Below are 144,179 nucleotides of genomic sequence, written 5' to 3'. Positions count from 1 at the left end.
GGATGGGAGGCGGGGTTTTAGGGGCAAGCACCTTGTTTCCTCAAAATTCCTCCAGGTTGCCATGGCCAGGACATCCCTGTCACAGAGGAAACAGAGGCCCTGGTGAAATGGTTAAGCAAACATATAGTTATTGTTGAGCTTTGGGGAAGGATATTAGATTACATACCATGAAAGCAAAACTTGTCTGTCTTCGGCCTTCAAGAACCTTTTGACTCTCTATTTTCCTGTAGTGCAGGGTTTAGTTTTGATTACAAAGCACCAAAACGTTCCGTTTATTTATCCAAGCATTATTCTAATATCAACTCAGCAGACCTACTTATGCCATCAATTACTCAAGCAGCTTCAACGGGAGTTTTGCGGCTACAGCGGAGAATGCGGGTTTATTTTTCATCCCTTAAAAAACAAAAACAGAAAAACAGGCAAGTAGAGTTTTTTACATTTGGAGTTGGGGGCTATTTAAATGCAGATGATTAATAGATGAAATCATGTCATGTGTTAGGAAAATCAGCAACAGGTGAATAAAGACGGGTGGTTGTGAAGAACTGAAGGAAACAGAAGGGAAAGGATGTGACAAACATTAAGTGAAATATTCTAGGCAGATCTGGCTCTATCATTAGACAGAGTGAAGCAGCTGATTCGAGGCATCATGAACAGTCAAATGGGTGGCTTTTTAATTTATTACTGTTGGGTTTTGTGAGGCCCCATATGGTGGTGGGACACCGAGGAGAGGTCAGAGGGAGAAGGGTGGGAGAAGGGGCTGGATGCTGAAGGGGCAACAGGCTTTTGTGAGCAAGGTGAGCTGGTGACAGGGAGCCATTCAGACTCAGAGGCTGAGGCAGAGGAGGGGGCAGAGGCTGCAGAAGGACCCCGGGAACCTGCCTCTCCTTCTGCGACAATCTCCCTTTCCCCTTGTCTCCAAGGACACAAAGGGTCCATAGAGCAGAACAGAGATTACAGGTGCCCAGGTGAAGTTTGAGGCTGCTTGCAAAACATCTGGCAGAGGAGGAGCCTTAAAAGGGGTGGAAGGTGGAGACCGTCAATCCTGGCAACTGTTCTTCCAGGGCAAGTCCTGCCAGGAGGGTTGCGGAGTTGTACGCTGACCATCTCTGCTTCTTGTGTGCTGACCAACATCTGAACTAACACCATTGCTCCATCCTGCTCTCCAGGATTTCAGACTAGGGACTCTCCCAACCCTATTTGGAGGAACTTGGGATCTTCTACATACAAAGCAGGTGCTCTACCACTGAACAAGAGCCCTGGGGAAGAAGTTACTTCTTTTTGTCTGTCCTGAAATCTCCCACTATGCAGCTAGGCTTCATGGATCAATCAAGATAAGGCAGCTTCACATCAATTCATCAGTGTATTGAAACCCACATGTCAAGGTCCATCCTTTGTTGTCACCAATAGTGTCTGCTCAAAAACCCTCCTGTGGTGAGCTGTTGCCCTCAAACTGCAGAAACAGCTGTGTGTCATAAAGCAATTACATTGCTTAGGTTGTAACCCAACACTTTGCACTTGACATTTAGTAGGGGAAAATACTGTTTATACATTTGTGATTCAGAAATACGATCGGCATTGCATTTGTGCAATCGGCGAAGCAATAAAATTATTATTCCAACATGACATCTTGACTTGCTTCCTTTACTTACGGGCTATTTATTCAAAGAAATTATTGTTATTATTATATTTGATATCATAATGTTTTACTTAATGCACTAGCAAATGAAAATGTCTCTCTTCCAGAACAGCCCCTTAGACCTCCAGACACTCAGAGTTCAAACAGCTGGTAAGTGAAAGTAAACAAACACAGTTAAACTTTCGCACACTAAAATTTCTGAAGGGTACAGGAGTTTAAAACCAGCATTTAGAGACATACTTCATATTATGAAGAAAGACAGCAATTTTATGGATACTTCTGGGGGCAGGAGAAAATCCAAATCTAAGATTTTAGATTCAGTGGATGTATAGTCTACATATTTCCTCTTAAAAGTTCTTCAAATACCCAGCCCATCTTCAGTTAAACCAGGGCCTCATTGGAAAAATATGTGTTTGGAAACTAATACATTAAATCGTTAATTCCTATGCTCAGTTTCCAGGGTGCAATAAAATACAAAAATCCACAGATTTTATCAGAAACCCATACTCTGCACTTGACCAAAACAAGTCTTATGTTTGCTATAAATTTGTGCTGAATTTTTGTTTTGCTCAATCGTACTTTTGTTGTTTTTTTTAAATAATTTTTATTAACAGGCCAATCACATCACATTATTCAAATCACACTGGTTCCGAATTATACAGCCAAATTTTAAATTTTTGAGGGTACCCATGTATCAAGCTCCGCACGAGTCCAAAATTCCGGATAAGTCCAGACATCACTCATTTTACTGCATTAATTAATCAGTTCTATCCAGTTCAATCCGGATAGTCCTTTATTACTTTCTTTCTCATCTTGTTGTAGTCATATATTCCTTTCTTTGCGATCTCTGATGATTCTCACAAGCAGACTGAAAGCTGGCGTCTCTGTGTGGGTTTTGTACTCTTCAAAAGCTATATCAGTCCAGGACAGCCTCTGTTTAACGCTTACATAAACAAGGTTAATCAATCGTACTTTTCTTAGCTGCCTTGTGCATGCTAATAGAAAGCTGGGCTACACATCTCACAAAACTGTCAGTTGCACAATTAATCGATAATCAATCCGTAACCTTATACACATATAGAAAAAAATGTTCAGTATGTATTGACTTCAGGAGGTAGTAGTGTTCAGGTAAGTGGAGCACACTGTGACCAGTGGTGACGAGCTCAGCAGAATGGCTCACCTGACACACTGAGGATGCAGCTCACAATAGTTTTTAAAGCCCTAGGTGACTCATTCTCCAAATGCACGTACTAACAGAAAAAGGAATCAGACCCCCGAGATTTAATTTGGAGAGTGGCAGACAGTTCTGACAAATTTCAGAATGTCACTGTTGTCCACATAGGTTTACTCTGAAGTTCTGTGGTTATAAAACTGGAAGATTTGGGGTTTGCTCAGAAATAGAAGGCATTCTCCAGTTTGGGGGTGGAATAGTTGTTTTCCATGCGTTTCTTCTCAAAATTTGCTTTGGACAGGTTTCATACCATTCAGCCAAAATCTCTGACAAGATTTTGCATTCTCCAAATGTTGAGTGTGTGGATAGAGTTGCCATTAATGTAAGACATGAGGAATGTATAAATGAAAAACATTTTAACGGCTTTGCAGCAGGAAAAAAAAAAGTATCAACAGCTGCAACTTTACCCATCTCTGTATCTCAGTGCCAGGAAAAGTTGGCACCTGTTGAATTTCTGTTAAAGTCACAGAGGCCCTGGCATTGTGTGTGTGTGTGTGTGTGTGTGTGTGTGTGTGTGATAATCCTAGATTCTATTGCTCCATTTCCAGAAGGCAATCTGTCTGGAAGAATTAGCTTGACTTTGAAATGAAGGTTTGGAATGCAAGTGCTTTCACAGAACTGACAGAACTAAAAACTTCAATCTTGTTATAAAAATATAGGGACATAGCCAACTAAACAGTTCCACCAGTACAAGGAGTTCTAGCTATGCACTGGTACTTCCCTAAACCTCTGTGACCCCGAAATCTGTTCCTGGGCTTCTCCCAAATCTCCAGAGCAGATTTACATTAGATGGTTCATGTTGCACTTGCTTAGTAATAATAATCCCTCTGGAATGCAATGGGTTTACTTGTGCCAGGAGTGGGGACCATCAGACCCGAAGGCCAAATGTGGCCCTCTAGGCTCCCCTTTCTGGACCTCAGGACTCTCACCAGGCCACACCTCTCACCAATCCCCTTCCGCTCTCTCCTTGTGTGGTTTTGCTTGGCCTGAACTGTTATAATGCTTCTTGCTTGCCTGGATGAAGAGAGATATTTTTAAGAAACCTCTCTATGGTGTATGTAGCCTCCTCTCCAAAGGGAAGAGTCACATACACTGCACTTTTTGCCCCTAGCCAGGTTCACCACTGGTATTCAGCCCCCATAAGAGAATGTGGCGCTTGCACTGTCCTGGATTGCTCTCTGAGACTGGCTATTCCTCTATGATACATAACACATTTCCCCTTTCGATGAATTTCTTTTAGGGCCATCAACAGTGGAACAGGCCCCTAAGGCCTAGCTTGCTATGCAGACATCCGTGGCTGATTGTGTTTATCTCTACATGCTCAGGAAACCTTCACCCACCAATTTCTGTTCATCATAGCCGCCGCTAAAGGCAGACGGGCAAACTGGGCTGCTTTCCCCACAGTCAGTTGGCAACCCTGGTTCCTGTGGCCGTGATGTAACTGGAATGATGAGAGCAGGTGCTCAACCGCATATTGGATATGTTAGGCTTTTTCAAGCCCAATTGTTGCACAGGAGGGGGGTAATTTACAGCAGAGAGGTTGCAACGCATAGGGAGGGAAGGGTTAGCAGTTGCCTCCCCAGTTACACCCCTCCCCTGAAAATATCACATGCCTGCATTAATCAGGCTTTTAAAAAGCTTCCATTGGCAGTAGTGGGAGCTTCTTCTCATTCTAAGAATTGGCACACTGTTTTTGGTTTTTTCCTTTAAAAAACAAAACAACAGCACCCAAGTTCCAAAAATCCTTACAATTTGAATTAATTTACAGCTAGTAAAGCATTTTCTGTAATAGTTCTGTCTCTCTCTCTCTCTCTCTCTCTCTCTCATTTCATCTTATTGCACATTCCATGCCCATAATTATTGAATATTTCCCTGTTCTGCGGCTGTTAATCATAAAAAAGGGCTTATTAACATTCTCTTTACTGCTTTATGGTTTACGCAGACTCTTACAGGGTTTGGGGGTGGCAAAGTTGGCATTGCTTAAAGGTCTTGCTTTTTTTCTTTAACGAGCTACACAGTGAAAGCAGAGGCGTTAAACGAATCGAGGGAGTGGTGATGAGAGTGAACGTCACAATCAAGTGGGTAAGCTGAGAATGGGTGCTTGTGCTGCCCTTTCCTGGTCTGACGTGAGACACACCCCTCTCCTTTCTCCCCGCCTCCCAAATTGAGTATCAATAGAATAGAATCAAGATGGTGCTAATGAGGAGAAAAAAACCGAGAGGCTGGAATGATGTTCCCTTCAGAAACATTATACTGCCTGGTACTTTAAATTCTCTAAGGACCTGAAGTCTGTTATTGTTCCTCCTGGGAGGTCCATTTATACTTAACACACATCTGGCTTAATTAGGCTGACAGCTGCTGCAGGTCCTTTTGGACAAGCTCCAGGCATCAGGGTGCATTAGCATTTGTCTAATGGTTTAACCTTTCATAATCTGATCTGCATGGCAGAAATGAATTAGAGAGGGAAGATTTATTGCTCGCTAATGTGTTACGCGGACACAACATGCATATTGCAGGGCATCCAATTCAGGTCACATGGACCCTTGAAATGCAAAAGAGGTGTCTTTTTTGACCTTTGCGGAACAATTTAAGACCTCGTCCTACGCAGACTTACTTGGGAGTAAGTCCCGCTGATCTCGGCAGGGCTTGCATTTTGCGTAGGATTGTGTGTAGGATTGTATATACAACAATATAAAAGCTGCAAGCAGAAGAGAAAAGAAAGCTCAGCTACCAATTTCCTTATTATTATTATTTTAATGTGTAATTTAAGAAATGCTCTTTGGTAAACAGGTTAGTTTTAGTTGCTGCAATTTAAGCAGGGAGTAGCAAGCGCAGAAGGTGGTCCAGTGTAGATTTATGGTAATAGTTCTCATAAGATATAGTCCAGATGTGCGAGAGGTTTTCTATTCATTTATACAGCAATCTGCTAACTCCATTGAGGACAATCCTAAGCCCACGTATTTTGAAGTAAAATCAACTATCAGCAAAGTCAAGTGTTGTTCTTAGACTGTACCACTTCAGATAGTACAGAGATGGCATGATCCCATCTTTGAATAAGCACCCCAAAAGAGAGAGAGAGGAGGAGGAGGAGGAGGAGGAGGAGGAGGAGGAGGAGGAGGAGGAGGAGAAGAAGAAGAAGAAGAAGAAGAAGAAGAAGAAGAAGAAGAAGAAGAAGAAGAAGAAGAAATCGCAGCCCCCCGCCTCCTGCCAATCTGATCCATCGCCCCAGATTGACCCCTACACAATCCAGGTTGACCTGAGAAACACACAACTCTAATCCAGACCCAAATCAATTTGGGGGTGAGGGTGGGGCTAATGCCCCCTTTTGTACACTTTCTCAAAATAGGTGGCACTTTCTCAAAATTCCGTGGCACTTTCTCAAAATTCCAAATGGTCCTGCCAGCCCAAAAGGTTTGCCAGCTCCTGCAGTAGGCAGTAGAATCCGGAGGTAACTGAGTGGACTGTACCACTTCATCTTGTCCTGCTAAAACCTTCCCCACCTCCCCATCTCAACCCCTGAAACCTCCTCCCCACAGCTGTTTGCCCACATGGTGCAGCGCACACATGACCAAAACCTAAACTTGGAATAAAAGCAGCAAGCAGGACATTCCACTCCCACCTTCCGGCTGTTGACTCTAACTGATTGACAGCAGCTTTCTGGGATTTCGGGCAGCAATCCTTTCCATCCCTACCTGGAGATGCTGAACCTAGCACCTTTTGCATGCAAAAATATGCGCTCTGCCACTGAGCTATGTGTCCTTTCACAAAGATCTGCCACCAGCTGTGTAGATCCAGCCTAATAATTCCACCCTAAGCATACTCACTGAAGATAAATCCCACCGAATTCAATAATATTTGCTTCCAAGGAAGCGTGTCTAGGCTCTAGGTGCACTTCAGCTTGAATGCTAGCTGTAATATTGAGGAAACATAGGATTTAGCTTAATTAGATTGTAGATCAAATTCTACATGATCTTGCAAAGCGCTTTTGTGAGGATTTTAATATTATGTGAAAATGCAACAGCACCGCAAAGGCATTTATAAACGTGTTAATGGCAACCACATGCAAGAGCTGGAAATGGGGGGTGCAGAGGCAAAGACAGAGTATATGATCTCTGTAACAATTTAGGCATATTAATCTTAGAAACAAAAGCAACAGGATCAACAACTTTTGAGTTCGCAAACACTGTGAGCTGAAAGCCTCCCAAATTCCTTCTCCAGATTCTGTTATGAAAGTATTTTCTAGTTCAAACAAAGGACTAATTGTCAAGACACCTGATAGGTTAAGATTTTTTTTATTTTTTAAAGTTTGGTATGTTGGTGGAGGAGGTTACTCTGGACTGCATCCGTCATAACTTGTTCTGGTAAAGCACACACAGAAAAACCATCAATTGATTTATTCTATAAAAATGGAGGTGGCCAAGTTCCATATTAAAAAGGGGGGAACTCCCTCAACCACATGGTAGTGTGACACAATTTGGAGATTTTTATTATTTTATTTTATTTGCTGAAAATTGATATAGGGGAGGGACCAAGGCACCAACCCACAGAAAAAATCAGAGGGAGCTTCTTTTCTTTTTCTTTTCTTTTCTGGAGAGGAAGGTTGCATTTTAGACAAGTGTCTAATCACATTTCAGGTTTAAGGCAGCAATCGAATCAACAGGCTTTGAAATGAGCTCGTTCTGGTGCCTTGGTTAATTTTTAGTTCAAAATGGCTTTGCTCCCTTACTAGGGATGGAGGAGAAGTTCGATTCGGTTCTCATTTGGAGGTTCTTTCACACTTTCTGAAACAATACATAAGCTGAAACACACGGCTGCCATTCAAAATTCACACTTCTCTGAATTTTGCAGTCCAGCTCTCCAACCAGATAATGTGTACCAAAAATACATATACCATGGTGAAACATGTATAAAAATGCAAATATTCATAAAAACAGCTTTCCGAATTGCATTATATTTGGGGGAAATTCAGACAGGAAGAGAGAGCAGAAGGCAATAAGCTGCTGATGAACTTTGATGTGGAAATATGGAGACGTGAATATAAGACTGGAAAAATTAGAAACTGGGAGAAACCGAACACAACAAATCTGCCCATCCCTAAAGCCTCACTTAGTGATTAAACATAGGGGCTGTGAAACAGGAAGTTCCTGGTTCAAATTATTTCTCTGTCATGAAACTGCTCTCTCCCAACCTCGATGCCACACCTGCAAAATGGAGGTAACCATGTTGACTATTACCATTACAGACCTGTTGTAAGGACCGCTGAAATAATCTGTGCCAAATGCTTTGAATGCTCGAGCGCTACGTACTTTATGAGTGTGGTGATTGTGCGGCCCATAGAACGGCTCCCTGAGCTTCATGTCTATATTTTATGATTTTCAATTCTCATTGTTTAGCTACCTGGAAGTCTTTTCGAGGGAAAGTGGGGTAATTATTCTCAAATGAAAATCGAAACAGTGAAATCTGAGAATGTTGGGAGGCTGTGAAACTGAACTTCTTATTTCTCTAAAATACATGTTTTAGGTGACATCTCAGGTTCTGAAGTTGTTGTTGTTGTTGTTTTAAAAAAACCTTTGTATGCTTCAGCTATTTTATAAAGGAAATATGCTGCAGCTACATCTAGGTCAGAATTTTCCAAACTTGGGCCTCCACCTGTTTTTGGACGATAATTCCCACCATCCACTGGTCCTGCTAGCTAGCGATGATGGGAGTTGTGGTTCCAAAACAGCTGGAGACCCAAGTTTGGGAAACCCTTATCTAGGGATAGGGGACAAATTCACTTCATGTCTAAAGGTGAACCTACTTATTGAGAGCTGGACCATAAAGAAGGCTGATTGCTGAAGAATTGATGCTTTTGAATTATGGTGCTGGAGTCCCATGGACTGCAAGAAGATCAAACCTATCCACTGATGAGAAGAGAAGACTCCCTGGAAAAGACCCTGATGTTGGGAAAGATTGAGGGCACAAGGAGAAGGGGACGACAGAGGACGAGATGGTTGGACAGTGTTCTCGAAGCTACGAACATGAGTTTGACCAAGCTGCGGGAGGCAGTGGAAGACAGGAGTGCCTGGTGTGCTCTGGTCCATGGGGTCACGAAGAGTCAGACACGACTAAAAGACTAAACAACAACAACATTATAAAGGGAGATATTTGCACTGAAATGTCACAGATTGTCATGAGAAACAGAGAACTGTCATCCCTAGCTAGACCTATCCTCCATTAATTTGCATTATCCTTTAACAAATCTTTCCAAGCTAGCGGATTCATGAATTTGTACTTTACTTCAGTGATACTGTGAACATTCTCACCATGTAAAGAATGTTGGCATGGGATGTCAGTAAGGGTGGTGGTCTCCCCCCCCCCTCCTGACAGGAGGAAAATGCTGTACTCTGGCCAAGCACATTTTAGGAGTACCTGTAAGATCATCCTGATATGCAAATTGATGGACCGGCTAGAGCCATTATTCCAAATACTAGCAAGTCATAGTCATACCTCTGGAATGACGTTTGATTTGAGGTAGCCAAGCATTGAAATACCAGACAAAGTGTGGCTCTTTTTACCTGGCTGAACCAAAGGAAGACACATTTTTGTAAGCTGTGCTGTGCTGGGATGACCCTGCCTAAGGTGTTGGTCCTTTGGAAGACAGAAGGTTCAAGCAGGTTCACCTCTTACCTCAAGACGTTCTCTCCTTCTTAACTTTCACATAGTGTTCTGAGCCTCCCCTCCTCCTTTCCTTTCCTTTCCTTCCTTTCTTCCTTTGTAATCTCTTACAGAGATTCTTGCAGATACAAAATAGGAGGGCAGTTGTCAGGGCTTCTAAGGGGAATATGAAAAACATTGTGTCCTGGCCCAGGAATCTTGCGCACATAGCCTTCCCAACTGGCACCAGTTTGCTTCTTTAAAAGCATGATATTGGATGGGCATAATTCAAAATTTCTAGTGTTGTTTTTAAAATAAAATAAAATTGGTGGTTTAACACGACTGTCAATCGATCGTGCCTTTAAGTGGCATGTCTCTGAGTAAAATTCCCAAGCTGTTTTTGGAACATAAGTCATGTTCACACCATACATTTAAAGCACTATCATTCCGCTTTAACAGCCATGGAGAATGCTGGGAACTGTAGTTTGGTCAGGGTGCTGACCTTACAGAGCTGAATTCCCCAGTGCCTGTAGCAAACTACAGTTCCCAGCATGCTCAACAAGAGCTAAAGCAGTATAATAGTGCTTTAAATGTATAGTGTGGCTGTGGTGTTAGTTTAGGAGATTTTAATGTTGTCTACACCCCTGCTCCTACCTTTATTTACATTCTAAGCTCCTTGCAGCAGAGAGCTGGGCTTTGCACCTGTCTACACTCTGGTTTTATACAGAGGTTTAATTTTACTTTGCTGTGCTGGTTTCCCTTTGATCCTTTTCAAACCACCTGCATCTTTCTCATTTGAACCTCTTTCATTTTTTTATTGTACATCACTTTGAATATTTTCAGGAGAAAAGTAATTAATATAGCAATTATAATATCATATCATTGGCATTCACAAAATCCATTCTATGTGAGCAGTTTTTAAATTTCCCAACCGCTCAAATCCGTGTGTGAATCTGAACTGGTAATGAGTTTTGAGAGCCATTCCTGCCTCCAACAAAATGAGAATTCACCTCATCATAGCTTTCTTCTATGTCACCTTTGATTATCAACCCACAACACAATTATGAATTCTTTGCTTTATTGACAGCCTCAGTGCCCAAGCTGGATCTGTTATCTCCAAGTGTAGGCAGGAGATTGTCTTGGCTTCAACAAGACAGACGGTGCCATGACTGTCACAGAGCCTTGTAATTACCACCTGCTACAAATTCTTTGCATCTCTTATCTTTGCCACAGATGTCGCACTTTCAATAGTCCATTCATTGAAGCAGGTGGAAAAAGAGATTAAGGTAAAGGATGCAACCTGGGGGGGGAGGGAACCAGTGGCATTATAAATATCACAACAGCTTGCTGTGTGACGCAGGAAAATTGTTGCCTCTGCATGAAATGTGAGAAAACAACCTGAAATCAGTTAGCCTACAGGTGATGGAAATTAGAATTCTACGATCATTCCCTCCATTGCAAATGCTTCATTCCCTCTCTTTCCATGCATAAAAGGACGGCATCAGTTGACTTGGGAAAACTCCTGGTTTTGTATATGCACACATTTGGTACATCTTTTTCTTTTGTGGGGGAGACTCTAAGGAGGGGCAGAAACCTGCAATGACCCAATGAGGAATGGTAAAGGTAAAAAATGAGGAATGATCATGTTCCATAGTCAGATTACTGGGAGGTATTACTCTAGCCAGGACTATTGAAGTGTAGCAAGCCTACGAAGACAATATGCAGCCATGTTCAGCATTCTCAGGAGCCAGTGTGGTGTAGTGGTTAAGAGCGGTAGACTCGTAATCTGGTGAACTGGGTTCGCTTCCCCGCTCCTCCACATGCAGCTGCTGGGTGACCTTGGGCTAGTCACACTTCTCTGAAGTCTCTCAGCCTCACTCACCTCACAGAGTGTTTGTTGTGGGGGAGGAAGGGAAAGGGGAATGTTAGCAGCTTTGAGACTCCTTAGGGTAGTGATAAAGCGGGATATCAAATCCAAACTCTTCTCCTCAGAATTTTCATTTGGTGCTTCCTCTGTCTTTCAACTGTTCACACAATTGATTGCATGTAAGTAAATCTGTGTGTATTACTAAACGAAGTGTGAGATATTGTAACATACATACATATGGGCTGTCTTGAATATCCCTTTTATTCCCTGTTACAATATCACACCAGAGTCAAAAAATAACTTCTGAAAACAAACAAGTGTGTGTCCTTAACTTTTCAGGAGGTTTATTGGTTAAAGGAGCAGATGACAAAGCAACTAATCCAAACTCTTGATTGCACTAGGAGAAACATTCCCCGAAAATTTCAGTTATAATCCAGCCAGTCAGGCTGCTAAAAGCATTACAAAAGTTTAAACCAACCCTCTTCCAATTTAGGCATGGTTCCCAAAAGCCAACTCTTGTGCAACATGGCCACATTCGGTCTTTGGATGAGTTTCCAAGTGTGGAAACTCCTTTGTTGCATCACCTTACCTTGCGCACTGCCTGGGTTGTTGTTTTCAAAATGTTGTTTTTAAAAGAGCCCTGCCACTCCCTGCTGTGAATTTGCCTCACTTCCTTCAGTGTTGCCACATATGACAATATTTGAGGAGGGAGAACGTGTCGTTTTGCCTCACCTTTTTTGTCCAGAGTAAACTGAACAGAATAACAGCAGAAGTGAGAATGTGGCTGCTTGTATGTTGGTAGCACTGGTTGTTTCTGTTTTATCTCAGTGTTCTGGATCTGTTAGTAGTTATTACTTTGGTTGTTCTAAGGCAGGCATAGGCATCTGTCAGGGAACTGCTATCGGCTCAGAGGCGAGAAATAGAAGGGCAGTTGTGTTACAGGGAGCCTCCGGAAATCTTGTGAAGCAGTTCCTCTTCCAGGGAGGAGGAAAGCCGCACCTCCAGTGGAGAAGAGGTGCAAGGACCAGAGGATGCTAGAGAGAGCCTTAACACCGCACCTGAGCAAGCCGGAGAGGAGGGAAGCACGCCCTTGCCATCGCCCATCCTGCACAGTAGTCTGAGGAGCAGGGAGGGGCGGAAACGGTTGGGGGTAACGAAACTTTTATGTTGGGGGAGGTACAAAAAAAGACCACTCCCGGATTCTGCTAGCGATTGAGCCAGACATGAGCTTCGGAGCTCTTCACTGTAAATAGTTTGCACCAAAATAAAGCCTGTAAAACACAGGTGGGAGTCCTTCCTGGTTACTCTCGAGCAACCGCAACAACACCTGACAGCATCCTTTGGCCCACCAGATGTTTTGGACTACAATTCCCATCATCCCTGACCACTGGCCCTGTTAGCTAGGGATCATGGGAGTTGTAGGCCAAAACATCTGGAGGGCCGAATGTTGCCTGTGCCTGTTCTAAGGGCTCTCCAGAATGGTGTTGGGTTTTTTGCCAGCATGTCATTGATGCAATATTAATGTGGGTGTGGATATGGCAGAGAGTTTTTGCAATGTTCCTGCTCTCAATGGGCAGCTGGGTGACAGAGGATAGCCATCCCATCCCTGCAAACAATTTCCACAGGATGCTGTGCCCTTATGGAAATACCGCCTGTTTGCAAATTAACCAGTATGCTCCCAGAAACACTTTGCATCAATGCCTTAAGAAACTTACTTCATAGTTCTTGCACGATTGTGAAAGTGTTTAAAATATCAAGCTGTGAAATCCCTGAGATGGAAGGACAGTGCTCTTAGATAAGGTTTGATTAATGTGAATAGCAGGTTCATCTACTAAGTCCCATGGCTTTAGCGAACAATTAGCAGCTTTCACATCCATTTGAACCAGGTCACATTTAATAGCAATGGGCTAACACATAATCACAGTACACTTAAATAATTTCTCAGTGAGCAAGCTAGATATTTTCACCTTTCAAATGATTAAGAGGGGGGGAGATGAAGGGATAAGTGCAGAGGTTTATTTTTGCAGAACTGGGTTCCTCTTCCCACATTCTCTGAGTTTCTATCTGTTATGTCAAATTGAAGTTTAATAAATGACCCCCGCTAATTAGCTATGTGTGTATTCTTTTGTGAGTCTATTCGATTTTTTATATATAGAATGTACAGCCGCGTTTTGAAGAAGAACAGAGCTTGACATAATTTTAGCTATCAAATGCTGGTAATTGACACAGAGACAGGCTACACTTTACACAAGGTTATAATTAATGCAGTTCAGTGACCTCAAAGGCTGTTCTTCTGAGAAATAATCGGTGACTTGCATTCTGATGCTTTGTGAGCTACTTCAGCAGACATAAATTACAAATGAGGTACTAATGAAGTATTTCATCACCAGTTTACCTTTCGAGAAGAGCCTTTCTACTCCAATTTACAGGAGGCTGGCAGATTTTTTATTATTTTGGTCGGGAAAGGGGTTGGAAGCTCCTCTGAGCTGTTATAAATTAGCACATAGATAGCCAGGGGAACTCCTCTTTGAGCTTAACAAGGCTTTAAAATATCTGCATTCCAGAAAAGAATAAGTGCATGCCTCAAAAGCTAACAAGATGTTGCCTTACTTTGGTCCAACTAATTCCCACTCAATATAAAGTAAACCATAAGCAATATAAGGTTTGGGGGTTTTTTTGTTTTTATTATGTGTTTTCTGCTTTTTTATATATATCGTGATTTTATGTTGTGAACCACCCTGAGATCTACGAGTATAGGGCAATATAAAAATTTAATAAATAATAATACAGTCTTCCCTTGGTTTTCAAACAGCTTACTTCTCGAACGTTTTGGCTCCCAAACATCGCAAACCTGGAGGTGACTGTTCCAGTTTGCAAACTATTTTTGGAAGCCGAACGTCTGACAGGGCTTCTGTGGCTTCTGATTGGCTGCAGGAGCTTCCTGCAGCCAATCAGAAGCCACACTTTGGTTTTCGAACATTTTGGAAGTCAAACAGGCTTCCGAAACAGATTCTGTTCAACTTCCAAGGTACAACTATAATAATAACAATAATAAAGTAAACCATAAACAAATATGTGACAGAACATGATTCACACAGAAAGTGAGAAGGTTCCTTGATTCAGAGCAGGCAATGTTTAAAATACTGGATGCAGGATTATTTGAGATTAGCATCCACACTTTTAAACATTTGCTGGCCATGCTATAGAAAGTCAGAGGGGAAGGGACCTCCCTCAGTGGGAGAACATCTGCTTTGCATGCAGAAAGTCCCAGATAGGACTGAGAAAGACCCTCATCTGAAACCCTGGAGAGCTGTTGCCAGTCAGTGTAGACAATGCTGGTGAGATGGACCAGTGGTCTGAGTCACTCTAAGACAGCTCTCTATGTTCCTATCAGCACCCTTGTTCATCCACTTAGTGGGCTGGCAATGCAATTCCCATAATGCAGGAGTAGATGGATGCTCTGGATGGATACTGTAGATAGTTCAGGTCCACATATGCAAATAAGGGATCGAAAGTGACGTTCAGTGATTGGATAGTTACAGAAAATGGTTACAGTTGCGTTCTAGTTGAGCTCTATATAAACAGGCTGGCTGAACCCATCAGTTCAGTTCTGTTCTGGCCTGTGAATAAACAAGAACTGTTTGAAGAATCGCTGTGTCGTCTGATATGTTCACCCACAACCCAACACTGGAGACACAAATTATGGCTAAATTTGCATGATTTCCCCCACATTTTAAGACATGGAACATCCTGCAGTTCAGGTGCTCCTACATCCTCCGTGTCCAATGCTATTTTTCTGAGAAAAGGGGTGCCAGAACTCACCATGAACGCTTCCCTTGTTCTTTTACACTGGCAATGGTGGCCACTTGAGAGATTGCTGGAACTAAGTTCCAGGGAGTTCTTGCTGGAAAAAAGCCGTCTGTGCCCATATCAATCATAATCTCAGATGTGTGGTGACAGCAAGAGATGGGCAGTTTTCCTCCATTACACAAATTGGATCAGCAGGCATGTAAGCCTCTCCAAATTACTAATATTCGCTCATAGCAGTGATCCACCATCTTTCTTACTGGGAGCTTGTCCATTCTCTGTCCAGAGAGGGAAATCCCATCATGAAGTTGCTGAACAATTAAGCTGAGCATTGAGCTTCTTAGGCCAGCCATCAAGCTAAGGCTCAACCATAGTTTCATGGCTAGCGGTCAACCTCAGGAGGCTCATTCCAAGAAGCAGACTTTTCCACCAAAACCACTCCTCCCATGCACACACCCAAAAAAGTTGGTTTTTATTTTTAAAAGGTTAGTGACTCTCACAGTGCAGTGCTTCTATGCTTTACCAGGCTTTCAGTCCTGTTGACGTCACACGCTTTGGTCTTGCTCAAAAGACTTCCTTCACAGCTGCCTTGAGGGTGAAACACCTTGAAAGACAAAAGCAAGCCAGCATTAGGTACGGCAGCCTTAGAGCACGCTGGGTAAACATGCTGCAGTCTCTTAAGGAAACAAGCACATCCCAATTACTTTTCTCCTGTTGTTCTTTTTGAAAGACGTGCAGCAGCCTGCATCACTAAATACACACTGAACGCATTATTAAAATGATTTAATACCTTCCCACAAATTGATTGGGATTACGTCGCTTGCTTTATTTTACAGCGTTCTTCCTTGCTGAAGATTATGCAAATGCTTTTCTGCTTTTTAAAAAAGAAATTAACAGGTATGTTCTTCACACCAGTGCAATCACAAGATCACAGCTAAGACTTAATCGGGGAAAGAACATATCTCTGCGGTAGAACCCAGGAATCGCAAACAGAATGTCCCAGATTCAGTCCTGACACCTCCAGCTAAAGTGATTTCCCTTAATTGGTATCAGGAACTCCTGGACTGCTTTTACACCAGAAATCTACAGCTTTACAGATGCCCCTGCTTCTGCCAGAGCCTCCAGATCACCAGACCAAAATACACTCATTTTTTTGGTCTTGCACTCTCACATGAATCAGCTGGCTCCCCCAGGAACCTGGGACCAAAAAAACAAGCGTCCTGATTTTGATCAGCAGGATGTTGGAGGGTGAAATATACTCAGAGTCGAGAGTGGATTTCATGCTCTTTATTCAGCTCATAGTGGTGAGGAAGAATGGAAGTTCTCCCAGAACGTCTGCTTTATATACATTATTTACACAGTGGTCCCCACGTGATTGGCTAATTCCGGGATTCACCTGTAGGCCAATCAGGTTGTGGATTCACTTCCACTTGGAGCTGGATTGGGTGGCTCCTGTGGACCAATCAGACTGCTGCATTCTGGACCCTATTGTTCTAGGACCAATCAGACTGCTGCATTCTGAATCCTATTGTTCTAGGACCAATCAGACTGCTGCCTTTTGAATCCTATTCAACTCAGTACATAACAGAGGGTGTACATTGTATGTATCGTATTGTGATTTCAGTAAGGCTTTTGACAAAGTCACCCAGGATATTCTTGCAGAGAAGCTGGTAAAATGTGGGCTGGACAATGTCAGTGGCGTAGCGTGGGGGGTGCAGGGGGGGCCGGCCACACCGGGCGCAACATCTGGGGTTAGGGCAAATCCACGGGTTAGGGGGCGCAAATCCACGGGTTAGGGGGCGCAAATTACTTGCCTTGCCCCAGGTACTGACAACCCACGCTACGCCACTGGACAATGTAACTGTTAGTTGCATTTGTAGCTGCTCATTAATGGCTCGTCATCATCCGGGGGGGGAGTGACAAATGGGGTGCCTTAGGGTTTTGTCCTGGACCCGTTATTGTTCAACATCTTTATAAACAACTTGGATAAAGGTACTGAGGGGATAAGCATCAAATTTGCAGATGATACCAAACTGGGAAGGTATTCAAATGACCTTAACAATGTTCTGAGAAGTGCCTTCCATGGTGGAGTTAATGGCTGAGGAGAGATGTGATTTAGAAATGGATGTTATAGCTATCCAGAAGTTGTGGTACTTAATCATAGATCTAAGTGTTTAGAAAGTGTCAGTCGCTTGAAAAAAAAGTTTACTGGGCATGTCAGAGGCAATAGTTGTGAGACATCTCTGTAGGATACCATTTACCATTTCCAGACATGAGATTATGTTAGCTTGCTGTCATGGCAAACTTGGGGTCAGTCTTAAATTTAAAGAGCATTAGGTTAACAAAATCATAACCAAAGGGGCTTCTCCATCACACTGAGCTGAAAAATTTATCTGTCTTTATAACCTAGGAAAAATAGACTGCATCTCTCATCTCAGATATGCTTGGAAATTTTGAATTTGCTTCTACCGCAACATGTTCAAATTAAAACAATTAATATTCAAGTTTGTATCTGTAATGTAATTGTTTTAAATATGTTTTATTGTCCATTGCTTCCTGCCCTGGACTCCATTAGGAGGAAGGGAAAGATAAACAATAAATAAATAAAATAAAGTTTCTCCAAATTGTCCACTGCAAAAATGGCGTACAATAATGCATATATCAAGGGAAATTGTACATACAAATGCACATGCCCATGAAAACAATATTTAAAAATACATTATATTATGGAAATTTGCTTGCAAAAATGTTTGTAAGCTGCTCTTACAAATTTGGATTTTGGAAATTGGAATAAGACCAATGTGTGCAATCCAAAGTGGCCTAGCTGTCATTGAGCCACAAATTTCCATAGCCATGTCCATTAAGCCTGCATACATATATGCCTTATTCACTCTCTTCCCATCTGCTCCAGAGTCTGAAGACTTCAGGAATAAAAGAGAAACAAAAGAAAAGCTCGTAGTTCAATTCTGTGAACTAACGATACAATTAGTATCAGTGGCGTAGCGTGGGTTGTCAGCACCCGGGGCAAGGCAAGTAATTTGCGCCCCCTAACCCGTGGATTTGCGCCCCCTAACCCTAACCCCCAGATGTTGCGCCCGGTGCGGCCGGCCCCCCCTGCACCCCCCACGCTACGCCACTGATTAGTATAACTGCACAAGACTCAGTGCATTTTTGCAAAAGATAACGACTCCCTCACACCCATTTGGCGTGACCCTGCTGACTCGTGCCAGGGTGCCGGTCTGGAAGCTGGGACTGACTTCTGTGATCCGGGAAGCCCCACTTAAAACGGAACAGTTGCAGGGTATGCAATTCATGTCTACGTAGAAGTAACCCCATGGACTTCAGTGGGACTTACTTCCTGATAAGTGTTACAGATCTATAGCCTTTAACTCATGGAAAGACCCCCAGCAGTAAGGTCAGAAAAGTTCCTGGCAATTTGTCATGGATGGCTATCTGTCATGGATGCTTTAGCTGATATTCCTGCATTACGGGGGGTTGGACTAGATGACCCTCGGGGTCCCTTCCACCTCAACAATTCTATGATTCTATGAATTCAGAGCAGACGGTTACTGGGGCAGATGAACCAATGGTCTGACCCAATATAAGGCTCTTCCCATGGCGGTTGCCAAGAAGGGAACTGTGTGTGGTCAGAACATCGCTGTCTCTCACTAATGAACAAAATAATCCAGTATCCGCTTTTGGGATTTATTTTTTATTTTTTTTATTTTGGCTTCTTTCACTAATACCTGGCTATGCAGACAGCAACAAAGGGCTAGTATCGACCTGCCTGCTTCGCTGCATTTCAATCCATATTCCAGTGCAGATGCTGTCGCTGCAAATGAAAACCTATGTTTTGATGTTTATTAACTGACATGAAGCAGTACTTCAAGACAAGGACATTATCTCTCGGGGTTCAGAACACCATTGTCGAACCAAAGCCCCAGTACTAATCCTCAGCTGAAAGTTTCCACTTCTAAAGTGTTCCCATTGCAGTCTTTCAGATTGATGCACTTTCAGCAACACACCACAGTACTCAAAAGTACTCTGAAGAGTGAGGGAAAGGCTTCTCTGTTTAATACCTGGCTGAACTGGGGGTGATCTGATAGATACCACACAAGTTGTCCGAGGTGGTTAAAACAAAGATGGATTGCAAGGAGCTCCCCAAGGATCTGTGTGAAAGGGAGGTAAAACGGCAAATGGAATTCAATGGGACAGAAATTCCTAGTTTTACATTGTTATGTACTGAGTTGAATAGGATCCAAACTGCAGCAGTCTGATTGGTCCTAGAACAATAGGATCCAAAAGGCAGCAGTCTGATTGGTCCTAGAACAATAGGATTCAGAATGCAGCAGTCTGATTGGTCCTAGAACAATGCAGCAGTATGATTGGTTGGCAGGAACCACCCAATCATGCTCCAGATAGAAGTGAATCCACTACCTGATTGGCTTACAGTAGAATTCCAGAATTAGCCAATCGTGTGCAGCCCATTGTGTAAATAATGTATATAAAGCAGATACTTTGAGGGGACATTCATTCATTCCTCCTCACCACTATGAGCTGAATAAAGAGCCTGAAATCACTTTGCGACTCTGAGTATATTTCATACATAAATGCTCTGAACTGGCAGTGACCTTGGGATTGTAGTGGACAGTGGGATGGAGGTGCTGGCCCACTGTGCAGCAGTTCTGAAAAAGGCAAATTCTATAGATAGATACAGCTGGAAGAGACCATGAGGGTCATCTAGTCCAACCCCCTGCAATGAAGGAATCTTTCATCCTGTTGGGGGTTCGAACTCACAACCCTTAGATTAAGAGTCTCATGCTCTAGTGGCTAAGCTATCCCTCCAGATGCCAGAGATTGTTAGGAAAGAGGCTGAAAAACTCCCGATATTGTACTGCCATTATTCAAATCTATACAGTTCTGGTTAAAGGTAAAGGGACCCCTGATCATTAGGTCCAGTCGTGATTGATTCTGGGGTTGCGGTGCTCATCTCGCTTTATTGGCTGAAGGAGCCAGCGTACAGCTTCCGGGTCATGTGGCCAGCATGACGAAGCCGCTTCTGGAAACCAGAGCAGCGCACGGAAATGCTGTTTACCTTCCCGCCAGAGCGGTACCTATTTATCTACTTGCACTTTGACGTGCTTTCGAACTGCTAGGTTGGCAGGAGCAGGGACCGAGCAACGGGAGCTCACCCCATCGCAGGGATTCGAACCGCCGACCTTCTGATCGGCAAGTCCTGTGGTTTAACCCACAGTGCCACCCACGTCCCAACAGTTCTGGTTGCCTCACCTCAAAAAGGATATTGCAGAACTGGAAAAGTTTTCAGAAAAGCGCAACCAAGATGATAATAGGGATGGGGCAACTCCCCTATGAGGAAAGCTTACAATTGGGGGGCCTTTTTAATTTAGCTAATAAGTGAATAAGAGGGAGAATGATAGATGTGTGTAAGATTATCCATGGTCTTTCTGCAAACACCCTCTGCATGCCCCCTGCTGCCCCCAAATTGGCCCGGGGGCAAGGGAAGCAGTCAGGAGAACTTCCAGAACAGCACACAGGGGGAGGAGAGGGGAGATCCCTCTATATAGCAAGCAGAAAGGCTTGCGCTGACAAAACAAGTGTAATAGCACAATGTTGAATTCCTCCCTAAGGCTGCTTCCAGACAGTTGCTGTTTTGTGGGTGGAATTCAGTCACGTACCAGCCAATTGTATTGCTGTGAGTAAAGGGCTTTGGTGCTCTTGAACAACAAAACTGCTCGCCAAATATACTAAGGGTTTTTTTGTTTGCAGTAAAGAAAGTGATGTGAAAATGCACTGGACTATGTGGGGTAACATTGGCTTGATGCAATTTTGGGTCCAGCTCAGGAAAGTTTGGAAGAAACTACCGTGTTTTTCGCTCCATAAGATGCACTTTTTTCCTCCTAAAAAGCAAGGGGAAATGTCTGTGCATCTTATGGAGTGAATGCCTACGGACGGCGGTGGGATCCCGCTGCAGTCGCAAGTGGAGGATCCATGGCTCCCCTTACTTCCCTCCTCCATGGCTCACTTTGAAGTGGCAAAGCGGGAGATGAGCCATTTACATGAGAGGAGGCTGCTGGGGTTCCTCTGTCGGGTCCGTCTGGGGGTGTGCTGCCTCCCTGCTCGTCGCTCCTTGAGCGTGCACGCTAAAGAAACATACAGCTCCTGTCCCTCTCCCTCTCCCTCTGATATACCAGTAGTTTGTTAAATAGTTTAGTACAACATTTGATTCAGAACATTTCCCCCCCTGTTTTCCTCCTCTAAAAACTAGGTGTGTCTTATGGTCAGATGCGTCTTATGGAGCGAAAAATACGGTATATCCAGTTGCCACGCTCCCAGTTGGCTGTCTCTGTGTCGCCTGTCTTATATTATAGGAAACAACAGAAGAAGAATCCAGATGGATCAGGTCAAAGGCCCATCAAGTCTAGCATCCTGTTTTCCCAGTGGCCAACTAGATGCCCAGGTCCCTCAAGCGAGATGAAAGCACTATTTCACTCTCTCCCCTTGTGATTCCCAGAAACTGGCATTCAGAAGCATTACGGCCTCCAATGTTGGAGGCAGAAATGCTGCCCTACTCTGCTTGCTGTCCCTTTCCCCACCAGGTCACCTGCCACCACCAACACTGCCACTGCCCACTCCCACCTCCACTGCTGGCAGAGAAGTGGCTCTGTCATTTGCGCTAATTTCCAGCAAGAAGTCTCACCAAAAATCAGCACCAATGCTAGAGACACTTATTCCCGGTGGCAGAGGAAGCAGGGCAGGTGAGGTCCCTGCGGGGACACCACCTGAGGCAGCTGCTTCATCCCGCCTCATGGGTGAGCCGGCCTACACTGCCTGCCTTCACTGCCTTGTGCTGAAGTGAATTCCATAGATTAACTGGGTGTACTAAATAATATAGGACAGATTAAGGGCAAGTTCATTTTAAATCACCTCTCGTGTTCCCGGGGGGTGGGGGTGGAGGGTGACTTATTATTGAATTCTGAGACCAGCCTTTAAAAAGAAAGAAACACAAGTGGAGAAAATATTCAGAACTGTTAACAAGTCCAAATATAGCAGCTCTTTGTGGGTTTTTTGCATCGAAAGCTTTGGGACTCTGTTTCGTCTTGCTGTCACCATTCATAGATATCCAACTATTATTTTTCCCAGGGAATTGTAACTGCTGGCTTTTATTCTGACACATTGCAAATCATCCTTGTAAAAAGACATTTCAGATCAAGTGAGAAACTTGTCCTAGTCAAAGATATGTTGCAAAGTAAATACAAAGAAAAACAAAAAAAAATGACACCCTCATACCTTTCTGGGTCATTTTGGATGCAAGCCTTTGAGGCGAGTGAGAGAAATCAGCCACTTGTGACTATTTTTCTGTGACAGGAATCTGCCTTGTGGTTTCCTACCATGCAATGGAAATTCCCAGATTGAACCTGAGGCCTCAATTATTTTTTTCAGTACTTTGTGTTACAGTCAAAACTACCTTATATATTTAAAGCCAAAAACTCTACAGTGTTCAAGGAACTCTAACATCTGTTTTTGCCCCAGTTGATTCCCTTTACCAGCATTGCTTCTCCATTATTACTGTGCTTGTGGTGTTTATTCTACAACACTTGGTGGTGATTTCAAAATCCAAGTACAGTGGTACCTCGGGTTACAGATGCTTCAGGTTACAGACACTTCAGGCTATAGACTCTGCTAACCCAGAAATAGTACCTCGGGTTAAGAACTTTGCTTCAGGATGAGAACAGAAATTGCACGGCGGCGGCACAGCAGCAGCGGGAGGCCCCATTAGCTAAAGTGGTGCCTCAGGTTAAGAACAGTTTCAGGTTAAGAACGGAATTCCAGAATGAATTAAGTTCTTAACCTGAGATACCACTGCATACAACCATCCCAGGAGCAGGTCAGGAGATGCTGCCTTCAGATCACTGGCTCATCTCATTCCCTTATGGGCTGGTAGATGCTCTCCAAGATTTCAGGCAGGCAGGCCTGGCCCGACCATGAGGCGAGGTAAAGCAGCCACCTCAGGCGGCAGAAGCCCCTGAGGCAGTGCCCCATGGGTGCCCCTCCACTGGCATAGCAGCCGTGTTAGCGTCTGCACCGATTTCCAGTGAGACCTCATGATATCTCACTGAAAACCTGTTGAGATCTCATGGGGCACAAGAGATCTTGTGGGCGTTTGGTGAGATCTCATGAGATTTCATCAGAAATCGGCACTGATGCCTGTGCTGCTTCTCCACCGGTTACCAGTTGTGGAGGCAGTGAGGCAGGACAGGGTGACCCTTCCTGTTTCACCTCAAGCTGGGAAATGGGACACATTGGCCCTGCAGGTAGAGGTCTCTCTCAGCACTTCCTGGTGATGCTGAAGACTGGACCTGAGGGCTTTTCATGCAAAGCAAACGCTCTACCCTTCACCAGGCAGTATCTGTGGAAAAGCCAGTGGATGGAACAACTGCGATGGATTCCTTATCTTGAATGGGATGGGGAAAACAGCTCGTGTACATTATTTCAGGACTGAGAGACTACTACAGCTTGAGGGTTGTAGCAACCCCCTTCCTGGTAACCCAAAAGGATTGATTCCAGAGATCCTATGAGCAGAAGTTCACTCATTAAATCTCCTGCTCACTGAAGGAGAGGAGGGAGTTTTCAATTATTTTGACCTCCCCATTGCAATGATCTATTGGGTTGAAGAACTCTAGAACAGCATGGGAGGTTGTGCAGATAGCTAGAGACTAGATCATCAACATCATCATCATTACAAAATCAATATACAAATTGAATAAAATAAAATAATAAACTAACAAACAAGCAGGCAAACAAAATTCACTGATGCAGTTGTTCCTTATACATTGGTCAGTTTCTTATTATCTCCCATACAAAAAGGACTGCTTACTGCCCAACAGCAGTCCTTGAAATCTTTTCACAAAGGAAGTTGCATTGCTGCTAGTGATCTGCATATAGATTAGGGGGTCAACTGTGGCAACTTAAACACTCCAAAGAGTGCTTGGCGAAATCCCTAAAAAGACGGAAGAAAGTGTTGTACTCCAGCTCCACCACACGGCACTGCTAAAATCTACAGTTCACTTGCTCATTGCTGAAAATGTAGTAATAGTCCTAAACTTTCTGCATTCTTGAATTAAGGAAAACTCTTACAAATCCCCCCCAAAAAATATATATATATATTTGCAAAAGGATAAAATGAGAATAAGGAACATTTTCAGCACTAAGACCAGATATGGAAGCTTTTAGTAAGGGAACTGATTTATCCCGTATAAATGGTGGCATTAGAAATGGAAGAAATCAAACTAGCTAGGAGTGTAAGCAGGGAGGAGATTCAATTCAGTTTGCATTTAAAGTTCAACCTAGTTTTATTTTTATTTTTAATTTTTTTAAGTAAGTGTCAGAGCTACCCTAGGTCCCAGCTCACAAAGGACCAACGCTGCTTCGCTGTTAAGTATAAAAGTCTTTATTGAAGTTCAGTTTCACTTCCAGAGCCGCAGCGCGCAGCCCCACGTCCAAAGTCTCAGACCACTGATGCTCCGTCTGAGTCTCCTCCCCCTTGACACCAATTTAAGATTCTAGCCTTGCTCCACCTTCTCCGCTGCTCCTTCCTCCTCTGGGTCCGCCTGCCCGCCGGGGTTCCGCCCTTTCTAGCCTCTTCTCCCGCTGATTCCCCTGAGCCTTCTCCCTCCCTCCGGCGGGCTTTAGGAGCTGGTTCCCCATCCGGGTCTCCTGCTGTTCCGCGCGCCTGCACATTTGAACTTGGCGCGCGCGCCCAGCCAGCAGCTTTCCTCCTGACCGTTCCACTGCTGCTGTCACTGCTTCCCCCATCGGGGGGGCTAGCTGCAACTGACTTCCCCTCCGTTGGAGGCGTGGTCAGCCCTGACTCCCTCTCTGGAGGAGACACTGCTCCTGACACATGTGACTCCTCCCCCCCACTACGCTCTGGTGGGGAAACTGGTCCTGATCCTCCACTGCTGCTTTGGGGTTCCCCTCTGGCTCCTTGTTTCTGGTGCGTCCCCCCTGGGACCCCCCTTGCCCTGACCATCGGCGCCCCCTTCTGGGAATCTTCTGATTCGCTGGAGAAGCTCATGGAATCTCTCGGGCCACTGTCATACTCCCCTACGCTGCCCTCGGATTCTTCCCCTTCGCTCTCCCAATCCTCTCTCCCCAGTGCTCCTGCTCCTGATTCCCTGACAGTAAGTTTTATTTGATTTTACAAGCATAGTATTATAACAATACAAAATACATATCGCTATTTAGAGATTTCTCTGAATCTCTGGACTTCCCTCCTTCCCCTCCATGGGTCCTATTGTCAACCTTTTCAACTGCATATTATTTAGTAATCCATATTTTATGTCTCTCCATTTTGCCCATAGTATTTACTACATTACAAGTGTTATTGCAACCGTGCTAATGTTTTCATCTGCTTACAGTAGTCTCCCAGGTAAATTATGAATTTTCCTCATTCTTTATTAAAGTTTTAGCCTTCTTGGTTCCTGAGCTTTCCGGTCAGTTTGCCATTTCAGTATACTCCAACAGCTTAGTTTGCCATTCTTCTCTGGTAGGGACTTTGTCTTCTTTCCACCTCTGGGCTAGTAGCATCCGTGTGGCTGTCGTCACATACATAAAAAGTCTTTTCTGTTCCTTTGGAATATCGGTACCTACAATAATAATAAAAAGGCTTCTGGGTTTTTTATTTATAAAAGTTATTTAAAACATTTTTTTCAGTTCATTATATATCATTTCCCAGAATGCTTTTATTAGAACCTAGTTTTATTTTTATTGATGTTCACTGTATTGCCATTATACACATGGTGCCGGGAAATAAATAAATTGATTTACATTACAAAAGGGCAAACAGGGCCCAAAAACAGTGGGGAAACTGCAAGTGTGGTGCAAAATCACAGCCAGGCCCTTCGGGGTGCTGTTCCAAGCCTTCTGTCATCATTTCCACATCGCCCTCCAAAGATGAGGAAGACCAAAAGCCACCACTGCCACCATTCATGCCGGTCTGGTAAGTGTGCTGGGTTTTTAAGGGTTTTTCGAGGGTTTCCAGAAGTTTAAACAGGCTTCCTCAGCCTCGGCCCTCCAGATGTTTTGAGACCACAATTCCCATCATCCCTGACCACCGGTCCTGCTAGCTAGGGATCATGGGAGTTGTAGGCCAAAAACATCTGGAGGGCCGAGGTTAAGGAAGCCTGGTTTAGAGGGTGGTTTGCAGGCTTTTAAGATGGTGTGTCCCTTTATATGCAATTTCACCACAGGTGCGGTACCCAAGAGTGTAAACCCTGTATAAGTGGGGAGGTGTATGTAGTTTATGATTAAATTCTTAGAAATTCAAGGTGGAATTCAACCGCAGGCTATGTCATTTTAGCTTGCCACATGGAATCATCCCACTTCTCCTTCCCGGTCCGCCATTCTGGGGGTTCTCTCAATGCCTGCCACCCGCCAACAATTTCAGGGGGTGGCGGCACACAGGGGGAGGAGAGAGAGGAAAGCTCTGTTGCCACAAGTGGAAGCCCTTACACAGGGCTTCGTGGGGTTTATTAGGTGTATCCTGACCTCAGTGATTATATAAGATTGATGAATGCAATTGATGGGATTTGACTGTGTTTAAAATATTTAGGTCTCTCTGATAGTCCCCTTCGCGATGTTTGTGGGCAGCATGTCAGGCTTAGCACGATAACCTGGACCCTTTCATTTTTCTACTGTTTCAAAATCTGAGATCAAACCTGTGAGCTATTTTCCAAATATAATAAACATAACCAATATGTGCTTTGCAGCTGTCAATAGGGAGGGAGGCTTTCTCTTTCTAACTTGAAAAGAGAAGAGGAAGGAAAATTAATGCTAGTATGCCTGAAAAGTTGTGGATCATGTTCTACATTTGTAGATTTTTATTTTTACAGTGGTACCTCGGGTTACATACGCTTCAGGTTACAGACTCCACCAACCTAGAAATAGTGCTTCAGGTTAAGAACTTTGCTTCAGGATAAGAACAGTGCAGCGGCAGCAGGAGGCCCCATTAGCTGAAGTGGTGCTTCAGGTTAAGAACAGTTTCAGGTTAAGAACGGACCTCCAGAACGAATTAAGTACTTAACCTGAGGTACCACTGTATTTTCTGATTTCACTGCTTCAGGACAGAGCTTTATGACTTCAGCTAGAATTGCTTTTTTTCTATTGCTGGTGCTTCACCACTGCAGGCAAAATGGGATTTACAGTATACACAAATTCTCAGACAGTTCCTTTAAACATACGGAAACTCCAATAATGAGAGTTTTACTGACGTCCTGGCCAAAGTTTTCCTGCTGAATTGGCTGGATCCTAAAGCAAGTCTGGGACTCAGTGTGATTTTCCTACTGTCTCTTGCATGAAAATCTGTCTTATTTCACCCAAGAGCATTGCCTATAAAGCAATCGTAATGAGATGTAGAGAAATCCATCTCTCTCTCTCTCTCTCCTTAATGGATTTAATCAAGATCTGCAGTTGAGTGAGATCAGTTTTGGCAGAAACCTATTCAGGTGCAGACGTCTATTGTTCCCTCAAACTATGTAACAGGAGTTCTCCTGTAGGCTAAGCTCAAATAACTTCTGCCTTTCTTTTCCAGCTCTTTAAAGAGCGAGCCATATACCTTCCTAGTCACAATATTGCACCAAGTGTATACAAAGAGAAGCAAAATGAGAATCAGCCTGGCGTTTTCTTTGAGAGAAGTAAGTCTGTAGCCCCAGCCCTATCAGTGTGATCTTTGCACAAAAGATCCTGCAAAGACAAACAGCTGCTACCCTGTGAAGCGCAGAGTCACACATTCATTGATGGAAGTACCATGCCCAGAAGCACCTGCTTGACTTTAGTCCAACGCTCATGGTCATGTGCCAGAGAGGTATAGTGCAAAAACACTGTGCTAGAGTGCTGTAACACTATATTACAACAATGCTATTAAAAAAAGAAAGAAAAACCTTTCCAGTCAGTGCCCTGTTTAATAGTGTGAGATCTCCCAAGCAGAGTGAAAGGTACATTATAGTATTATAATGATTGTGTTTCAGTCCCAGTGTGTCATCTTGGAATCCCTGAAATACAATTCTGCTGTGTATGTTTTTTGTTTTTTAAAAAAATGCATATGAGTTTCACATTGAATTGTGACCCACTCCAGAATTGCTTTTTTTTGCAATGAAGAATTGCATAGGTAAAGGTAAATGGGTAAAGGGACCCCTGACCATTAGGTCCAGTCGTGGCCGACTCTGGGGTTGCGGCACTCTTCTCACTTTATTGGCCAAGGGAGCCGGCGTACAGCTTCCGGGTCATGTGGCCAGCATGACTAAGCCGCTTCTGGCGAACCAGAGCAGCTCATGGAAACGCCGTTTACCTTCCCACCAGAGCAGTACGTATTTATCTACTTGCACTTTGTGCTTTCGAACTGCTAGGTTGGCAGTAGCAGGGACTGAGCAACGGGAGCTCACCCCATCTCGGGGATTCAAACCGCCAACCTTCTGATCGGCAAGCCCTAGGCTCTGTAGTTTAACCCACAGTGCCACCCGCGTCCCTGAAGAATTGCATAGAAGTGTTTAAAATAAATGAATACGTTTTGAGTTAAGGATTCCCACTTTAATATCTACAACAACGATATTGTACATTTCACATACTGTGGTCACTTACAACTTAAGTTCCACATAAGCACACCTTTTCCTTGTATTTAAGTCCCAGTCCTCTTCCTTTTTCAAACTGGGGGCAGCTTCCCCTCCCCACCCTGATTCTGCCTCCACTAATGACTTGCAATGAGTAAGTAGCTTAACCACAATTCAGACATACATAATGGCCTTGTCATCTAGGCCGAGCCTCCTAGTCCTCTGGGTTGGGATAAAATGTCCTCATCCCTTCCCTTGCCCCATATTTGGGCCCTAATTTTCTGTTCGTTGTGAGGCCGCTGCCCTGGAAGGCCCCATCAGATCTAGGTGAGGGTGCAAACCAATCACGGACCAGGAAACACACATGTGTGAAAAATCAGTCACAACACAGGTGGGGCTGGCAAGACATTGGGTGAGGATCTGTTGACCAAAGGGCTTCCGATCTAAAATGTGCCCTCAACCCCCCACACCTGCTGGGAGTTATCCAGCATCAAGGACACAGCATGGAGCAAAACCTGGCAACAGGGACCGCTGGTAACTTGAGGTGGCTATTGACCTGTCCAGCCCACCCAAGCTAGTCATTTCCAGCAAGTTGTAACAATGAAGATAAGACACCTAATAGTTGCTTCCTACCCACTATCCTGGTTGGACAGTGTTCTCGAAGCTACAAACATGAGCCTGACCAAACTGTGGGAGGCATTGGAAGACAGGAGTGCCTGGCGTGCTCTGGTCCAGGGGGTCACGAAGAGTCGGACACAACTAAATGACCAAACAACAACACCCACCATCCAAGGGCCAGTTGTGGTTGGGAGTAAAATTCCTTAAGCCAGCCACTAAAAGCCTCAGTAGGAGCCTCTAACCAGCCTTTCCCAAACTTGGGTCCCCGTATGTTCTTGAACTACAACTCTCATCATCCTTCACCACTAGCCCTGCTGGCTAGGAAAGATGGGAGTTGTAGTCCAACAACATCTGGGGACCCAAGGTTGAGAAAAGCAAGGGAGAGAAGGCTGGAAAAATTTCCCTAGGGAAGAGGGGGGAAGGAGGCAGGGCAGGATGATGGCCACACACCTGTTGCATCACACCACAAGTTGGCTGATGGCTCCAACCAGCTGTAAATGTGTGTTTTATAAAATTATTTCTATGCCACCTTCTACAATACGTCTCAAGGCAGTATACATAAAAAACAATAAAATCATAATACGAGAACTAAAATGCAGCTGGTGGCACAAATAGAGCCCAGTTAACAAACCCACCGGACCAAACACTGGAAAAAGCCTGAGTACAAAAATTCATTTTTATTGAATCACCAAAATGTCAGTGCTGGCACATATCAGAGCTCATACAGGAAGTAGTTCTACAAATTTCATATATGTAATTTCATAATCATGTTTCATATAATCTGCTAACATTTCATTTAAGGCATTTGGAATTGTGATTTTGATTTGCTGCAACTGGTTATACACACTACAGTGTTTACTGATGCACAAACAGCAGGGGGAAAAATCTACTTTTAAAAAAACCACAATATCTTTTTTCTCTGAGCATCTTATGATTTTCAGAAACTGCCTGTGCCCATTTCACTGTTTTTGGTTTTAAGTTCATAGCATGTTGAAAAGGCCTTTTCTTGCCTTTTGAACGTTTACATCCAAAGTGAAATCAAATTGCACATTGACTTACAAGAGAGATGCAGCCACTGACAATTTGAACTTCCTTGTGTAGCTTCTATATAAAAATATGTATCTGCTGCACTTTCACTGCCCCAGACAGACATCTGGTTAGTAACCTTCTCCTGACAATGACCTGGAGCAGCTAACATTTTTTTGGCTCAACATCATCACTCTGTACTTTTGCTGAGGTTCAGGAGCTCACGCATGTCAATTTATTGCTTGTTTTCCTTGGGAATGCAAACCCATAATTACATAAATGACAGCATCTTCTAATTTAAGCTGTCTGTACCCACATCCTGTTGTGCGTTGGTTATTTACCAATGTGGACATTTGAAACAGAGGCTTATTTTCACCAGTCAATGAATGCCCAGAATGGGCCATGTTATCACTCCAGCCTTGCAACACGTTACACTGGGTGGTGCAAGCAGATGAGCTGGAATGAAACCTGAGATACATGGTGCCTGGCTGGGATCCACCACTAATGATATGAGTAGATACTATTGTGCTGATGATCCGTAGACTGACCCTCTGTTGTTGCTTCTGCTGCTGCAGTTTCATGAAGACAAACTGGCACTCATGCTGCCCACTGACAATTTCTCAAAGTCCAAACAACCAGCTACTATCCCCTTGACAAGTTGACACACCATCTGAAGGTCTGTTGGAGCAATCCTGCTTTGTGGCACAAGACTGACCTCCAGCAGGGACAACCTGTTTATTCAGCATTCATCCGGATTTCCTTGTGCAAAGCTTATGCAGTGGTTAGACTATGTCCAGTCTTTCTCAAGCATTTGTTTTGATTGATTTACGGGGCAGTTATAAGACAATGAGGGACGTGGGTGGCGCTGTGGGTTAAACCACAGAGCCTAGGACTTGCTGATCAGAAGATCAGCGGTTTGAATCCCTGCAACAGGGTGAGCTCCCATTGTTTGGTCCCTGCTCCTGCCAACCTAGCAATTCGAAAGCACGTCAAGGTGCAAGTAGATAAACAGGTACCGCTCCTGCAGGAAGGTAAACGGCGTTTCCATGTGCTGCTGTCATTCGTCAGAAGTGGCTTAGTCATGCTGGCCACATGACCCGGAAGCTGTCTGTGGACAAACGCTAGCTCCCTCGGCCTATAGAGCGAGATGAGCATGCAACCCCAGAGTCGGTCACGACTGGACCTAATGGTCAGGGGTCCTTTTCTTTATAAGACAATGAGCATTCAACCTGCATTCATTCTGATTGGCTTGTGGAGTTATTTACATGTTTTCCTGCTGGTCAGGAAAACCTTTCCTAAACTTTCCCCCATCTCTTTCCAAACTGCAAAAAATAATAGAATCATAGAACTGCTTATAATTATTTTATTTGTACCCTGGCCGATCTGACTGGGTTGCCCCAGCTACTCTGGGCAGCTTCCAGCATATAAATAATAGTAATAAAACATTAGACATTAAAAACTTCCCTATACAGGGCTGCCTTCAGATGTCTTCTAAAGGCTGTATGTCATTGCTTTGTAAGCGAAGCTTGCAAAATATTTGTGTGTGGGTTTCCTCTGCCCTTTATGCTCACAAAGTCAGTCCAATTCTCCTATGGCTAACCTTGTGGGAATTAGAATTCTTTGCTTTTTAATTCTTTTTATTCTGCTTCAAAGTAAGGTCGACATTTGCAGATAAAAAGCAAAGAGATTCCATGTAAGAGCCAGGCTAGGAACTCGCCCCCTCCCCCAGCACTCCCACCACCACGTAAATGATAAATATCCTGGCATGCAAAAACACACATCCATGGGAAGAAACTCAGTCATAATTGAAACCTTTGTTTACGCATATATGAACTAAAAGATCTGTCCTCACATTGAAAATTATTCTGGGTCAACTGACTGGCTACCACCACTTGCTAACATCCTGTGACTGAACAAAGACTTGCTCCGAGTTTTGATCCTACTACAGCTACGTAGCTCAGTGGCAACCAAGTTCAGCCAAGCCATCTATCAGAAAGAGCTGGAATGTTCCCTGAGTGAATGCCCCCACATTCTGCCCGCGAAGAAGAAAAGCTGGGTCATTGACTCTTCACAGAAAGACAAGCATTCTCCCACATCAAAAAGGCACCAGCAGGCATCATCATACAGGTCTGCTCTGCGTAATGAGGCAGATTTTCAGCAAGTGTTCCAAAAGACAAATGGTGCTTTTTATCTTCCTCCAAGTTTCATGCAAGAGGAGTTTACGTTAAAGCCACTTAAACTGTCCGAAGAACAGCCCTCTGGATTACCTGTTTGGCAAATCAAGTGCATTACCCACTCACATGATCTCTGATGGGATCGCAGTTGATTTCCATACATTTGGTCAAGTGAGGCAGCTAATAATAATAATAATAATAATAATAATAATAATAAATCTTTCAGGTTGAAAACAATTTGGTTTCTGTTTCAGGAATGCTGCTTCATTTAGCCATGCTTACGTGATTTAGTTCCATATCTCCATGCAGAACAAAATTTTAATGGGGCTTAGGGCTGTTCACCTCCTTCCTAAGCATTGGGGGGGCGGTATAAAAAATATCTAAAATAAATCAGACTAAGGTATATTCCAAAAGCCGAAATTCTGTGACAAAAGGCTATTTTTTATAGTATCGCCTTGTAGTTTGCAAAATACCAGAAACACATAATTTCGATAAAGCAGTCCCCTTTAATGAAACATCAGAAATAACTTCTACAAAACTATGGGGGTTTTTGGTTTTTTAAAGAAAACGCCTTTTTTAAATCACACTTTTTGGACTAAGAGCACTTAAGTTATGAATTTTAACCATAGCCTGTGCTTTCTTCCTCCCTAATTATATTATATTATAATTATATTAATTATATTGGGTAATGTTCCTTATACAGCACTGCTTCACCTCTATCCTATTCTCAGAGATGCACAGCTTTGTATCAATTTCATTGGCCGGGCAGCCACACGGGGCCAACCCTCTCATTAGGCAAAGGGGTGTAGCTACCCCACCCATCTGGCTGAGTTTCCCCAGCCACTCTGGGCGGCTCCCAATCAAATGTTAAAAACAGTACAGCATTAAATATTAAAAACTTCCCCAAAAAGGGCTGCCTTCAGATGTCTTTTAAAGATAGGATAGCTGCTTATTTCTTCCCTTCCACATCTGAAGGGAGGGTGTTCCACAGGGTGGGTGCCACTACCGAGAAGGCCCTCTCTCTGGTTCCCTGTAACCTCACTTCTCGCAATGAGGGAACTGCCAGAAGGCCCTCGGCGCTGGATTTCAGTATCCTGGCTGAAAGATGGGGGTGGAGACGCTCCTTCAGGTATACAGGACCGAGGCTGTTTAGGGCTTTAAAGGTCAGCACCAACACTTTGAATTGTGCTCGGAAATGTACTGGGAGCCAATGCAGATCTCTCAGGACCGGTGTTATGTGGTCCCGGCGGCCAGTCCCAGTCACCAGTCTAGCTGCCGCATTCTGGATTAATTGCAGTTTCTGGGTAAGCTTCAAAGGTAGCCCCACATAGAGCGCATTGCAGTAGTCCAAGCGGGAGATAACTAGAGCATGTCACAAAAGGGCAGCAAATGGTTAGCTATTGTTGTATATGGGTCTACTCTGATTAAAGCTTAGTCGACTACCCTCCATAGTCATTAGATTTGCTGTGCATATGTGAGAAGTGCAAGTCTCAGCGTTCCGTCTTCCTTCTGGGGCCTCGCTTTACGAAGCTCCTCGACTCTCAGTGTCAACTCAAAGCTAAAAAGAATGTGTGCAGACAAAACATAGATTAGATCTGTAGATATATCCCCTCCTTGCTACAAAGAAAGCCCTGTAGACCCTCGCAGTAAATTTTGTAGCGTTACAATGCTTGCGGCCTCCCACAGTATGTCTGAAAGCTGCCTTCTCTCAGACCACACAAACACATATGTGGCCCCTAGCTGTCATGGGAGAAGTATCCCCTTTAGTCTGGGTGACAGCGTGTCAACATCCTCTTTGAAGGCTTGAATAATGTACAATGGGGGTGAGCAGCAGTGTTCCCACCCCCTTAAATGGTGCTTTTGCTCATAAAAAGAAGTGTGTGCAAAATGCAGAACTGGCGTACACAAACACTTGTCCACTCCTATACACAGGGTAATTGCAGAGCAAGTCAAGCTCAGAGTAGCCCCTTTGAAATCAGTGGGTGTAATCCAATGTCGCTTGAGCAGACGTCCACTCACACAGCGGGACTTTGCCTCTACACACCTGAAATCTACTCCAGGGGGTCACCAAACCCTCTGGGGCAGATTTGATGGTGTATTGAGGACCATGGGGAGGTGGGGAGAGGAAGGTAAAGCCCCATTGTGCAAGCAGCAGTCCATTCTGCTTGCACGCAGACTGCATTGTTCTTGTTTATCCGTGGGTCTTAGGGCAGTTCATAGGAATAGACAACACATGTACACCACATTCCCATTGTACTCAGAAGGAACTGGCAATATTTTATGGCTGAATATGAACCTAAATGTATTTAACACATTCCTTGAGAATTTCTTACGTCACCCTTGATTATACGCGTTTCTTCATTTCAATTTGCATTTTTGAAAATGCAGAGGGATTTGAAAATCCCCAACTGGTGTAAATCCATTTTACGCATTAGACCTAGAGTATTTACACCACTCAGGTTTGGATGCAACCTGACAAGCGTTGGATACAACCCAGTGGATTTATGTTATTTGTTATTAAGTAATGCAACTTACTTAAGCCCATTGCTTTCAGTGGGTTGACTCTGAGTATGCCTTTGCTGGGTACAATCCGTGCACTTTACCATTGTGTCACCTTGTGTGTCCTTCGAAAAGGCGATCCATGCATTAGACCAAAGTTCCCCACTCAGGCACCCTTCAGCTACCATAATCCCTGACTATTGGCCATGTTGCCTGGGGCTGATATGCGCTGTTGTAGTTCAGGGCACCAGGTTGGGGGAGGCTGGATTGGGAAGTCAAGTATAAATCAATTTTAATGCTTCCAAATTCTCTTCCCCCCCCCCCCAGTCTTTGCTGGCTTACAATCCTAGAACTGTAGAGTTGGAAGGGGCCATGAAGGTCATTTAGGCCAACCCTCTGCAAGGTAGGATTTTTTTGCCCAACTTAGGGCTCGAACTCATAATAAAAACTTGAGCACATGGGATGTGTGCAAGGCATCTACAACGGCACAAGGCTTCAGCTCCCATCTCACATCCCCCCCCCCACAACAATATTAGAAAAGAGATTTACTTCATTTTCACAAATCTTTAAGGAGAGCTATTGACATTTGGGATATATCGTTTCACACAAACCCAGTGTAAGTGGGGGAAAATAAGTTACTGGAGATCCTGAACTAGAAATATGATTTCTGTAAATGTTTAGTGTTGAAAACTGAGTCGGGTGTGTTCCGTTTTGATCTTGTGAGCTAGAGACTATGCTTTTTGAACTCTGTTTAAAGCATCTTTATTTTAAGATGAAGTGGAACACAGTTTAATATTGTTTGCTTCTCAAATGTCCATATTTATCTAGATGCAATTGTAGCTTTTAAAAAATAATAATAATTGTACGTTTGTGCATGGCTTTCACTATTGAGATGATGACTTTTGGATGTAAAGGGATAATAAATGCACGAGTGGATGGATGAGATTACGGAATGAGGCTCAAATACAAATTAGTGTGGTTATGCAGCCCCCCTGTGGTTTCTTCTTTATTGAAGAAACAAAATTTGACTTCATCACCACCAGAGAGCACCAGTGTTCTATTTCAACATCCAAATATTTTCAGCATATTTAAAACATCTAAACTATTCCTCCTATACTGTATCTTTCCTGGGTGGAAGATACTTCAAAAGACTGGTGATAATGACATTCAGCCCAACAGCTGTGTGTGCTCTTTTTTCCAAGAGAAAAGAATACAGAATTGGGGGTGGGGGGGACTTATTAAAAGCAAACTTCATCCGCCACTGAATGCTTTCAACAGAGAATGATTTTATCAGCGCCTTCGTCATACTCTTCTAGGCTCCTGCTTAAAAGATTTTGGTTTAGGCAAATCTATCTAGACAGGTGGATGTTGACATATCTTAATCTCTTTTTAGTCTATACTATTAATGTTAATTACCCTTTAAGTTTTTAATGACTGTTTCCAGCTTCCAAAGCCTTTCTCACGAATGAGTATAGCTGTGAGGCAGTGGAGGTTTAGGATCAGAGTTTTCCTTCTCATAGATGGGCTAAATTCCCAGGTGGACAAGCCCCATCCACCCCTCATCTCCCTCTACAGCAACCGTGCAGTAACCACCTTCTTGACCATGGGAGCCACTCACCAAGGGTTTAAGACCCAACCAGCCTGTTGAAGCCAGTCAGAAGTAAACCTCACAGATCTGGTGAGGGAATGGCAGAAGGAGTTGAGGATGGGGAGGGTTTGCACATGGCAGAGTTTAAAAGCTCACAGTGCAAACCTAACTTTGAAGCAAATCTCACTGGGTTCAGAAACATTTATGGACACGGGTGGCACTGTGGGTTAAACCACAGAGCTTAGGACTTGCCGATTAGAAGGTCAGTGGTTCGAATCCCCGCAATGGGGTGAGCTCCTGTTGCTCGGTCCCTGCTCCTGCCAACCTAGCAGTTCGAAAGCACGTCAAAGTGCAAGTAGACAAATATGTAGGTACCACTCCGGCGGGAAGGTAAATGGCGTTTCCGTGCACTGCTCTGGTTCGCCAGAAGCGACTTACTCATGCTGGCCACATAACCCGGAAGCTGTATGCCAGCTTCCTCGGCCAATAAAGCGAGATGAGTGCCGCAACCCCAGAGTCGGCCATGACTGGACCTAATGGTCAGGGGTCCCTTTACCTTTAAGCACTTTTAGGATTCCGTGGAAACAGAGGAAACAGCTCTTACTTTGAAGTAAATCCCACTGAGTTTAATGGAGCTTGCTCCTGAGTAAGGATTGAATAGTATCCCTAAAATATATAAATTGATTCCCTCCCATTAATGATTAGAAATTTTATCAATAAATACTACAGTAACTATAATAAACTTATTAAGTGTTTGATGCGTCGTGGGGTGTTTTTTTTCATTGTTGTTTTCTGCTACAGCGTAACAGCACTACCCTTGAGAATAATAAAACGATAGCAGTAATAAGGCTTAAATCCAAGGATGGGTGCGCTGGCTTTTAGCTGTAAATTGCACGCTGCAGTAAATCTACAAATCATGGCTGTGATTCTTGCACTGCAGCTTAACAATTCTGTGAGGAGGCAAAACCTAGTTCTTATATCACTTCTTGTAGGATCTCCCTTTCAGTTGTTTTTGTTATTTCAGTTGTTGTTGTTCTACAAGAGACTACTGGTCTATCTAACTAATGGAGAATTGGCATGTTTAAAATAAGGAAGGTTTTCGGGGGGGGGCGTTGTGCACATACCAGACTATTCTCCAGATCTGAATGCAACTGCTAAATTACTTCTGACAGCAATCATAATGAAAGATAGTGGGAATGGGTTCATATAGGTAATGGCGGACTGCTGAATTAACTAAAGGCCAGAAAATGTTCAAAATAGAAGGGATAGTGATCACTGCATATTTCTGTAAATGTCAGGGTAACCCATGGCTGTGAAGCAACTAATAGGTTACAACAGAGTTGAGCAGAAATTGGTATTCTTTCTTTCCATTTTAGATATTAAAAAGAGAGGCACATTTTCTTTCCTTCCCTTTTCATTTGTAAGAATACCACATTATGTTAACCTTAAACAGCGTGCCATTAAACTCAAAAGGGCAGCATTAGGCCTCATCTTCACTATACGTTAAAAGCAATAACATACCGCTTTTAACAGCTATGCAAACTGTCATTTGTTAAGGGGTCTGAGAGTTATTAAGAGGCCCATTCCCAGAGTTCCCTGAGAAGAGGATTTGACAGTTACACCACACAGGGGACTGTAGCTCTGTGAGGGAAACAGGAGTCTCATAGCAATAACCCACTTGCTTTTTCTGTTCCCATAGTCTTTTTAGCACCATCCATGGCTGGTTTGTTGAACATCAGAAGACTGGTTAAAGATGCTTGATACCTCCTCTTTAACTTGCTTGTGAAAGACCTTGTCGCAAGGGGCTGAAAAGAAAGACGCTTGCTTATTTACATCTGCTGTTGTGTCATTTGCCAAGGCATTTTCGGCTCCAGAAATCACGGCTGTGAACAAAACCGCTGAAGCTGAAAGGCATTGTTGTTTTTAATTAGTAGCAGCCAATTACATCCAACACCTCTGTCGAAAATAAACATCCATTTGATCCTTCCTTTGCCAGCTACCTTTTTAAAACTGCATGGTGGCCTTTGTTCAGAAAACGGTCTATATTTTTTGATATCAAGTAATAGAGAAACAACCCAGGCTCCCTCATTCGTAGTGATTATTTCAGAGTCCAACCAGGTTTGGATATTGCTCTAGTCAGTGTTCACAGCAGGCTTTGAACTGCTGAGGTAAATATTACTCCATGCTTCTGGCAAGGAAATGGCCCCCTGCCTACAAGATTTTAGAATGTACATGGTCAACAGTGTCCTAGCAATATCCAACTGGTATGTATGTGTGTGTGTGTGTTTAAAGCTTTCCCACTTAACTAAGTTTCAAAACTTTTAATCTTTAAAACTTAGACTTGCCACGAAAATTCAGCCAATGACAGAGGTGCCAGGTTGCTCCCAAAATTGAGGGGGCCTGGCCCCCTTCCAACCAATCTTGAGGGGGCCAAAGACATCTCAGCCTGATAGAGTTGGCGCACCTGGCCAAGGAGCATTCTAGTAAAACCAAAGGCTGAGCTGGAAATTCTAGAGACCATCCGCCATGTTTTTAGCAAATTATCCATGGATTTACACTAGACCAGGAAGCTTCATTACCGTTCACCATTTACACTGATGACAGTTATGCATTCTTGTGACACGTGCATTCTCACAATAGCTTATTCTTTTCATATCAAGGCATGCACACCACTGCAAGATGTTAACCGTTTCACACCAAGTACTGTATATCATCCCGCCCAGAGTGGCTGGGGATGGGCGGCAGAGCAATCCTATAGTGGTGATGGGAGATTCTATGGCAGAGCTTACTGCAGCTTCTTAAGCCCTGACAGCCCCCAAAATATACTCCAGAGCGTTTGGGGAGCCACCAGAGGAGATTGGCGGCATGGAGGACACAAGGGGGAGGTGAGGATGGGAAGTAGCATTGCATCTGATGATGTGATGTTGGATCTCACCCTAAATAAATATTATAGAGACAAAAATTGCAAGGATATTGTGGATAAAAGCATTAAGACATGGTGGAAAGTCCTTAGGTGCAATAATGATTTCTAGTACTGGAGCAACCAGACAATTCTACCATGACTTTTGATATAATCAGCAAAGGAAGACACTTACAACACAACATTTCCCTGTACTGAGATCCACCGTGTTTCACTGATAGAATATTTTCTCTTCTAATGAGTGAAAATGAACAGATGTGTTTATCTTTCATGGTTAATTATGGCTTTGTTTGCTGTTTTAACCCCCGACTATTAGACTAATGGATTCAAATTACCACAGTGTTCAGGAACCCATTAGGATACTTTATTGGGGAACAGGATACTAATGGAATGTCATTTCAATATATTGGATCCTTTACTGAAATATTTTTCAACACGAAACACTGGAAAAAACTCATATTTCAAAACACAAACATGACAATCTAATCACCATCCCTGCATCCCAATTATCTATTTCATTAATTCACAGAAATATTATGATTTATACAAACGTATAATCTCTGTACACTGTCTGCCACAGCAGGCTAACATTCAAACAGAAATTGAACTAAGACTGGGACCAATGCCCACTCAATTTCGTAAGATAAAGTGGAGCAAAAACATCATCATAACATATGTTTATTGCCCAAAACTGAGCAGCTTGAAAAACTGGGAGATGACAACCCAACGCTTTGAAGGCAATTACAGCTGTGCAAACCCAGAATAAATCAATCAAGGGCCACTGCACATGGAATTATTTGCCACTGAGAGGCCAGTATTCAAAAAGGTCACAGACAAATTCATTAGAGAATGTCATATTGTTGTTTGTTTCTTAGTGAAAATAATTAAAGCATTAATCTCTCAGATTCCCAGCCTGAACTCTTAGGTTTGGCTGAATGTGTGGAAGTTCAGAGTGGGAGCAGCAGGTTCATTCTTCTTCCTCCTGCATGGATTTTGTGTAGAAGCAAATGTTATTTGGAAAAAAGAAAAGAAAACCCTACTTTTGGCTTGGGTAGTTCAGATGCTAGGCAGCTAATGAGGTAACTGCTTCTGTATTGCAAAGGTGGGGGAAAACACATACACATAAAGACACCTATGAATGTGTCTCCTTTGAAATTAAATAAAAAAATGTTCTGACATATACAGCAACAGGGGGAGGATTAACTTCGAGACTTTTCTTTGGAATTGCTGTCTGTTTTTAACTCTTGTCTTTCAATAAAGCATCCAGACAACAGCATTGTCAGCCCATTGCATTGTAATGTTTTATGTATTATCTATGGGTAAGGCCTCGGAGGGACACGGGTGGCGCTGTGGGTTAAACCACAGAGCCTAGGACATGCCAATCAGAAGGTCGGCGGTTCGAATCCCTGCGACGGGGTGAGCTCCCATTGCTCGGTCCCTGCTCCTGCCCACCTAGCAGTTCGAAAGCATGTCAAAGTACAAGTAGATAAATAGGTACCGCTCCGGTGGGAAGGTAAACAGCGTTTCTGTGCACTGGTCTGGTTCGCCAGAAGCAGCTTAGTCATGCTGGCCAATAAAGCGAGATGAGCGCCGCAACCCCAGAGTCGCCACGACTGGACCTAATGGTCAGGGGTCCCTTTACCTTTGGGTAAGGCCAATGGGGATGGAACATGCTTGGTGGGTATGGGATTCTGACAGAGTCCGAGCCTCTTCTCCCTCCCCCCCCCCCCCGGAGAAGGGTTCCTCGCTTTTCTCATTGTCTTTGTGGGTGCTTATCCCCCACTATTATATTATCGGGGGTGCCCAAGCACGGACACACCCCTGGAGTTTGCTCCTATGCAACCATATGCCAATGAAGAAGGCATTGCCAAAATGGAAATAACCAATGCTGAACTATTCCGTTTCACTACAAATATATGTATACTGAAAAGAATCTGGATATAACATTGTATTCCCACTCCTTTTTGTTTGAACATCCGTAACTGAAAACATTTGCAATGCTACAGCTCCTCTTTCTTATCTCGTCCCAACAGTGATAGCAGAATGAATCATTTGTTTATAATATTTGAGAATCATTGCACTGATTTGCTTTCCTGTCCTTTGGCGCATGCATTCTTAAATCGCAATGTCGCTCAAAAGAACCAATTAGAAGGCAACAATCCCACAAATTGCACTCTGTCACTGTAGCTTAGCTTGGGCAGCCATAGATTGCTAGTGCTGTCAATCAGCATTCCTAAAGGGTTGTTTGGTTCCATATTGCCCATCGTAGCATGTCTTGAGGTGAATTGCTATCTTCAGAATAACCCCACACGGCTAAGTTTAGTCCTTAGGTTTTAAGGTGGGCTGGATGGCGCAAATCCTGAAGTGTAAAGGACATTTTCAGAATTTTGAACCAGATGAGAGAAGCAGTACAATGGAGTATCCTGGCAGAGGGCATGTTGGCTGACAGGGCTGGTGAACATGCGCACATTGCAACTTTAAACAAACAAACAGGTCCTACTTCTGTGTACTTACAGCAAACAATTCAACATGTCCAAAATGAAATGAACTTCAGTTCACGCCCATCCATTTCCAAAATAAACTAGTTCATTTCATGTTCAACTCAAGTTCACCCAAATGATCTTTGGCAACTGAGCATGCGAAAGAGTGGGTGGTTTATGAGGAAGGGTACTGCTGGATTGAGTGGTCTGGGAAGAAGTAGAAGAAGAGTTTAGATTTGATATCCTGCCTTTCACTTCCCCTTCAGGAGTCTCAAAGCGGCTAACAATCTCCTTTCCCTTCCTCCCCCACAACAAACACTTTGTGAGGTGAGTGGGGCTGAGAGACTTCAAAGAAGTGTGACTGGCCCAAGGTCACCCAGCAGCTGCATGTGGAGGAGCGGAGACGCGAACCCAGTTCCCCAGATTACGAGACTACCGCTCTTAACCACTACACCACACTGGCTCTCACACTGGGGCTGAGTCCTGAATTCTAAGTTAAAGAATGGCTGAGTCGGCAGGTATCCAGCATGTGAGTGTAAATGTCTGAAGTGCACATACAGGTGAGTTCCCAGAGCTGTGTGCAACAAGCTGGTAGTCAAAGTCCATTTTAAAGATAAAGACCCATAAGAAGGGAGAGTCGGAGGGGGTCTTGAAGTTGCCCATCAACAGTTAGCACCTAGACATCAGACTAAGCAGACACACAGGTCGCTTGGTTACTGCCTGTCCCACTGTGGTATCGTATTTCCATTAAAATTACGATTATTATGGGAATAAGGATTATGGGAGTTGTAGTCCAGCAGCATCTGCACAGCCACAGCTTCCCCATCTCTGCCATAAATAAATAAATATTAAATTGCAGTTACAGTTGTTGTTTCTTATTATTACTACAACGAAACCCATCCTCCCAGCTTTCTGAAGAGGTGAGGTCAGTTTCCGTCAGAGTTCACATCCCTTATATTGTCACGTTCCAGTTGTGTGGCAGTTCTTGTTAACCACGTGCAATCATAGCAACCAATAATAATAATAATAATAATAAACCTCCTCCTTTGCACTATGCTAGACCACAGAAAATGTGTCTTTTTGTTTCACCTCCCATGCTATTTTTAGTTTTTAGTAGTTAATTTTTCTATCAATGCTAATTGCCACACTTCTTCATGCCAGGTGGTCACTGTCACATGCTCTAAGAATTTCCAGTATTTAGTTATTACTAGCCTGGCTGCTAATAAGATCTGGACGATAAAATGCTTAAAACACATGTTCATATATGATTAGGTGAAATTTAATTTTAAATTGTTGTCATTTCAAAATGTCATCTTGGGCTTTCTATCCAAAACCATTTTATTTATCACATTTATCCATCCCACCATTTATCCTCAAAGGAACTTGATGTTTGCAACTTGGTGTTTAGACAGAGACATGGAGACTGGTCCAAGGTCACCCAGTGAGTTGTTGTGGCTGGCTAAGCACAAACTGGAACCCACATATTCTCCAGTGATGGATCCAATTTCTGTAGACAGAAAGTGCCTTTTAATATAGTTCCATTCTCCTCACTCAAATCCCAGGGGGCGTGGGGGGTTTCCTTGCTTTATTTTCACACACAAAAATCATCGCAGAGTTCCATTGTTTTCCTTCCCACTAATATTTCCCCATTCTAGTACATTGAAATCTCTGTGCTGTCATTTCGACCAATGCTTTTAAGAGGGACTTTATGTGCCTCTCTGTGTATTTAATATAATTTATCCCCCTAATTCTGTATCCTAACAATCTGTGGTTATTCTCTTGTTTCCACTTTGCTATGTGAAACAGTTTATTTTACTCACTCCCTCTCTGCTTGTTTTATATGGTTATAAACCATATAAGCACACAATGTTCTATCCAAACCAGGCATCTCTATTTTATCGTTTGCCTGCAAATAGGCTTCTATTATTTTACTTTATGCACACTTAAAGATACAGATTTCCCCCCCCCCCTCTACTTAATGTTCCACAGCTCTTTTTTTATATCTCTGCATATTCATTTTACATCAGTTGCTATACTATATATGTGTCTGTTAATTTTCAAAAGAGCTCTGAATGCCACAAAGGTAGTTAAAGAACAAATCCATTAACAGATGCAGGATTATTGCATTAACCATCATGAAAAAAGGGTAATATAAAATTGTTAATGTGAACAGGGTAGGGAGATATATATATATATATATATATATATATATATATATATATATACTGAAATGGAACTGTTACAGGTGCCACAAAATGCCAAAATGCAGACACACTCACTGTAATCTGGTGAGCACCTGCTTATAACTTATTTGTTTGGTCAAGCTGAACCAGAACATCGGCATGTGTTTTAAACAGGTTTTTAGCTTATTGGTGATTTTAATTATTTGTGAATGTTCTCAGTCAATGGTTCCCAATTAGCTAAGTACCACAGACCCCCTGTTTTTCAAAAGCCAAGCCATACCCACCTTTTGAAAATGTGGATATCTCTAGAGTAGTTTTTGTGATGTGTATGGTCCTGCAGACCACCTGTAGTCAGTGGCGAGGCTGCATGCTCTGGCACCGGGGGCGGAGAGCAGGTGGCGGTGTGGCTGGTGTGCGTCCCGGGGGTGTGGTGTGCTACCTGCGGGGGTGTGGCACCCACCACGGTGGGGGATAGGCAGCGCGTATCCGGGTGGCGGCCATGATGGTACCCCACTCCCCGACGGTGCCGGGGGCGGTGCACTCCCCTCCCCCCCCCCCCGTTCCTCCGCCAGTGCCTGCGGTAGTTGTTTTTACTGATAATTTCATTGTTTTATTCTTTCCGTAAACCACTTTGTGGTTTGTTTGTTTATAATCAAGCAGTATATAAATGTTGTAAATAAATCACTGACTCCAGTAGTGGGTGAATGGAGGAAATGTATGGACACAATTTAGCTGTTAATATTAGCCATGCGATAATGGTAGTCAATACGACAAGGATTTTCTCTGCCCAGGCCACACATGTCTCTGTCACTGAACTCACACCCTCCTGGATCACTTTTGCCTGGTTGTGATGTGTCCACACACTTAAGGGGCCATAGTATGATGGTGATCAACCTGGGATTGCCTTCCTCAAACCAGTCACACCCACGCCCAAAAGACCTGTCTCACTAGGGTCCTAGCACAAAAAAGGTAGCTTAATGGTTTCAGTATTTTTTAGCGGCCCCTATGGAAGGACAGGAAAAGATCTCCTTGGGAGTAAGGTGGACTGGCTGGAAAGAAAGCGATCTCCTTCCTCCAGTTTCTGCCTCACCAACTATCTCATGCAGCTCCTGAAGTTATGGGCAACCCACAGGAAGCAAGGTGGTGGAAAGGTCAGAGAGCTTGGCTGCCCAGAGAATACTGAGATGGGAGATGTGGTAGAGTATCTGTAGAAACAGGGACACGGGTGGCGCTGTGGGTTAAACCACAGAGCCTAGGACTTGTCAATCAGAAGGTCAGCGGTTCGAATCCCCACAACAGGGTGAGCTCCCATTGCTCGGTCCCTGCTCCTGCCAACCTAGCAGTTCGAAAGCATGTCAAAGTGCAAGTAGATAAATAGGTACCGCTCCAGCGGGAAGGTAAACGGCATTTCTGTGCGCTGCTCTGGTTCACCAGAAGCGGCTTAGTCATGCTGGCCACATGACCCGGAAGCTGTACACCGGCTCCCTCGGCCAGTAAAGCAAGATGAGTGCCACAACCCCAGAGTTGGCCACGACTGGACCTAATGGTCAGGGGTCTACCTTTATCTGTAGAAACGGTCATTTAAGTGGCCCAGGAGAGGTGGAAGAGCTTGTTCATTATGTATTCAGAAGTTGTTGGCTGGGCAGGGAAATGGCATTTCCCTGACCTCCTGTCACTGGCACCACTGCAGTTTACCAGGAGGAGGAAAGCCGAGTTTATTAACAGGGCTGGTCGGTGAGGAAACAGAGCACACAGATCAAGGATTGTCTTCTCACACTTGTCTCCAACCTTCACAGGTGCCCCATGCAAGAGAGAATATTGGTGATGAGCCTGTGGAACGCCTGCAGTGGTTCATCCTAGCCACCCTCTGGAGCCAGCCATGATTCCAAATATATCACACCAAATTCTCAGATCAGTATGCTGCATTTGCTGCATGGCTGCCTCTGAAAGCAGCAGCCCAGGTCTCCTCCTCCCATGGGTCAGTTTCTCTGCCTGCTGCTCAAGTGTGGCTAATGAAATGGGGCAGGAGCAGGGAATGCGATGACACATTGAGTGCTCTTAAAGGAAGCAGAAGAGACACACCGCTGCTGTTTTCAATAGCAGACCTGTGTCCAATGTAACATCTAATCCTGGCTCAGAATGATTGCATTGCTCGCTGTGACATTCCTGTTAACCAGTTCTGTTTCATTTCCTTTTTCTCCCTATTGACAAATCTTTGTTCACTTTCAAAAGAACTAACATTTCAGGTCAAGGAAGAAATGTCATTTATCTCACGACCTTGTTCTGCTCTTGCTCCCTCTCCTACAATCATAAGCAAACTGATGTCAAACTGTGAAAGAGCCTTTTCCTTAAATTGAGTTTAGTTCTGCAGAATCCTGCTTCTACTACTGGGGTCACCTACATTTTTGTCACTTAAAAACTGGGTTTTATTTTACTTTTGTCTCCTTGGACATCAGCATGCATAAGATTGTGTGGATGTGTTTAGCTTTGCAAAGAGTTGTTCATTCCTTTTGTAAATTCTGGGCTGGCTGTTTTATATTATAATGGATTAATAATGATGGGTGACACCTGGCTTGAGAGCAGTACATGTGAAAAGGATCTAGGAGTCTTGGTTGACCACAAACTTGACATGAGCCAACAGTGTGACGCGGCAGCTAAAAAAGCCAATGCAATTCTGGGCTGCATCAATAGGAGTATAGCATCTAGATCAAGGGAAGTAATAGTGCCACTGTATTCTGCTCTGGTCAGACCTCACCTGGAGTACTGTGTCCAGTTCTGGGCACCACAGTTCAAGAAGGACACTGACAAACTGGAACGTGTCCAGAGGAGGGCAACCAAAATGGTCAAAGGCCTGGAAACGATGCCTTATGAGGAACGGCTAAGGGAGCTGGGCATGTTTAGCCTGGAGAAGAGGAGGTTAAGGGGTGATATGATAGCCATGTTCAAATATATAAAAGGATGTCACATAGAGGAGGGAGAAAGGTTGTTTTCTGCTGCTCCAGAGAAGTGGACACGGAGCAATGGATCCAAACTACAAGAAAGAAGATTCCCCCTAATCATTAGGAAGAACTTCCTGACAGTAAGAGCTGTTCGACAGTGGAATTTGCTGCCAAGGAGTGTGGTGGAGTCTCCTTCTTTGGAGGTCTTTAAGCAGAGGCTTGACAACCATATGTCAGGAGTGCTCTGATGGTGTTTCCTGCTTGGCAGGGGGTTGGACTCGATGGCCCTTGTGGTCTCTTCCAACTCTATGATTCTATGATTCTATGATTCTATGGATTGTTTCCCAATGCAGTGCAAATTTAAGTCATAAATCTGTAAGATGATGTGTATCAGCTTCCTTGTTCTTCTGGTGGGGGAGAGGAGGAAATGGAGTGCATCTATGAGAGATATCTACTAGCAACTGTGCTACACAGTTAATCAACTAATGAAGTATTTTCCTGAGAAAGCTATTAAGCGAATGACTGCATGACTGGACACAATACCGTGTCAATCCTAGCATCAAAGACAGATGAGAGTTGAAGCTAAGAGGGAAAGTGTAGGTAATCTTCTGCACTGTATTTTTGGTTTTATAGTGAATGTGTTTAAAGAAACCAGTTGCCGTATTTCACCGCATAATCGTCACCACCACATTTTTCCAGCCCTAAAATTGGTTCCATAGCTTTCATGGCATAATAGTTGCAGAGTATAATTCAATACCAGGAGGATCCACAGAGGCGGGTTAGCAGTAGCCTTGATTCAAACCTATTACACTTCTTAGGTGTGTGTACATCTTTGGACGTGGGTGGCACTGTGGTCTAAACCACTGAGCCTCTTGGACTTGCCAATCAGAAGGTTGGCGGTAGGTAGGTAGGTAGGTAGGTAGGTAGGTAGGTAGGTGATAGATAGTTATTGGTGTGTGTTTTTCTTTTTGTAAATCTACCAAACAATAAAATAAAATTGGGATTAATGGGTTTTCTCAGGACGGTGGAGGGTGTGTGTTCTTTGGACCCTCGGTTAAGTGGTGGTGACACTCACCCTTCTTCTGATAGGAAATGTTTTGCGGGGCAGATGGCAAAAATGGGGGGTTAGTTGGGGAGGAGAGTGAGATCCATCTGAGGAATGTTGGGGGGGGGAGTATGGGCTGTATGCCTGTGAGTGGCTGAACACAACCACTGCTGGTATGTGGCTCCCAGAGGGTTGGCTAACACTGGATGAGACCTTTGAACCTAGAGATTACTCACCCTTGCGCTACACCATGGATGGCTGAAGCAAACAAATGGAGTTAGGAAATGTCCTGGGCGAGGAAGGATGGAGGGGCAGGGATGTGTACTAGAACACTGGGGGGAAATCCCTGTTTCCTAACCATGTTCTGCCTGCACTGACTCTGTGGCTATGGTGAGCTTGTTGGCATCCGTCTGCCTCGAGAGACAATGAAGTGCACCTCAGGGGTCAAACTCTGTTGTTTTTGCTGCATTAGCAGCACCAAAGTGACCTCTCTGGGGACAAAACCTGGGCAGTGTGTATGGAGGTCCTGGGCTGCCCAGATGACAAGATGCCCCTCCTGGCCTCACTGATGGTGGTCCAAAGGAAAGGAGAGCAATATGTTTGGCACCAGCCTGGCTTCAGGAATTGCTGAAAGAAGGCAGACAAGGTGCCATAATTGTCTTAGGGGCGCCACTATGGATTTGTGTAGGGTTTCTTTTTTACTCCTTAGCCATTTCTTCTCCCGAAGATGTCCCACAAGAGAGTAGAGGTTTGGGATCAGATATTTCCTTCTCCTGGATGGGCTGCCTTCCCATCTGCACCCCACTTTCCTCTACAGCACATGAAGAAACTGCCATTGAACTCACTGTTGGTCTCACCAGAGCCTCACTGAGGGTTTGTGACCCATCGGCTACCCTCAGCTGGTTTATCCAGCCAGAAAGCCGCTTCCCAGCAGTGGCATTACAAGGGGGAGCAGTGCACCCCAGGTGCCATGTCTGGGGGGGTAATAAGAAGGCACCCCGCAGGGACTCACAGCGGCACGAGCAGCCATCGCGTCGCCATAGTTGCATGTGGAGAATCCTCCATGGCTGCAGCCGCGAGCAGAGGATCCCAGCACTGGCAGTAAACCGCTATGTATAGCACATGTGTGGCATCGCACACATGCACTGTACGTAACGATGCCGCACATGTGCTGTACATAGTGGTTTGCTGCCAGCGCCACTCCAGCACCGTACAGATGGCAGTGGGATCCCTCCGTCACCGCTACAGCCACATGTAGAGGATCCTCTGTTCACGGTTGTAGCAGCAACGGAGGGATCCCGGCACTGTCCGTATGGCGCCAGCAAACTGCTATGTACAGCGCATGTGCGGCGTTGCTACGTACGGCGCATGCATCATACATAGTGACCCACACATGCGCCCTACGTAGCAACACCCCACCCCTGTGTCAGGAGTTCAGCCGACACTCAAGTAGGACCCGGCAGAGACACATGCCTGACTGACATGTTCCCTCCCTCCTGAACAATCGTTCAGGAGCTTCATAAGCTTTCTTCAGCCCAAACATGACAGCGACCGATGCCATCCAACACCGGCACACTTAGGGATCTGCAGAGTTTGCGCACCATGCGCGTGACAGAACTCCAGCAACTCAGCATTTTGGCTAATCTACTTTATTTACGTATTAACACACACAGAGCACTGCAACATGGCTCCCTCTCTCTCTAGCATCAGACAGCAAAGAGAGAAAGAGCAAAGGACAATAGTCCCACTTCACGGAACACAGTACCACAAACATCCTGTCTCCGTCACTTCCCACTCCGTGGAGTCAAAACATATACCATCATGTGATAGACAAAAATCCCATGACTGCAATCATGGATCAGGAATTCTAACACCCTGGTGTCACGAAGCCTTCGTTTCCCCTGCTTCCCAGTGTGTGGCTGCTGTTGCATACAGACAGCTTCTAGGAGCCACAGATGAGAGCTGAGTGCAGGTGGGGATAAAGGTGGACAAACTACCCCAGAAGAAGCCCGACATGTCCGCCACCAGAGGTACCATCTGTACCTAACACTCAAACCATAGCTTCTTTTTTCAGTGGCTTTTTGGCTTAGCATTGAAAAAGAGCAGCAGAGTTATGTCCTGGGTAATTCCCCCTTAGAAGTGCTGGCTGCCTTCTGGGCTCTATCTAATTGCTAACGAGCCACCACAGGTAAACTAAGGTAATAAGACTCCGCTGCCAGTCACCTTGGCCAGTGGAGCAATATGAAGTTATAACTGTGTGAAGATATAAGGTTGTTTTTTTCCAGTGCGTGCTATGAAGCTATTGAAAATTGCAAGGAATGTCCTACAGAGAAGACGTGCTTATTCCACAGTGCCTCCCAAACTTTCGGAAAACATGCCCTCCTTGCTTCCTTTGAAGACAATAGTAATGACATGGCAAGTCAGAATATTGCTATGATTCTGTTAGATTTGCCAACTTGGGGCTAATAGCTTAGCAGGTTGCTGTCTGACAGGTGCTAACAAGAATATGCAAATCCTTCCATTCCTCACTCGCTTAGCTATTATCAGAGTAAGAGGAAATCGAGCTTTGAAATACCTATAAACTTTGATTGAACTAAATTATTTAAATACTAGAATTTTATAGGCTATTTTTAGCCTAGGACTTGTTGAATCTTCCGAGCGACCTCCTCATGTCTGTAGCAGCAGCAATCAAGGCACCGGTTTAGCCAAATCCATATGTAATGCAAGTGTCTAATGCAAATATGGTTCAAAGAGGCACTTTGCAGAGGGCAAACCCATCCGCGTCTCAAGCTCATCTTAACACAGCCACCCAGGTGCTCTGGTGTGGAATGCAAGACTTGCATTTTGAGTACAGTAGAGCTACTCTAGTACTTCCTGGTTTATACAGAGCAACCCAAAGCAGCAGAGGAGCCAGCTCCTAGGGGCCAAGGAATCTTTTTTTTATATATATATATAATTTTTTTATTGATTTTCCAACACATATTAAAAAAAACAATACAAGACAATACATAAACAAACAAACATATAAACACGTATAATTTCTTAACCTCTTTTTCTTGAACCTTGTTTCAACGACTTCCCCATACCTCCCTTTTCTGCATCCCTGTTTTAAATTTTCCCAGCAACCCCTAATTTCAATACTTATAATACAATTTCTGATCTTTTTCCTCTTATCCAATTACTTGTCACTTTACTTACTTATAATTCACTTTCTTTAATCCTTTTTCTCTTACCCAATTATTTAATCCTTTTTCTCTTACCCAATTATTTGTCACTGCAATTCTGTTTTGCCTTACCCATGACATTTTAGCACTCATTAATTTTACAACAGTTCTTAAGATACACTTTAAATTTCTTCCAATCTTCTTCCACCGTCTCTTTCCCTTGGTCACGGATTCTGCCAGTCATCTCAGCCAGTCCCATATAGTCAATCACCTTTGTCTGCCATTCTTCCAGCGTGGGTAGCTCTTGTGTCTTCCAATACTTTGCTAAAAGAACTCTTGCTGCTGTTGTCGCATACATAAAAAACGTCCTATCTTTCCTTGACACCAATTGGCCTACCATGCCCAGGAGAAAGGCCTCTGGTTTCTTCACGAAAGTGCATTTAAGCACCTTTTTCATTTCATTGTAAATCATTTCCCAGAAAACCTTGATCCTAGGGCACGTCCACCAAAGGTGGTAGAAAGTACCTTCCGTTTCCTTACATTTCCAACATTTATTATTGGGCATATGGTAAATTTTTGCAAGCTTGACTGGGGTCATGTACCACCTGTAGATCATTTTCATAATGTTCTCTCTTAAGGCATTACATGCCGTAAACTTTATACCGGTGGTCCATAACTGTTCCCAGTCAGCAAACATAATGTTATGACCAATGTCTTGTGCCCATTTAATCATAGCTGATTTAACCGTCTCATCCTGGGGCCAAGGAATCTTCAACACACACCCCCTAAATTTGATGGGCCTTGCCATTCAAATGGTGTGCGTGTACCACATCATGTGATCAATTATGCAGGGCAAGGCTTATCTGGGCCCCGTGGTATTTTATTCAAGTTGGCACCCCTGCAAAGCAGGATGGGTAGGGAAGCGATGGATGAGCGACTACTTCCAAAGCCCTGATGTCTTGCACCGGCCATGATAGGGAGGAGCGTTTATTTCTTTTTGTAACCAGTGCTCCAGAGTAAAATGCCTCTAAGGGAAATGGAGTGGGTTTTAATCTGGTGGATCCAAGGCTGCATCTGCCCTGTCCCCAAAATGCCCCATTTGGACAAAATAAACTGAACTTCTTGGCAGGTTTTGAATAAACATTCACAAACTTTTTATTGATAACAGCTAGTTAGCTAAATTAAGGATCCGTACAATTTTGTAACATGCAGAGAATAACATTTGTTGATAAACCAGGGAGAGGAGCTGAGGGAATTCTGGGGGGGAGGGGGGTTACATTTTGGGGAGGGGGGAAATAGGGGGAATTAAGGATGATATGTATTTTGATAAAATGTTTTGTTGAAATTCCTAGTAAAAAAATATTTTAAAAAACACAATTTTAAAAAATGCCCCATTTGGGGCCTCACACTGGCTACCAATTGCCCAACCCCCACCAGAAGTAGAACTGCACCCACAGCCCCATCCACAGGCATGGTGAGGGCTTCTACAATGGACATGGCTCCTCTGTCCCTACCTAAATCCCTCCACATGCTACAAAGGATGGAAGAAGCTGCATCTAGTTCATGGGTAGGCAAACTAAGGCCCGGGGGCCAGATCTGGCCCAATCACCTTCTAAATCCGGTCCAGGAATCAGTGTGTTTTTACATGAGTAGAATGTGTGCCTTTATTTAAAATGCATCTCTGGGTTATTTGTGGGGCATAGGAATTCATTCATTCCCCCCCCCAAAAAAAAATATAGTCCAACCCCCCCACAAGGTCTGAGGCCCACTGCTGAAAAAGTTTGTTGACCCCTGGCTAGCTTCAGCTATACATTATTGTCAAGACCTAGTAGAATGCACAGTAATGGTGGGTTAGTGGTGGATTTATTCTGCTTTATTCTCCAATGCTTCCCCAAGTTATTGCTGTCTGGAGGGGTATAGCACAAAAAAAAGCGAGACAAAAGAAAGAAAAAAAGACCAGAACAATTGTGGTGTAGAAAGTCGTGGGATTTCATCAGGAAGTTATAGGATGTGCACTGATTGGAAATGAAGCAGTAGGACTGCCCCAAAACCTTTGCGGGTGGAAACAGTATTAAAAGTGGGGTTTGCTTATGACCACCCCAATAGCATCACAAGCACAAATTATCATGCATGCACAATAAAAAAGGATGTCTGAAGGATCTCTATATTGAGAAACGCAGTCTGCAAAACAGAGGAATGCAACTATTTGGCTAATACTGAATTCTGTGTTCATATTGGCTAGATATTTGAGGAGAGATGATAGGCAAATCCATTAGCGTCCATGAATCATAATCGAGTGAAGCAGAAGCCCTGCAAGGGAGCACTCAAGAGAAACTTTAATATTGCCTGAAATCAAAATTGAAGCTATTGTGCCCAATCATGGATCATTTATATGAAGGCAAAAAAAAAAATCTGCATTTTTTTGTATTCCTGTTCCTTTCTGCTGGTTTCCCCTGTGAAATACTAATTTATTTTGCAGATAACAGAATTTAGCTCACAGTTCTGCAGGTGAATAGCATATACAGTGGTACCTCGGGTTAAGACCTCGTTCTGGAGGTCCGTTCTTAACCTGAAACTGTTCTTAACCTGAAGCACCACTTTAGCTAATGGGGCCTCCTGCTGCCGCTGCGCTGCCGGAGCACAATTTCTGTTCTTATCCTGAAGCAAAGTTCTTAACCTGAAACACTATTTCTGGGTTAGCGGAGTCTGTAACCTGAAGCATATGTAACCTGAAGCGTATGTAACCCGAGGTACCACTGTACAGTGATCTGAGATTCAGGCTGTAGAGAAGGGACTTGCATCTAAGCTTCATGAAAATACTAGCCAGGACAACTGGAGAAAAAAGAGTCAGGTTTTGACAGGAAAAAAAGCAGAGTGAAACTATTTGACCAACTGTAATGATTTTTAGACAGCAAAAGTTGCTGACTTACACCTCAGGGTGCTGAAGGAACCAGCAGTGAAAATATCCATTAGCATTTGGAAATCTGTGCAAAACAGTACTGTATAAAAATCTCCAGTGAAGGTGAAATAATGAACTTTTTCTTTTTTTCAAGAAAAAAAAGATGTGAGGATTTACAAATCAATGCCCACAACTCATTTAGAAAGTAATTTGATTTTTTAAAAGAAAAAAAAAATCTAATAGCATCTAGAAGGAAAACAGGCAATCACTAGAAACTCAGGGAGGTTTGAAATACAGTTAGGAGATCAGGGCAGAAAGCATTGACTACTCATTTACACATTGATCTTTCTCCAGGACTTATATCTTAAAAGTGTATTGATGACTAGCCCCTGGGCATGATCTGAAAGTACATGCAACAAGCTGAACTGAAGCTTAAGTCTGGGACAATATTGTTGCATGCCACCCCAATCTCTGAGCAGCAGCAAGATTCCAGGGGTTCCAGGGGGCTAACCAGGGTTCAGTTTCCTGGGAATGAGGGACAGCAGTGACTGCGGTGTCTTTAGGATATACGGTTTATTTACACACATATATACACAACCTGGGGACGCGGGTGGCGCTGTGGGTAAAAGCCTCAGTGCCTAGGGCTTGCCGATCGAAAGGTTGGCGGTTCGAATCCCCGCGGCGGGGTGCGCTCCCGTTGCTCGGTCCCAGCGCCTGCCAACCTAGCAGTTCGAAAGCACCCTCGGGTGCAAGTAGATAAATAGGGACCGCTTACTGGCGGGAAGGTAAACGGCGTTTCCGTGTGCTGCGCTGGCTCGCCAGATGCAGCTTTGTCACGCTGGCCACGTGACCCGGAAGTGTCTCCGGACAGCGCTGGCCCTCGGCCTCTTAAGTGAGATGGGCGCACAACCCTAGAGTCTGTCAAGACTGGCCCGTACGGGCAGGGGTACCTTTACCTTTATACACAACCTGGGCCTAAGATGGAGGGGCTCGCAGCATTAACACCCCAGAAGGTATTGCTTCTCCCATAGACCCAGCCTTGGATTCAAGCAGAAATCAAGCATGCCACTCACGCACAGGTTGCTGCCTGCTTCTAGCCCAGCCCAAACACACACTCTGTGGCTATTGTCCTTCTCACTACCAGCCAGGTGAGAGAGGGAGCACAGAGCCACTTCATTTCTTACACTAAGGATCCATAATCAGGGGCCATTAAACAGTGGAATGATCCATTTGGTTTTAGCTCTTGCTGGATCCAAGAATTAGAAAGGACTCCGGCACATGGATATAGCCAGGATTTTTGTTGGGGGATGGGGAAGAACCTCAGTTTGCTATGTATTTTTATTGAATTTTATTTAGGGGAAGGCAGCTGCCCCTCCCTTGGCTACGCCCATGCTCAGGCATCATTCAGCCTAACCCCCACCCAAACTTACAACACTATGATGTTGTATATATAATCAGCAGTGCAGATTCATGCATCCTATTGATTTCAATTACACATGTAATAGGAATAAGGGGAGAGCGCTGATTGAAACATTTCTAATACTTACTCTTGTCTATATCTAAATCATGCAAAGCTACAAATCAGGTCACAGATTCTGTTTAGAAACAGTGGGTTCAAACTCCCAATACAGTGGTACCTTGGGTTACATACACTTCAGGTTACATACGCTTCAGGTTACAGACTCCGCTAACCCAGAAATATTACCTCGGGTTAAGAACTTTGCTTCAGGATGAGAACAGAAATCGTGCTCCAGCAGCACAGCAGCAGCAGGAGGCCCCATTAGCTAAAGTGGTGCTTCAGGTTAAGAACAGTTTCAGGTTAAGAACGGAACTCCGGAACGAATTAAGTACTTAACCTGAGGTACCACTGTACAGTGGTACTTTGGTTCTCAAATGCCTTGGTACTCAGACAACTTGGAACCCAAATCTTATTGGTTTCAGGGGTTATACAGTTTATATTAACAGTAGACAATAAACAAAGAGCGTGTTATCCAAATATTTTCTCTTCTCTTTTTACCTTGAATGATGGTCTCCCACAAAGGTCTATTGGAGATTTTTAAAATGAACACTTTGAGTACAATTTTCACTTGCATTCTTCTGGAAATCCTGGTATGGCAACAACAGAGTGAATCAACAGAGACTCTTGTAGCCCTGCAGGTTTTGTATGTATTTCATATATGCAAAGTGTTCCTTATCATATATTTGTTATAATATATGTCATAGGTGTATGCATTTTACAAACGTGAAGCATTGCTTATTACATATATGTATATTTTAAACTTTCTTCTTCTTTGGCGATCACTCGTAGCTGAGTAAGACCTACATTGGCTCCCAGTACGTTTCCGAGCACAATTCAAAGTGTTGGTGCTGACCTTTAAAGCCCTAAACAGCCTCGGTCCAGTATACCTGAAGGAGCGTCTCCACCCCCATCATTCTGCCCGGACACTGAGGTCCAGCGCCGAGGGCCTTCTGGCGGTTCCCTCATTGCGAGAAGCAAAGCTACAGGGAACCAGGCAGAGGGCCTTCTCGGTAGTGGCGCCCGCCCTGTGGAACGCCCTTCCAGCAGATGTCAAAGCGATAAACAACTACCTGACATTCAGAAGACATCTTAAGGCAGCCCTGTTCAGGGAAGTTTTTAACGTGTGATATTTTACTGTATTTTTGGTTTTTATGGAAGCCGCCCAGAGTGGCTGGGGAGGCCCAGCCAGATGGGCGGGGTATAAATAATAAATTATTATTATTATTATTATATTCCATAAACACGGTTTTAACAATAAGTCCATAAGTGACTGTGGAGGCCAATTTTGGATCCACGCGTCCTTCCACAGTAGGGACATCGGTTCCCTGGCGGGAGTTGATCATGGTGTGGATTTGCCAAGCGTGCCTTCCTCTTACCACGTTAGCATACCTATTGTGTGTCCATTGTTAATCATCCTCAGGTGGACCAACTGAAATCAATGGATGACGTTTCAAGTTTTAAAACACCTGCTGAAAAGGTTTCTACAGTGGTATCTCGGCTTAAGTACTTAATTCGTTCCGGAGATCCATTCTTAACCTGAAACTGCTCTTAACCTGAAGCACCACTTTAGCAAAAGGGGCCTCCTGCTGCTGCCGCACCACCAGAGCACGATTTCTGTTCTCATCCTGAAGCAAAGTTCTTAACCTGAAGCACTATTTCTGGGTTAGCGGAGTCTGTAACCTGAAGCGTCTATAACCTGAAGCGTATGTAACCCGAGGTACCACTGTATTTCGTCAGGCTTATGCAGTCCATCTTTCCATAACAGTTAGCTGGTCTTTGTTGTTTATTTCGTTCCCTAATAGTTAGCTGATTAGTTCTGATTTAAACGCTTTTATGTGTGTGTTTTAACTGTACACTTGCTTTGATCCACTCTGATCGTGCTGCAGTATATAACTCTCTCTTTTAAATAATAAAACAAACTTGCATCGATTAATTTTAATGTGTCTGTGCCCATTAGGACTTAGTTGACTTATCACCGTGTGCGTAATGTAATATCCATTGCACACACCCACAAACACACCCCTCCTGGTCAAACAGCCCACCCTCGTTATCAACACAGGCTAAGTTTATTGAAACTTGGGTTTTACAGCTCTGCGACCAAAGAATAGGACCCTTCGTCTCCCCCCCCCCTCCCCAACTCCCCTTCGGCTTATGGAACTGGCGGCGTGGGAGCGAGCAAATGCGCGCGCTCCTCCTCGGCGCCCCCACAGGCCGGCGGAGGCTGCGCGGGGTTCGCTCTCCTGAAAAGCAGAGGCGCGCGCGCCCGGGCGCAGCCGGGAGCCGAGCAGCCGCCAGCTCGGTCTCCCAGCCGCCGCGCGAGGGACGCTGCGTGTCTGCCCGGTCGCCTGGCCCTGCTCCGAAGTGGCGGGAAGGCGCCGCGGCGGGCGGAAGAGACGCTGCCTGTGGGGTTTGCTGCGTTGTTGTTTTTTGGCGCGCGTTTTGGGAAGGCGCCGCTTCCGACGGGGAGACGGGATAAATAAAAGAAGGAGGCTGGTGTCGCCGGGTCGCCCTCGTGCCAGCCTCCCAGAGAAGGAAGGAAGGGACTCTTCGCAGGAGAAGCGGCAGGTAACAACACCCTCCACTTCTTGTGACCCCGAGGCACATTTCGCTCTCCTTATAACAGGGCAGTCCGAAGCACGGAATACGAGAGAGTAAGCCCCCCTGGGTTAAGAGGACGCCTACTTCTGAGTAAACGTGTTTATAGGGTTGCACCGCACGCGTGTTGCATGCATCCTGACGATGCCTTGCCTTCTCTGCACTCTCCCTCTCTTTCAACCCTTCACACACACACACACACACACACACACACGCATCTCAGCTGCATACACAGCTGTCCCTCGTTATTCAGCAGTCCCACAGATGGCTTGTTTTATATTACAGAGCCGTAGCTACGGGTGTGGGGGGCTAGCTGTGTTTTATGCCCCATGTGACGCTTCCAGAGGGGGCGCCATTGAGGCTCCCAGCCTCTGTTTGTGTGTGTGTACAAATGTCGAACTGGCTCTTTGACCTGGGTGAAATAAAGCCTAGTTTCGCCCCTGTTTATTTTATATATATATTATCCCACCCTTCTTCTGGGGAGCTTATTATATTTTACTTTCCCGACCTTCCTATTTTATCCTTCATGTTGAGGTATATGGACTATTTCTAAACATTCAGATGATGCTCCTTGGGCATACTATACAGTGGTACCTCGGGTTAAGTACTTAATTCGTTCCGGAGGTCTGTTCTTAACCTGAAACTGTTCTTAACCTGAAGTACCACTTTAGCTAATGGGGCCTGCCGCTGCGCCGCCGGAGCACAATTTCTGTTCTCATCCTGAAGCAAAGTTCTTAACCTGAAGCACTATTTCTGGGTTAGCGGAGTCTGTAACCTGAAACGTATGTAACCTGAAGCGTATGTAATCCGAGGTACCACTGTATGTCGAGTTCTCCCCACTCCACTTCCCAATATCCCTTGACCATTCACACTAATCACTGCAGAGGTATCGTTTTCCCCATGGCTTAGAATCTAAACATTCATCTTTCCTTTGGAAGCATCATGCCTTAAGTGTGCAGTGTTTCTACACCATGTCCAGAATATGAGGAGACACAGAATCTGAATGCCTGATTCCGTTGATTGAAATAATTTGACAGACGAGCTTCTTGAGTTTAGCAGATCGCTTGGCGCAAGTATTGTGCGGCCCCCATCCTTGTATTGTTGTACCCAGCAACAAAAACTCAAGCTGATTCCCACAACACGCATTCTGCCATTTGTTACATGCATGCAGCTTGTTTCCCTTGACTTATCAACTGAATATGATTTGGGTGTTTTATAACATGCATTTTAGTGAATTTCGTAATTTTATTTGCTGGTGTTTTTTTTTTAGTGCCCTCCATTTTGCCGAACAGAGTTGGGTAAAATGAAATTTGTGCCCATGGTATTTGAATCATGAATGTAATGGTTAGAAGTAATCACTGGACGTTGCAGCCTTTGAGTAATGACATGTGGGAACTCACCCATACTGCCAGAGCAAGATGAAATCAAATGTCATTGGGGCAGTTAGCTGAAATCAGCACTGGTATGTCTGTTCTGAGGCAGTAGCAAAAAGCTCTTGCAGAATTTTTGAATTTAGGGGGTGCTGTTTTTAAGCACTACTTTTATAAGCATCTGAACATTCCATTTTCATATTCTCACAGCTCTCATATATTAGAATGTTAAGATTTATTGCTATGCAAGCATGTCATAAAGATTTGATCCTATCAGGTGATCTGGATATATTTCAGTGGTGTTGCTTTGAGTGAACTACTTTACATATCCTAATAAGCATCTCTTTCATCATTTTAGGGCTGAGTCTTCAATCAAATATTTGTTTGCCTGGTTCAAGATGTGAACTGTTCACCCATCCACAATGCTCACAGATTACGATTTAATTCCAGCTCTAGCGTTTTCTTGGACAGACTAGGTATATTCAGCTGCAAATATCTTGCATTCAAAAATGCTTTTCCAGCCTTGTCTCATATCCATCACTTCTTTCTAAATCATGTTTTCAAACTCACGTTGCCTATGTCTTATGCGTAGGGCTGAATATCGGGTCACAAACCATGGGCAAAGAGATCATGGTGGGAGGATAGACTTGCCTTGGTAAAACTAGCCTAAAATATTCAAGCCATGCCAGAAAATAATGTGGGGTCCTATTGAACTCACATCTGCATTCAAACAGTCATGGAATTAGCATGTGTCCTAAACTTAATTTATTTTTGCCACAAAGTCTTCTACTGAACACGCTTCAAATAGTAATTTAAAGATTATCTACCTTAGGTAGGTGGCACAAACTGGCATGGTTTCTATTCGTAGGTGATATTTAGCCAGAATATAACCTCAAGCCATTCAAAACAAAAACAGGAATTACCCAGAAATTCCTTTTTTCCTAAACTTACTGTTGCATTTTTCAATGCTTCGTAACAATGTATAATCACCCCATTGTTACCTGAATTGCAGGGGAGCAATTATCCTCATATTTTTAGCAATCTATAATGAAACATTTAATTGTATCAGAAAAAGCTGGCTATTCTACAGCACGTAGATGCATTGTCATATTAAAGGCCTGAAACACTCACTGAAAGGCAGTTTTAATCAGCAACAGCAAACTGGTGCATTCTTACTAATTTATCTTTCATATCCATTTTTTGTGAGCACTTGATGAAATCATCTAAGGAGATATGGTTGTAAAATTAACTCTTCTGTTCAAATCAATGGGTTTCACAGTGTGCCTATTCAGAAGTTAGCCTTATTGAGTTCAGTGGTGCTTACTCCCAGGTAAGTAGGTATAGGACTGCAGCTTCCAGTCTTCTTAATTGTGGTTTCAGTGAACGTTATCATAGAACAGTTGGATTTAGAACTATGCCCAGTGACAATAAAATCATTCCATGTGATTCAAAGTTTTAATCCAGTAGAGGTCACTGTAGCTCAAGAGGCAAAACATTCAGCTAATTAAAAAAACAAACCAACCTCAGACTTTATATCTGTTGTACTTATATTAACCTAATATTTCACTTTTGCCACCTTTTATTTTAATCAGATTATTTAAACTACACGGGTGTGGGGGTGGGTGGGATGTGTCTGCTTCAGAGCCGCACCTCCCTGTCATTTCACTCTCCCTCTAGGTTAGGCTGCCAGCGCTGCTTCTGCTAAGGAAATCTGGATGCTAAGGGGCCAATTGCAGGTGGGCACAGCTTTCTATAATGTGCCAGAGGACTTCACCCCAGCTGGTGTGTAGCGGGGACTATTTGTGAATCCCCTACATGGTACACCACTTCTGTAAAATGCAATAATATTTTGTTGTTGTTTAGTCGTTTAGTCGTGTCCGACTCTTCGTGACCCCATGGACCAGAGTGCGCCAGGCACTCCTGTCTTCCACTGCCTCCCGCAGTTTGGTCAAACTCACGCTGGTAGCTTCAAGAACACTGTCCAACCATCTCGTCCTCTGCCGTCCCCTTCTCCTTGTGCCCTCAATCTTTCCCAACATCAGGGTCTTTTCCAGGGAGTCTTCTCTTCTCATGAGGTGGCCAAAGTATTGGAGCCTCAGCTTCAGGATCTGTCCTTCCAGTGAGTACTCAGGGCTAATTTCCTTAAGAATGGATAGGTTTGATCTTCTTGCAGTCCATGGGACTCTCAAGAGTCTCCTCCAACACCTTAATTCAAAAGCATCAATTCTTCGGCGATCAGCCTTCTTTATGGTCCAGCTCTCACTTCCAATAATATTTTAAGTACCGTATATATGTTAAGTTTAACCACTTAATCCTGTCTCCCTGATTATTTACTGGGTTGTAAAAAATAAATAAATTCATATATACCCTATATGTTAAGGTGGATAAAGGATCAGTGGCAGTGAAAGCAAAGAAGTATCTCAGATTTTCATATTTAATTGGGAATGTGCCAGTCCTCAATTTATGATCTAGAACTGTTAGCAAGAAGCCTCATCTCATCCTACTAGTCTTGTAGTTCCAGGCTTCAGCAAAAGAAGCACAGAATTATTATAGGGGAGGGGGGATTATTAGGGAGAAGTGAGCTATGCTTGGTAGTGTTCCCACGCCAAGTTTATGTTGTCGTTCCCCACTTACACACACACACACATTTAAACATTAGCAGTTTTCATCATCAAATGTGTAACGTTAATGAAAAACAAAATTTAGGGCTACTGTGGAGTGAGATAATGTGCTCCCGAGCTGTTCAGTGTATGGATGAGTGTACGGTGTGCAGGATGGGGAGCGCATGGCTAGTGTCCACTATGTGCAGAGCATTAATAGTTCCAGCCTGGTTGGAAGCAGCACTTGGATCTCTATTGTGCTGCGTGTGTTCTGGGCAATGCTATACTCTGAGCAAATTATATTCGGAGTGATGCTGGCGAACCCCATATCTGACAATAGATACTGCTGATCTCCAAGAGAGGCAGTCCATTTTAGTGCTTTGTATATAAAGCCACTGGAAGCCGTCACCAGGAATAATGGAGTGAAGTGTCACCAATATGTGGAAGACACACAGCTTGTGTATTTGTTCTATCTGAATCGGGAGAGGCAGCCCAGGTTCTAGACAGGTGTTTGTAGACAGTGAATGTAATGTATCCAAGGAGTTGCTCGAGAGTAAGCAAGCAAATATTTCCCTGCTTGGCTGCAAAGCCTTGCTTTTGCTGCCAAACTAAACCTTATCTGTCCGGAGCCCCACTCTCCCGTGGCTGACTCAATCGCTGGCAGAATCCATGAGTGGGCGGTTCTTAAACTTTCCCCAGCAAAGCAACTCCTTGATGCCAATTCTGCGCCTTTCCTCTCTGCGCGAATGCTTTCTGTGCAAGGAGGGCGTGGGTTGCGGAGGACCCCTCTCCCCACTTCTCCCAGGCACGGAGTCCTGGGACCGCCTCGCCACTTCCGACTCCTGCAGCTCCTCTCCACTGGAGGCGTGTTTACTCTCCTCCGTTGAAGAGGAACTGCTCCCCACGATCCCTGGGGGCTCTCTATAATCCATTGGGCTTTTCCTCTCTCCCTCCTGAACTGATGGCAGTTCCCTGACAGTGAAGGACTGGATGTGCCCCAGCAAACAAATCTTGAATCTTGAAAACAATTGTGAAAAGACAACGGTGTCATGTGTTCAGAGTTCTGACATTCAGGAGGTGAGAAGATGGCCTGTTTTGCCTCCTAAAAGCTTCATTTATTTATCAACAAATAAATATTTGTATAGTTCGGAATTTAGCATAGAATCTGAAGCTCCAGCCCTAATACACAATGTGCAAGATATTTAACAACACACTCACCTTCAAATTTGCCTCTTTCTCTGCACCAAATCTTAATTTCTGCAAGTAGCTTATTATGGCTGTCACACAGCGTCCCTCCTACTTCCAAGTCTGTATAATGAAACCATGTGCACAGACATTCTCAGAGAGGAATGTTATGCTTGACATAAGGCTGCTGCTAAAAATAATGGCATATCTGCACTGAGTTGTCCTTTTCTTCTATATTTATTTGAGAGATTTTCTGTAATACTCTTCAACATTGCCAATCCTGGGTGGGCATTTTCATATGCATTACATCATATAAAAGCTTGGAAATCTAGATAAATTTCAATATGTAAGCTCCCTTGCCACATTTTTTGATATAATCCCATAGGCTCCACAAACAGCAGCCAATGATGTGGTGCAAGGGAATGCCTAGTATTATGATGTCATCACATGGGATTACTCATCCTGCATATTACCAGGGGAGAGGCAAGAAATGAACATGGGGGGTCCCATTTTAGGTTGCAGCCATATGTTGTATATAATGCATAGTTCTTTCTGCCTTTGCGGATTCCCAGACTTTGAAACTCTCTTCTCCCAAGGATAGAAAAAAAGCATGCATATTTTTATCGAAGCAAGCAAGAGATAGGCAGGGGATTCTTAGAGGTTCCTGGTACGGTAGTTAACTGCTAGATTCCCTTCAGTGTAGTGCTAATGGATGTGCTCATGTTCTATCTACATGTCCACATGTATGTTTATGGAAGTACAGTACCCCTTTGGGAGTCTTTAATCTGGACACAGAGGCTCTTGTGTTATGCTGCTCCTAATTTAATATTGCCAACACAAGTCTTGTTCATATGGGGAAAATAGCAAGAGCCACACACATTATTCTACTTGAATACTGTATTTACATCAAATTTCAGGCCGTAAGTAAAATGGCTTTGCGGCTTAAAGTGCCAAGAAAAAATGCAAAATAGCAAGATGATTAGTTTTTACCCAAAATCCACATTGCCTGGACCTTAAGCTTAGTTACTGATGTAGAGATACAAATAGATGGAGAGGAGAGATTTGCCTTTAAGGGGCTGGGAGGGCACTAGGGAACAGAAAGGGCTGCAGTGGAGGCTTAAATGCATAAGAGGAACATGCTCCAGTCCAAATAACTGGAGTTGGGATAACACAATGGTTGAAAAACAGTGAGACTGGGGAAATGAGAGATAGAGGTCAGAAAGAGATGATAATAATAACTTACCTGAAGGAAGAGATAAGTTATTTCCTGAGTTTCAGCTTGCAGGTGCACAGTCATGACTTGAGTCTTGATAAAAAATTTATCTGGTGATTTGAGTCTCTCAAGGGTCAGCCAGCTGCCTCTGTTTTCTGAAACTTTTGGTTCAGTTGTGGATGGGGTGGCCAATAAAGGTGGCCTTTAGCTGGATCTGTCCCCCAGTGTTTCTGGACAGGGACATAGCTATTTTCTTTTATCCACTGGAGGAATTCACCCTGCTTTCTATAAATCCTTCTAACAATGCTCCAAAAATGGAATAAACTCTGGCTTATGCATCTCACAAGGATCCTGAATAAACCCAAAGAAAGCAGCAAACATGACTAAGAGAAGGAGATGGGAAAGATGAAGAAAGGATCTAGCTAAAGCTGAAGAAGTTCAGCTCCTGCAGCCATCCTTGGGGAAAAGAGAAGCATGGAGAAGCCTAGCAAGCATTGTACCCATGAAACCAAAGAGGTTGGGGATTTGAGGAATGCCCAGTTATAGACGAGGGACTTCCTGTCAGGCATCTGCTCTAATGCAAAGGGTGATCTTGTTAAGGACAGGGCTAGACAAAGGACACAGGTCTATCTGCTGGCATCACAATGCCGTTTTCCCACTTCAGAATTTCTGCATGGTCATGAAAAGATTCCTGGGCCACTCACAGCATCCTTCTCAAGTGACCACTCAGGAAAGAGTGGAATGCAAAAAGGGTGCTTAATCTAATTACCAGCTTGCTGGAGGAAACAATTAGAGAAAACTAAGGGACGCGGGTGGCGCTGTGGTCTAAACCACAGAGCCTAGGGCTTGCCTATCAGAAGGTTGGTGGTTCGAATCCCCATGACGGGGTGAGCTCCCGTTGCTCAGTCCCTGCTCCTGCCAACCTAGCAGTTCAAAAGCACGTCAAAGTGCAAGTAGATAAATAGGTACCGCTCCAGTGGGAAGGTAAATGGCGTTTCTGTGTGATGCTCTGGTTCGCCAGAAGTGGCTTAGTCATGTTGGCCACATGACCCGGAAGCTGTACGCCGGCTCCCTCGGCCAGTAAAATGAGATGAGCACCGCAACCCCAGAGTTGTCCGTGACTGGACCTAACAGTCAGGGGGCCCTTTACCTTTACCGTTAATGGCCAAATAAGAGTGTATACTTGCATTAGATATAGCAAAAAATCTGGAGATGAGTCTAGCCACCATATGCTTGATGACACACCTATTTTAACCTAGCATTTGACACCTGGACTTGCCCTGTTCTTCTGTATAATAATAATAATGCTGCTTGCAACTAAGACCTATTCTTCCTGTAAGACCTATTGCAGTCGTTAAGAGTCGTCAACAGGCTCATCACAGCTATCTGCCAATCACCCATTCCCACCACCCTTCTGAGTAATACCCCTCCCCACCTTCTCACTATATAGAAGGATCTGGCAACTTCTGTTTCAGTGTATCTGAAGAAGTGTGCATGCACACGAAAGCTCATACCAAGAACTAACTTAGTTGGTCTTTAAGGTGCTACTGGAAGGAAAAAATTTTTTTTGTTTTGACTATGGCAGACCAACACGGCTACCTATCTGCTGCTTGCAACTATGTTATCTGCTTGCAACTATGTTATCTGTGTGACTGCTCGCTCCCATGCACCACTTGCTGTTCTGAGTTGTGATCAATTTAGCTTTGTTACTTTGCAATTGCACTGCACTCACTGCTCTTGCCAAGCCAGAATAGACACTCAATTTCAGGGCACCTGCAGGGTTCCAGCTGATCTGAGCTTCTCAGTAACAGTGGGATGAACAGAAGTCCCAGAAACCAGTGTAAATTATAACCCTGCAAATAATATTGTAAGTTTTTCGCCCCTCATTGAAGCATTAGTGCAGCACTAGCTAGTTTGTCATAGATTAAAATTAGCCCAGCCTGTGTTGCCAGTGAAAGGCAGTGGAATGTGAGATGGGGCCAACCATGTAAACAAGCCCAGCCACGCCTCGAATATCTTCCACTCTGGATTCAAGTGGAGAAAATCATTCTATAAGGCAGAGAGAGTCTGATCCTAGTTAGTTCAGCAAACCGTACTGCTTTAAAATCTTCTAAGGTAAGTCTTTTACATATGCTTGCATGTATATATGTTATGAGCCGTAACTAAATTGTACGTGTCCTTTTCTTGTTACACTGCTTGCAGTTCTGTTAATCTTCCTTTTGGGCCTGTTATCTTAACTTCAAGCACCAAACTTTACGTTTAATGTTTTGTATATCATTACTGATTTAAACATTGGTAGAGCTTCAGCTTAGCAAAGCAAGTTTTCTTCATTGCATTCAATTGCATAATAGATTAGCAATATGTTATTTTATTTTTTTTAAATGTTACTCTTTTCTTTTGGGGACAGTCTGATTTACACAGGATGAATGGTCTCTGCACTCTCCAAGAAAACTCTGGCTTATTTTGCCTGATAGTTTTCCTGTCTCCCCTGCCCACCTCCTCCCCACCCCTAAAACAAATGGCTGCAACTACATGGATAATTTTACATGGATAATTTTCTTACTAAGAAAAATATTATTATTTTTATTTAATAACAGAATTTCACTTATTCTTGTCACATATGGATGTGAATATAAAATCTTGTGCTTCAGTTATATGCTCTTTTAATCCAGTGGTATTATATACACATATGTATCAGTAAGGTTCATTCTGTTGTATGTGATGCATCAGCCACAGTTGCGCTCCGCTGACCTAAACTGTTTCCACAAATGACATACAAATTCTCCCAGGCATTTAAGCAAGGAGCCTTTTGTATTCATGCAGGATTTTTGTGACTCTGGAGGTGGGGCTAAACATGCTTCTGCAGCCAGACAGGATCATGTTCTCATTTAGTTCAGTACAGTGGTACCTCGGGTTACATACGCTTCAGGTTACAGACTCCGCTAACCCAGAAATAGTACCTCGGGTTAAGAACTTTGCTTCAGGATGAGAACAGAAATCGTGCTCCGACGGCGCAGCAGCAGCAGGAGGCCCCATTAGCTAAAGTGGTGCTTCAGGTTAAGAGCAGTTTCGGGTTAAGAACGGACCTCCGGATCGAATTAAGTACTTAACCCGAGGTACCATGGTAATTCCTGAATAGTATGGTCAAGATTCAGCTTCAGTTTACTTCTCTGCATGCTAGCTTTTGTGCATTGAGCTATTTGCAGGAGATCAGGTGAGCACAGACCCTGGTTCTTTGGTAGGGTTAAGCTTATTACACATTATGTCCAGCAGTTGGACAGTGGAATGTCTCTCTCCATTTGCTTCCCCCAAATCCGCGCCAGTAGGTTCCCCAACCCTGTGGAGCAGATTTTGAGGAGGACAGGAGGGCTGCAAGGGCCTGGAGAAGAGGAGGAGGAAGTTCCATTGCACAAGGAAAAGTTTTGCACCACTGTAATACTAAGCAAAGTCCTAGAATTGTGCTCTAGAAAAAGAAAAAATCCTGACAAGTGAAAGTACTTAATTTTTACTTAGGGAGCAATTCTTTATTTTTGGTAATGTTTGTCTTCCCGGCTTTTAAATAATTAAAATAGCCCTATCTTGCTTAAACAGAGAACAGCATGCTCCCATAATATATTGTAGTTTGTAGCCTCTTATTTCAAAGTAGCCTGTGAGAGGCATTTAATAATCACATCCCACTCTTTTGTGGAACACTGATAAAGGTAGAAATGCATTTCCAATGTAGTGAAACACCATGAGACATTATTAATGCAGTGTCACTGCAAAACTGATATTTAGCACCCCCATATGCTTAACAGGAATTTATTGTTGCTTAGCCGGTAACAGCGCAATCATATAATGCCTATTCCTAAGGATGCCTACGCAGAATTAAGTCCCATTGAGTTCAATGGGGCCTACTCGCAGATAAACAAGTATAGGATTGCAAACTCAGGTGCGCTCAGTGGCACGGAGTGCCTTCCATCAGCTTCAGCTGGTGGCCCAGCTGTGCCCCATTTGGCCAGGGATAGCGTAAGTACTGTTCATCTATGCTCTGGTAACCTGTAGGTTAGATTACTGCAATGTGGTGTACATAGGGCTGCCTCTGAAGACGGTTTGGAAGCTTCAGCTGGTGGAGAATTCAGCGGCCAGGTTGCTCACCAAGACCAAACGAGATCTGATGTGCATCCCCTGTTGTCTCTCCCCCTCCCCCTTTGCTAAAAGGAGCCACAGGTAGAAGATTGGGGCAGTGGCACAATGAAACCCTTTGCAAAAGCATGCCTCTGCCAGGATATAAGAGCTTTTTTCAGAGAACGGGCATGTCCCAAGTGCTTGTGAATATCTCCACAGTTATGGCTGGGGGTAGGCCCCAAAATTGGGCATTCTGTAGGTGGAGCAGGGTTGGGACAGAGGACTTGCTGAATCCATGACCCCTTTATTCCTTGAAGAAGAGGTCTCAGGAACAGACCTTCCCTCTGTGGCAGCCTGAAGCTAGTATAACAGTTCTCCGCGTTATTGGAATGAAAGAGAAGAAAAGGAAAAAGAGATGCACGGCAACGCGGAAACCCCTGCTATGCCAGCCTCCTACTCTGACTTGCCAGGAGCCAGCAGGGCTTTGAAAGCTGCTATTTACCGCTTCGTACCCCTCCACATCCCACATAGGAATGCACTCATACTCACTTTGTTGTTGAGCCTCATAAATATTTACTAGAAATTCAAATATGGGTTTGGAAGACTCAGCACTTGTTTGCTGATGAGTTTCTCTCGGGGGAAATTCTCACAAGGATTACATCCGGTCCATATTGATTGAGTTCTGTAGTGGTGAAAAGTTGTTTCTTCTTCTTCTGAGCGACACCACAAATAGCATTGTGGTGGTGATGTTAACCGATTGCAACACTCCTTGCGCTAAATCCTTAGCTCAGGAGCCTTGGAAAACCCTTTCATGTCTCGCGCGATCCCTGCGGTGAGCAGTCTGCAGCTGTTTTCAACTTATGTATATTAACACAAGGAGTTGCTCATCTGTATTTAGGGCTTCTCAAGGCTCCTACTGTAGATGACAATAGGCTAGTTTGCATGATATGTGCCTGCCTGTCTGACAGCCCTGATGCATGGATGGGAGTGAGCAGACACATCGCCCCACCCACTCACCTAGCGTGTTGTTCCCTTCTTATGCACACTTGGACGGATTGCCCTGCTTCCATCTATACATACACGGGGGGGGGGGACATCCCCACAATCCATGCACTTTGTATGTGCATAGCTAGAACCTGGACTGATGCCACAAGTACAGATGGAGATGGTGCACCAGAGGGATCAGAAACAGCTGTGGGCACTTGATCCCCTCCAAAAGGTAGGCCATAATCAAAGTGGCTAGGGCTCAAAAGCCTGGCTTTCTTTTAGATGACTGAAAAGATTAGCACCTCAAAGAGTACTATGAAACAGTGTGGGTGTGCGTAAATATTTCACATTAACTTGGCAGTATTCTGAAAGCAAGTATTCTTCCTCCTTTATTGTTGTGCTAGCAGCGGAGGCAGTGCAAACATACAGTGCTAACTTTTAACAGCAGGTAGTGCACAGTAGGAATCATCTTTATGTTGTAAAATTGGTTGTAAAATTGGGGTGCCACAGGGTTCTGTCTTGGGCCCGGTCTTATTCAACATCTTTATCAACGACTTGGATGATGGACTCAAGGGCATCCTGATCAAATTTGCAGATGACACCAAACTGGGAGGGGTGGCTAACACCCCAGAGGACAGGATCACACTTCAAAACGACCTTGACAGATTAGAGAACTGGGCCAAAACAAACAAGATGAATTTTAACAGGGAGAAATGTAAAGTATTGCACTTGGGCAAAAAAAATGAGAGGCACAAATACAAGATGGGTGACACCTGGCTTGAGAGCAGTACATGTGAAAAGGATCTAGGAGTCTTGGTTGACCACAAACTTGACATGAGCCAACAGTGTGACGTGGCAGCTAAAAAAGCCAATGCAATTCTGGGCTGCATCAATAGGAGTATAGCATCTAGATCAAGGGAAGTAATAGTGCCACTGTATTCTGCTCTGGTCAGACCTCACCTGGAGTACTGTGTCCAGTTCTGGGCACCACAGTTCAAGAAGGACACTGACAAACTGGAACGTGTCCAGAGGAGGGCAACCAAAATGGTCAAAGGCCTGGAAACGATGCCTTATGAGGAACGGCTAAGGGAGCTGGGCATGTTTAGCCTGGAGAAGAGGAGGTTAAGGGGTGATATGATAGCCATGTTCAAATATATAAAAGGATGTCACATAGAGGAGGGAGAAAGGTTGTTTTCTGCTGCTCCAGAGAAGCGGACACGGAGCAATGGATCCAAACTACAAGAAAGAAGATTCCACCTAAACATTAGGAAGAACTTCCTGACAGTAAGAGCTGTTCGACAGTGGAATTTGCTGCCAAGGAATGTGGTGGAGTCTCCTCCTTTGGAGGTCTTTAAGCAGAGGCTTGACAACCATATGTCAGGAGTGCTCTGATGGTGTTTCCTGCTTGGCAGGGGGTTGGACTCGATGGCCCTTGTGGTCTCTTCCAACTCTATGATTCTATGATTCTATGGTTGGTGATTGTTATTTGAATAGTTGGGCATGAGACTGAGAGCGTGGGGAAAGCTGGGATTTCTGTACCTTCTATATGGGTGGTTTTTTGTAAACTGTTCAAAGGTTCTCTTACAATCCAGTGGTATATACATTTTCTAAAAAAATACAAGGTGTGACCAGAAAATTCGGTGAATGGTCACAGAAACCGGACAGCGAGAAATATTTGAACATACATACCTTACAGGCCTTCAAAGTAGGTCCCCTCTGATACAACGCACTGTTGACAATGTTCGTAGAACTGTTGGAAACTTCTGGAGAAGTCCTCTTTTCATACTGCTTTCAGTTCCCTCATCACAGCAGCTTGGACATGTGAAATGTTGGAAAATCTTTGCCTTTTCGGTGCAGATTTCAGTTTTGGAAAAAGAAAGAAATCTGGTGGGGCCAGTTCGGGAGACTATGGAGGGTGGGACAACTCAGTAACGATTGCACACGGAATATGCAATTCTTCCGCCATCATTCGGATGGACAAACGCCAGTCCTGCATCAATAACTCATGAACTCTGTCGACATTTGAAATATTAAAAAAAAAAATTGTCCAGTAGCAATTTTTTTATATATTTCGACTGCGTCAGACCAACACGGCTACCTACCTGAATCTGTCGACATTTGCTGCCATTCTGCTCATTGACGGACCAAGGGTCCTTTTTGATGGTTTGCCGCCCTTCACGGAAATGCTTAAACCACTCATACAGTGTCTTACAAGTTACAGCTTCGTACACAATTGTGAGCATTTCGTGGGTTTCCGATGCTGATTGTATGCTCACATATTTCTCACTGTCCGATTTCTGCGACCATTCACCGAACTTTCCGGTCACACCTTGTAAATAAAGTAAATGTGATGGAATCACTTTGCTGACTTGCTCATCTTTCCTTCTCTCCAGCATCCTATTTGTGTTTTTTAAAAAAGGAAAAAAATGCAAGCTCTCCTTATTCAGTTCTGAAGTGCTGTCAAACGTACATTGACCTACATTGGCTCTCAGTACGTTTCCGAGCACAATTCAAAGTGCTGGTGTTGACCTTTAAAGCCCTAAACGGCCTCGGCCCAGTATACCTGAAGGAGCGTCTCCACCCCCATTGTTCTGCCCGGACGCTGAGATCCAGCGCTGAGGGCCTTCTGGCGGTTCCCTCATTGCGAGAAGCAAAGCTACAGGGAACCAGGCAGAGGGCCTTCTCGGTAGTGGCGCCCGCCCTGTGGAACGCCCTCCCATCAGATGGCAAAGCAATAGATAACTACCTGACATTCAGAAGACATCTTAAGGCAGCCCTGTTCAGGGAAGTTTTTAATCTGTGATATTTTAGTGTATTTTTGGTTTCTATGGAAGCCGCCCAGAGTGGCTGGGGAAACCCAGCCAGATGGGCGGGGTACAAATAATAAATTATTATTATTATTATTATTATTATTATTATTATTATTATTATTCAAATGGAGTTTTCATTTAAGTGAGAGAAGAAGGGAGAGGAACATGGGCTGAGATAAGTCAGCACTAGATCTTGTTGGGTGGGTAGTCTCATCTTATGGTTTAGTCACTGCTTGGCACTGGACTTGGTTGCATCTGAGAGGAGTACTTCTTGTTGCTCTTTTCCTTTTAAAGAGAGAGAGTGAAGTTCTTGCCTAGCTTCCTGACTGCTGGGTCCTTTTATGCTTTCCATGCCGGTTGTGATGGCTGAATGGCTACAGGTTAATGAATGAACAGTAATCTACAGGTTAATGAATGGAAAACGAAAGGGAGAATCTTCTTAATGAGCAATGAAAAGAAGCTGGAAGCAGTGGTTTTCTTTATTAGCCACCAAATTGAATTACCTCTTCCTCCCCCTGCCCCCAGAACTTTTGAACATTTGCTTTAAAAAGCCCATTTCCTTGCTCTCTGGACACACTGTAAGTAGTGAAGTTCTACTGTTGTTAATTCAAACTGTGTAGCAGCTGCTGTGGCTATTATTAACCAGCAATGTGCCTGGCTATTTTCTCAGTGTGTCATTAAATAAACACGTTGTCAAGTCTACTGACTTCGCAGACTCTAGAAATTTACTTTTAATCATTAGTTGTTCAATTTCCAAGTTTTAAACTACACAAACTTAGCTTCCTTGGGGAGTTTTAAGTAGAGGTTGGATGGCCATCTGCCATGCATGACCTAGCTGAGATTCCTCCATTGCAGGGGGTTGGACTTGATGACCCTCAAAGGGTCCCTTCCAACTCTACAATTCTATGAGTCTCGTTCATTTTGAATATAATCCAAGAAAGCCCGTGCTTTCAAAGCATGTATGTTAAGCAAAATTCATGCTGGAATGTAAATGTCTAAAGATAGGAGTTCTACATGTCTCTAGACTGCCATTAATTTTCAGCCCAGTTTTTTATAGCGGCATGGTTGTAAAATAAAGGTTCAGCCATAGGAGTCGTTGAATCTTTGAGCTAACAATAGTTGTTGCAGCTCAATGTTACACATCATGTTACATTGGTTTTGCAGATTCCTTACTCCAGTCGTGGGGTAGAGTGTCTCCATATTCTTCTACCATTCCTATTCACTTTAAATAGGACGTGCATGATAGCATCAATATATCCATAAATAAAACAAAACCCTATAAATTACATATTACATCAGAAGGAATTCATCTGATTTATGGGTTGCATCCATCTAAGTTCTACTAAGAGTAAAGATAAAGGTAAAGGGACCCCTGACCGTTAGGTCCAGTTGCAGATGACTCTGGAGTTGCGGCGCTCATCTCGCTTTACTGGCCAAGGGAGCCAGCGTACAGCTTCCGGGTCATGTGGCCAGCATGACTAAGCCGCTTCTGGCAAACCAGAGTGGCGCACGGAAACTAAGAGTAGGCAAATTGATATTAGTGGGTCCAAATCAGTCATAATTCATTAATTTCAATTGGTCTAGTGAGCCAGATATGTGTCTCTCCCTACCCCACAGGTCAGCTTTTGACAGGGAATGAGGTCACCCACCTGTCAGTCATCTGACATCATGATATCAGGAGACTGAAAGTTGGGTGTTCCCTCCTTCATGTAAACATTGACCTGAGGGGTGGGAACGTGCTGGCAAATCAGCACCCAACAGGATTGACCACCACTCCGCTATCCATCAGCTGAAATCACCCATGTGGTTTGGCGTCCCAGCCCAAATTTGACCTCCTGGTGGGCCAGTATTGGCCCCTGGGTCAGAGGTTCCCACCCCTGCCTTCAGCTGTCAGCATTTCGGGCAGGGCCAGCCCACCCATTAGGCAGATTGAGTAAGCAGCAGGGAGAGACTAGAGGACAGAGCTGTGTGCCAACATACAACCTGCTAGGTACCCCTAAAAGCTAACCTGCTTCCCTCAGGTGTGGTGGAGAATGTTGTCCCATTGCCATTGCTGAATTAAGGTTCAGCTGTCAGCCTGGTCAGCTTCTGTACACAGTATAGGGCTCTGTCATCTTGTCCTTTGCCTCAGGTCACAAAATTTATTGGATCAGCCACAAGTTTGAACAGTACAGAGTTGAGAATATGCGCAATTTAGACCTAGACTCTCTTATTCAATCCATAGGCAATATCTCATAATCTAGAAAAAAGACCAAAGGCCGTCATTTCTAAAATTTACAGCCAGCAGTTAAAGCAACTTGCATTTTACCGGGGGGGGGGGGCGGAAGGGACAGCACAAAGCAAGCATAATTTTAGAGCTGTTACCTGATTAAAGGAAACCTTAATCATATCATTCTAGATTATTCCATCAATTAACTTTTTGTATTTTTAATGATGCATGCATTGTCACAGCAGACATCATCTCAGAAGAGGTATTTTCTCCTAAAAGGCAGAGTGCTTCTTTTAAAAGATGCTTGCCATCTGCAAATAATGTTGTGGGTTTTTCCTTCTTAATTGCTTTCCAGTTCATTAGGGGCAATTTTTAAAATCAATTAACGTAGCTAAGTAACTGGTTATGCATTGTAGTCCAAAACATTTTAATGATTTTCTAATGATTATTTTTCTCCTCTAGCAGATGGTACGCGAACAGTATACTACAACAACACCAGGTACTAACCTACAGAGACCAGAAACGCAATATGTCTACAACGTTGGCATCTACGGTTGGAGGAAGCGTTGCCTTTATCTCTTCGTCCTCCTCCTAATCATCATCCTAGTTGTGGATCTCGCTCTGACCATTTGGATTCTTAAAGTGATGTGGTTTTCTCCAGTAAGAGTCCTTCATCATCTTTTTTTGCATGTGTAACTATTGTCTGAATAAACTGCACTTTTAAACTGATAATTTCATGGCAAACCAAATTGTACATAATGCAATTGATGTCCCTAAGGTAATAAAGCGACTTCTGATCCCTTAAGGGTGCTAACAAAAGAAGTATTGCAGATTTTCTCATTTCCACAGAAATGTCTGTTTCCTCCCCACAAAAAAGAAATTAGGGGGTCGAACTTATTTTTCATGGCTTCAGAATTTCTGGAAAGTTTACATCTCTACTGAACACCACTATAAGGAAGTGCTTATTGTGGTTGTTCCTCCACCCCCACACCCCTGATGCTGTCTTGTCGTAATGTTGTCGTAATCTTTCCCCTCTTTTCTCATCTGGTCAGGGTTCCTCTTGTGCATTTTTATCCACTGTTTGAAGAAGGCGGGCATGATACTCTGGTGAGAATTTTAAAATCACTTGAGTAAGAAATGCAGTGCATCTAAAAGCTTGGAGTCTTTTGTCATTACAGATTGGAATGGGATACCTTTATGTTCAAAGTGAAGGACTTTGGCTAGAACGGGAGTCAGAATTTTTATATCCTTTATATGCCAAAGAAGTTCACTCTAGAAAGGTAAGCAAGTCTGCAATATTCTGCTCGCACACACATTCGGGCTTAAATCCCACTAAGTTGAGCGAGGCTTTCTAAGTAAATATGCTTAGATTTGGGCTGTAAGTCAGGTCATCAACAGGTCGCCTGAAAATTCACAATGGGTACATGTCATAAATTATCATCTACAAGACTTAAGTCAGCAATGCATTGTGGGTCTAGAGAGGGAGCTGTTGTCAGTCTGGACTCATTTTTCAATACACCCAGTCACATCAGAAGGTGCTGAAACCAGAGATAAGGTCAAGAGTGACCCTGTCTTGGACCTTAGGATGAAGGAAGTGATAGCTCATTATTGTATTTAGCTTGTCTAAGAGGCTGTGTACATTTAAAGTGCACCCCCTCAAAGAATCCTGGGATCCGTAGTTTGTTAAGGGCTCTAGGAATTGTTGTTCTGTGAGAAGTAAACTACACTTCCTATGATTCTTGGGGGCGGGGGGTGTCAGAAGTGAAGGACTGGGGAAATGGAGGAAAATAAAAAGAGACAGGTGTCATAGGAGCCAACTCCTAGGGTCTGTGGGAGCATTGACCTCCCCCACAATAAAATATTTGAGGGCTCCTGCAAAGTTGATGAGCATTCCCATTCAAATGGTGTGTGTTCACTGTGTCATGTGATTGATTATGTGGGGCGGGGCTTACCCGGGCCCCCACAATATTTTATTCAAGTTGGCACCCCTGACAGGTATATTCAGGAATGGTTTGAATGCTTTTGAACAGGGCTGAGGCAAGCAGGGCCTGCTTAGTTACCCTTGAGTAAGAAGTTACTCATTTACCAAGGCTATCATAGGCTACTTGAGAGCACGGGAGGCATTAAGATGTTTAGCTTTTCCTGTGGTGAATATCTGAAAGTTTTCTAAATTTGCATCTCTTTCCCCTCACCCCTTACACTAGGACTCATCTCTGCTTTTGCAATCCACTCATAACGTGACTCTAAATGCACGCAATCCTGATGGGAACGTCACAGGCAGATTAAGTGTGGGTAGGTTTAAGCTACGTTTCTTCAGTTTGCATTTTGAAGGTTTTGAATATGCACATTCATTGTGGTGATCCCATGTCTATCCAGAGGCCATACAAATTGTCTTGGATAGTCAACTCAAGTAGGGCTGCTGTCCAAAAGGAGCAGGAGTGAGAGAGCGCCAAATGCAATTGAATAGCCACATCCAGATATAAGGGGTAGAGCATTAGGTTTCCCACACCCCTTACAAAATGGGAGGGGGGATTCATGAACTGATTCATGAATTCTTTCCTGGTTGGGGTGTGTTGGCATCCAACATCAGGCCTCTGTCTTCCCCCTTGGAAGGAGATCTGACACTTCCTATCAGGGAACACAAAACTGCAGGACCTGCAAATACTGGGAAAGAAAACCTGAGCTGATTGCTTTAATCTTTGTCTCCTCCTTTGCAGATCTTCCCCAAGCTGTTTAGCCCTAGAGAGGATACCAGTGTCCAATTTGTACAACAATTTACGTGATAAGCATGCTACACTGAAGTGGATTAGATATGGACTAGTTAGAAATTAAGCATGCAGTTTTATACACAGGGAATAGGAAAAATTGAACACAGTGGGATTTTCTTCTGAGAAAAGATGCATAGGATCATATGCAACCTGTAATTCTAAGGGGTGATTCAGTTCTACACTATATCCATTCTTCTTCACTTTTCACAGCAGAGTCACATGTGCACATTTTTGCACAGTGTGTTCTATCTAGCTCAACCCCAAAGTATTTTTCCTTTTTATTTGATTAGGAAAATTCTACTTTTTCTCCTAATGAAAGCTGGAAACTGGGACCATAATCTACAGTGCAATCTTATACATCTCTATTCAGACATGAGTCCCACTGTGTTTAGTAGGGCTTATACCCAGGTAAGAAGGAATAGGATTGCAGTCCCAATGCCCTAAACTTTATAAACATATTGTTATAGATCTATGGGTGTTCAATGTTTAGATTTAATAAATGTTAGAATTTAATTAGAATTGGTACGTTAGAACCGGGAAGAGTGGTGGACCCACTTATAAGCCTCAGTTATTAGCATATATGAAAACTAATTAAGTCAGGCAGATATCTTAAATTGTGACCCTTCCTTAATCTTGGGGAATCAACATGAATCAGGTGTTTATTGAACTTAATTTCCTTTGGGGTAATGAGCTGTTAGCAAGTCAGAGGATGAGAGTGCAAATCCCATTTGCAAATGGGTGGGCCTCCCCCCTCCCTGAACACAGGATTTCATTTAAAAGACAATACCAGTTTTCTTGGGGTAGGAATGCTGTGGACCTCTGCATTGTGGGCTTCAAGTTACATATGTGTGTAAATGAACCATATATCCTAAAGACACCACAGTCTCTGCTGTGCCTTATTGTCCCACAGGAAACAGATCCTGGGTTAAAGTGCTCCTGGTACCCCTGGAATCTATAACACCTGCTCGGAGATAGGGGTGGTGTGTCACAATATATTGTATCATTGGCAGCTCATAAATGCAACTTAAGAAAAAGCAAATGATAATGGTTCTGTTAAAATACTAGTAATTCTTCTGTGCTTCTTAGGTCCGGACATGGTACAATTTGATGGTCAGGAATTTCAGATCAAGTCCATGAATCTGGATGGAAAGCCTCTGTTTACAGTGGATGAAGATGAAGTTGCAATTGGTACAGACAGACTTCGAGTCACAGGTTTGCATGCAAGTGTAAGGAACAGCTCAAAAACATCCTCTAAGAAGACGTTCTTCTAAAAGCAAAACAAACTCACCGCTGTAGAAAACAGTCATTCATTAATCATAGGTTTCACTTTCTATGGTATTTTGTTTACTGCTGGCCCCAACTTTAGTTGATGGAGACAAAATATCATCTTCAAAATTTCACCCACGCTGTTAAATGAAAGCACTTATTTCAGTTTTATTAATTTGTTGGTAGAATAAAGATGACAGTCTCTTGATTAAATTTCAATAAGCTGATGCTCATAGGAAAATGATGCAAGTTGACTAACAATCTTGTTCTAGCAAAAACAAGAAAGATTATTGTGGCAGCTAACAAATAGCACAAGCTTTTCTGGATGAGAGTCCATCAGATGCATGTAGTTTCAGGTATATATACAAAGGGAGGGGAGGCAGGAGGAATGGTAAGCACTGAGGTCAGAGGAAAATGAAATGCAAAAAAATGTAAACAGTAACCATTTAATTAGAGGTAGAATCTACGTGAAATAAGCAAAATGATTATATTAGCATATATCCTTATGATATAAACACCACATCTTCTTATGTTAACAACCCACCCTCAGGCCACATCGGCTTCGACATAACAAGACATCCGTGTAAGATCCTAACATCTCACAATCCTACAAATGAGTTTTTGACTGCTTGGAACCTTCCCTCAATGCAACACAGAATGGGATTTCCCCATCCTCCTCCTTCCCTCTGCAGCCCCCTCCCCCAAGAAAAACTACTTGGGGGTTGGAGGGCCCTTGGAAATTGTTTATGGGTTATCTTGTGGGGCTGCAAATAAAGAGGGAGTTGTCCCCCTTGCACTTTTAGCAGATGGGCCATAGCTTTGCATGCAAAAGGTCTCAAGTTCAGTCACTGGGGTGTGTAAGTAGGGCTGTGAAAAAATTGGTATAAGGCAACTTCCTCTGTTGCTCATATACTCAGAAGCTCCGCATACGGTCAAAGCACCAGTAAGTAGAAGCTTCTAACACATGTTTAGGGAAGTAAAGGAAAAGGATCCCTGGATGGTTAAGTCCAGTCAAAGGCGACTATGGGGTGCGGCGCTCATCTTGCTTCAGGCCGAGGGAGCCGGCGTTTGTCCACAGACAGTTTTTTGGGTCATGTGGCCAGCATAACTAAACTACTTCTGGCACACAGAGGACTGTGACTGAAGCCAGAGCGCACAGAAACGCTATTTACCTGTATACCAAATCTACGTAGGACAAAGGATCATAGGATCATCGCAATTTACAACCTGTAAACACTTTGAACAGAAACACCTTATGACATGTGAAGCAAGTATCAGAGGTTTCCAAGACCATATGCAGTCTGAAAATGCCTTCCCTTAAGGCTTGAATTTGTACACACATTCCACGAAGGTCAGTGAACCTGGTGTTTTGTGAGACCATTATAAGGATCTCCTACCGTAGTTTGTTTTCCCCCTTGTAACGGGAAAGGGGAGCTGTCTCTTCCCTCTGACACCTAACAGCCACAGCTGGTTTGTTTCCTCTCTTCCAGGGCCAGAAGGAGCTCTTTGTGAACATTCTATAGAAACACCGCTCATTAAAGGTGTTAGAGGTCTTGACAACGCGAAAGAGCTGAGGTAAGGATTTGTCTCAAAAGCAAATAACCTCTTATGTATTATCAGGCCCTGCATGGCCATATACAGAGTATGTCAAAATGACAAATAGAAAGAATTGATCTGTATAGGTGTATTAACTACAGCTTCATGTAACAGAGGGGGAATCTGATGTGATAGCTCTGTCCATGGAATGGAATTAGTTTTACGCGAAAGCCACAAACATAATAATAATAATAATAATAATAATTTATTATTTGTACCCCGCCCATCTGGCTGGGTTTCCCCAGCCACTCTGGGCGGCTTCCATAGAAACCAAAAATACACTAAAATATCGCAGATTAAAAACTTCCCTGAACAGGGCTGCCTTAAGATGTCTTCTGAATGTCAGGTAGTTATTTATCGCTTTGACATCTGATGGGAGGGCGTTCCACAGGGCAGGCGCCACTACCGAGAAGGCCCTCTGCCTGGTTCCCTGTAGCTTTGCTTCTCGCAATGAGGGAACCGCCAGAAGGCCCTCGGCGCTGGACCTCAGCATCCGGGCAGAACGATGGGGGTGGAGACGCTCCTTCAGGTATACTGGGCCGAGGCCGTTTAGGGCTTTAAAGGTCAACACCAGCACTTTGAATTGTGCTCGGAAACGTACTGGGAGCCAATGTAGGTCTTTCAAGACCGATGTTATGTGGTCTCGGCGGCCGCCCCCAGTCACCAGTCTAGCTGCCGCATTCTGGATTAGTTGTAGTTTCCGAGTCACCTTCAAAGGTAGCCCCACGTAGAGCGCATTGCAGTAGTCCAAGCGGGAGATAACCAGAGCATGCACCACTCTGGCGAGACAGTCCGCGGGCAGGTAGGGTCTCAGCCTGCGTACCAGGTGGAGTTGGTAGACAGCTGCCCTGGACACAGAATTGACCTGCGCCTCCATGGACAGCTGTGAGTCCAAAATGACTCCCAGGCTGCGTACCTGGTCCTTCAGGGGCACAGTTACCCTATTCAGGACCAGGGAGTCCTCCACACCAGCCCGCCCCCTGTCCCCCAAAAACAGTACTTCTGTCTTGTCAGGATTCAACCTCAATCCATTAGCCGCCATCCATCCTCCAACTGCCTCCAGGCACTCACACAGGACCTTCACCGCCTTCACTGGTTCTGATTTGAAAGAGAGGTAGAGCTGGGTATCATCTGCATATTGATGGACACCCAGTCCAAACCCCCTGATGATCTGTCCCAGTGGCTTCATATAGATGTTAAAAAGCATGGGGGACAGGACGGAACCCTGAGGCACCCCACAAGTGAGGGCCCAGGGGTCTGAACACTCATCCCCCACCACCACTTTCTGAACACGGCCCAGGAAGAAGGAGCGAAACCACTGCATAACAGTGCCCCCAGCTCCCAGCCCCTCTAGACGGTGACCATATTAAGCTGCTCTTCCCTCTAAACATGACCATATTAAGCTGCTCTTCCAGAGTTAAATTCGGGTTTTCTCTGAAGCTAGTAACCCAAGTACCTAAAGGAGCAGTTCCCTGAATATCATCCATCTCTGGCCCTACATTCTTCTTGGAGTCAACTCTGGGTTCTCCCCAGTTAGCGTTGTCCCAACAAGGTCTTTTCAGTGGCTGTTTCCTATCCATGGGTGATGACAGACTGTCAGGTGTGCATGCAGGAGCCAGGCCCTGTGACCAATAGGACTTTGCAGGACTAGGGCCTTCCTAAGTTGGTTCTGAAGAGGCAAGGCGCAGCCTCACAGGTGAGGCCGAGTGGTAACTCACAGCATCTGGTGGCAAGAGCTGGGAAGGTATATAAGGTCAGCATTTCCGTTCGGCTCTTTGCCACAGCAACACGCTTCCTGCCTTGCCGTGTTTGGCTTCTTGCTTCCTGATCCTTGAACCTTGGCTTCTTGACTCCCTGCTTCTTGATCTGCGGAGCCCTGACTTTGTGACTCCTTGCTTCCTGACCCTTGGACCCTTGGCTTCTTGACTCCCTGCTCTCTGACCCTCAGACTCTTGGCTTCCTGACTCCTGGTTTCTGGACCCCCATTCCTGCTCCCACCCCACCATCTTACCCCGGTCCCGACGTCCTCAGCTGGGACTTCAATGGCCTGTGAACCAGATTGTGACACAGACACTGGTTTAGAATTGAGACAGCTGCTTTGGATTTAGGTGGGAAAGAGAAATAGTACTGGATGTCATCAGCATCCAAACCCAGAAATTCTGGACAACCTCTCCCAGTGGATTCATGTAAATGTTCGTTAGCAAGGGAGACAGAGCAGAACCGCGAGGGGACCCTGCAGGCCAATTGCCCAAGTGTCAAAGAGGGGTCGTTCCCCACCTCCAGCACCACTTTCTGGGTTCATCCTTCCAGGAGGGATCAGACCCACTCTGTAAAACAGTGCCTCCAAGCCAAGATGGCCCAGAAGGATACTATGGTTGATTGCATCAAAAGCCACAGAGATGTCCAACAGCACCAACAAGGACACACAATCCAAATCCTGGCGTAAGTCATCCACCAAGGCAAACCAAAGCCATCTTTGTTCCACAACCAGGCCTGAAGGCAGCTTGAAATGGATCTAGGTCAGGCATAGGCAAACTCGGCCCTCCAGATGTTTTGAGACTACAATTCCCATCATCCCTGACCATTGGTCCTGTTAGCTAGGGATGATGGGAGTTGTAGTCCCAAAACATCTGTAGGGCCGAGTTTGCCTATGCCTGATCTAGATAATACATCTCCTCCAGAAACCCCTGGAGCTGAGATGCCTGTTTAAAGGTGCATAATGCACTTGTTCAGCAAAAACATATTGTCTCAAAAAGTAGAAGCTGTAAAACAATTTCCAAGCATGGAAAATAAGCTCATGTAAGAGCTGCCCAGTTTGAAGAGGCCTGAAATGCAAACCAACTGCTTAGACACCCACCCACCCACAGGCTGGTCATGCTAGCCAGAAACACAATGGAATGTGTGTCTCAGAGCTGCAGGCTGCCCACACAATGTCCAGATCCAGATCTGAACTAGGCTGGGCTGTTACATAAATTCCCTATGGCAAGAAGCAGCAGCATGAAGAAGCAAGTTTGCTTCTGTCCTTCTCAATTGCCGTGTCTGCTCTGCAGTTTTGTTTGCTGGTGAGGAAATGCACCCGGTTACATTCCCCCACATGTTTAGGCGAATGGCTTTCGGTAGCTGCCAGAATCCGACTGCTCACCACATCTAGAAAAGGATTTTTCTCATGTTTAAAGCAGCAGAGATTCTGGGGTTTCCCTCCCCCCCTTCTCTTTCCAGATGTGGCTTGGCTCACTTGCACGAGCCACCTCAAGCTGTTTGCCTTGTAAACTAGGTTCCAGGGCCATGAAGTAGTAGCTGTGCTAAGACTGTGCTGAAAGGCTCTCAAAGAAATGAACAAGGTGAATGCGGGCACGGGTACAATGATGAAAAAATAGTGCGAAACAAAACAAATACTCTGGTTATAATGAAAGAGACAAAAATTTGAGGAAAGGATGTCAAATGTTTTGACTAGATAAGGGGTCAGAAAACTTTTTCAGCAGGGGGCCAGTCCACTGTCCCTCGGACCTTGTGGGGGCCGGACTATATTTTGGAAAAGAAAAAAAAATGAACAAATTCCTATGCCCTACAATTAACCCAGGGATGCATTTTAAATAAAAGGGCACATTCTACTCACGTAAAAACAGGCTGATTCCCGGACTGTCTGTGGGCCGGATTTAGAAGGCAATTGGGCCAGATCAGGCCCCCAGGCCTTAGTTTGTGTACCCATGGACTAGATGAATCACAGAACAATTTTGCCTACAGGCATAGCTTTTGCCCTTAAACACCAGAAGCAGAGTGCCAAACAAAATAAGTTTATTTCCTGCCTTTCTTCCAGTATGGGGCTCAGTGTGACATACACAACAGTCTTCCAAACACTCTCCCATCGTGGTACTGACCACACACATGCATTTTTAGTTTTGGTGCTTCCTTTGCTTTTGGGCTACATTCCAGTACTAGTGGTGCCTATATTTGGCTGGATTGTGAATACTTGTTTGCATTCAGAAGTGATGCACTTCCTATTGATTCCTCCATTGCAGAAAGTTGGGCTAGATGACCCTCTGTGTCCCTTCCAGCTCCACAATTCTATGATTCTAAGTTGATGTCAAACTGACTGCTGTGCTTTGCTGCCACCTTGTGGCACTACAGTGGTACCTCGGGTTAAGTACTTAATTCGTTCCGGAGGTCCGTTCTTAACCTGAAACTGTTCTTAACCTGAAGCACCACTTTAGCTAATGGGGCCTCCTGCTGCTGCCGCGCCACCGGAGCATGATTTCTGTTCTCATCCTGAAGCAAAGTTCTCAACCCGAGGTACTATTTCTGGGTTAGTGGAGTCTGTAACCTGAAGCGTATGTAACCCGAGGTACCACTGTACTGGTTTTCAAGGCTCTTGTGTATCATAATTTGTTTCTTGGCTTCACTTGAGTTTAAGGTTTACAAAGTGAGAATTAATTTTGTGGCTTCTCTTTACAGAGGTTTTAATTCTCAAAGCTTATTCAATCTGTACAACATGTTTTACAGCAGAACCAACTCTCCCCCTATCCAATTCCTGACATGAGTCATCCACTGGCAACCAAAGCCAAATAGATGCACCTTGAGCACCAGTTTTGGCCCCTAGGCCTGAGGTTTGCTAGCCCTGATTTGAGGGAGTAGCGTCTTTAGCAGGAGCTGTCTGTAAGGGAGCTCCCTGAAAGACATTGTGTGCCTCCATCTCTCTCAGCTTCTCCAGGGTTAGCTGCCTTGGCCTTAATGGAACAAGCTCATTGCAGCAAGCCCACACTCTTGCTGCAATACTGCAAAACCTCAGGGGAATCCCACCCACTCATTGGCTTTCCACTTTTCTATCCTTGCGTTGCTTCATGTCAAAGATAATGTATTGGATTTATGTGGCGTGGGAAATAGGCTTTTGTCTGCAACTTCAGTAACTATCTTTTAAAGATGGTTGCATTTTCACTCCCCTAAGCTCTGTTCCTTATTGTCAAAACCTTTTTTACCTTGTGAACATAGTGGAGCAATCTGCTCACAGAGGAACAACTTTCTAAATATATCCAGGTAGCTAGTTACTCTACAGAGCCTGTGACCCAGGTCGTTGAGTTATGCTACTCAAGTTTAGCTTCTTAAAAAAGGCATGTCACACACACACACTGCTACAGTCCTAGGACTATTCAGGCAGTAGAGATGATTCAGCTGCCACAACTACACCAGGAATCTGGCACAGGCCACCACCACATCATGGAACATTGTCTTGCTGGCTAACAGTAACTTCTAGGAAGAATCAGCTGCCAGGCTAGAATTCTAAACTCTCACTTGGAAGTCAATACCCCATTAAATCGGTATCACTTGCACTAAAATAGTCATCATCAACACCTCTTTTTTACTTAGGCTTTTGGGTAATGTGAAGCTATTGTGGCCTGTTGCTGGTTGTTTCATCTGCTGCATTCTGTTTGAAATGTTTTTTAAAAGTTTATATTTAAAATTGCCTTATGGTAATTGATTTTACAATATGGTGTTGACCTGCTTTGCATCATGTTGTTGTTGTTGTTGTATTATGATGGACAGGCTTATAAATTATAAATAAATGCAATAAATAAAACCACAATTTATTAAGATGCTGAGATCTTCCTTCTGGTTTCTTTCAGGCTTGAATCGCCAACTCGGTCTCTCACCATGGATGCTCCACGAGGGATTAATATTAAAGCCGAAAGTGGGACTATTACGGCTCTTTCTCATCTGGATATCAAGTTGCAGAGCAGCGATAGCATGGTGAGATTTTAATTATTTCTTAATCTACCATCAACAAACGATCCATTTACAATTGGTATTCAGAACAACAGCATTGACATTTCAGACATTGGGCTGTCTTCCTACCAGTTTCCTGCTGTTTTTAGTTTCAGCAAAATATGAGAACTATGCTGGCCCTAAGTAGTTGGTGATTTTCACGAAGAGCCAACTAATCCCTTGCAGTGCCTGTGACTCCATTTTATCTAAATGTATAGTCATGCTATCTTGATGGTGAAATTACCAATCAACATATTCAGAACTCAGAACTATCTAATATTCCATTCAGCTGTTATCAAGTTCCCATTCTAAAATATGAACATTTTCATTTGCTTCATTTCCCGGCAATCATAGAGCATTTTGCACTCAGTTATCTTGCCCTCCATGAAGGAGCTTGGTGCTGTGGGAATAAAGTCTACTGACACAAAGCCCTATTGAAATTTGTCTTTTGCATTGAGGTCTCAGCCATATTTCACGTCTGGGCTATGTTTGTTAAGGTGTCAGCAACCACACAAAAATTAAGAGTTTCCCCAACTTGGGGAATCGTCAAAGGTTTTGTTTAAATTTGCAATGTGGCTACAGTAGAAATTAGTTTTAAAAGGGAACCTCTGATGTACATTTAATCACCACAATTGAGTCAACGTTTAATTTACTGGGCCCAGCACATGTCAACAGTTCTATGTAGGGCTGGCTCCAGTGGGTTCTCAGGTCCACAAAACTTGCACCGTAATAAATTAACCTTTAAGATGCCACCACACTTTTTGTTCCGAAGTTACTGCTACACAAACAAATCCATTTGTGTCTGTCTTTCTTCCATGCAGCTTATGCTTAATGCTGGACTGCGGCTGCCCAAATTGCCTCAAGGAACAAGCGGAGATTCTGAGATATCCTTTGGGCTCTATGAAGTCTGTGTTTGCACAGATGGAAAGTTGTACTTGGCAGTGGCTGATGTTGTTTCCACTTGCCTGTATTATAGTCAGGCTTGCGAGATGAGCAGCTAACACCCCACGCTGCGTGCTTCCAGCCTGCTGCTATTTTCATGTGGGATTCGGTCACATACAGGCAAGCTCAGGTTTTGCAGTTGAAGTTGGTGCCCTTCCACACGTACCCATTTTCCCAAAACTATCAGACTTCTTGTGACATGGGAAAATGCATTGGAAAATGTGAGATAACGCTTGTCGTAACTTCGTATAATATCCCCACAAACAAATCAGAATGAATGTCAATAAACAGCTTGTCTGGACTACTTTCTTTGGCTGTTTTTAGTCAGGTTTTGTAGTAGCGTCTAGAGTCACTGATGCTACTACACAGCACAGAAATGCAACATTTACATTTAAAATCGAAATGCATCAAATTGAATTGTATTCAGCATAGAACTAAGGAGAACATTCCTCCAACCTTCCAGAGCAGGTGTGGGGCAGTGCAGGTCACACAGGAGAGAGGGATAAAGTCCCATTGGAATAGCGTTAATTCAATGCAAATGTTTAGCTGAACACCACCCAAAATATATGGAAGCAGGTCTACCAAAAGTGCATGGGGGCGGGGGGGGGGTGTTCTACAGCAGAAATGGAGAACCCCAGGCCCAGGAAACAAATACAGTGCCCCAGGCCTTTTGCTGGCCCCACTCCATGTTCTTGAGATCTTTTGCCTGGCTGAAATGTGTCCTTGAACTGTGATCACGCCTTTTGCTTGTCTGTCTGGATGGAGGGATGCATGGATGGCTGAAATGTAATCTACTATACAAAGGCCTGGATGGAGAGGAGTGGGTGGGTGGATGCAGAGACCACTGTCACATGCATAGTGGAATGTACTGTAGCTTACTATGCAAAGGATGAAAGTCAGGCCCATTGCTCTGCCCCGTTTTGCCTCTGACCCCATCCACCACTGGCATGCAACCCCTGGAAGACTGCCCACAAAGCAATACGGCTCTCAGATTGAAAAAGGTTCTCTAACCCTGTTGTAAATGCAGAAAGGGAAAGGTAGATGAGCTGGGCAGTTCTTCCATGCACAATTCCCCTTCTCTGTTACTCCATATGATATGGCCATCTGAGGTCCCCTGCTCTGGCTTGCTTCATGGACCACAAAGGAAGAGAAGGTTAGCCCTGAGTACTCTTTCTATCCGTTAGTCCCCAGAAATAACTTCTACTCATCCTTGTGAGGCAGTGCTCTCCGCAGCATATAAAATGAAACACGGCAAATACAGGTTAAAATTGATTTATCACAACACACATGGAATAGGCTTCTTTCATAATTCAGATTTGTCATCGACCCTGGATTTGTGAACTTTAGAGGTTAATAAATATGCATTTTTAATGTTGCTGGGTTTTTTTATATTAAAAAACACAAAGTAAATTTACTATGAACGTCCTATGATGAAATTATTTGGTGTTTTTTTTAAAAGATGTGGGCAGAAAAATATGAATATACTGGAATAGTTAGTTTGAGATCATGATGGCATTAGAATGAAATAGCCTCTGCATGAAAAAGTAAATCTGCAATGGTTCGCCAAAAGCAATTGGGGTAGTAAATCAATGAATACACATGTTATCATCACAAAAAGAGCAGCAGGGATGGGAAAGAGGGCCTGGTTGATTCACCAAAGTGAGTTCTCCCCCTCTGCTAAAGGTCCTGGTGAAAGAAGTCTCATATAAATATACATAAATATTCAACACACCAATTTGAAGAATCTTCAAGTTTATTATTAAAATCATTTTATGGCACTTAACAACAGAAATAATCATACGGCTTTGGAACCAGAAGGTTCAAAGCCTAGATTTTCTTGAGATATTTTCTACACTGAAAGCCCTTTTATTATTTACACATTTTCTTAAAGAGCTTTTGTCAACTATTTTGTCCTTCTGTATTGCAATAATTTTGGTTGTAATTTATCTAACCTCATCTTACTCCTATTTTATTTTACATTCTTTACATAAAATTATAGTTTCAGTGTACTAATCAAGTAAATAATTGTGACAGTTAGGTAATAATGGAACATAAATACTATCCACAGCAGCTTTATTTTACATGTTGTCATGATTTTCTTTACAAATATTGAATAATTTACATGGCATTATCAAAAGTATTACAATTTATAAAAGAAAAATTATGAACTAAAAATCAGACATCTCATGTGCCACAGTGTGAGACAAAATCAAAAAGCATAACATTGCAGCACCATTTAATATGTAATAAAAAATTATCCCACTGTATACCAAAATATTTTATGACATTATACTATTTCCAGGGATGGCTCATGAGAAAAATATATAAACAAAACAAAAAGCTGAAGTAAGACGACTACTTAAAAAAAAAAAAAGAGTTTTGGTGTGCAGTTTCCGTTTCAAAAACCCTAAAGAAAATCAAGTATTTTACTAGGTAATGCACATGCAATTCTCATTCAACAAAAGATGTAACAATGTCAAAAACACATAAAGTAGGTTATAAGAAAATAAGTCTTGTGTTTAAGTCATCAAACATTAAGGAATAAAATACTGTGCTGTGTCAAAGGTCCCTTAGCAACCTCTGATGTAATGTTTGATGTAAAACTGCAGCAAATCTATAAATCAGATCCTGCAGATTGTATTACTGTGAGTGAAATGAATGTCCATAGCAAACAAATGAATACAGAATGCTTCAAAGTGACTTTTCTCCAAACTTTTCAATTCCTTAAAAGAGAGTAACATACTCAGTCTTATATTAGTACACTGAAAAATGACACCACCTCATACCATAAAACTGAATGGATGCAATCTGGGGATACATACATATATATCTCTGCACATACAAACAGATTTTACTGACATAGTCCTAGGCTTTGGTTACATAAAGTGCAGTTCAGCCCTGTGAATTTTACCGTTGTACTGTGTACATAACTATATTTTACAGCTCAGTCTCCCTGCAAATCTTTAAATACGTGTTCTACAGTTTTGCTAATAAGAAGCTGTTGCTTAAAACAAGATTATGTAACATTTAAATCCTGTGTACCTTGGGCTGAACAAGATGTTCACTACCAGATCCAGAGATGTCATCAAACTGTTACAAAGCAGCAGTGGGAAAGCACAATTTACAATGGAGAAATGTCTGAGAGCAAGGAGCCAATTAATCCTTCTGCATATCACTTTCCCCTTGCAACATGCCCTCATGTTCCCCAGTCAGGTCCCAGGCGCTCATTTGCTTTGTTACAGGAGAAAATGGGAGGTCACAAGAAAGAAGTGTTGGGCCAAGGAAGGATTAAAAACTCCTCTCCCATCAAACACTTTCTACTGTAAATCATGCCATTCTCTGGCTGCTTTTGCAGCAAAGCATGTTCAGTGATAGTTCAGTTTTCCAAATCCAGGTTTGCTACGGAACATCTAATTTGGCCCTCATTGCCACAGAAATATATGCATTTTATTTATAAGCTGCTAGGAACTGCATAGCTTCCAAAGTACAGTAACTGCATAAGTCACATTTTATTCCATCACATTAGTATATAGCTTTTGCTAGCAAAAGTGAATTCAGATCTTATCGCATCTGTGACCGTGATTTCCTCCCCCCACCCCCACTGCGTAAGAGGATGACTCCCACCCCTGTCACACAAAGCTGTACGGTTGGCTGCATGACACATCAAACAGTAGCATGCCACCCAAAAACAGTAGCTTGGAGAAAACTGGCTGGAAACATGGCATGTCTATATGAAACCACCATGTCTTTAACCTCATACCTTTTGCTGTATAAAATTTTCAAGTTTTATTATAATGCATGCTGTACACTCCATCACTCTCATAGCAACTTCAGAAGTGAACCTGTCATTTGGAATCTGCGGAAAAGGAAGGAGGTCTGGGTAGCGAGTTTTTAAGCTATCGACTCCATATGCTTCCAGTGTGTGGACGTCGTTTGTAAGGCCTTCAAGCTGTTGGCTATATTCCTCAATCTTTTGTGCCAGTGCAGTGGGTTTCACATCTTTATCAGACTTGCCCCTTACGGCATAATCGGCAGCAATCAAAGCAAGCTTGGTAGACAAGTAACATTTAAAGCAAACCCATTCGTTGGCATTTTTATGAAGGTCATTTCTTGCTGCTGAAAAGTTTGCTCTAGCTTGCCGTAACCACCTACGAGCCTCAACGGGATTTCCAACTGACTTGAATGTAGGTGGCATAAAAAACCGCTGGGAATATGAAGGACCTGTAGAAGATGGACATTTCTCTTTAGACTGTTGTCTTTCAGATTTGTGACTCGTTGCTTCCTGGTTCCATGAAGTATAAAACCTTTGAAATGAAAATTTGTCTGATTGAAATCGAGAAGCTGATGATGAAAATGTTCTTCTGGATGCCCTATCTGCATTTTGGTCAATAAAAGCCTGCTTTTCTAATCTGTTGATCTCATTTTGTAAATGCTTGAAAACTTCATTGGCAATATCAAGGTTCTCTGCATTTTTGTCTGGATGCCACTTAAGATACAGCCTTCTTATGATCTTTTTCCTTTCAGATTCTGGAAGCTTCCAAGCTTGTTCCATCACAGATGTAACTTCCCTCAAAATCTCTGATAAAGAATTTGCTTTAGCCTTTTTGGGAGAATGATGTTTAGATGAAGAGGAGGAGGAGGAGGAGGAGGATTTGTGACTCTCTCTTCCGGGAAAATGAGGAGGAATTGTTCTTGGTCCATGCGGTAGAAATTCTGTGGGACTTGTTGGAGTAGATGGTGCACTGCCCCTGCTCTGAGAACTTTCATCAGGCCTTGAGAATTTGTACAAATCAAGAGAGCTCACTATCTTGTACTCGCTGTATCCAATGTCAATCTGATAAATCTTGCCCAGGAAACTGGAATTTTCATCATCTTCCCTTTCTACTTCTTGCACAATGATAGCATATGTATAGGTTGGATGGTATGACCCATAGATATCACCACCTTCAGCATCAACAAGATAGCCAACGTATTCACCAGGATAGAAAACATTCATTGGATCCATAAGAAGAGTATAGTGGATTTCAGTTGGTATAGGAGTGCCAGGCATAGGTAGTTCAAGCTTTGATGGTTCTGAGGAGTCATACTTCACACCTAAACTGTCAAGCTTCTCACTAATTCTATAAATATCATTGCAACCCAACATAGCAATTAAATAGGATGTATCAGAAATCAGATTATCAGTTGCAGATTTCAGGGTCATTGCTAATGCTAGAAGGAAATTGATGTCTTTGCTATCTGAGTGCTGTATATAGAGCAATATTACTGCATTTCCATATCTCTTTAAAAAGGCGAATGTTTCACTTCTGCTGTGAGGAATAGGAGCAAAACCTTTAACTCTCAGTGTTGTTTGCAACTTCTCAAAACAAGAAACTTTCAAGCCTTCTCTCAAGGTTTTGCAAAGTTTTATGGCTTTCTCTTCATTGGCTAAGAATGCATTGTCATTTTCGTGTTTCATAATTCTAATTAGTCCCGTGATGAACTGTTCAGAAGACAGCAGTAACTGGAGCCTGCCTTGGAGAGAACAAAGTGCTCCAAACTGACAAATTTTTGGTGACTCTTCATCCAACTGCTCCTCAAGGATACTGCTGAGGAGACGGGGTCGCAGTTTCTGGGGAAACAGCATTATCAGTTTGGTGTGAAAACCATGGTCTTTTCCTAAGTAACACTGGCTAAGATCAACAAGCATTTGAACACCAATGTTTCCTTGTATTCTACTTTTGTAATGTGGTGCATCATCAAAAACTAAGATGCTTGATTTTACCAATCTACCATCTTGGCTTGGAAGATAAAGAGCCAGATCTCGCACATTTTCAAGATCATTTCTAACCTTCACAGAATCATTTTGAAGGCTTTTAAACAGGCCAGAAACAACTCGTTTAACAGTACGCATTTCATTAGGATCAAGCTGTTTTCCTTCAGAGTTCTTGAATATGCGACTCAGAACCTCAACATACTGCTTTGTTGAAATAACATCTTCAGTGCCTAAGTGTTTAAATAGTTGGTGGAAGGTGCCAAGTTCTAATGGAAGTTTGTACAAGTAAGGTTTGAAGTCAGATTCATACTCAAGATTTATTACGACTTCCTCAGGCTTCAGCAGCTTCCAACCTTCTTCAACCATCACAAAAGCAACCCCTCGAAGCTGAAACCGGAATTCTCTTTTGTCTGTACTAAGAAATTCATAGATGCTCCTTAGGACTTTAACCCTTGTTTTTACCATATCTTCATCCAAAGTTGTTATATTACATATATTTCTGCAGTTATTTATAACTTTGTCTAGAGGTGGGTCCAAGTTCACATTAAGCATAGTCAAAACCTGCTCAAGTTGTTCCTGTGGACCAAGACTGCTTCCTTCTTGTTCTCTGATACTTAAAGGCGTAGCTTTTTCTGGAAGAATAGGACACGAAGTCCAAAGGAGCTGCAAAACATCACTCTGTTTGAATTTTGGGTTTACTTGGGCTCCACTGAACTTTATAAGAGGGAGTGTTCCATTAACCTCTTGATACTGTGGGTGGAATCTTACAATTTCTGCCGGAGCACGTTCTGGACACAAGAATGCTATTAAAGACAATTCTTTAAGGAAGTTTCCAGATAGCAAATCAGTTCTTTCTTGAAATATGTGGTGAAGGAGGACATCCACTGTATTCTGCAGTGTATCCTTAGTCCAGTTTTCAGTGTTGGCTCTCATACTGATCTCTTTAGCAAACTGCAGTAACTGCTGCTGGGAAATTACATATTTTAGTCCCATATTTCGCAGAAATGCTACCCATGATGCAAGGAATACAGCACGGTTTTTTGGTTTTGTGAGCTGCTCCAGTTTCTTAAAGAAGTCTTGGGGTATAAACAGCTTTTCGGGAAGCATAACTTCAAAAACTCTTACGGTCCTATCATAAAAATGCTTTGCAGGTTTTAATCTATTGCACGCATCGTGAATTATCAAAAAGCTCTCTAGCTTCTCAAACAGCTGTTCCTTTATTTCTAAAGATTCTTCAATGCTAGAGAGCCTGTTCTTTAAGTAAATCAGATGTTCTAGTTTTGCATCGTAAGACAGACTTTCAATCTTTGGTAAAAGATGCTTCAAATAAACTTCAAGGTCATCTACTGGAACACACCCAAGTACAGTGTACAGGTCTTTTAAATGGATTTTCTCTTCCAGAAAGGCAGCTGAAGATGACTGTGTCCATCTATCCACTTCAACAGAGGGGATAGTTCTTGTGAGTACATAACATGCTCCACATTTTGAAATGCTGATGTATCGTCCACTGATAGATTTGTAGCACGGAAGGGACCTCAAAATTTTAATGTCGTCCTCAGATGTCAAATGACTTAGGTTGCAGTTGAAGTACATCAGGAGGGCCTCAAAATCATTCTCGGCTAATTTTTCAGTCTTAAATGTTGATGTCTGAACCATGTAATGTATGGCTTTTAAAATGCTTGAAGGGTTGTCTATATTTGCTGTGTGTCCTGACAAAAGGGGCACTAGAGCATTGTCCTTGGAGCAAATTTTGTTCAAAGCAAGTTGAATACAACCAGTTTTCATCAAAGCATGAAAAACTTTATCAGTCTGAGAATTTGGGAACAGAGCTATATGCATAAGACTGAGCGGAAGCAGGACATCGCAATCTGGTACAACAAGCTGATTAGAGGATACGGTAAATTTTGTACCTGGAAGCAATGCCCAGTCCTTCAAAGTATCAACAACAGCATCAAATGTTGGTTTTGCATCTTCCTGGTCATCTTTCACATTTACAGATTCACCAATAAAATGCCACGTGTTCTTCAGCCATGATTCACTTGCAAAATTCTCCTTCCATCTCACACAACCTCTGGTTTTGTATTCTCTTGGCAAGACAGAAGGCAACAAATCAGCAAAGCTGGTAATATCGAAGACTTTTGCTACATTGCATTTCAGTAAAATATTGCTGTACCGCAAGTACAGTGTGTTCATAAACAGATCTTTACGAGACGGAATCAGTTCATGATAGGTAGTTAAGAATTTTGGACGCTTTGAATCAAAAATTTGCAGTACACTATCAAGTGTAATGAGCAGAGGTAATCCTTCAATGAGGATTTCATTTTCTTCTGTGTCTTTAAAACAGTAGTCAACAAGAAGTTTTAAACTGTGGAAAAGCTTTAAATTTGTCTGCTGAAGTCGACAAGGCAGCTTTCCAATGTGGCAATTAGAATCCGGAGAGGAAAATGTCATCAAAAATGATCGGACATCAGCTGAAGTCACATAGCTCACTGGAATGTCTGCATCCACAAGACAGTGATAAAGATTTGCAGTTTCATCACAGCTATAGATCAAGTTGAAGCCAATTTCTAAGAGGAGATGTTTGAGTCTATACACATTTTCTGCTACTGTTTTGCGTGTTGTAATGTTGTACTCTACATTTTTGAGGTGTTGCAACTCATCTTGTAACAAATTGTCAAAGAATGGCCTTGCTTTGTTTGAGGTAGACATATTAACCCATGTAATGATAATTGCAGAATGCAAATCAGAGCCATCGACATTTGGAGCTCGCACAACAGGTAGGAGACGTTTGGATTCCTCATGAATGCAGCTGTAAACTGCTTTCACTAAGCAATACCAATCAGGCTGCAGGTCAAGTCTGTTAACGGGGAAGAAGGACAGAAACTTTTTCAAAGTGTCTTTCACTGTATGCATAGATGTGTTGTGTAGCACAGACACTGTTGGATCGGTACCTTGAAAGTAACGTTTCTTCAGCTGAATCAAAAGTTCTACATAGGCCGGTGCAATCAATGCTGTCATTAAACTATTATTCCAGTCACTTCGTACTCCAACTCCATTATCATCACGCCACAGATTTCGCCTGGCAGAATCCAGGGCAAAGTGTCCATTCACATGGAAAGGTAACCCAGTTTCTAAGGACAGGGGTAAGAAACAAAATGCCCTATGAGGTTTTTTGTAGTTGTGAGTAATACATGCAGCAACTCCACCTCGGGGGAAGAGAGTAATGTCCTCATTCTTATGAGCTGATACAACGCTCTTGGATACCTTTTCAATGTTGGAAAAACCTGACCTGTTGCAAATTAACCACGCTGTGAGGTTACCTTCAGAGTCTTCAGTATCCATAGTGTAAGTGATTTGTTGCACAGGTATCTTGCTAAGCTCTTTCTTCTTAGTGACACTGTCAATTACAGAAGCATGGAATTGCTTTCGTTTCAGTCTATCGCCATCAGTTACTTTTCCTGTTACAGAATATAACACATTAAGTGCTCCTGTTGTTTTCTCTATTTCACAAATAGAAATTTTTTCCATGTGGTTCAAAAACATCAAGAGTTCTGCTCCATCTGTACGCAGCTTATCTAGAAGATTTTGCACCATTCTGTCTGAGCATGGCACTGGGGAGATTTCGGACGTTTTTGCCATTTCTGTATTTCGAAGTGGAAATCTAAACATGGTGCAGTTTTCTAGTTTAAAGTGATCTCCTAAATAGAGATCCAAGACATCTGAGAACTGTGTTCTGAAATCAGCATCCAGGTCCCTAAACATGCGTCCTGGACTAATTGATGTTGCACCTGGTGCATATCTGGCATGAGGATCAAAGATACAAAGAATATCATTACCAGAAATGAAAGAAGGACAGTCAGTTATGTGATACACGGAATTGAAGCCTATACCATACTGGCCAGTTTTACATGGATTGCCTTCTTTAGTGCCTTTTCCAAGATTCTGAATTCCTCTAATGTCATCTTCAGTAAAAGGCTGATTGTTGAAGACGCACAGTGCAGGCCCTTGAAGTGGAGACCATTTTTCATCAAATATTCTATCAACTGGATGTTGTCTAGGATCAAACACAAAGCAAACTTCTGTAGCTTTTGCATCATCTGCATTCTGAAGGAGCTCTTTCAGCATTTCTTTTTCTGATGGATATGCATTAAGAATACTTTTAATTCTGCTGGTCAGTTTTTCTTTCTGCCCAAATTCAGTCCCAAGGGTAGTAAAACAAATGTTTGATGCATACCTTTCTAAGGCTTTATGTCGCTTGGGTACTGCTCCAAGCTTTACTGCTACTTCTCTAGGGATGTCGGCATGGCAGTACTTTACAGTTGTATCTTTCACTTTGATCCAAGGGCAGTCATTGTAACATAAAGTATTAGCATGTAGAAGGGCAAGGTGAGTATCGGGTAACAATATCTCGCCATACTGTTTTTCACAAAATTCTTGCTTCTTTTCTCTAATGAGGCCCCATATTCCTTCACTGATGATTCTCCTAGAAAGCTGAAAATTTTCTTCAGTCAGTGGTTTAGTTCCTCTTTCCTCATTGATTAACTCAAGAACCAGAGCAAAATCTTCTACTGTAAAAGCATGGCGCACACCTACGCTTTCAAATAGCTCACGAAAGCTGTTTCTGTATTTATTAGCCAGTTGATGGAGATATGGCGCTGCCTCAAAGTTAAGATGAAAAGACACCTTTGTGGGGTCAACATAGCCATTTTCAACAAGAATGAAACTGCAGTTTTTCAGCTCTTCAATTATGATGGCTTTTGTTGCTCCATTTTGTAGCAGGGCATCATGGAGATACTTATAGCAAGCATTGGTGATGTTTTCTTGGTACAAGGTAATTCCATCAAAGGACTTTGCAACTTCTTTCAGCTGGTTTATAACCATAGTAACAGTTGGCTTCTTAAGCAAGCCTAAAAAATCTTTGACCGCCAGAGAAATGTTCCCACAACCTTTAAAGGAATGGGAATTTTCATTCAGGATTGGTTTTAACAGACAAACTATATCTTGATAATCAGCAGTGAAAAGGTCCATTGCTGAAAACATTGTCTCAGGGCCAAAATCAGTACCCTTCCAGTGCAAAGAGAAGCCTGCTGGTTTTGTGAGAAATGGCAGAAATGGTATTGTTTGGAACTTTGCAGCAAATTCTTTAGCTCTAGGATCTCTGCATTTAATTTTTTCATCTATGAGACTTAACAAAATACTGCTTCTGAGACAAGCTGAAGCATGATCAGTCTTGTTGATTTCTGCTACAGATTCGGCACGTTCAACCAAGTCTTCCCAACAAATATCGTCTTTAGCCATACCTAGTTGAACTAATTTGACCAAAATCACTGGATTAAGGTAATCTTGACTGGTGCCATAGGGAAATCTTCCATCTTCTTTATCGTACAACTTTGCAACTCGACCTTCAGGATGGATCAGTCTTGAAGGTTCCACCAGAGGGTGCTCAGTCAAAGAACAGGGAATACACGGTGTAACACAGAGAATTTCTGAGAACTCGCTAACCTTTTCACTCAGAACATAGTGCATTAAAGGATCACGAAGCTCTGCCTCAATCTCTTGGATATTTGGGAAAAAGACTTCAGAAAAGAATTGCCTCTCTGAAAAAGTATTATCTAGTAACACCTGTTTGCACCCTGCTTCTTCAAAGCCTGCTTTGACCCAAGATGGAAGGTCTACAGCACAGAGATTTTTTGAGCCAGTTTTTTTAAGGTACTTTAGAAAAATATTAAAAGCTGCAGGTCCTATGTCTGGACGTTTCAAGAGTGAATCATCTAAGAATCTCACATTCTTCATAGACACCCAAGATGAACCATCAGAGAACACTCTGATCCCTTCTTTGCCTTTTGTGTGAGCTATTTCTTCATAAAACCCCTGACATATGACTGAAAAATCATCATGCACTAAGTCAGGATCAGGCCATACTGCATAGTAATTGTAGTCATTTAGCTCCCCACAAACTGCCATGTTGCGTAGAACCACAAGAGCTTCTAAGTAAGCTTTTACTATAACATGCCGCATAAATACTGTGTTCCACCTTCCTTTTGTGTCAGTTTTCCATATCTCTTTTCTGTTTGATGTAACAGCAAAAGAGCCATTAATGTGAACAGGCAGGCCTGTTTTGATTCGAAGAGGTAAATAGCAGAACACTTCTCCTAAGTTGCTACAGTTGGGTTTCACAGTCCATTTGTGATCCTGTGCTTCAGATAGCATAACCCCAACTGATCCACATGGGACAAGTCCTAGCCTTCTTCCACTTTCCTGTAATGAGAATTTTAAGGCCTCCCCAGTATCCATGCAAGAACATATAAGCCATGTTGTAGAGTCTACTGTTTTTTGTGGCAGTTCATCAGCAGGCCTTTTTGTCTGTCCAGATTTAGCCATTTCAAAGAAAGAAACTGTGTCATCTTCTGGGCCTCTAAAAACTGGAGAATGCAAGTCAGCAATCCGCCTGAACACATGATGAAATTCTTCCACTGTTATTTGTAATATGCACGATGACTTGGGTGATTCAGTAGGAAGCTTTTTTGTGCTACTGTTGCAAGTTTTCATGAGTTTAGCAGCTTCCTTGAGAACACTTGTAACAGGGGTAGTTATTGCTTTGGACAAACACAGGTTTTTTTTAATAGTCACAGTCTCTTGAGCTACACCAGGGTTGGTTTCCTCGGACTTCAAATACTTCAAAACCATGGAGTTTACACACTGAGTAAAAATTATCAGTCTATGTCCACAAATGCTAAACTCATCCACAAGAGAATAGATGTCTGCAGTATTGTAGCAAGTACTGCTGACTTCACTCACTTTAGCCTCCTGTTGTGTTCTAAAAGAAAGCCTGAAAAGTGTCCCTTGGTAACTGTAAGGGGCCTCCACAGTCAACGGGAGCTGACAACCAAACACACCAATAAATGGCTTGAACTGATTAGGAAACTTTCTAAGTCTTTTCTGTTGCTTACTCCAGTTAATCTTGATCCCAGGATTAGACTTGTCCCTTATATGTTTACTGAGATGATTGATGTTGGGATCAAACATAATCATAAACTCTCTGCTCATGATGATCGGAATATCCGTGATATGATAAACAGAATTAAACCCCAAGCCAAATTTTCCAACTTTGTCAACTTCTGCTCTTTTAAGAGACTCACCCAATCGAGTTATATTTAGAAAGTCAGAGTCAGAAAATTCAGAATTGTTGAAAGACCAGAGAGCTGGTCCATGACAAGGTGCCATTCCTGGATCCAAAAGATTTTCTCTTATGTCATTATTTCTCCTCATGTCAATCAAAAAATTGCACTCCGTTGCATTAGCATCATCTGCATTTTGAAGCAGCTCTTTGAAGATATCGGATACAGAAGGGTATTCTTCCAAAATGTTTTTAATTCTTACAGTGAGAGGTTCTCTTTGACCCGACTGCTCAAATCCCATATTTTCTGGATTTATCAACCTGGTACTGAGACATGGCACATTCAACCATTCTGCAGTTTTCATAGGTATGTCTTCATGAACCAAAATTATTGGCTCAACAGCATCATCTAGCAAATCATTTAAGTCTTCAACCTTGATATCACAGTAGCAGCATTCATGGATTGGTTTCATTTTAAGCCTGTAAGGTTTTTTGCTACAATATACAGGAACAGGTGTGTTTAAACTAGCCGGAATTTGACAGCTGTACAGCCACCTTATAATATTCAACATAATAGAAAGATTTTGCTTGCTCTCTTCTTCTGTAAGAGATTGTTCACTTTTGAGGTATATTTTCTGAATGACCATGGAAACATGGTCTGGTGTCAGCTGCTCAATTGACCCACAGCATTTGAACAACTGGTGGAATTTAGCCATTGTTTTTGGCACATTATGTAGATACGGCTGAAGATCAAGATCATGTGCTGACTTTATCACTGCTTGAGAAAACGAACAAAAGGTTTTACCAGTCCAGACCCAGGGAAATTTCAAGGCTTTAAATGATTCTTTTCCTTCATCTAAGTGATCATTCATGAAGCCATAAATCTCAAGCAAAATGTGCTGAAATTGATAATAATCTTCATCACTAAATTTTTTGGAACTGTGCCAGTCTACAACTACTTTGAAATGTTTTAACACTGATTTTATGTTAGGTTTGATTGAGATCCCCAGTGCTTTTTCAACATTTGGTCGGACACCTTCCACAAGAGGAACAGAGGAACCTACTAAGGTGGCCTGAGATAAGTCACACATTTCAGGTGGCGAGCACAAATTGCAATGATCACCTTTCCAAATTAAAGAACTTGGGTAATTTGGAGGTCTTTCCTTGCATGCTGGAATCCATTTGATTTTTTTCAACATTGCTTTTGTTTCAGGTGTATGAAGTAATGGATAATTTTTGTTCAAAATCGTTAACAAAGTTCTGGCTTTCCTTCTAAGTGCATCTTGATTTGTACTAGCACAGTCCTTCAAGCTTTCAATTTTTTGAGCTACGCTCAAAATGTCTTTCTCTTCCAAGTTGCTTTCACTTTTTAGGCCTATTAATCTCAAAGAATGAAGAGTATCAGCAGATGTTTTAAAAACATTAGGGGGAAAGCAATGTTCCTCCTCCCCATAGAACATATTTTGTAGTACTTCTACTTCGGGATCAAAAAGTTCACTAGCTGACACCATTTTTCCTTCAGAAATTTGAATAAATTTTAGTGGCGTCAGCCAATCCAGCACTTCTGCATTTTCATTTTTTAGGAACGTTAGATTTTCCAGAATCCATAGCATAACTTTTGTTGCTTCATCGTTACAATAAAAGTCACTCTGAATATCTTTTAAAATAAACTTCATGCAATCTGTGCTCTTTAGCTGGTCTGCTTTTAGTATGTTTACTAAACGAATGGTAGCTTCGTCACTGCTGTCAACTAGTGAAACAGAGAGTTTTATATCAGGTGGAAGTTTGGCAGTGTGATGCAGTACCTTACAGCCTTTCAATGCAGTAAAAGTAATTTCTTCATCAAGTGATTGTTTAATTCTCCTAAATATGACTAGCTCATTAATTATTAATTTCTCTTTTTCCGTAGTATCAGTTAAACTAGCAAGGAAGTTTCTAAGGGCATTTTTGTATGATGCAGGGAATGATGCAACCTTATTGGTCAATTTCTGTATGGAAAGTTTTTCCACTATTTGCAAAACTACACTTGGCAATGGGGCATGTATATATTTTTTTAAAAGTGGATGTTGTATAGATGAGTCTAGTTTCTTAAGCACAATCCCACCAAGTTGTTCAATGATGTCGGGTAAAAATTCTGGAAGCTGAGTTTCAGATCCATCTTCTAGAATAATTGGTGATGGAGTCCTTAATCTAATAAGCTCCATGACTTCTTCATCCCCACCTAGTAATGTTTTTGGGATAAGTGGCATGTCATCAAACATTGACAAATCTTCAGAGAAATGTATATACAGGTTCTTCCATACCATTTTAAGCCACAAAACAGATGGGTGCTTTTTATCTTCAGAAAGTGGAAACCATTGTACCACAATGTCTTTACCAGGCCATAAAGAATTCGTAACTTCCTTGATGAGCCGTGCAAATCGTTCAGGGTTGAGAAGCTGCAGCTGAGTGCATGATCTTCCTGAAATAAAAAATAAAAGGTATTAAATTGAGGAACATTTAGTAAGATTTTTGTTAAAACCACAATTTGCCAGTAAAAAAGAAAAGGGCACAAGTTATTTTAGAGTTGTTCTCTAATAGATCTTCTGCTTGCTAGGAAACCGTCACACTTGGCCTTGCTGAAGGCTTGCTATGATCCACAAAGGGCCATGGGATAGTGCGCAAAGTATTTTAACAACAAGCCATGACCTCTTCTGATCGAAAAGGTTACTTGCCCTTTTGAGGCACACCTTTACTACAGCCAGGGAAAGAGGCAGCTGCTGGTACTTACCCTGACACCCTACCAACTAATTACATTATCTTCGGATGGCAGACAATAGGACAAGTAATCTAACACTTCATCATTGTTTCCTTTCTTAGCACAGCATGTGTGGTACTGTTCTACATTAGTCCTGCACACTGGCGCAGTTCACGCCTAATGTTAAGCCAAACCATGGCTTAGCAGGAATGAGCAAGCATGGACTTCTGAAGTAAGGATTACGGCTGCTGCACTCTTAAATCTGTACAGAGCAGTCATTTAACCCAGTGTGTTAAGCCAGAAAAGGGTGGTGTTACTTGAACCATATTTTAAAGGACTGTTGCCCATCTACCAGGCTCAGGTTGGCTCAGCCAGCAGAAACCCTACTACTACAGTTGGGATCTGGTGTAAGTATACTGTCCTTTCAATGATCACTATCAGTAAAACTTTTATTTAATATTCCACAACACTCTGTGTTCTTGTGTATAGCAGTAGATCTGCTTCTATTTGTCTCTGAAATACTTCTCTAAGCATTCCCATCACCATTTACCAATATGACTTTGCTTTTTTACACTGCCAGCACATATGGTAGAAATCAAATTAATTCCTGACAAATCCAGCATTTTCCCTCTCTTGATTTACTGGTCATTTTACTTTTCAATAAAGTCCAGTACCATTGAGTTTCCATTTTAAAATAGTTCACAGCAACTGAGAAATTGGAGCCCTTTTGAAACAGAAATTGCCACAGCTCTCTTGGATGTCACTATTTATATATTTATTTTATTTCAGTATACAATTGTTAATTGTGTTCTTAAATTTTTAACTACCATTCAATAGATCTTTGAGAAACACCCTGATTTATTTGATTTTAGCACTGTTTCAAATTTATTCCAATCCATGCTGATTTCCTGGTGAAAATTGAAAAAGAAAAAATACACCAGTGCTATTTGCTCTGTTAGGAAAACCTTACTTGTACACAGCCTGTACACAAAAGGTTGTCCTTAATGGGGCAAAAAACAGCTGGGGTGGGGCACTTTTCATTAGGAAAATGCTACAAAGGAAAATGATTTTTAAAAACGCTTCCCAACACAGTGGTCCCAATCCATATTAGATCCCTTGCTATTTGAAAAACCTAAAAAGGTAGTTCAATCACAGAACTATTATCATGTATAGTATTGTACTGTTAACAAGCACCTAAAGTATAGACTGACAATTGGTCCAGATCAGCACAAGAAACACACACAAAATGCAGACAATACTAGACAAATCCAAAATTTCTACCTCTTAAATCAGGACTAAAATTAATACTGTATTACAGGTTGCAATTTGAAAAAGTCACTCAATGTACACCAGAATAATACTACTTTTCCACCTAATGGATCAGTGGAATTTCTTCTCCTGTTTTTACAAAAAAAAAATCACAGAAGTATAATTGTTTTCATTTTCAATATCCACCATGCAACTACCATTCCAATCATGCAAAGACAGATATGCAAACAACTCATCTTTCCAGAAAATCATTTGACTCATTTTATCACTACACACCTGCATGCTATTTTGCATTCCTTGTGCAATCTAAAAGGAAGATCTGAAGAGAGGAAATGACTTTTCTACAGAAGATTTGTTTCTTCTACATTTTAACTGTAGAAGTGAACCACCCTTTCAAAGCACTTTTCCACCACTTCCTTTTGTCCTAACCACTATTTTAGTGTCTTTGCATAGATGCATGGAAAAACAATGCAAGGAGAACAAAATGGAAATTGTAAAATATCTACATATTTACTATCTACAACTCTACTTATGGGTGAGCTTTAAATGTTGTAAAAATATTGGAAGTTGCCATAAGATAAATTATGGCAGGGGCAAACAGACTTCAGGCTTATGAGATCTGTTTTACTAGAACCCCAAGATCCACCAACCAGAGGAAGATGCAAATTAGTCGTGGAGGTAGAGCAGCATACTCAGAATTAAGGAAAACACTAAACTCAGGAATCTGTACGCATTACCAGAACTGAGCTCACAATCCTGTCACACACAAAGTATCCCTCCCCCCCCCCACATTTCTTTATCTCAACAGCCTAATTTAGAAAGGGGGGTAGCCTTATTGCCATTTTAAACAACTTCAAGTCAGAATCATTGTTGATCCACTGCAAATCACTCAGAGATATGTGGGTAGATCCCATTGCGTGCCCAGGCGGAACCCGCCCCCCCCCCCGACCCCAGGAGCCACCTGGGTGGAATGAATGACTTGTAACAACATGTTATGGGATTAAAATTGGCTACAACTTTATTTAAACTTTCAGATGCAGGAAGACTTTGGCTTAGGCATTGGGTGTTTATCCCTCCTAGTCCCCAGGCGGGGATCTGAGGCACATCAGGGTTATCATATCTGTCTGGCGAGTGGGCTGGCTCTGGAAGATGTATGTTTACACAGAGAGGCCGCCCCCTATTTCACCACAACACGGGGGGAGTGCACTGACAACTTATCAGTGTATGGCCAGTGACTCCCCACAACACAACCCCTTTAACGGGGAACTCTGGGAATTGGGGGGGGAGGCGTTTTGCTACGGGGAAGGCGAAACCTGCCAATGCAGGGAAAGTGCCTTCCGGGTCCTTTAACAGCCACCATCGTAAGACCATAGCAGCGCCCGCATACCTGTAAAGAAGTGAACCTGCAATAAAGAGTATAAACAAAGGGAGAGTAGGGCGGGTGAAGCTCTTGAGCCGACTGAGAGCTCCCAAATAAGCTTTGCCCACTTACGTACACAAAGAGCGGACTGGAGTGAAGACTACTCCTTCTTGGTTTGCTCTCTCTTGGCTCTGCCTCCGCCCTTCGCAACTGGATCATTTTGAACTGAGGTTTGGCAGGAACCTCAAAGGGCTGTGACGAGCGGAGGTGGACCAGGAGCGCTCTGCCGGGAGTCTCTGAGGATTGGGGATGCTGGACGTGGGCATGCAAAGGGCGCCCTCCGGTTATGGGGGAGAATGGTTACTCTTCTGCTCTCTCCTGCGCTTAAGAGTTTGTAATAAAGGTAACCCTAGATTTTATAATTTTATTTCTTACACTACTAAGACCACCTGAGGGGTTGAATGGAATCTCCTGCTACCACCTCTTAGGATTATAACATGATTCAGCCATGATAAATTGGCACATCCTATGCCCTTTTAAAATGTGGTGGGGGTTTTTTGGGGGGCGGGGGGGTTATTGGGTTGTTTTTACTTTGATTATATATTTTGTGCTTTTGTGCTTTTATATTTTGATTTTGTTTTGTGAACTGCCCTGAGACCTCCGGTTATTGGAGGCATATAAATTCTATTATTCTTATTATTAATACCATGATTCCTCTTGAAGTGTTAAACTAGCATAAACTTGCACTGTCACATGTGCCACATTATATTCATTCTGCACACATAAGAAATTTATATTTTATACCATTGCTAAAGTTTGGAGATCTTTAAATCATAAAACTGTAGATCCTAACTTAATCGAATATTGGTATATTTGTTCTGGAAGCTAATTCTCATGAAAAAACTTGATAGACAAGTAACGTGAGCAAAGAACCAACAAAAAGTCAGATTTTCTGTAACTTGGTTCAATTTTATTTAATATGAACTTCAAAAAAAACATGGATACAGACCACCAACTTCTCACAGGGACTTATGGGAATATGTTTTTATTTATTATTTGTATTGTATTTGTTTGGCAAGATGTAGCACTCTTGAAGGCAGGAAGATGTTGTTTGTTCATTCTGAAAACAATAAAAATTGTTTAAAAAATAAATTAATATTTTAGTGTGGCAGCACCTACATTTTGGAACTCCCTGTGTACTGGGATCAGACAGAAATCTTCATTGTACTCTTTTCATAACTGCTTAAAACATTTTTGTTCAGGCAAGCCTATCCAGACAAATAGAGCACTTCCATGTATTTCAATCTCTTTAGCTTACTGTAATTTTAAATTATCTTTTGAACATTTTAAATACATGTTTCAAATTGTATTTTAAAACAATTTTAAGTTTTAGTCTTTTTGTAAATTAGAGGTGTGGCATATACATTTTATGAAATAATTCTCTAGAGAACTTGAAGGGCACAGGAAGTGAGATAGGAACTTTTTTGCTTTTTATCTGGGTGTCCTGTTTATTGTTGTCTTTCTCTTTTATGAATAAATTGCAATATAATTTTTAATTAAGATACATGTCCTATTGCATCAGCTCAACTTATACACACAATCTTTACAAAGCTTTTATAAATCTATGTGCAGTTCCTAGCAGAAGATTTTACAAATTCAAATTTGCTCATAATGAAAACTGTTGTGTGTAAAACTAAGTATGAACCACATATTGTATAGCATTCACAAGTTTCTTCAGCTTCCTGAGAAATATTCTTCTTATAACCTTACAGAAATTATTTTTCAAATATGTCTTTAAGCAGTATTAGTGTAAGTAATTAAAATCGGGAAAAAACACAAGTGAACCAGGGCTGTAACCATTACCATTCTAGAACATGAGTCAAGCAGAACAACCAGTAATCAAACGCACACAAATGCTAGACTTTTGTTCAGCAGTTACTCAGACAACAGTCCTACCTGAAAATCCCCAGAGAAGCTGTTGGGCTAAAATATAATGAAATGCATTTTAAGGAGGAAATGAAGATGATAATAATAATGATACATGACAACTATGATGTGTGCCAGAGCAAACTGTAACTGCAGTGATTTGTCCATTCTTTTATATAAGGAAATGGCTGCTTTGGTTGGATAAAAGGGATTCTTCCATACGCACATTAACCATTTTCTTTCAAATAACCAGAATGAAAATTTTCCTGTCATACTAAAGGAATGAGTGACCTTTTGTATATAGCAACAACTGTCTAAATCTCTGTTGCAGTTCTACTTTTATTCAGCATGTTGCATCATTATTGTATCAATGCATCTGTTATTTCTTTTGAAAGTTTTTTGTGCAAAGCTAGGCATAAATAAAGACAGTTCTTGTCAGAGTTTGCTAACTTCTGCACAGAACACAAGAAAAATAAAGGTAGCACTCACTAGGATGTGGCTATTTTTCAATATTGTAATCTCAATATTGCATACTGAAGATCCGTACAAGTTGACATAAAGTGAGGCAGTTCTTCCCAACAAAAGTTTTAAATCTGAAGAATGGTTCACACATTATTATTTTTTTGTCTATGTTGATCAACATGAACAACAGCACATACTAACTGTAGTACACAATGGATACCTTTTCCAACAAGGATATTTGCTTCTAAATTTTCATTTTTTCTGATTCAGTAATAAACCTGACTCTCATGAATACATAAAATGATTATGGATCATTCAAAATTTCTTTTGAATTACAGTAGAGCTTTAGGTTACGTTGCCCCCGACTTACGTCACCCTCGGCTTGTGATGGGCGCAAACCCGGAAGTACTGGAACAGGTTACTTCTGGGTTTGCGCCATTCACGCACGTACAGAATCACTAAATCGTGCTGCCTGCGTGCACAGACGCGATACTTTGGGTTGCATCGTTTTTGGGTTGCGGCGAGGCCTCTGGAACAGATCCCCACCGTAACCTGAGGTTCCACTGTATTTCATTCCTTTTGCCTTTACTTATGTCCATTCTTAAGTGTTTTGTATCCTGATTAGCTTACAGTATATGCATTTTAGTGGGCAGTACTTGTGTCATGATAAGCCATATAAACATATTTTACCTCTACTTTTGGCAGCATCTTTCAAAGCAGCCAGAACTTGTGGCTTCAGATCATCAGCAAGTAATCTTCCTTCAAGACCTGGGAAGAGGGACCTAGTATGTCATTAAAAAGAGTGTGTTGATCATCCATATAAGTTGTGTCATTTTTCAAAGGCACAAATACTGTAAATGTAGTAATATTATTCATTAATTTTTTAGTGAATAGTAAGTTCTTATCCTCTCCATGTTCCCTCCCAAGCAAATGATTACGGTATACCTCAGCCAAGATTGTGCAGCAAGGAAGCCCCACTGTGGCCACACACCTCACAAAAAACCCCATTGTGTCACACCTCTCCTAGGAGGAATAGCAACTTTTGGAGAGGGGAAGCAATTGCTGTTGAGACTGCAGCATGGGGATGGGGTGGGGGGAAACAATTAAAACCCTTCCCTCATATACCACAGTCAATCCCTGGCCACCAGCCATAGACAAGTGGAATGCATTCATGATTTTCTAGTATTGTCTAGTGGATAGGCAAGTACATTACAAGATGCTTACTAAGCATGCATGGGAATATGGTCATAAAGATGTGCTGCATCTGAGTATGTGGCCAAATGCCAAACCACAGCCTCCATTCCCAGCTCACAAAAGGAAGACATGCACAGTTCTGTGACTCCATTGTACAGAACTGTATATGTTATACTCTGTGAACTATACAGAGTAACATTTAAATAAAAAACTTACACCATTATAAAATATGCTATAAAACACATGCTATACCTTGGGAAACTTTCTGAAGTTATGTAAATTGCATCCTGATCTGATGTCGATGAAGAGAATGAAATAAAATTCCCATTTTGTAATGGTAAAAGCTCCAGTCCAATAAGCTCACTGTAGTTTCCATCACTAAGCACAAAATCTAAGACATGAAGCTTTTCATCAGCTGGTCCCTTGTGTCCAGATTGCCTTAATACTTGCCGCACTGTACCAGGAGTCACTTTTTTCACAGGTTTTGTACTAGAAACAATCAGGTCAACTGCATTAGCAATATTGTCTGGTACCTTAGCAACCTCTTTCCCCGAGCCCTGGAGGTAGTTTAGCACAGCTTGGGTGTATTCCAAACTCTCATCCATTTCTGAAAAATATACCTCCTCAACCTTTATCCAGTTATCAGTGATGGAGTAAATAACTTCATTCTGGAACAATTCATTCAAAAGAGGTTCTATAATTGGCTGCCAGTGAACTTTTGTTTTGTTTTTTTGTGGCCATAATCTATAAATTCTCTCAGCTGACAGTGGGAAATCTGAATTCTTTTCTGTTTCCATTCGTTTAATTGCTTCCAATACGAGGGTTGCATAGGCTTTGGGGACCACATTGGCCACAAGCAGCTCATTCCACAGGGCTGCTGGATCTCGCCATTGATCCAGCTCTCGCCATTTGATACTTCTTCTGTTATCTGTAAGGCCAAAAAACCCACTCACGTGAACTGGAAGTCCTGTCTTACTTTCCTCGCCAGGAGGTAATGGAAGAAAACAAAATGCCCTTCCTGAAAACTGCGCTGCAGCTCCTTTTCCCTCTCCATCACTTGATAAAGACATTGCTATGCCAATAGTCGGAATATACTTCAAGTCATCCGCCAAAGAGTCCAATTCATTGCATATTCCTCGTCCTCCAACACTGTTACATACCAACCACGATGTCTTCTGTGCATCTTTAACACACTCATCTTCTAAAACTATGTTTATGTGGTATGTCACACATGTTATACTATTACTCGGAACACCTTTACAATATTGGCTTATTGCATTTCCCAGAATCTTGATAGAGTTGGGTCTTTCATGCTTCAGAGCTTTATTCTCACTGGCAGTGACTCTAAAAATTAGTCGCTCGGTCCCATCAGCTTCCCTTACGTGTAATGAGACATCTTGCACACTTTTAAGGAAGAGGAGTACTGTATCTGCATCCGCTCTGAAGGATTCAAATAATTCAAGAACCTTTTCCTTGTTGTACAGATTGCTACTTAACTGGGAAGGCTGCTGGCGAAGAGGGAAACGAAAGAATGTACCAGGAAAATGACCAGTATTGAAGGTTTCCTTAGTGCTTCCAAACACACCAACGAAAGGCTTAAACTGGTCTGTCAGCTCATTAATTTCTTTGATGTCATCCTTTAGATTCCAACATTGACCTGATTCATGGGGTCCAAAAAGTGTTTGATGAGGGTCCAGCATTCCAATTTGGTCACCACTGAATATACTAGGAACATCTACAAAATAGAAGCAAAAAAGTATGAACAGCTTGTTTACAAGTCTACAACAACAACAAAAGCCTTAAAATCCCTTCAATTATTACCTATACAACAATCTAACGCATACATTAAGTAGGAAAAGAAAAAACCACTACTAAAAAGAGGAAAATTAAACACCACAGAACCCCCAGTCTTCCTCCAATGCTCAGGAGACAAAAATTCTACAAAGCACACAATAAATGTTTTAAATGCAACTACTTTTGGCAGACTTTTCTTCCCTTTATACAAGCTCATACTTAGAATAAACAAATTTTAAACTTGGAGCAAGCCTTAAGTGAATGCACAGATGGTGTTCAACCCCCCCCCCATGCAACATTAATGCTGCAGCATAAAAAATGCATTGTAACTACCTGTAATGTGATAAACTGAATTAAAACCAATTCCAAATCTTCCAACTTTAAGAGGATCATCTTTCTTTCTGCTTCTTGCTATCTCCTGAATTCCATGCCAGTCCTCAGGGGTAAAAACTGCATTGTTGAACACATAAAGTGCAGGACCTAAAAGGGGGGGGGGGGAGAGAGACATGGCAAATGTAAAAATATAGGCTCATTTGAAAACAGCATATATATTTAGATATTTAGAATTAAATTACTGAGTACTATAACAAATATTGATACAAACGGAAACTGACTTTAACCCCAACTGATTCTATAATTTTGGACTAGTCTTACATATTTTAAAGATCCATTTTCATGATAAACCTAACTAGCAACAGCACAGATCGATTAAATGGTAGCTTAAGCCTAGAGTCAATTATCTTGAGCCACAAACTGATACAACTGGATTACTAACCAAATAGCTCTTTTTGAAAGCCAAATGTTAAATGTAAGCCTAGCTGCAATGTTTTAGAGTTAGCTATGCTCCTCAGTATATCACTACACCACAAGAAAACTAATAATTCAGGAAGTAAATTAGATATCGAAAAGATAACTTACCCTGATATTGTGCCATGTCTTTGGACCACAGAGACTCTGTCCCATACTGAGTCTCATCATATAGAAACTTAACTTCTGTGGCACCAGCATCTTCTGCATTTTGAATCAATTCCTGAAAACAAAACAAATATCGAGAGCTATGTAATAACATGCAATAATTAACAAATGGGATTAAATAACATCAGCAGATATTCTACTTGACTACTGTATTCACCTCTGCTTGTGATGGAGTGATTAGATGCAATATAGACTAAGATACAACATAGCGGAAGACGGTGGCGTTAATATCTCATTCAAGTTCCAAATGTTTCAATTACTTTTTGTTAAAGGCATTATTCCCATACTGGTCAAGCATACTTAACGGCAGTATATAGTTAACATATATTTTTTGTGTAAATTATCAGCATTTCAAATTCTAAGATTCTTATCTTACGTGGAACCTATATAGTGACACCTCCTTAAACTACCATATACAATGGTACCTCGGGTTACGAACTTAATTCGTTCCGGAGGTCCATTCTTAACCTGAAACTGTTCTTAACCTGAGGTACCACTTTAGCTAGTGGGGCCCCCTGCTCCTGCTGCCGCCACACAATTTCTGTTCTCATCCTGAAGCAAAGTTCTTAACCTGAGGTACTATTTCTGGGTTAGCAGAGTCTGTAACCTGAAGTGTCTGTAACCCGAGGTACCACTGTATATACAAATATAAAATTTGTCAACAATTTGTTCAAATACAACAAAAAGCAATGTTTTTCAATATGTACCTAAGCAAAAGCAAGCCTCAGGCTTCCAAGTATCCCACCCTTCTTACCCTGTTCTTCACTTAAGAGAGGAAGACATTACAAGCTCCAGCTTCTGTCAATAAATCATGGTCTAATTTCTTGGTTGGCACACATACACAAAACTAACCCAATGGTTTGGACAAACCATAGTTTCCCATGAGCAGCTGAAATGGGAAATCATGGTGTACTGTAAAATAACAAATGGAAGTTTCTAATTTCCTTCTGTCATTAAACCAGGAGGAAAAACAGAACCAATAATGTTATTCAGTACCCCAGTTCCATATTTAAAAATGTGCAAAGCACTACTCGTTAACATATTTATAGCAACGTATTGTTTTCCTTACTTTAATTTCCTTGAATTCCTTATTTTAAAATATGTTGTTACACTGTACCTTAAGAATCTGTCCTCCTTCTGGATATCTTCTTAAAATATCTTTAAGGAAATCAACAAGCGGTGGAGTTGTTTGTCCAAAACGACCTAGAAACGCAGAAGAAGCAAAATGTCATGTACTTGTTTTAGGGAGAAAAGACACATAATTGTTACTCTTCAGGACACTATTGCAATTATTAGTTTCAGGTTTGTATTGCAGATTGTTAATTCATAGATTACAGACTAGGAATGTAACACTATAAACTGATGAAAAGGATAAAATTGCTGAAAATATTTGAAAGAAAAATGTATGTCTTAAATCATTTGCACTATAAGATAAATTGACTCATACAGGAATGTACACTGCAATTTTTTCCTTTAGATAGAAATCTGTTTTTGTAATTTGTTTTAAAAATGAATATATGCAGAGATGAATAATAGTAAAAAAGAGGAGAAATGAGAGATGCAAGGGTAAAGGGAAGATTTATTGTAATTTACTATACCTCCTCCTTTTAGGCCCTTTGACAAAAGATTTAGAAATACATGATTCTGAGAAGTCTGAAGGTCCCCAACCTCAACACAGTCTGATAACTGAAAGGGAAAGGGTTTTTTTAATGTTGTGCATTCTTGAATATGCAATGTATCAAAAGTATATAAACTGCTTCAATCTGTGAAGACAACCAGTCAACAAATGACCACATGTGCTGCCATAAATATTTATCAGGAAATATTTATCAGGCATAGGGAATTTCTGGCGTCTGGATCAAATTGGGCCCAGTAAGGGTCCTAATTTGGCCTATGGGGCTGTCTTCCCATATATTACATAAAAAAAGAAAAGCTTTCTTCTTCATCAGTGTAAGTTGCTTCAATAAAATATATAATTGTATCTATTTATATGAAATACAGTTGCATATAATTTGAATCAGAGCAGATCCTCATTATTGTAAACATCGTCTACACTTTTAAAGAAATTCAAAGACATGCTTTCTTGAAATATGAAGCACCAGCTCCAAAGCATCAGTTCTAAAAATCAGGGCCCTCAATCAATACACCTTAAGATTTGAATAACTCTTCCCCCAGCCATCACAAGTTTTCTGGAGATACCTGGCTATATCTAACACTATACAAGCAGCATTACACACAAACAAGAAGACATCTTCTTCCTCTTCTCTCCCCATGCCCACCCACACCCAGGTCTGCTCCAGAAGATACCCCAACCTTCTGGAGCAGATTTTGAGGGTGCACAGGAGATCAGTTCCATTAGGCACACAGAAGTCTACTGCACACATGAAGCAGCATCACTGGGCATCACCCACTCATTTCCCTGCTCATTGTAAAGACCTACTTATTGCACTGGAAGAACAGGAGACCAGACCCACCAGCACATCACAGACTACCCTAACAAATGACTTGATGTCCAGGTCTCTTAAGACTATGTGAGGAAGGTTCATAGCTCAATGGCACAGCATCTGCTATGTATGCAAATATTTCTAGGTTTAACTCTCAGCTTGTCCAAGTAGGGCTGGGAATGTCCCCTATCTGAAACCCTGGAGCGTTGCTGCTAGTCAGTGTGGACAATATTAAGCAACATGGACCAGTGGTCTGATTCAGTACAAAACAGCTTTTCCTATGTTCCTAGCCAATGTGATATATTAATATGAAACACAAGGAGGAAGGTTGGGCTCAAGTTTTTAGGGGATTATATGTTGAAATCGGTATCAACCATAATTAAATATACTCCTTACTAATACAACAATTTATAATTTAGCTAATCTGTCAATTAATGCTTTCCTGTATTTCTCAGAAGGAAAGTAACAATTTCAAGACTACTTCAAAAAGGGTATCTGGAAGCTTTCCAGAAGACTAAGGAAGCTTACCTCTCTTCCCTTGTGGTAGAGACACTGCTCAGCTACAGGAAAACCCGTCTCTGGATAAATTAACTCTTTTATGGATGCCACAGACACTGAAGAAGGCACCTCAAACGTCCTGCAGCCCACATAGTCATGAAGCACCGTCACTGTGGCTGTCCTACACCAAAAATAAAGGAGAGGGCATCTTATTTGAATGAATGGAGAAAGAAAACAGCAATACAAAGCCAAGCAGAGCTAGACATCCTTTCTTATTAGAACCTTATTAGAACCTCTTATGTTCATAGGTGTATCACCTATGAACTACTAAAACCATCCAAGGTAGCAGTCCTCATCACATGCTGTAGTAATTAAAGTATTCTATGTGCTGTGTGAATAAGTATCTCTTTCTACCTGTCATAAACCTATTTTCAATCAATTTCACTGAATGACTCTAGTATTATCAGAAAGGGGTTACAAATTCTGCTCCTTAAATTATGAATGTTCAGAAGCCTACAGCCACTGAACTCCGTAGCTGTTTACCAAAGCACCAAAAGTGTTTGTTTTTCTTTGCAGGAAAGATGCCCCAACCCTTGATCACTTTAGCAGCTGTTTTTGTACCTTCTTCAGTTTTATGAAAACCTTTTTGAAACAGAGCACAGAGGCTGTATTCTAACAGTGGTACATCATGGTTATATGCTACGGATTGCCTTCAACTAACTTTTCCTACGAGTAGAGTAGAAATTAATGGCCATTATTAACTTAGGTACATTAATTTCAATGGGACTACTCCCATAAAAGTCAGTTGATGAAAACCTATATAATTATGATAGCTATCACCTTTAAGTTTCCTTCTAAAGAATTTATCTGGCCCTTACACTACCACAATACACCAGGGGCAAAATCTGGTCTTTCAAATTTCAGCAGTGCCCTGTGCGAGGCCAAAATTTGGCACCACCCTACTTCTCACCTCTTGTTCTGCTCTATTCACTACATTATACAGTGGTACCTCGGGTTAAGTACTTAATTCGTTCTGGAGGTCCGTTCTTAACCTGAAACTGTTCTTAACCTGAAGCACCACTTTAGCTAATTTAAGCTAACTTTCTGTTCTCATCCTGAAGCAAAGTTCTTAACCCGAGGTACTATTTCTGGGTTAGCGGAGTCTGTAACCTGAAGCGTATGTAACCCGAGGTACCACTGTAGTTGCGATGCCCTGTGATGCCCCTTATGCTCAGCACCCAGTGCGGGGGGGGGGGGACCTGTCCTGCTGCCCAACCAAGAATGGGATACTCAGCAAGTCCTGTGTCAGGCTAGAAGTTTGTCACACTTATAGCAGCAGAAGCATTCTTGGTCCACTGCCAATAACGTCAGCTGCACGAAGCAGACATGGAAAGTGAGGACTGTAAGGTGTGTGTGGATGCTCACACCTCTGCACGGGATAAACAAGGCAGAAAGGCAGGCAGACACACGATCGACATTCACTATCCATCGCGTCTGCGGCCCGTGAAAGCTCATGACACAAACCAAGCTGAAAGACTGGAAGGCACCACGCGGGACCCGTGTGTGTGTGGTGTATGCTTCCCGCCCCCCTTGTACGACACGTGTAGCCCAATCCCACTCCTTCCTGAGCAAAAATAGGGTGAGGAAGAGCCTCGAGGGGGCGGAGAGAAGCCGGCCGACCCCCGACCCACCCCTTTCTCCCTCGCCCCGAGGCGCACAGCCCGCGCGCCGCCCGGCCTCACTCACATGCCCCGCCGCCCGGCCGCCTCCTCCGCGCCAGCCAGGCCCGCTCCGTCCGTGACAGGCAGCTCGAAGCGGCGCCGCTCGCGCCCGCCAGATTAGAAAAAGACCGTTAGCCGCGACGCCTGCCAGGCCTCTCTCTCAGCCCGCCTCCTCCTCCTGGCGACGCCGGTTCCGCACATGGGGAAGGGGTGGGGACTTGCCCTGAGGAGGACGGGCAGCAACCGTCGGCGGAGGGAGGCGCGAGGCGATTCTCCGCCGCAGGGGAGGGACGAAGGAAGGGAGGAGGGAAAAGCTGGCGGGTGCTGCCGCTGAGGAGGGTCGAGTGGCAAGCCGGCGTGGAAGGAAGGGGCGGGGAGGGCCGGCAAACGCAGGATGAGGGCGAGAGCTCCGTCCCAGCAGACTGAGCCGCAGACGCTTCGTTCAAAACAATAGTAACCGCGGCGAGAAATCTCCTCACGAAGCGCTCGCCCTTGCGGCGCGGCGTGCGCAGAGGACCCACGCCCTCTTCTGCCGCGCTCGTCCCCCCTGAACAAAGGCGGGAAATGCGCGCGCAGACGCTGCTAGGAACGTAGGGAGCTGCCGCATAGAGAGCACGGAACTTGGGTCCGTGTAGCCCCGTGTTGTCGACCCTGGCTGGCAGTAGCACTCCAGCGTTTTGAGGCAGGGGGTCTCTCTCAACCCCACTAGGGAGATGCCAAGCGAGGGTTGAGCCAGAGACCTGGATGCAAAGGTGATGCTTTACCCTTCCAGAACCCTCCTTACTGCAGGCACCCCACTTCTCAGAAAGTGGCTGCCGCCTCTGCTCTGACAAATGCTCCAGTCGCCACAGGGAGCTCGTTAATTGCAGCAGGAACATTTTTTAAAAGCCTGCTTTTCATGAGGGTGTACATGGAAATTGCCCTGCTAGCAACTTTCCCCAGGACTACCACTGACAAAAGGACAGTATTTCTTTTTTCAGTTCAGTATCTAAACATCTTTGCAGATATAATTTGGTGGTGGGAGTAGTGTACAAGTTTCAAAACCTTGAGCATGTTTGCTCGGAAGTAAATATGGGAAAGGGCCATAACTCTTCTTTGAATGCAGAAGAACCCAGGTTCAATCCTAGCCATCTCCAAATACAGTGGTATCTCGGGTTAAGTACTTAATTAATTCCGGAGGTCCGTTCTTAACCTGAAACTGTTCTTAACCTGAAGCACCACTTTAGCTAATGAGGCCTCCCGCTGCTGCCGCGCCGCTGGAGCACAAGTTCTGTTCTCATCCTGAAGCAAAGTTCTTAACCCAAGGTACTATTTCTGGGTTAGCGGAGTCTGTAACCTGAAACGTACGTAAGCTGAAGCGTATGTAACCCGAAGTACCACTGTACATTAATTTTCACTCTCTTCAAAAATCACATCCTTGGTCTACAGCATATCATGCCACATCACATCAATTAATTCCCACCACTTGATTCCATACTTAAAACCACTCTTTCTGAGCAAGCATGCACAATTTTATTCCATTCATATAACTGCAAAAGAAATACATAATCCTTTCAATCATGCTTTTGAAAAATGTTAAGCATTCTTAATCCAAAATACAGGATCTTATTTTGAAAATACAATTAGGTCTTTCAAAAAGACATTTAAAATTTGAAATACTGATACATCATTTCTATGTTTGCAAACTTAAAAATACCGTTTTTTACTAACATTCCCTTTTTGACCTAAGAAAGAGTAATTTCAATGGCCAATCTTTCTAGTGTATCCCCACCCCAAAAAATAGATTGTAATATTAAAAACAAGTTGCGGGTGTTTTTACCTTCTCACAAATAATAGTTTAAGCCTATTTTTTGTAAAATCTAAGTGAAACCCCAAGGGAATTAAAGTAAGTAGAATGTGATTTCCTGAGCTGGAATTTGTCCAAGTCACTGAATGGAACAAAGAAACTAATTCATATGAATTGCCATGGGATTTAACATGAACACAAGTGACCAAGCATCTGAGTGTTGTCTTGAATAAAAGCAGTTGTAAAGCTCATGCTTTATAGAAAGCTTTATAAAGTGGTTATCAGTCAGATCAATTAATAGGCAGTCTTTATAAGGGTGTAAAATGGACTAAGAAAACTGCTGAATACAATGCAAGGGAATACATTCTGGGATACTATACTGATGATACTGTTTTATGCACATCAGACTCAGTTAATGCTGAAAGGTTATTGAGTATAGAATTGGAGACCCTTTTTAATGTCTCTGGACTTAAGGTAAATTTTCAAAAATCAAAAGTAACATTCTTCCATACTCCCCCACAACTTAAGGAAACCTTATCCAAAATACCTTTTACTTACAATCACCTAAGCAATACACATTACTATACATAATATCTGTAAAAATTGTAATAATTTTGGTATACAGGCGGCAACCATTTTGTGTGAGGGTTCTATTCCTGACCACTGCGCATGTCAGTGGAGCACACATAAGCCCATTCCGCTTCCGTTCTCCCCTCTTCTGGGTTCAAAAGGAGCCATGTATCGGCAGTCATGTGTCAACAGGACACGTGCAAAGTGGTTACCACCTGTGTACACTTCGACACAACTTTGTTAAAGTATTCAGAAACGTTTTTCCGAGTGCTTATTGGTTTTTGTTTTTTGTTTTATGTAATTGTTGCATGTCATATGCTCTAATGTAAACAAAGATAATTCAATGCGACAATGTTAAGCAGTTTAGAGATGCAAATGAATAAAAAATAGGTTACAAAAATCAAACAAACTGCTGAATAGATCAATCAGCTCTACACTTCATTTTATATGTTTAGTATCATGTTTGTAAATGGACAGCATTCCACACTTGTATCCATGTTCAGCAAAGAACAGCAAATCTCTCCAACTACCAACCTACCCAATCAGAGGAAAATGAGTAAGTAACCACGGGTTCTTTTCTTAGCATACCCACTGATTTCCTGTGCCATACTAAGAATGCCATGATTTTCTGTGCAAAGTCCTTGATTAAAGCAGGAATCATGTGATAGTGTCTTGTGAATCCCCCTTTCTCCTCTCACCTATCAGCTCTAATAAGGTTGAGATGGAATTGAGAGGATAGGTGTGGAAGAGGGAGTACTTGAACTGATGGGGGCTTCTGTTCCTGCCTCCCTATCTGGCAGATTTTAGAGCTAACAGCTCAGATTTTCTTTACACAATGCAGGAGTACCACACATGCCCTTCAAGTGGTGACTACAAAGATTTTTCTCCCTGTTGCATTATTTTGCAGTGTTAACAGAGGAAGTCCAGAAGAGCCAGCCATAGATCCCTCTTGCTGGCAACTATTTAAAGTCTCAGCAATTCGGAAAACTTGTAAACAGATCAATATTTTAGTTCAAAAGTAAGATACTTGATAGCCCATCATAGGAATTATTGCTTGTATTCAGACATTTTGGAGTACTTAGAAGAGTTTATAAAGAACAGAATATGAAACAAAGTATGTGTGTTCTTGCTGTTGAGAAAATGCCAAGTACAAGAAGTACACATACCCAGGACTGAAGTAATATACATAAATGCAACAGGGATGAATGAAAGAATTCTCCCACCCCTCCAATAACTATTTCAAATGCAAAGATACCCTAATTTATAGATATTCATTTAATGACCTGCTCCTTTAAGACCTAAAGTGTGCTGGCCACTGTTGTGGAATTAAACATCTTGAATCACTAACTTGAATCACGACCCAGAACTGTGGGAGTGGAGTCCTCTGCAATTTTGTGGGCTTTATCATAAAACCAAGAGCCCAATGACCTTTTGTTGGCGTTAGCAAATTCTTAATGACTAGGGGGGTTTGTACTTATTTAGATCAACCATGTACTGCAATAATCTGCAACTGTATCTTAAGTATTACTGGACATGTCTGCAAATAAACATATTGGAAAGATCCGGGGGCTGAATAAATGTGAGCATTAGGAAATAAATTGGGGGTTACTAATGCAACGAAACATCTACTGCAGTAAGAGACCTACAACTGCAGCTGCTTCTGCAGTGCTGGCAGGAAAATGCCAATGACTCAGCAACCACATTTAAATGTGAAACAATGTCCTGCTATTATGGAACTTTTTTGTACTACAATAAACAGTGCATACATTTCAGTCATTTATATCTAAACCAAGTTCTCTAATGGCTTTTAATGCCGCTATTTTTAAATTTCATACTCATAGCAGCAGAAGACTTTCATGATGATTTACCGTATTTTTCGCCCTATAGGACGCACTTTTTCCCCTCCAAAAATGAAGGGGAAATCTGGGTGCGTCCTATGGGGCGAATGCAGGCTTTCGCTGAAGCTTGGAGAGCGAGAGGGGTCAGTGCACACCGACCCCTCTCGCTCTCCAGGCTTCAGGGAGACAACCGCAGCCTAGGCAGCGGATAGCAGCCTGCTTCCCGGAGCGCGGGGCTGGCTGAAAGCACAGCGTCCGGCGCTTCGGGAACACATCCGCAGCCTAGGCAGCCCTGCGGGAGGTCCCGCAGGGCTGTCTAGGCTGCGGATAGCAGGCTGCCACCCAGTGCTTCGGGCACCCTGAAGCAGAGCGTCCCTCGCGCCGGGCAGACATCCGCAGCATGGGGAGCCCTGCAGGAATTCCCCGCAGGGCTCCCCACGCTGCGGATAGCAGTCTGCCGCCCGGCGCGCAGGGCACCCTGAAGCAGAGCACCCCGCGCGCCGGACAGACATCCACAGCCTAGGCAGCCCTGCGGGGAACTCCTGCAGCTGCGGATAGCAGCCTGCCGCCCGGCGCAAGCAGCGCCCTGAAGCAGAGCGCCCCTCGCGTCGGACAGACATCCGCAGCGTGGGGAGCCCTGCAGGAGTTCCCCGCAGGGCTCCCCATGCTGCGGATAGCAGCCTGCCGCCCGGTGCGCAGAGCACCCTGAAGCAGAGCGCCCCGCCCGCCGGGCAGACATCGGCCAGCCCCACAAGCTCGGGGGACAGCAGGGAGGCGCAGCGCCGCTATCCTGCTGTTCCTCGACCTGGTTCGGTTTCCCCGACCTGGTTTTTTGGGGGGGGGAAATAAAGGGGGAAAAATTTTCCTTTATTTCCCCCCAAAAAAACTAGGTGCGTCCTATGGGACGGAGCGTCCTATGGGACAAAAAATACGGTAAGTTACTATTTGAATCACAAAGTACCTACAGGCTGGTCAATATGTGATAGAAGTGGCTGCATGCATCCTCTAGATTCAGAGGCACCAAACGCCAATAGCCATTGGTAGCAGGAGAGGGGAAGGACCATAGCTCAGTAGAGAGCATCTGCCTGGCATGCTCAAAGCCCCAAATTCAAACTCTGGAAAGCCACTGGAAGCCAGTGGAGACAGTACTGAGCTGCATGGGCCAGTGGTTTAACACAGTGTAAGGCAGTTTCTAGCCTTCCCATGCTCTTGCGGTCAATAACAAATACAGCAGCCCCACAAACAAGACATACAGTGGTACCTCGGGTTAAGTACTTAATTCGTTCCGCAGGTCCGTTCTTAACCTGAAACTGTTCTTAACCTGAAGCACCACTTTAGCTAATGGGGCCTCCTGCTGCCGCCTCGCCGCCGGAGCACAATTTCTGTTCTCATCCTGAAGCAAAGTTCTTAACCCAAGGTACTATTTCTGGGTTAGCACAGTCTGTAACCTGAAGCGTATGTAACCCGAGGTACCACTGTATGTCTTGTTTGTGGGGCTGCTGTATTTGTTATTGACCTCATGTAAGCCGCTCTGGGAGCGTTTTCAGCTGAAGAGCATGGTAAAAATACTTTAAATAAATAATCACTCAGAGCATTTGCTGTCAATGCAAGCAATCTTGGCAGTCCCTAGATGCACGCTCAACTCACATAGCATGTCAACCCTACCTGGCATATGTAGGTCAGCAATATAAACTTCTCCTCCTCAGAGCATTGTTTGAAAAATAGAATTGCCCTGGAGAAGACAGGATTTGGTTATCCACAATTTGGATCAGAAATCTGGGGGGGGGGGGGTTCATGGAGACCCTTTGGCCTCCAGATCATAGAATCATAGAATTGTAGAGTTGGAAAGGATCCCAAGGGTCATCTAGTCCAACCCCCTGCAATACAGGAATCCCAGCTAAAGCATTAGAATCACACCTCGGGTTACGAACGCTGCGGGTTGCGCATTTTCGGGTTGTGGACCACGCCGAACCCAGAAGTACCAGAACGGGTTACTTCCAGGTTTTGGCACTCACGCATGCGCAGAACCACAAAATGGCGTCATGCGCAGAAGCGCTGAATTGCGTCACGCGCGTGCACAGATGCAGCGCTTCAGACTGCGAACACTGCGGGTTGCGAACGTGCCTCCCGCACAGATCACATTCGCAACCAGAGGTATGATTGTATATATGTCAGACTACACTCTCATCATTGCTGACTATTGGCCATGCTGGCTGGGCTGACAGCATTTGGAGTCCAATAACATACAGAGAGGACCACAGGTTCCTCATCTCTGCCCTAGATTCCAGGGAAGGCAGATGAAATCTGGTGCCCTTCATTTCTACTACATTCACAGGACACTATTTATTTATTTATTTATTTATTTATTTATTTATTTATTTATTTAGACTTGTAGTTGAAGCTTGTTTACCAGTGTAACTCTTACAAACCAATTGTCGTACCACAATAAAATGTCAAGTTGCAGAAAATAGCCTACACTTAAGCACACACAGCAACGAGCTACTAGAATACAAACAAAATTATGAAAAACATCAAAACAACTACTGCACTACCTCCCAAAACAATTTTAGAGGTTAACAGATTGGCTTGCATTTTGTTCTGGGTAAATATAATATATCTCAACAACAGCTTACATTAGAATGCTTAATTTATAAAACACCCCCATGGTTTTGTCTCTGAGATCAAGTGGCATGAAGGTCTTCCGAATGTGAAGTATTAATAGAAGACTTTTCCTTTGCATAGGAGGTTATCCACCTAAGCTGCTCTGACTGGCAACAACTCTCCAGGCTCTCAGACACAGGTTTCTCACATTACCTGCTAAGTCATTTAACTGGAGGTGCTGCCTGGGCATTGAACTTTGAAACTGCCTGCATGCAATACTGTATATGTGCTCTGCCACTGAGCTACAGGACCTACAGTTTGGGGGTCTTCCAACAGCTTTTGAAATCAGCTTTTTTGAAAGAGCCAATGTCATCAGCTTTGGGGTTACTCTTGTATGTGAAGCCACTGGATATTTTTATTTGACTTTATGCTTACTTAAAATTTGATGTATGTTAATAAACTCTTAATTGTTGATCATTCTTTTGTTGTGATGTTACAGTGATAGTATACTTTTTATTACATTGCATTCTTATACTGTACCAGACTATTTTTTTGTTTTTTAATGTGAACTGCTTTTAGCACAGATGTATTTGTGGAAAATGTGATATATAAATAAATTGACACTGAAATCAAACCCGAGTGCAGAAATGACAGCTGAAGTCTCATTCAGAACTGAAACGCTTTTACATGTTTGACGTGGGATTAGTATAAGAATTTATGGTTTCCCTAGTCAGGTATTAATTTGTGTGTTTTTTTAAAAAAAAAATGTTGTCTTGGGGCTTGAGCCAATATCTTGTTTACTATCTCACAGTGGCTATTAATTTATTATTGCAGCTAGCATTTTCGCAGCTGCCAAAACTTACTTCCCCTGTGCAGATTCTTCACGGACGGGTGTCATGGACATGCCTGTGATCTAATAGAACTATCAATAGATCTGTTGAATCACAAAAATGCAATGCATCAATTCCAGGACTGAACCTCTGAAGATTTAGAAAACAGCATGTGGGCCTGAAGCAGGAGGAGGGCCTTCCATTGGCTGGGAGAAAAGATCTTTCCACAGATCCCAATTCCTCCCCCTTGCTCCAACATCTGTGTTCCATGAATTCCAACCTCTGTGGCCAGCTTCTATTTCAGTCTGTGACCAAGGACCAAACCATGCTATGGGGGAGATCCTCAATTAGACTATTTGTTGTTGTTTTTAAATGACAGGCAACCATGTCAGTTTGATCAGAGAAGCTGTGCTGGGGGAGATGTTTGACCCTTTTCCCCAGGCCATATTTTCTGAATGAACACCCCCTCCTGCCTGCTACTCTTTGCTCCAGGAGGAGGAAAAGTAGGTTAAGCACAACAATTCTTTTCAAAGTGGCAGACTACTACACCTCTGTTTTATTAACAAAGAAAATGCTGGGAGATATGCCCACAGAAGTCCGGTGCAATATGCAGTTTGGTCCCAAGAAGAACAAAACATCCAAGGTATACATATCCTTTCTCTGAGCTTGTGACAGTAACAAAACATTCACATTGTTTTATGTATTACAATTTCTACTATTCATTCTGAATTCCAGATACAGTGGTACCTCGGGTTGCATACACTTCAGGTTACATATGCTTCAGGTTACAGACTCCGCTAACTCAGAAATATTACCTCATGTTAAGAACTTTGCTTCAAGATGAGAACAGAAATCGTGCTCCAGCAGCGTGGCAGCAGCGGGAGACCCCATTAGCTAAAGTGGTTAAGAACAGTTTGAGGTTAAGAACAGACCTCCAGAACAAATTAAGTTCTTAACCCGAGGTACCACTGTATACCCTGTTTTCTGGTTGTCAGTTTAGAAGGTGGGTGAGCAGCACATGGATCTAAAGCTTTTATCATTGAAAGCCTTCCAAATACAGCCATAAAACTAGTTAAGTAGTCCCCCACTAAATATTTAAATAAGATAAAACAAGCACTTTAATGTTATATCAATCTTTTATAAAACTAAGGAGCTAGCTAATGCTTTCCAAAGGTTGTGCTCACCCAAGGTCAGCTATTTCCCCCCGCTGCCCCCCACCCACATATTGATTTATCCTTTTTCGTTACATGCATTAAATTCAGGGGGGAAGTTTACTGCAATCAGCAATGTGAAAGGGATGGAGCTATTTATGATACAAAAATAACAGCAGCAGGAATGATATCATTTCTGATGCATGTTATGTGAAAACGAAATGTGTCATCCCATCAGTGGTATGAAAACAATTGAATATTTGGAGTGAAATAGAAACCATGGATTAACATTCAGCTGTCTCCTCAAATTTGAGAATCCTTAAAGACCCTGAATTGGGGGGGGATATTTATAATGTATTAAGCTCTTGGGCAAGGCAATTAAATCCTTGCTGGCAGTGGCGGGGGTGGGTGGGTTGTGCAGTAGAATTGAGCCAATCACAGCAAAACAGACTAGAGACAGGGGCTTGAAATCAATGGTGTTTTAAATTGGATTAATGTCATGATTAGTGGTTGCCTGGAAATGTTTGCAGGTTCTTTTATTGCCCTCTTTCTGATAGCCAACCTCAAGTTGAAATATTTGCATAGGCAACACATGGGCCTTTTTGATTAAGTTAAAAAAAAAATGCTGTGCAGCAACACTGGCCAAGGAGCAGTGCTCACACTACACCAGCAATGCTGGTGTAAACATAATAAGCATTAGGAGAAATAATAGCACAACCCTAGAGTGAAGTCAAGGAAGGCCATCTCTGTTTGTCAGGCTGCAACAAGTAAAAAGGTAAAGGGACCCCTAACCATTAGGTCCAGTCAGGGCCGACTGGGGTTGCGGCGCTCATCTCGCTTTACTGGCCGAAGGAGCCGGCGTACAGCTTCCGGGTCATGTGGCCAGCATGACTAAGCCGCTTCTGGCGAACCAGAGCAGCGCACGGAAACGCCATTTACCTTCCTGCCGGAGCGGTACCTATTTATCTACTTGCACTGTGTGCTTTCGAACTGCTAGGTTGGCAGGAGCAGGGACCAAGCAACGGAAGCTCACCCCGTCGCGGGGATTCAAACCACCGACCTTCTGATTGGCAAGTCCTAGGCTCTGTGGTTTAACCCACAGCGCCACCCGCGTCCCTTTTTGCTGCAACAAGTAGGCAGGGCCTAATTTGAGCACCACAATTGGGACTGAAATGAATCTTGTAGAAATCGAAGCAGTTCTTCCAAAATGGTCATTTGACTTGAAAACATTTGACATATTCTTTGGCATATCCTTTGGGCAGGATATAATAATAATAATAATAATAATAATAATAATAATAATAATAGTCCCAGAGCAGGTTATATAAATATAAAAATACCATATTAAAACCTGTTTAAACAATTTACTGTCAAGAGAGTAAGATCAGAACTGCCTCATGAATATACCTGTTGAAACCAATGAGAAATTATTAATGGATTCAACCCTGCATGCTTAGAACTAATAGCCCAGCTGTGAGTACTTAGAACAGTTATACCAACTATGCATCAATATGTCAAAAATGTGACATTTACACTAGTTTTTTAGGCTAACGTGCAATGTTTAGGTTCATGATGTAGATTCTTTGTCTTTTTAGGGAGGCATACATTCTGATCAATACTCAAGCAAGATATGGAAGCTAAAACCCACTGGATAGCTCAGTTGGCTTGAGCATGGTGCTGATAACACCAAGGTTGCAGGTTCGATCCCCGTATGGGACAGCTGCATATTCCTGCATTGCAGGGGGTTGAACTAGATGATCCTCAGTGTCCCTTCCAACACTACAGTTCTATGATTTCACTGAGGATTGATTACTTGCAAGTTACATAAGAACCTTAAAGAATTGTGGGAAATGTAGTCTGGAGAAGGTGTTGTTGAAGCTTATAAGTTCTCACAAAACTACAGTTCCTAGGATTTGGGGAGATGACCAGGAAGGGCCATAGCCCAGTGGTAGAGCATCTGCTTTGCATACAGAAGGCCCAGATTCTGTCCCAGGTGTCTCCAAGTAGGGCTTGAAGTATCTCCTATCTGAAACCCAGAGGAGCCACTTCCAGTCTTGGCCTGACTCAGATAGCTTCCTATGTTCCTATGTCTCTTAACCCAATCTAGGGGAGCTTCCAGACCTGTTGTTTACTGAGCATTCATCGTGATATGTCAACACAGAGGTTGGATGAAATTGACAGCTAATGGTACACTTTCCATTGTCATTTTTGTCACTTTTCTTATTGGAATTTTTGCAGCTAGAAAAGTGATGGTATAATCACACTGGAAAGTGTGGGATAACAATCAAATACCCAAGAAGCAGCCTGTTTGGAAGCACTTATTTAGGGCTGCACAATATATCAATATATTGTCCGAAACCAGTTTGAAGTCCATATCATGATCTTGGTTCATATTTTTTGACCTGGCAATATATCGTGAATCATGATGTGTGTGCGTGTGCTATGCAAAAATCACAATGTGCGAAAAACCGTGAAGCCAGCCAATGCTTCTCTCGATTATCTCTGCTGGCTCATCTCTTCCCTGCCTCATGCAGCGGGCAGCGAATCACAAGAGCAGGCACCACCAAAAATCACGGAGCAGGAAAAACCGTGATATCAGCCAATGCCTCTACATAGCTCAATTCCTTATTTAAGACATCATGATATATCAGTATATTGCGATGTTTAGATGATGATATATCGCAATGTTGAAAATCAGATATTGCCCAGCCCTACTCATATTGCAGCTGTACCTTGAGAGCAGAGGGTTCATACATTACTCACTCATATATACTCCCAAACCATGGACTTGCCCTGGTTTACAATCCTGGGTTGCAGGGCAAGTGCAAAACCATAGTTTGGTGTTTTGAGTGTAATGGGAAATTGTAATTTCTCACAAACAAGGAAGTAACTAACTAAGCAAAGTGCAAAAGGTCGGGAAGAGGGATAAAAGGGGAAAGTGCCAGTGCAGAAGCACAGGCCCAGGGTTTGTTTCCATGGTACCAAACCATAGTTTGACGTTACGTGCAAACCAATCCTCTGTGTGTGTGTTCACATCTGCCCCATTTTCTTCCCATGGAAAACAAGGAGGAAGATCTGATAATGCTCACAAGTCTACTTTTATCGGGAAGTTTTACGTTAGTTATTTACCTGAGGCTGTCATTGTTCTTCATGCTTTCTGTGGCCATGATATCTTCCCACTAGGAATACAAAGCAGACATAGATGCAGCTGTTTCCTTTTTTCCTTCTGTGACTGTACATCAATCTCTCATCTCAAAAAAAAGAGAGCTCTGACTGATCATGTGGAACATTTCACTAATTTCTTAAGCCTTTCGACCCAAAATTGCGCTCTAGTTTCCCCTTGTCGCTCCTTCTTCAGCTTCCTTCAAATCTTTCTCTGTGAGTAACTCTTCAGAGGGCTTGGCTTTCTTGCATTCATCTACAGATTAAGCAGAGTGGTGCTGTGCCAGGAGCATTATATGGATTTGTTCCACAGCTTGAAGGAACGTCACATCATTCTCTCTCTTACAGTAGGTGAACTTTATCTCTTGCTGAAAGTAAGTGAGAATGTGGAAGCTGTTACTTTCTTATTTTCTGGGATCCAAACGTTTGCACCCGAGTATGCCCTGTTTCCTCCTCTGGATTCACTAATGGCCATGTCTTAACATTAGATCTGTGCTCCTGATGGATAAAAAAGAAAACGAGTATGTCAGAAGATTGGCATGAAATGCAGATTGAAACTACCTCTGAAGGGTATGGAAATGTCATTTCCTCTGAAGACATCACTGCAGTTTCTGGCTATTATGAGTCATGTTTCTAATTATAAATTCCTCCGCGCAGTATTGTGCTTGTAAGCACAGGGAGAGCAAGAAAAAAAGTTAAGGACTTTTCTTTACCTTTTACGGTGCAGTCACAGGAAAAATGCAAGTATCCACTTTCTGTAGAAGACATTATGTATTAGTTAAAAGCTAGAGATCTACTTTCTTCTTGTCCCAGGTGATATACTATTTAACCCTTGCTAACATTCTGTTGCATGGGGGGAAGATCATTTGAGCATATCAGAGAAGGAATATTTTTTACTTACAGGGAGAAAAACTGCCTGCGGGTATATGGTCTGATCTGATCACAGAAGAATGTAAAAAATGGGGTCTTCCGATTGGTGCTTTGTAACTTATTCACTTAGGAGTGAGCAACAGGAAGGCCAAGTTGCTCACTCTATCTATTCAGGGTGGTAAAAACAAAAAGGGATTGTGAAGCGCTCAAATGGGAGCTTTGAAGGGGGCTAAGTGAGCTTCTTATAGGTATTTAGTTATAGGGACAGGAATGCCTTTAGTCTCATCCAAGAGGGCCATTCATACGTTGTTCGGTCCAATTGATTTAAGTGGAAATTACATTAACATCAGCATGTTTAGGAATATAGCTTTACTTGGGAAAGTGCAATATGTTCAAAACCTTTCCACTGAAATATAAATATTTCACATTACAAGCATTAGCCAAACATTAATTCAGGACATTTTTCTTAAGCTAATTTTTGGACAACCATACCTGATAAAACAAATTTGTGTGTAATTCTCCTCAATATGCCACATGCACACACACATTTTATTGTTCGCCCTATGTTTATTTTTGTTTTCGTGCACACACAGAAACTTTTGCACAGAATAACCCAGTGCCAGAGAAATGCAGGGTTGACTCAAATTCAGCAGTAGCAATCTTATTAGAGTCAGCAAGAATTAGATAAGAGGATTAGATAACAAGTGTCAGAAATGACATGAAGCAAGAGTGATATTTACTAAGCAGTGTAATCAAACTATATACTATTCAGCCCACTGTTGAGTGATCTCTCTTCCACAATCAAAGCATCTCAGTTGCATTATTCAGTGCCATCAGTTGCAAGTAGTTCAATACACTCAATGCAGCCAGTTCACCCAGAGTTGGTATAGATATAAGGCTAGACCACCAGGCTTGGAAACTTCCTTCCCTCTTACCCTTATTTATTTTATTGTGTACAGTATTGCACTGCTTCTTTACCGTACCCTTTTGAAGCAAACCACAATTCCCCTAGTTTCTGATCCTGGTTTTTAGTGCTAAACATTGTTTGCTGGTTCAGATGAAAGAGCAAATTATGATTGGCTTTAAACTGAGGAGGATTGTTCCATCTGAAGGGGCTGGGAGGAGAAGAGGGAGCATGTAAGCCCAATAATCTAATCAGGTCCATGGTGGCTGGGGCAACCCAGTCAAATGGGCAGCATATAACTAATAAATGATCATGATCATGATGTAAGCCAAGGTTGAGGCTGGGAGACATGTAGCTCCCTCAGGGATTGCAAAGATAAAAAGTATGCTCCCAGTGGTCTTATCTGAAAGGGAGTTTATCACATGAGATTGAAATGGGCAGTAAGAAAGGAGACCACATGTGCTACCTCAGTTCCTTGGAGGAATGGTGGAATTAAAAACATATATGCTGGATTAAAAGAGGGGACGGTATAGCAAATTGATTGGGCTGACAATGTTCTAACATGCGCTTTCCCCAGCCTGAGCAGACCAGGCCTATTTAAGGGACTTGTTGCCTGGAGACAATTTTGCCCAAAGGATTGATATATACACACTACTTTCAAAAGACTCTTGGGATAAAGAAAAACCCCACTGGATTGGTCTGAAAAGGGGAAATGGTGCTGCCGAAACATCAGTGCTCTTTATTTAAAGATAATTGCCTTGACTGCTATTATTCTAAGCAGAAATCATTCATTTTCAGAAACTTTGGATGAAACTACATTGCTCATTAAAACATGTGCCAGCACCCCTGGGTCAGACCAAAGAAACTTCAGACACACGGAGCTGCCAACCGTAATGAGTATTCCATTCATTCATGGGCCGGGGAATCACATCTCACTGTCTCTCCCTCATAATGATCTGGCTGCCAGCCAACCAGCCTTTAGCCCCACTGAAACCCTATTCTTGCATCCAAGACAGCTGACCCAATAATGAGAAGCCAAAAAAAGAAAAGAAGGGAGGAAAGAGGTTATAATGAAATGAAATATAGAATATGAAACATAATTGTTTACAGCAATTTTTCTCTAGATGTATCTGTTTAAAACAAATAAAAATGATCAAGGAAGAATTGTTCAGATGACGGGAGGAACCAATAAAACATGAGAGGTTTTGCCATGGAATCAAATTGCCTTCCCATCCAAAGAAGACAAAAATATGGAATCTGTTCTTCGTGTTTTAGTTTGGTATTAGGTCTGTATTAGGCTTAAATCCAAGAAAGCTTCTGAGCATCCTCCGAACTGAGTTCCACTTATAGGGCAGCAGAAAGGGGAGGTAACTTTCACTGAACTCCCCATTCAGTCCCTTTTACCCTCTGATAATCTGCTGTGAATTACTGTGAGGACATTCTGGATCAGCATGACAAATGGGGCTAGGGGCTTAGGAGGCAGGAAGAATTGGCAAAAATTGCCTTTCCTCCTGATGGCAGGATCCTCTTTGTAAGCACTCACTCTGATGGTGAGCTCCTCCCTCCTACAAAAGCACAATGAGCTTGATAGCATACATCCAAATATACATTTGCATTTATGCACACCTCCACTGTTTTGCTTCAGCATGGTAGAATAAAAGGGAACTCTGAGAAGGTATTGCAGCCAAGTCCTCAGAACATGAAGCAGCTGGCTTTCGTTTCTGTGAAAACAAAGTAGCAGGCGGAGTTGGTGGTTCATGGGTGTAATGGCACATTTTCCCTATTAAAACTGTTTTTTAAAAGGCTTTGCTGGTAATGGTGTCATCAGGACAGGGCTTTGGAGCAGAAGTCCAGAGAATGAACAGAGCAGCCCTCAAGCAGAATGAACAGAGCAGCCCTCAAGCATAGCAGTGTTGATCTGCCACATTTCTTTTAAAAAAATAAAATAAATAATTTTTATTAACAGGCCAATCACATCACATTATTTCCAAATCACATTAGTTCCAAATTATACAGCCAAATTTTTAAATTTTGTTGGGGGTACCCATACATCAAGCTCCGAGCGGGGGTCCAAGCATCACTTATATTGCTGCTTTAATTAAACAGTTCTATCCAGTTCAATCCAGATAGTCTCTTTATTACTTTCTTCATCTTCTTGTTGTTATCATATATTCCTTTCTTTGCGATCTCTGATAATCTTCACAAGCAGATTAGAGACAGAAATCCTCTGTGTGGGTTTTACACTCTCCAAAGATCATATCACTTAGGGACAGCCGCCATTCCACGCTTCCATAAAAATTTTATCTTCGGTCTGTCCTTTAATTTTCTCAGGCTTGCCAAGTATATCAGGAGGGCTCTGTCAGGTTAAGATCACATTCCAATCATCATTCACATTCCGATAGTCCCGATCCTCCTCCCCCAGTCTTTCTTAGACAAGCCTGTCTTAGCGAGACGCCATTTGAAGATCTGCCACATTTCAAAGTATGTAAAGGAAAAGTAATGCAGATTATCATCTGAAGAGGGGATCACCTAAAATGCTATTAAGTCCAGAGTGTAAAATTACCTAACTATAACATTATACCATGAAGAAGAAATGAGACAATAGCCAGGATGGTGGACCACATGAGTCATCCGTCTAGACCAGTTGTAGAAATCATTAGTGAGGCTCGCTTTTTCTTAACTGTCAGAAGCTAGAAACGGGAAGATTCATTATGTTTATATTGTAATTTTCTGTAGTGGGTCACATGGGAAATTGCATATGTGCACCTACACTATTTCCACTTTGGGGGGCTTGCTCAGTTGCCAGATGAAATATATTGCAAAATGAGGTCCTAAAATATTCAAACTGCCATGAAGAAACAGAGTCATACCACAGTTCAAGATGCCCGGTTGCAAATTGCAAATATTTTGTAAGCATTACCATAGGCTTGTAATCAAAAAACTAAGTAGAACTCAGGAAAGAATTCATTATTAATAAGCCACAGGTCTTTTCAGCCAAACGGGGCCCAGAAAATTCCCAGCTGTATACCATTTGCTGACATAAGAAGAATGGCATGAAAGCCCACTCCCCCCCCAAACACGACCACATGTAGCTACATGGTGTACATATTTAGCCAGGAAATTTAGCTGAGTGACTCTCGCCTTTTGATGTATGAATTCCACATGGCATCTGAAACTTGTACTATGCTGAAAATGTGTCTCTAGCAATATTGGAGATTAGGGCCACAACTTTGCTGCATGCCACAGATGCATTTTTAAAAGAGACACGACCACCCCTCAAAGATTAGAATGTTCAATTGCTTGTCTTGTGCGATTAAACACCATTCCAAGAATGGCAGGTCGCATGTGCTGAAAGCCGATATTAATGACAGCAACTGAATCTTTGTGGGATTTTTAAAGAAAAGTCTTAAAAGGAACTCTGGGTGTACAATTGGGCCATATTTTTGAAGGTTTTCTTTTCCCCAGAAAAATATTTTTAGTTCTGCATTGTGTGCTGTTGATATTTGAGCAGAGCTGAAATTTCTCAGAAGACATTTTAATAATAAATTGTCTTTGATTTTTCTCTCCGTTACCCTAAAAAGGCCACTTCACAGAATTTTCTTTAAATATACAACATTTTTTCATGGGCAGTGACTGATATTTCATACACAGAATACTGCAAAACTATGCTAGGTTCCATCCACTACGATCCTGAAGTTAAATCTTGTGCTAATATTTGATTAAGTATGGATCCTTTATTCTTTTTTTGAAAGTATTTTCTTGCACTACGGAATTTTAACCCTAGGAATTTCAGTATTCCAAATCAACTCCTTAATATGCTATTGAATCTAGTTCAGCTTTGACATTGCCAAGAGATAGAAAGATAGATATTAACAGAAGCCAAAACACAACTACAGTTTTCAATAAGGTCCTCCTTTTTACTGCAGCTATCCATCCCATTCAGGAAAGCTGCACATCTTCAGACAAAGTGTTCCAGGGACTAGTTCCAACCTTTCAATCAGCAGTTTAGAATAATTTGTAATAAGGGATCACAACCACTGAACCGGTCTATAGATAGCTTTGTGTAACAGTTTCATTAGACCTTTTAAATGTGGAAATAATAATAAAAGCAAACATCTGGACACACTTTACCCTTTGGGCCAAGGGGTGTGTACATGTAACTGTTATGGGTGTTGAATTAAAACAGTAGGCAGACACAGGGCAAATGTAGAGCTGGGGGGACAGTCTAGACAGTGTTTTAATTAGAAAAGGTAAAAAAGATAAAGGACCCCTGGACGATTAAGTCAAATTCAACTATGGGGTGCAGAACTGGGGCATTTGTCCCCAGTCAGCTTTTCCAGGTCATGTGGCCAGCATGGCTAAACCGCTTCTGGCACATGAAACAGTGTGACAAGTGCCAGAGCACACAGAAATGCTGTTTACCTTCCTGCCACAGTGATACCTATTTATCTATTCGCGCTGGTATTCTTTCAAACTTCTAGGCTGGCAGGAGCTGGGACAAAACAACGGGAGCTCACCCCATCACACAGATTCAAACTGCCAAACTTAGAATCAGCAAGCCCAAGAGGTTCGGTGGTTTATGCCACGGCACCACCCACGTACCATTAGTTTGTGCTAGAAAGGAATGTCTTGTACATTTATATTTTTTCATGGGTTAGGAAGGAAGGGGGAAATATACAGCACAGCAGTATTTCAGATATACAGAGTATTTTCTTGCATTTTATGATTTGGACATAGCAGAAATGCAGAATTCAACTAGATTATACTTTCTAGCACTAAGTACTGTTCGTAATTACATCACCACCATCTACAATTTATTTGTTGCATTTACTTGTAGATTTAGATGATCAGTCAACACAGCTAATAACTTGGTGCAGCTAACATCCCTCATCTCTTTATTCCGTTTCAGCTTTGGCCAAGGGTGAGATACCCAGTGTTTTTGACACCATCCAGAAATTATGTATTCATGAATACAGGTTACAACAGGGATCCCCAACATTTTCAGGCTTGAGGGTATTTTTTAAAGAAATCTAAGATACTGTTGTGGGCACTACAGCATACCCACTTTCCAGAGGAAAAACTGCTCAGACCTCCCCCCACCCCAAAAAACAGGGAGACCCTACACAACCCAAAACATATAAAACAAGACAACTCCCTCAAACCCCCCCCCAAAGATAAATAAAAAATAAATCAACCATCCATTTGCCTTTTTTAAAAATAACCAGTTTCGGAATCCTAGTCCAGGTAGCATAGTATACAAAATCAAATTGGTTCAGCACCAACAGCAATAGCATTGTATTTTAAAATGTTGCCTCAAGATACTGTGATCTTGGACGTTATGGTGTGTACACACTGATGCAAGCAAGAAATGGGCAATTTAAATCCAAAATGGGAGCTTCTACCACTCTGGAATAGCTTCATCTCATCCTAAGACTATGCAAATAATGAACGCATGGTCCTTCTTACAGCCTAGTCATTTAAGACACCAGCTCCAGATCCTACAAATACCAGAACCAGCAACAGACAACAGACAACAATATGTGGGCCTGTTGTGTCTTGTGCCCCACTGGGGGCCTCCTCCTCATTCTCACAGATGCACTAGCCAGCTGCTCCCTCCTAAGGTTACCAGTTCATAGCTCTCTTGCTCACCTTTCAGTGAACTCCGAACCATCAGTTCCAATGAGCTGCTACTACTCATCCATGGGCAACTCAAGCTTACCTTTCCAACTCAATTAGGACGTTGAAACAAGTTTGTCTGTTGTTTTTTTATTGGACGCACTAGATGTTTGGGGATGGTGAAAGCTGCAACTGACAAAATAATTAGAAAAGGGCTAACTTGTCATTATTAACTACTTGGGAAATCACCCAATAGCTTTTGGAACACATGAAGGAATATATTTATTTTCTTGTGTTGCGGTTCATTTTGAGCCACTCTATGCATCCATACCTGAATGTGCAGGCATACATTTAACATGAAAAGGTAAAGTTTGAAACATCAAACAAGTCCATTCATTTTGCCTACAGTTCAATGTGGAAGAATCCGGATTTTTGTGACAGCAACTAAAATGATATACAAGCTATGGCTGGCTATAAAGAAGAGATACCAGAGTTCTGGGTTGCTTCCCCAGGACAGCCATGCAGCATTACTGAGCCATTGCTTTTCTGTAATTACGGTAGCTAGAAGATGAATTAAAACAATAGTCCCAGGACTCAGCTACATTAGTCAAAAAAATTAGTTTTAAATGTCTTATAAACATGCAACACAAGATGGCGTTGTAGAGCAGAAAACTTTTCTATGTGATTTTACATGGTTTTTTTCTTCTTCTTTTGTTAAAACAATTTAATTTACGACTTATTTATAGCGGTTTTCTCCTGTGTGTAGATCCACCCCCAAAAAAACCATTAATATCATGCTATATTATTCAGTCCTTCCTACAGCCAGCTTTCTTCGATAATGTTTACTCATAAAGTGTCAGGGGTCCCTTTACCTTTTTTATATTGCATTTAGCAAAGATCCTTCCCAATATTAACTAAAAAAATCCTGTTTCCGGGTTCTGCACATTCTAGTGCTTCCTATGAATCATGGCTGGGAGATTACTGGTGAATACCATTAAATTCCGCCCCTTCTCTGTAAAATGACTTCATTGTCAGTTTCTGTTCCCATTGGTGGAGGTGGAGGGTAAGACTGTAATCATTGGTTTCTTTGCTGTTTTTCCTTTGCATTTTTATAGTGAAGTAGTTTTATTTCACTATTTTAAAAGGAAAATTGGAAAAAACATGAGGAAATAAGCTGTTAAAGCTTTCACTACAGCCAGTAATCTGGAGGAACAGAAACTGACAATGGATAGGGGGGCAGTTAAGAGTCTGGCCATTCTTCAGTAAGCCAACAGTAAGCAATAAAAAACTCTTTTAACAGAAACTGAAAAACCAAGAAAGTTTTAATTAAAAGCACCAGAGTCCCAAAATACTGCTCATATCATAGAGGCTGAAACTTTCATTTCAAGAAACAAAAAATCACCACAAGCCAAGTATTTAAAAGTATGGAAGAGCACCATTAGATTTATTCTCCACGAAACATTAGTGACAGTTGCAGAGAAAAAGGGCCACAGAAGCAATCCAGGCAATATAAATGCTGCATAGTAATGAGTTTTATTAAGAAATCTGTAATGACAACAGTTTATATGCTTACTGATATTGTATTCTAGTTTTTTGTCATAAAATCCATACCTCAGTGCATGGCCTTTAACCCATACGCATATTTTTTTTTGTAGAAAAAGTCTTCCTCGGCTGCTATTTCCTCTGGGAGGAAAATTCTTATGGGCATCTTATATTTTCATGAGGAATCTTCCCGCTCTTCTCACACTGTGAACCTGATCAAAATCAGGAGCCCTGCGGCTGCTATGTGATTTTTAATGTATTATGATAGAACTGGACTTAATGTACTATGATAGAACTTGCCTTCTTGGTTGAATGCAAAAGAAGAAGAGGAGGAGGAGGAGGAGTTTGGATTTGATATCCTGCTTTATCACTACCCAAAGGAGTCTCACAGCGGCTAACATTCTCCTTTCCCTTCCTCCCCCACAACAAACACTCTGTGAGGTGAGTGGGGCTGAGAGACTTCAGAGAAGTGTGACTGGCCCAAGGTCACCCAGCAGCTGCAGGTGGAGGAGCAGGGAATCGAACCTGGTTCACCAGATTACGAGACTACCGCTCTTAACCAATACACCGAACTGAACCGAACTCCATTCACCTCCCTTTGGGAACGTCTGTTGGGCAGCAGCATTATTAGAGCATTAAAAATAAACTCCTGGGAACAATTTGAAGACAAATCTCCAGCAGAGAAAGACCATTCAACAAATTACAGTGCATATCTCCTTGTGTTTCTCAGCAACTGAATAAATAATTGATTGATAATTGGTTTGTGTGTCCATCAAGTTCTGTAAACTTGTTATCTACAAAGGTCTGCTTTAAAAGAGTTAAGAATTTGACCCTTATTTCTATATTTGGGGAATCATTTTTCCTCTCTGAAATCTCTCTCTCTCTTTCTTTTTGTGGGGTGTGTGTGTGTGTGTGTACAGAGAAAGAGTGTGTGCAGCTAAGCCAGTAACCTAAATATGCAATCACAAAGAGGGCAGTTCTGCATCTATTAATTTGATTCTTAAACAGATTGGCAGCAATCCGGAGCCCTTGGCAGGCAGGCATTTCACATTCTCTTGACAGAGAAACACTCCAAGTGGCGTTGGGTGTCACATGCTAGATGTACCAAGTGTTTGCTTTTCTCATAGGAGAGAGTGAGGAAAACAAATTCAGAACTTTGCACATAGGGCTGAATTGAAATCACTCCTCAATATACAGGTGCAAAAACAGAGGATCATCATTTTTCAAAAATGCACCATCCAGCTCAGTATTGTTGACACTGGCTGGCAGCATCTCTCCAGGTTTTCATAAAGGGGACATTCCCAGCCCTACCAGGAGGTGCCTAATATTAACTACCTAATATACATGTTTCCAATGCAATTTTCCCAAGTGTATGCATTTTTGCAAAGCAACATTCCTCAGTACAGTCATACCTCGGGTTACGAACACTGCAGGTTGCGCGTTTTCAGGTTGCGGACTGTGCTGAACCCAGAAGTACCAGAACGGGTTACTTCCAGGTTTCGGCGCTCACGCATGTGCAGAACCACAAAATGACGTCACATGCATGTGCAGAAACGCCGAATCGTACCATGCACATGCGCAGAAGCGGTGCTGTGGGTTGCGAACGCTGCGGCTTACGAACGTACTTCCCACACAGATCACATTCGCAACCCGAGGTATGACTGTACAATGCATTTTTACATGTAATTTTCACTAATCTATGCACACTTTATCCTAGTATAGGTATTTTTGTACACATTCCTTGCCCGAAGAACTACATTGCAAAATTCAGAAACTGTGAAATAGCTAAGTTCACCTTAAAATTTACATATAAAATTACAAATTTACATTTAAAATTTATGTATGCAAAGTTTAAGTACTAAGAGTGATGAATGGGGATTCAGAGAGTCTGAGATGAGGGGATGCTCCCCTTGTTGAATGGTTCCTGGGAAATTCAGTGTCCCAGCCCAGTGAAACACACAGACATTATTTCCCGACACTTCCACTCATTAAAAATAAAACGTCTTCTTTGCCATGCCTTGCACAACTCTCTGGCACTGCACAACTTGTCTGAGCTTACTTTCTGCTAAACACTGGAATGGTTCCAGATGCGCTGCCACATTAGTCTGCCACAGCAAACACAAAGAAGGCTCCCATGAAATTTTAAAGATGTAACAGATTTGCTGTGGCATAGTCCCCAATCAATGTCCTGACCTATTACAATATCACACAGGACACTTTTCACTTATAATCTGCAGTGGGAACTAAATAGCTCAGGGCAAAACCACAGCAAAGACCTCAGCTCTTCCAAAGGAGGGAATAGAGGAAGAATGAGTAGCAGGACAGGAGCAGTAGATAACTCTGGTTTTTGAAAACGTACTCTGTAAAAGCAGGTCTACAAGAATCTTACAGTATATATCCAGGGGGGAGGGGAGAGAGAAGCGCAGTTAAGGTTTCTGATATAGACATATATTGCAAATAGCCACGGAAAGCTCAAATTAGGAAATGGAGAAGCTGACCAGGACCATATTTTATTTAGCAGGGTGGTGGGAACAGGACTTTCCTGTGCACTTCCCAGCCAACAGGCCTGGTATGGGGTGTTTATGCAGAAACCTAGAATGAGGAAACTGCAGTCTGTGGGTAGAAAATACTTCTCTCCAGTGCACTGTGCAGAGGATCATCTGACTCTTCGGGTCATGTAGTTCTGGTGTCCATTGAGACCAGTAGGACAGAAGGTTGGGAGACCAACAGTAGGAGCCAGAGCCAATGTCAGGCAGAGCCACCAAGCTCTAGTTCTGTCCCCATCCTCCTCAGTCCTGAATTCTGCAAGGGCGACAGAGACTAAGGAAGAGGATGTTGACAGCTGTGAGAATGCAGGCAGGTGGAGGCTAGCTGAGGGCAGACTGAAGATGGTGGTGCAGTGCCCCATTTGCCCCAATGGATACAGCTCCTATCATTCCTGAGCATTGGTCACACTAGCTGGGGTTAATGGGAATTGGGGCCCAATGACGTCTGGAGGGCTAGAGGTTTCCAATTTAAAACATACCTGTCATACTTCTACAGAAGTTGCATCCTCCCCTGCCCCCCAAGGGACTTTTCAGTCATTTTTCAGAGAAGCGTAAACAACAACCACACTATTCATCCAAGCTTTTTATACTGACTGTTTCTGGTTCTGTCTTATGTTGGAGATCTATACGTTTTATGCCCTTAAACTGTGCTGCTGCTACTTACATTATTGTTATGAGTTTGGGGTTGCCAGGCACCCATAATTCCTAGATCTAGTAAGTGTTAGAATTTTCCTCAAGGCCTGGAGTGTTAAACTGGGTGACAGACACTGAACCCCTGGATTCAGGAAGTGTTAAAATAGAAACCAGGGTAGTTTCCTGATGAGGTAATCACATGAGGTGAAGAGCCATTAAAGAAACAAAGGAAATGTGATCACCCATTAAGAAAGCTAAGGAGAGGGGGTTCTATGACAGATGGCAAATGGATGGGACCCCGCCTTGAGCTCCTAGATAGAGGACAAAACCCTGAGTTTAGAGTTGAAAGTTGGCTGTGATGTGACCTTGGGGAAAATTGGTTGTGGGATGGAAAAGGCAGAGAAAGCACAATGTTTGGTTTCTGTTTGAATCTAAGGTTGTGGCTATGAAAGAAAGAAGACCGTCTTTGGGTGTTAATGCTGCGAACCCCTCCATCATAGGTTCAGGTTGTATATCCATGGAATCTCACACCACTCGAGGTTGGGGTGGCGAGCAACATAACGTTTAAAGGTATTTACGTTTTCAATCTGTACAACACTCTGTAAATCAGGCATAGGCAAATTCCAGCCCTCCATACGTTTGGGACTACAATTCCCATTATTCCTAGCTAACAGGATCAGTGGTCAGGGATGATGGGAATTGTAGTCCCAAACATCTGGAGGGCCGGAGTTTGCCTATGCCTGCTGTAAATCCTAGGATCAAAAAACAAGAGAATAAATCAAAAATTAATCCTCACAGAAATGCTGTGAGGTGGGTTAGTGACAGGCCTAAGTTCAGCCGGCAAATTTTGCGGCTGGGCAAATTTGAACTAGGAACTCCCTGACCAATGGCCAACCTTGCTGCTAGTATTCATCACAGTGCTTTCCAGATGTTGAACCACCACTCCCATCATCTCTCACCAATGGTTATGCTGATGGGAGCAGAAGTCCAGCAACACCCAGAGGGCACCACATGAGCAACCCCTGCACTATAATGGCATACTGGATCTCTCACATCAGGGATGGGCTATTAGCTTTCCTTAGAGGCTGCCTGGGATGAGGCTCAGGTTAGGCAACTGCTAGTAGCAGAATCTACATGCATCAGAAAGCTTGAAAAATGTGCATTGCCAGTAGGTGAACACTTCCCTGTATAGGGAAGATTTTAATGTGTGGTGTGTTGCTGTGGTTTTATATTTGTTGGAGGCTGCCCAGAGTGGGTGAGACAAGCCAGTCGGGTGGGCTACTAATTAATTAATTAATTTTGTCGGCCTCATCATCATACTAGAATCACAGGTTTCCCCTGTGATTACTGTTCGCTCATTGTCATTGTAGAATAGTGCCCAATATCCTTATGATAAATAAATAAAATAGCTGAAGACTGATGTTCTGCTGAGTTCCCTAGAGCTATAACTGGAGGCGGGTGCAAGTCAGCAATAAACACCTGATGTCAGTGAAGTTAACTCTTTATTCAAAGAAAACAAAACAGTGCAGGCCTGATGATCACAGCAACTCTTCCTGTTAGGTCTTGCCCCAGTGAACCAGTTGTGAGGGATGAAGGTCCCTGCCTTCCCATTGCTCTCTGAGGCTTCTCCCCAGGTCCTTCTCCAGCAGCCTAAGGCTCCTTTGTCTTCTCTCTTTGCTCCGCCCTTTTCATTCCTCTCCCTGTTATGGGATACCAGGGGGGGAGGGAACTGAGTGCAGCAGTGGCTTCTTCAGCAGCCCAGTGGCAGGTGTGCCAACGCTGCCTGGGGCGGAGGGCTCCCACAAGAGAGGCGGGGGCGCCTTTCTGGGTGCCATAGTCCAGGGGAAGAGAGGGGCAGGGAAGCTGCTGCCCACTCTCCTCCTGCTCTCTACCACCAGGTGAGGCCTGCCCTGGTGGCGGAGCTGCTGCGGCTTGGCGCAAGGCACGCCACGGCCAAGTTGGGTGGGTGGCAGCATTGCCGCCCATTGTCCTGCTCTCCTTCCCTAGGTCAGACATGACCCAGGGGCAGAGCTGCAGCCAGGTACAAGCACCCAGTCAAGGCTTAGCTCCTTCTCACTTGCAGCCAGGCTCTGATAAAGGAGCCTGTTGTGGGGACACCTGTTTGCGCCCCCTCACAAAATTGTGCCCGGGGCCACAGACACCCCCACGCTATGCCTCTGCAGAAGCCTGCCTCTATTCTGCCTCTTGACCCTTCTCTGCTACTGCCTCTGATTCTGAACTGCTCTCTGCCCAGCCTCTTCCTGCTCACTAAACTCTGTTACCTCTCCAGCTTCTGACACCTCCTCCTCCCACTCTGCTCTCTCTTCTCGCTCTGACCACTCATCATCATCCCACCGCCCTGGCTCTGAGCCTTCCTCCTCTGGGGGTTCCCCAGCTGGTGTCTTTTACCACTCCTCCGCATCCAGCCAGTTTATGACATGCAGTATGATAAGGGAAATTGTTTGGGGCTATGTGTTGTGGAACAGGATGAATGCATTGGAATAGGGCCACCTTCCGTCACCCTCTGAGACACCTGATCCCCCAGGAATCTGCATAAAGACCTATTAGACCTATTTAGGACAATGCTGGAGGGAACAGCCTCATCCTACTCTGTCCCAAATTAATAACCATTTTCAGTGGGATTTGGGTAGGGTTCCTAGTGCTTAGTAAGCCTTTAAAAATAAAAATCTTATAGAGGAAAGAAAGACAGGAAAAATAGGATACCATCCTTTGTTTCCTTCCTTACTAAGTGACTAAGGATACAGCTGGGCCAACGGGAATCCATTCGATATACCATGGGGAAGGAATGGTCAGCTGCAATTAGAATACTCATTACCGAACAATTGTCTCCATATGCAGCAGAAAGCCTATCCTTTTTTCACCTGTTACTAAGAATACATAATTTCATGCCTGTAGACAAAAGAAAATCCATAGCTGAAAGACAGCTGCCAAAACACATGGCATACTGCGAGGTTTCCATACGAGGAAAGGTTAATCTCCAAAACACAATTGCTAGCTTTTTTAAAACAATTTTAAAAATTGGAACAAAAAACTCAGGAACTCGAGTCACATCAGTCATGCTTGACATCTGTTTTGGAAAGATTTATGAAGAAAATCTGCCAAGATGGGGGGGGGGGAGGTAAAAACATTCACAAAGTCACTGCTAAGAAAAATGACTTGTTATTAAAACCAGGGAGAGGAGGAGAGAGAGAAATGTTCATTGTTACAGTCAGTTGTGTAAGGACTATATCAAGACTCTAGGAAGGTACCCATTGTCATTTCAAACAAAGGCTGCATGATGAACCATCAGCCTCTGAGCTGCTGCCCATGGCCCCAATCCACGAAACACTACTGCTATGTGTCCCCTATAAGCCCCACTAAAGTTAATAGAAGTTGCACTGGAGTATTGCCTGATGGGCTGTGTCTGCCTCATATTTTCACAAAAAAATCTATTTACAAGTCTATGACAATCTTAACATTTTCCTGATTCGGAGTTCAATAAAGACAAAAGCAAGTCAATAAATCCCCATAATCCACCCACCCTTGAACACCCTGCACCTTACAAGTCATGAGAAGAAACAGAGCGAGAAACCTTCCTGGATTTACAGGCAAAACAG

General features: G+C 42.8%; 2 protein-coding genes and 1 long non-coding RNA gene across 8 annotated transcripts; 2 read left to right on the top strand and 1 right to left on the bottom strand.

Annotated features, from left to right (window-relative positions):
• The first annotated feature begins 58,103 nt into the window (after window positions 1-58,103).
• SGCG (sarcoglycan gamma) lies at window positions 58,104-87,565 on the top strand. 3 transcript variants are annotated; one of them, XM_083609292.1, is made up of 9 exons: window positions 58,104-58,421; window positions 60,180-60,297; window positions 75,398-75,592; window positions 76,111-76,212; window positions 77,137-77,224; window positions 78,787-78,912; window positions 80,457-80,541; window positions 86,181-86,304; window positions 87,141-87,565. In XM_083609292.1, the coding sequence occupies exons 3-9, from the start codon at window positions 75,398-75,400 to the stop codon at window positions 87,318-87,320; spliced, it is 900 nt and encodes a 299-aa protein (XP_083465418.1). In that variant the 5' UTR covers window positions 58,104-58,421; window positions 60,180-60,297; the 3' UTR covers window positions 87,321-87,565. The 3 variants fall into 3 exon arrangements, with proteins under 3 accessions (XP_083465418.1, XP_083465417.1, XP_083465416.1); XM_083609291.1 differs by lacking the exons at window positions 58,104-58,421; window positions 60,180-60,297 and adding an exon at window positions 66,791-66,934; XM_083609290.1 differs by lacking the exons at window positions 58,104-58,421; window positions 60,180-60,297 and adding an exon at window positions 66,791-66,934 and having other exon boundaries at window positions 75,395-75,592.
• A 1,431-nt stretch (window positions 87,566-88,996) lies between these two features.
• SACS (sacsin molecular chaperone) lies at window positions 88,997-128,534 on the bottom strand. 4 transcript variants are annotated; one of them, XM_083608900.1, is made up of 10 exons: window positions 128,419-128,534; window positions 114,823-114,973; window positions 113,449-113,536; window positions 112,968-113,053; window positions 111,794-111,905; window positions 111,209-111,355; window positions 109,334-110,816; window positions 108,578-108,669; window positions 107,456-107,482; window positions 88,997-102,594 (listed from the first exon to the last, which is right to left on the bottom strand). In XM_083608900.1, the coding sequence occupies exons 1-10, from the start codon at window positions 128,454-128,456 to the stop codon at window positions 91,016-91,018; spliced, it is 13,803 nt and encodes a 4,600-aa protein (XP_083465026.1). In that variant the 5' UTR covers window positions 128,457-128,534; the 3' UTR covers window positions 88,997-91,015. The 4 variants fall into 4 exon arrangements, with proteins under 4 accessions (XP_083465026.1, XP_083465028.1, XP_083465027.1 ...); XM_083608902.1 differs by lacking the exon at window positions 128,419-128,534 and adding an exon at window positions 116,539-117,582; XM_083608901.1 differs by lacking the exon at window positions 107,456-107,482.
• A 181-nt stretch (window positions 128,535-128,715) lies between these two features.
• On the top strand, window positions 128,716-131,301 carry LOC310760635. The gene is made up of 2 exons (XR_014547087.1): window positions 128,716-128,798; window positions 128,940-131,301. It is a non-coding gene; the product is annotated as an uncharacterized lncRNA (long non-coding RNA).
• Window positions 131,302-144,179: the final 12,878 nt, after the last annotated feature.

The sequence above is a fragment of the Podarcis filfolensis genome (assembly GCF_964270895.1).
Source record: "Podarcis filfolensis genome assembly, chromosome: 4".
In the NCBI taxonomy this organism is placed as follows: Eukaryota; Metazoa; Chordata; class Lepidosauria; order Squamata; family Lacertidae; genus Podarcis; species Podarcis filfolensis.
This window is presented reverse-complemented; position numbering and strand designations above follow the sequence as displayed.

What these genes read in the sequence shown, in the direction of transcription:
- SGCG (XM_083609292.1), top strand. Translation starts at nt 75,398, where the DNA reads ATGGTACGCGAACAGTATACTACAACAACACCAGGTACTAACCTACAG. An exon ending in AAGTGATGTGGTTTTCTCCA is followed by an intron (nt 75,593 to 76,110) that starts GTAAGAGTCCTT and finishes TTGTCATTACAG; the next exon opens with ATTGGAATGGGATACCTTTA. An exon ending in CACAGGCAGATTAAGTGTGG is followed by an intron (nt 77,225 to 78,786) that starts GTAGGTTTAAGC and finishes TGTGCTTCTTAG; the next exon opens with GTCCGGACATGGTACAATTT.
- SACS (XM_083608900.1), bottom strand. Translation starts at nt 128,456, where the DNA reads ATGGCCACAGAAAGCATGAAGAACAATGACAGCCTCAG. An exon ending in AAGGAGGACAGATTCTTAAG is followed by an intron (nt 111,906 to 112,967) that starts GTACAGTGTAAC and finishes TTTTGTTTTCAG; the next exon opens with GAATTGATTCAAAATGCAGA. An exon ending in TTCAGTTTATCACATTACAG is followed by an intron (nt 110,817 to 111,208) that starts GTAGTTACAATG and finishes TCTATTTTGTAG; the next exon opens with ATGTTCCTAGTATATTCAGT.